Source organism: Hemiscyllium ocellatum, chromosome 8 (genome assembly GCF_020745735.1).
Source record: "Hemiscyllium ocellatum isolate sHemOce1 chromosome 8, sHemOce1.pat.X.cur, whole genome shotgun sequence".
Lineage (NCBI taxonomy): Eukaryota > Metazoa > Chordata > Chondrichthyes > Orectolobiformes > Hemiscylliidae > Hemiscyllium > Hemiscyllium ocellatum.
The window spans coordinates 85,452,134-85,596,312 of record NC_083408.1 but is presented as its reverse complement, the minus strand read 5'-3'; the positions used below and the strand labels follow the sequence as shown (position 1 = coordinate 85,596,312).

The following is a 144,179-nucleotide window of genomic DNA, read 5'->3' as shown; positions in this document are numbered from 1 at the left end:
TACTTCCCCAAAAAACTCAACCACATTTGTGAGACATGATTTCCCACGCACAAAGCCATGTTGACTATCCCTAGTCAGTCCTTGCCTTTCCAAATACATGTACATCCTGTCCCTCATGATTCCCTCCAACAACTTGCCCACCACCAAGGTCAGGCTCACTGGCCTGTAGTTCCCTGGATTGTCCTTACCACCTTTCTTAAACAGTGGCACCACGTTAATCAACCTCCAGTCTTCCGGCACCTCACCTGTGACTATCGATGATATAAATATCTCAGCAAGAGGCCCAGCAATCACTTCTCTAGCTTCCCATAGCGTTCTAGGGTACATCTGATCAGGTCCTGGGAAATTATTCATCTTTACCCGTTTCAAGACATCCAGCACTTCCTCCTCTGTAATCTGGACATTTTGCAAGATGTCACCATCTATTTCCCTACAATTTATATCTTCCATATCCTTTTCCACAGTAAATACTGATGCAAAATACTCATTTAGTATCTCCCCCATTTTCTGCCACTCCACACAAAGGCCGCCTTGCAGATCTTTGAGAGGAAAGTGAGGACTGCAGATGCTGGAGACTAGAGTTGAAAATTGTGGTGCTGGAAAAACACAGCAGGCCAGGCAGCATCTGAGGAGCGGGAGAATCGACGTTTCGGGCATAAGCTCTTCTTCAGGAATGATTCCTGAAGAAGAGCTTATGCCCGAAACGTCGATTCTTCTGCTCTTCGGATGCTGCCTGGCCTGCTATGATCTTTGAGGGGCCCTATTCTCTCCCCAGTTACCCTTTTGTCCTTAATGTATTTGTAAAAACTCTTTGGATTCTCCTTAATTCTATTTTCCAAAGCTATCTCATGTCCCCTTTTTGTCCTCCTAATTTCCCTCTTAAGTATACTCCTACTTCCTTTATACTCTCCTAAGGATTCACTCGATCTATCCTGTCTATACCTTACATATGCTTCCTTCTTTTTCTTAACCAAACCCTCAATTTCTTTAGTCATCCAGCATTCCCTATACCTACCAGCCTTCCCTTTCACCATGAAGGAATATACTTTTTCTGGATTCTTGTATTCTCATTTCTGAAGGCTTCCCATTTTCTAGCCGTTCCTTTACCTGCGAACATCTGCCCCCAATCAGCTTTTGAAAGGTCTTGCCTAATACCGTCAAAATTGGCCTTTCTCCAATTTAGAACTTCAACTTTTAGATCTGGTCTATCCTTTTCCATCATTATTTTAAATCTAATAGAATTATTGTTGCTGGCCCCAAAGTGCTCCCCCACTGACACCTCAGTCACCTGCCCTGCCTTATTTCCCAAGAGTAGGTCAGGTTTTGCACCTTCTCTAGTAGGTACATCCATATACTGAATCAGAAAATTGACTTGTACACACTTAACAAATTCCTCTCATCTAAACCCTTAACACTATGGCAGTCCCAGTCTATGTTTGGAAAGTTAAAATCCCCTAACATAACCACCCTATTTTTCTTACAGATAGCTGAGATTTCCTTACAAGTTTGTTTCTCAATTTCCCTCTGACTATTAGGGGGTATATAATACAATCCCAATAAGGTTATCATCCCTTTCTTATTTCTCAGTTCCACCCAAATAACTTCGCTGGATATATTTCCGGGAATAACCTCCCTCAGCACAACTGTAATGCTATCCCTTATCAAAAATGCCATTCCTCTTCCTCTGTTGCCTCCCTTTCTGTCCTTCCTGTAGCATTAATATCCCAGAACATTAAGCTGCCAGTCCTGTCCATCCCTGAGTCATGTTTCTATAATTGCTATGATAATCCCAGTCCCATGTTCCTAACCATGTCCTGAGTTCATCTGCCTTCTCTGTTAGGGCCCTTGCATTTAAATAGATACAATTTAATTTATTAGTCCTACCTTATTCCTGCCTGCCCTGACTGACTCGCTTCTGTTCTCAACTGTACCAGTCTCGGGTTGATCTCTTTCGTCACTATCTCCCTGGGTCCCACCCCCCCAACCTTACTAGTTTAAATCCTCCCGAGCAGCTCTAGCAAATCTCCCAGGCAATATAAAAGAGGCCTAAGGGGCAACTTTTTCATGCAGACTGTGATGTGTGTGTGGAATGGGCTGCCAGAGGAAGTGGTGGAGGCTAGTACGATTGCAACATTTAAAAGGCATCTGGATGTGTATATGAATAGGAAGGGTTTGGAGGGATATGTGCCGGGTTCTGGTAGGTGGGACTAGATTGGTTAGGATATCTGGTCAGCATGGACGAGTGGAACCAAAGGGTCTGTTTCCGTACTGTACATCTCTATGACTCTATGACCACTTAAATGACCACTGCAGCGAAAGCAGGCGTCACGCGGAGTGGCAGATGGGCTTCTCCTAGCAGAAGGAGGTGGCAGCAGCCACAATGAGGACATTCTTCTGTGATCAGAGGCGGTGACTGCAAGGACATTTCCCAGCAATAGGAGGCTGGCTGCAGCGAATAAGTTCTCCCGCCATTCGAGATCCACGACTGCAACGCTTGGACCCAGCAGTAGTGGGGTCATTCTCCAGGCATTGGGGCCAGTGGTAGCACCTGCATGGGTGTATGTCTGGTGTTCAGGGCCAGCGGAAGCAAAGCTCTTCCAGCAATCGGGAATGGTGTTGCTGGCAGCAGTGGACTCTTCAAGATGACGACACCAGCAAGACAACATCTGTCACCGAAGCGAGACTCATGATCTGGTATTGCCTGGCATGGCAACGGAGTCAAGGACACCACGTTGCGGACCAAGTATGGGTTCAGCCAAGTGAGCCCAGCAACAAAGAGATGCACCTAAAGTGAAGCAACTCCTTCGTTAGTGTATCTGATGCAGGGGAGCATGAGGGCTCCCTTGAGGCTAGGGGCCAGCACGGATTTGGTTGGAAAGACTGACATTCTGAACTTTTAACTTTTATATTTTTCCAATTTATTCCTACAATGACCTATAATGCTGGACTATTTGTTTCTTTACTTCTCTTTTTTGTGTTTCCTAAGAATTTTATCTTCAGTCTCTGTACCTAGGTAATGTTGTACCTAATAAAAACGGTTCTGTAATGCAGCAACTGTAAACTTTTCACTGTACGGATTTGAATATGTGACAATAAAGCTAATTCAAACTAGATATTCTTTGGAATATGGAACTGGATCTAATCGAAACTTACAAAATACTTCAAGCAATAGACATGAAAGATGGAGATTAGCTGTTTTCCCGGTTGAGGAGTTGAGAAATAATAAGGCGGATGGCACTTAGGTCCAAAATGTAGACCTAGGGATTGTTAACCTTTGAAATTCTCTAAAATAGAGGATTGTGCAGCTAAGTCTTTGAGTCTGTTTAAGGTAGAGATTGTAGATTTCTGATTATTAATGATGTACAGGGTTATGGGGATGAGGTGGTTAAAAGACATTGAAGCTTTTACTCAGGCATGATTGAATTGAGTCATAGAGCAGGCATGATGGACTGAATGACTATTCCTGTTCCTATGTCGTTGATGGTATTATAGTCTTTGTGGTGACATGGTACTATCATGGTGTTAAATGAAATAGACATCAAACAGATCTAACAACTTAAAACTGGGTATCCATGAGATACTGTGAGCAGTAGCAGATTTGTACTCATCACTATCTGCATCCTCATGGCCTGGTTTACCTCCCTTTCTACCATTGCAGTGAGTACCATCTACAAGGTACATTGCAAAAACTCCGAGTAAAAAATGAGGTCTGCAGATGCTGGAGATCACAGCTGCAAATGTGTTGCTGGTCAAAGCACAGCAGGCCAGGCAGCATCTCAGGAATAGAGAATTCGACGTTTCGAGCATAAGCCCTTCATCAGGGCTTATGCTCGAAACGTCGAATTCTCTATTCCTGAGATGCTGCCTGGCTCACATTGCAAAAACTCACCAAGGCTCCTTACTCAGCACCTTCCAAACCCAACACATTACCATCTAGAAGGGCAATAGCAGCAGAATAATGGGAACACCGGCGGATCTAAGATGGCGGCGATCTGAGAAGATCACACTGCAGAGCTTCGCATTGCAGCAGGAGCAGGACGGTCCTTTAACCCACCCAACCCAGGTCATCAGGATTTCTTGGGGGTTGGAAAGATTGTGGAACCCCAAGAAACATTTAAAAATTGACTTACCTGTATTTTCAGCTGTCCATAAATGCCTAAAAAAGGAGGAGGAGCATCCAAGGCCGGGCCTGCAGCTCAGCCTGCAGCAGCCTCAGAGCCAATTATTCTCCAGGACCTGGTGAACCAGTTCTTGAAATCTCGCGAGACGCTGGGGAAACAGATTGAAGATAAGCTTGCTCCAGTCTCTCTCATGCTGCAGAAGCATGAGCAGCAGCTGGGAGACCTGGAGAAGAGGACAGATGAGGTGGAGCACAGGGTCACAGTGGTGGAAGCTGATGCCAGTTCATTCAAGGATGGGATCCAACCCCTGAAGACACAGGTTCGTAATTTGCGTGACCAAGTGGATAATCTTGAAAACAGGGGCAGGAGAAAAAACACTCGGATCATCGGTCTGCCCAAGGGTAAGGAAGGTGAGCAGCCTGCGGAATTTGTTGAAGATTGGCTTCCGAAATTCCTTGACTTGGAGACTGGCATGAGAGGACTGAAGATAGAGAGGGCTCACCGGGTCGCAGCATGGAGGTCAGGTCTGGGTCAACACCCTCGTCCTTTCCTGGTGCAGTTCCATCATTACCAGGATAAGGAGAGAGTCATGGGGGCTTCCAGACTCCAGTGGAAGGATCCAAAGACCCTAATTTACAAGGGGTTTTTCAGGACTTTTCAGTGGCAGTGATCCAGAAACGAAAATCGTATGATGTTGTCAAGAGAAGACTGAAGGAGGTTGGGATTCAGTACTCCCGGAGATATCCGGTAGTGCTTTGGATCACCTTAGATGGATCCATGCATCTCTTTGACACATCGGAGAAGGCAAGAGACTTCGTGGACAAACTAACCTAAGTTAAACGATTGTAGTATGTATAAATATTGTTGCTTGGGTATGCGTTTATCATTCTGTAAAAGAAATGGAGGAAATCCAGTTGGAGCTTTGTTTTTCCCCTTTTTTTTCCTCTATTGATAATAATTTGGTTCAAACTATGTCTGGCAGTGGTTAAGATGTACATTTTAAATTTCTAAGTTAGAACATACCAAAGGATGGGTGGGGTATTTATTCCCCTTTCTTTTTATAAAATAATGCTTTTTTTATTCATATTGATATGAGAACATAGGACAATACAGCACAGAACAGGCCCTTCAGCCCACGATGTTCTGCCAACCATTGATCCTCATATAAGGTAAACCTAATGTACGAACCCTCAACTTTCTGTGACCATACGCATGTCCAGCGGTCTCTTAAATATCCCCAATGACCTCACTTCCACAACTGCTGCTGGCAACGCATTCCATGCTCCCACAACTCTGCGTAAAGAACCCGCTTCTGACATCCTCTCTATACTTTCCACCAAACAGCTTAAAACTATGATCTCTTGTGTTAACAATTTCTGCCCTGGGAAAAAGTCTCTGGCTATCAACTCTATCTATGCCTCTCATTGTCTTGTACACTTCAATTAGGTCCCCTCTCTTCCTTCTTTTTTCCAATGAAAAAAGTCTGAGCTCAGTCAACCTCTCTTCGTAAGATAAACCCTCCATTCCAGGCAGCATCCTTGTTAACCTCTTCTGAACCCTCTCCAAAGCAACCACATCTTTCCTATAACAGGGCGACCAGAACTGGACACAGTATTCCAAGTGCAGTCTAACCAAAGTTTTATAGAACTGCAACAAGATCTCATGGCTCTTAAACTCAATCCCCCTGTTAATGAAAGCCAAAACACCATATGCTTTCTTAACAACCCTGTCCAACTGAGTGGCAATTTTAAGGTATCTATGTACCTGCACACCAAGATCCTGCTGTTCCTCCACACTGCCAAGAATCCTGTCTTTAATCCTGTACTCAACTTTCAAGTTCAACCTTCCAAAAGGCATCACTTCACATTTATCCAGGTTGAATTCCATCTGCCACTTCTCAGCCCACCTCTGCATCCTGTCAATGTCATGCTGCAGCCTACAACAGTCCTCTATACTGTCAACGACACCTCCAACCTTTGTTTCATCTGCCAACTTGCTAACCCATCCTTCAGTCTCCTCATCCAAGTCATTAATAAAAATTACAAAGAGTAGAGGCCCAAGAACAGAGCCCTGTGGAACACCACTCACCACTGACTTCCAGGCAGAATACTTTCCTTCCACTACCACTTGCTGTCTTCTGTCAACCAGCCAATTCTGTATCCAGACAGCTAAATTTCCCTGTATCCCATTCCTCCTGACCTTCTGAACGAACCTACCCTGGAGAACTTTATCAAATGCCTTGCTGAAGTCCATATACACCACATCCACCGCTCGATCCTCATCAACATGTCTAGTAACATCTTCAAAGAACTCAATAAGATTTGTGAGACATGACATGTCCCTCACAAAGCCATGCTGACTGCACTGAATCAAGCCATGCTCTTCCAGATAGTCATAAATCCTATCCCTCAGAATCCTTTCTAACACCTTGGATGGCCAAATGCTGATCTTGCCAGTGACACCAAAATTGCACAAAAAAGACAACTAAAAATAATCCGACATGATATAAATGCCTTGCTTTGTTATTCATGAAACAGCAACAGATAAAATACTGAAATGAAACCAAAGCAGAAATTGCTGGAGATACTTTCAGCATTTGTGGAAAGAAAACAGAGGCAGTTTTTCAGGTCCAGTGATCATTCATCAGAAACGAACATTTTTGGGAACATGATTCATTTGAAGTCATTCCATGCAATATTCCCTCATTACTACACTGGAGTATCAGCTAAGACTTTTGTGCTCATGTACTGGAGTGAGACGAACTGCAACATTCAGAAACAGTGCTGCCAACTGAATCACAGCTCGTCATAGCTGTCATTGCTTTTCCTAAAGCTTGAAAGATAAAGAAGTTGAAAGCCAACATCTTTGTTGAGTTGACTATTCAAATTAGATATCAGTAATACCTGTCCCATATTCTGGAAGTGAAAATAGCTGATGTCAGTCATGGTGACCATGAAGCTGCTAATTGTCATGAACCTAGCTGGTTTATTGGTCATGACTATTGAGTACAGGTGTTGGGAGGTCATGTTGCGGTTGTACAGGACATCGGTTAGGCCACTGTTGGAATATTGCTTGCAATTCTGGTCTCCTTCCTGTCAGAAAGATGTTGTGAAACTTGAAAGGGTTCAGAAAAGATTTACAAAAATGTTGCCAAGGTTGAAGGATTTGAGATGTTGAATAGGCTAGGGCTGTTTTCCCTGGAGCATCAGAGGCTGACGGGTGACCTTATAGAGGTTTACAAAATCATGAGGGGCATGGATAGGATAAATAGACAAAGTCTTTTCCCTGGAGTGGGGGAGTCCAGAACGAGAGGTTTTGGGTGAGAGAGGAAAGATATAAAATGGATCTAAGGTGCAACTTTTTCACGCAGAGGGTGGTATGTGTATGGAATGAGCTGCCAGAGGAAGTGGTGGAGGCTGGTACAATTGCAACTTTTAAAAGGCACTTGGATGGGTATATTAATAGGAAGGGTTTGAAGGGATATGGGCCAGCTGCTGGCAGGTGGGACTAGATTGGGTTAGGATATCTGGTCGGCATGGACGGGTTGGACCGAAGGGTCAGTTTCCGTGTTGTGCATCTCTATGACCTTGCAGACGACAGACCGGTGGAGAGCAAGGATGCAAAGATCTTCGCAAGCGGCAACGCAATCACATTTCTCATTTCCCAAAGCAGCCGAGGACAAATCTTGTCTGGCCCTGGCGACATGTCAATCTTAATGTTTGTCAAAACTTTCAGCATGTCAGCTTCCTCAATCTCTATCTGTTCCACCATGCTTACCTGTTCTTCAATGGTTTCATTCACTACAAGGTCCTTTTCTTTAATAAAGACAGAAGCAAAAAACTCATTCAGGGCTTCCCCTACCTCCTCAGTCTCTATACACAAGTTCCCTATGCTATCCCTGATCGGCCCTACTCTTTCTTTGATCATTCTCTGATTCCTCACATTTGTGTAAAATGCCTTTGGATTCTCCCTAATCCTTCCTGCCAAGCCTTTTTCGTGCCCCCTCTTGGCTCTCCTCACACCATTTTTGAGCTCCTTCCTCGCCAGCCTGTAATCCTCTAGAGCTGAGCAAGACCCTTGCTTCCTCCACCTTATGTAAGCTGCCTTCTTTCTTTTGACGAGAAGCTCTTCCACTCTCGTCATCCAAGGTTCCTTTATCTTACCCCTTCTTGCCTGTCTCAGAGGAACACACTTATGCATCACTCACAACAACTGTTCCTTAAACAGTCTCCACATGTCTATAGTGCCCCTTCCATGGAACAATTGCTCCCAGTCCATGCTTCCCAACTCACGTCTGATAGCATCATAGTTTCCTTTTCACCAATTAAATATCCTCCCATTGTGCCTGCTTCTCTCCTTCTCCATAGCTATGTAGAATGTGAGGCAGTTGTGATCATTATCACCAAAATGCTCTCCCACCGCAAGATCTGACACCTGCCCCGGCTCATTGCCGAGCACCAAATCCAAAATGGCCTCTCCCCTCGTCGGCCTGTCAACGTACTGAGTTAGGAAACCCTCCTGAACACACCTTACAAAAACAGCTCCTTCCAAACCATCTGCTCGAAGGAGGTTCCAATCAATATTGGGAAAGTTAAAGTCACCCATTACAACAATCCTACTACATTCACACTTTTCCAAAATCTGCCAACCTACGCTTTCTTCAATCTCCCTGCTGCTATTGGGGGGCTGTAGTAAACCCCTAATGAGGTGGCTGCTCCCTTACAGTTCCTAATTTACACCCATACTGACTCGGTAGGCAGACCCTCCTCGACAATGGTTACTTCTGTAGCTGTGATACCCTCTCTGATTAGCAGTGTTACACCCCCTCCTCTTCCCCCCCTCCCTATTCTTTTTAAATGTTCTAAACCCTGGAACATCCAGCAACCATTCCTGCTCCTGAGAAACCCACGTCTTTGTTATGGCCACAACATCATAGCACCAGGTACTGATCCATGCTTTAAGCTCATCACTTTTATTCCTGATACTCCTTGCATTAAAGCAAACACAATTTAACCATCCCCTGGTTCTTTTCCAGGAAATTCCTTCCCACTGGCTGTGTTACCTCTTTCTATTGCCTCATCTCCATCAACTCCCACCACCGGTATATAGCTCAGGTTCCCACCCCCCTGCTATACTAGTTTAAACCCTCCTGAACCACTCGAGCAAACCTTCCACCAAGGACATTGGTCCTCTTCCAGTTCAGGTGCAACCCGTCCTTCATGTACAGGTCCCACCGTCCCCAGAAGGCATCCCAATTATCTACATATCTGAAGTCCTCCCTCCTATACCAGCTGCGCAGCCACATGTTAAGCTGCGCCCGCTCCCTGTTCCTCATCTCGCTGTCTCGTGGCACCGGTAGTAAACCCAAGAACACAACTTTGTTTGTCCTGCTCTGCAGCTTCCACCCTAACTCCCTGAAATCACTTTTTATATTTTCGATACTTTTCCTGGCTATATCATTGGTGCCAATGTGTAACACGATTTCTGGCTGTTTGCCCTCCCCTTTCAGATTCTTATACACCTGATCGGAGACATCCCGGACCCTGGCACCAGGGAGGCAACATACTTTCCGGGAGTCCCGATCCAGACCACAAAATCTCCTGTCAATTCTCCTAACAATTGAATCTCCTACCAATGGCGCTTTTCTATTCTGCCCCCTTCCCTTGTGGGCCACAGTGTCAGGCTCAGTGCCAGAGAACCGACCACTATGGCTTTTTTCTGGTTGGTTATTCCTCCCAACAGTATTCAAAACGATATACTTATTACTGAGGGGAATGTCCACAAAGGATCTCTGCACTGTCTGTCTGTCCCCTTTCCTCCCTGTGACTGTAACCCATCTATCCTTATCCTGAGCTTCAGGAGTGACCAACTGCCGGTAACGCCTCTCAATTACCCCCTCAGCATCCTGAATGATCACAGTTCATCCAGCTCCAGCTCCAATTCCCTAACACAGTTTTCAAGGAGCTGGAGTTGGGTCCACTTCCAGCAGATGTAGCCAGCGGAGACATGTGTCATGTCTCTCACCTGCCACATTCTGCAGGAGGAGCAAGCAACTGCCCTAGCATCCATACCCCACTTATCTGAACACCCACACAATACTAAACAAGAAAGCTTAATTCAATTGCTATAAAATCAAGCATTAAACTTATATTCAATAAAGGAAGTTTAGAAATGAACCGTACCTTATTAACTTGGTTAGAGGAGGAGGGCGGGTGGGGAAGACACTACAGTTGTAGTTGTAGCCGCCTTGCTAATATATATGATCACTTACTTTCCTTCCCGGCAGCCCCTCTGGTCCGCATCACTTCCGCCACTGCTTCTGCTCCTTCTGTAGAGGAAAGACACCGCTGGCCACTACCGGTAAGTAATGTTTAAAAATCTCCCTTTTGCAGCTGTACAGGGCCCTGGTGAGACCACACCTGGAGTACACCTTGAGGAAAGACATTCTGGCTATTGAGGGAGTGCAGCGTAGGTTCACGAGGTCAATTCCTGGAATGGCAGGACTACCTTACGTTGAAAGACTGGAGCGATTGGGCTTGTATATCCTTGAGTTTAGAAGACTGAGAGGGGATCTGATTGAGACATATAAGATTATGAAAGGATTAGATACTCTGGAGGCAGGAAATATGTTTCCGCTGATGGGTGAGTGCCGAACCAGAGGACACAGCTTAAAAATACAGGTAGACCATTTAGGACAGAGATGAGGAGAAACTTCTTCACCCAGAGAGTGGTGGCTGTGAGGAATGCTCTGCCCCAGAGGCCCAGTCTCTGGATTCATATAAGAAAGAGTTGGATAGAGCTCTCAAGGATTGTGGAATCAAGGGTTATGAAGATAAGGCAGGAACAGGATACTGATTCAGGATGATCAGCCATGATCATATTGAATGGTGGTGCAGGCTCGAAGGGCAGAATGGCCTACTCCTGCACCTATTGTCTATCTATTGCCTATTATCTTAGCTGTAGCCTTCCTAGATCGCCTTACCTCTGGTGCTGCTCCCACTCAAAAGAAAAATTCTATGGGGTGTTCCCATAGAATTCTTTTTACCTTGTGCTTGCAATGCAGCTCTAGCTAGGAGAAGTGAAGGTGGTCGAGGTGGTTAGATGCCTATCTATGGGCAGTTCGGGACGGGTAGTTGCCCCCTCCGGGCAGGGGGTGAGCCCACCTACTCAGCGCTATTGGCGCTTTATATGTTGGTTTGTTTTCTAGTTTTTGTTGTTTTTTTTATTTTTAATAATTTTGTATGGTTTTCAAACATAGTGGTTTTAGTTTATGTAGTTTTTATATTTAGTGGACCATGTGACACTAAGGCTCAGCAATTTGTGGTTCGTGAACCTCCTCTGGAATTTAAATGTAATTGCAGAAGATTATAGCTAATGATTTGATTAAATGGTGTACCTGGATTATCAAGGGAAGTCACTCACCAATTAAGAGGAAGAAGGTACACTTGAGACTTAGAAAGGAGAAGGTGGATATTGCTTTGTTACAGGAGATACACTTGGATGACAAGGAGCATCTGAAATTACAGCAGAATGGCTTTGACCGAGTTTATTTTTCATCATTTATTACCAGAAGTAGGGAGTGGCTATACTGGTTAGGAAAAATCTTTCATTTAAATTATTGGAATGTGTTAAAGACACATACAAGAGGTTTGTAATTCTTAAAGCATTGATAAATGGGGAAGAATATGGTATTTTAAATGTTTATTGTCCCCCAGCTCATCCTCTTAAATTCTCGGTAGATGTTTTTTCTAAACTGAAAAGTCTCAAGTCTTGGCACATAATTAAAGGGGGAGATTTTAACTGCCTCATGGACCCCACAGTAGACAGGTTGCCTAAAGGTCCCTCGATACTCTCTGCACAAACTAAACAGTTATTGAGTTTATGTGGGGAATTAGGGTTGGTGGACGTCTGGAGGTATCTCCACCCTACATGTAGGGATTTCACGTTTTTGTTGTGGTTCTGTTCACCGAGCTGGGAGTTTTTCTTGCAAACGTTTCGTCCCCTTTCTAGGTGACATCTTCAGTGCTTGGGAGCCTCCTGTGAAGTGCTTCTGTGCTGATTCCTCCGGCATTTATACTGGTTTGTATCTGCCGCTTCCGGTTGTCAGTTGCTGTCTGTTGCAGTGGCCGGTATATAGGGTCTAGGTTGATGTGTCTGTTAATAGAATTCTTGGATGAGTGCCATGCTTCTAGGAATTCCCTGGCTGTTCTCTGTTTGGCCTGCCCTATAATAGTGGTGTTGTCTCAATCGAATTCATGTTGTTTGTCATCTGAGTGTATGGCTACTAGGGATAGCTGGTCGTGTTGTTTCGTGGCTAGTTGATGTTCGTGGATGCGGGTTGTTAGCTATCTTCCTGTTTGTCCTATGTAGTGTTTTGTGCAGTCCTTGCATGGGATTTTGTACACTACGTTGGTTTTGCTCATGCTGGGTATTGGGTCCTTTGTCCTGGTGAGTTGTCGGAGAGTGGCTGTTGGTTTGTGTGCTGTTATGAGTCCTAGTGGTCGCAGCAGTCTGACTGTCAGTTCAGAAATGTTCCTGATGTATGGTAGTGTGGCTAGTCCTTTGGGTTGTGGCATGTCCTCATTTCGTTGTCTTTCCCTGTGGCATCTGTTGATGAAATTGCGCGAGTATCCGTTTTTGTTGAATACCTTGTATAGGTGTTCTTCTTCCTCTTTTTGTAGTTCAGGTGTGCTGCAGTGTGTTGTGGCCCTTTTGAATAAATTTCACGTTTTTTTCCAATCCGCATAGATGTCACACGAGGATTGATTTTTTTCTGACCTCTGCGGTAACCCTGGATCTGGTGGCATCCTTTACGATTGGTAATATTGCCATCTCTGATCATGCTCCAGTGTACCTCATGGTTAAGATTAAGGATGTTACAGTGGATTCAAGGTACTGACAAATGGACCCCTTTATTCTCATGGACAGTACGTTTGTGGAGTATTTCTCTGGGGGATTTTGGGCATTCCTAGCCATCAACATCGGCTCGGTTGATAGCTCATCTGCTCTCTGGGAAACTGCCAAAGCTTATGCCAGGGGGTTGGTTATTTCATATTCCACCAGTAGGAAGCGGCAGAAGGGTGAGCAGCATCGTCTCCTTGAAGCACAGTTGAAGGCAGCCGAGAAGGCCTATTTTGACAGACCCTCGTTGGTCAAACTACAGAGGATTACGGCACTGCAGTCTGCAATAAATTCCGTGCTCACGAAGACGGCAAAGTAGGAGCTGGCTTTTGCAAAGTAAAGATTATGTGACCATGGTGACAAGCCAGGCAAATACTTAGCATGGTTTGCCAGAAAGAGAACTGCCCCACAAACCATTACAGCAAGTAGAGAAGGGACCTAACGTGATTCTAAAAGATTAATGTGGCATTCCAGAGATTCTACTCGAAGTTATATCAGTCTGAGAATTGTGAGGAGGGGCAGGCCAAAATGGAATCCTTTTTTTAGAGATCTGAAAGCTCCCAGGTGTGACTTCCGAACAACAATCCTTTCTCAATGCCCCATTATCAGAGCAAGAAGTGCAGGAAGCTGTGAGGCAGCTTCAGAGTGGAAAGGCACCCGGTCCTGATGGATTTCCCAGTGAATTCTATAAGGAAGTTATAAGTATACGGTCAGGCTCGATGCTGAACATGTTTAATGATTCATATAGTCATGATTGTCTCCCACCATCTCTGAGAGAGGCCAATATTTCACTTATCCTTAAAAAAGGGAAGGATCCGGAAGACTGTGCTTCATACAGGCCCATCTCGCTCTTAAATGTGGACTTTTAAGATCCTCTCCAAGGCTCTCGCGTTAAGGCTGGAGACGGTGTTGCCCTCTATTATTAAAGAGGATCAGACAGGCTTCATAAAGGGTTGCAGATCCTCCAATAATGTTAGGAGGCTACTTAATGTAATTCAAGCATGCTAACAGCAGTCAATACAGGGATTGGTGATTTCTTTAGATGCAGAGAAGGCATTTGACCCAGTTGAATGGCCGTACCTTTTCTATACTCTCGACTGGTTTGGTCTGGGCGAAGATTTCATAAGATGGGTAAAGGTTCTCTACAGTATACCTCTCGCGGCAGTCATTACCAACGGGGTACGATCAAGCAATTTTAATATTTCTAGGGGCAGCCAGCAGGGCTGTCACCTTTCACCATTACTTTTTAAGTTGGCAATTGAACCGTTGGCAGAAGCCATTCGTGGGGATCTCAATATATCAGCTCCAGAAGTGGGGTCAAAATTACATAAGATCTTGCTTTATGCAGACGATGTTCTAATTTTCTTGACGAATCCAGCAGTCTCAGTGCTTTGCCTGATACAACGTATTCACGCATTTGGCGCTTTTTCAGGGTATAAGATTAATTTAGTTAAATCAGAGGCTATGCCTATGGGTGGTCTTACGAAAGAGTTGGCTCTTGAGAGTGACTATAGATTCCCATTTAGGTGGTCAAAGGGGGATTTGTGAATTTGGGCATATTCATTACTCCAGTTCTGGATTGGCTGTTCAAAGCCGATTTTACTCAATTATTTGAAAAAAATTAAACAAGATCTCCAAAGATGGGAGGCACTTCCAGTCTCATGGTTGGGTCAGATAGCACTTATTAAGATGAATATTCTCCCTCGTTTGCTATACCCTATACGGATGCTCCTCTTGATTTTCAATAAACAAACACTCAGGAGACTGAACGGTTGGTTCAGCTCCTTTATCTGGCACCGTAAACGGCCCCTCATTAAATTAGCCAAACTGCAGTTGCCTCACAGATTGGGGGGAGTAGACCTTTCAGACATTAAAAATTACCAATTAAGCTCGCTTTTGACCTACGTGGGTGATTGGGTTTTGGGGACCTTCTTTCAATATGGCTAGATATCGAAGCCTCCCAGGTAAGGTGTCCCCTAACCAGTTTGCTGTTTTTGGACAAGGTGAGGACCGTTAGGGAATATAGTCATCAATACTGTTAAAGCATAGAGGGCAATTTGGCAGTGGGAAGGTAATATTGGCAAAACGTCTTTGTTTCCACTTTTAGTGGGTATGCCAGGTTTTCAACCAGGTATGATAGATTCAGAATTTAAACATTGGGCAGCTAGTGGTGATTTATTTGAGGAAGATGTAATGATGTCCTTTGATCAGTTAGTACAGAAGTATGAGTTACCTAATAGAGACCTCATTCGTTTTTTTCAAGTTAGGGATTTTATTCAAAAACAACCACACTTTTGACTGATCCCTACAAATCTGACAAAGAGGGGTACTAAGGGCTAAGAGTACACTCTCTGTCAGTACTTTTTATCACTAATTCGGGGGTGCCACCTCAGATGAGTCTGATTGACTCAGCAAGATGTGGGAAAGAGAGCTGAGTGTTGAAGTTTCTTCAGAGGCATGGGAGGATATTTGGGAGAATGCAAGAAAGATATCAATTTGCAATAGGACCCATGTTTTACAGTTGAAGATTTTCCACAGGGTCCACCTAGCCCCAGACCGTTTGTCAAAATTTAAACCAGGGGTATCTTCAGCATGTCCCAAGTGCAAGGTCTGCACGGGCACTCTTACTCGTTGTCTTTGGTCTTGTGACAGGCTTCAAACATATTGGAGCGCTGTGGTGTGTGCAATGGAGAGGATATTAGGTGTAAGGGTGGAGAAGAACCTATTTCTCTCCTTTTGGGCCTACCCATTGTATTTCCTGCAGACGCGCATAAGAACTTTTCAATATTCTTACATTCTGTGCAAGGAAGAATATCTTGCTAGGTTGGATATCCAAAAAAATCCCCAGGCCTGTCGGGTTGGTGGAAGATTGTTATGGAGCATATTCCCCTGGATTTTCTCACAAATATGGTACACCACAAAACTGAGCATTTTTACAAGACATGGCAACCCTTTTTGAAATACTTAGACACAGATTTATCTGCCACACTAACAAGGACTTTTATATAGCCGTAACGATTGTGTTTCACGAGTCCAATATCCAGGGAGGAGGAACTGTGAATGTGTGAGTGTTTTGTTTGGCTGGTTGAGTTATTACTATTTATTTGTTTGTTGTTAGGTATTTATTTAGTTAAATAGCTAGTTCAGGTTTAATTTTATACTTCTCTATATATGTTTATACATTCGTATTGGAGAGTGGGTTGGGGAACTTTTTTTTATTATTTGGGTTTAGTTTTGTACTATTTTTGTACTGTTTTGAACTGCATTGTTTTGCATTTGTTGTAATATTTAAAAATCTATTTTTTCTTAATAAAAATATATTTTTAAAAAATGGGAACACCATCACCTGAAAGTTCCCCTTAGAACCACTCACTAGTCTAACTTGGGAATACATTGTCACTGAGTCAAAATCCAGGAACTCCCTCTCTAACAGCATTCTGGGGGTACTTACTCTAATTCGATTGCAGGAGTTCAAAAAGGAAGCTTGTCACCACCTTCTCAGGGCAACTACTGATAGGCAATAAAAGCCAGCCAGCGATACTCATACCCGACAAATGAATTAATTTTTTAAAAAGTCTTCCTGCTGCTCTTTAAGCTATGCTTGTTTTAACACATTGATTTTTTGTTTATCTGCTTGTCATACATTGCCCAATTATTTACAACCTTTGCACCAATAAATCTCTATTTGATTATCAGAGCATCTGCTAGAGTTCTCTAGAGGCTGTGCTTGTAACACAAAGACCTTTGATCACAAGGGGCATTCATTTATCACCGAGGTAGAGGAGCCATACTATGCTGATTGACTTATCCAACATGACCAAGAAACTTATGTTCCCAATCTCCAAAAAGGTTTGCTGCTCCCAGATAAGTCCTGTACATGAAAGCATCAGTGCTCTTTGCAACATTGACCTTAAATGCATGTAAACATCTAGAGTGATTATCAGCCCTCAACACTTTCAAGAATGGAATGCAAAAATCTAGAAATATAACAAGATAGCTTGAAGACAAAGGATTTTGTAAACTTATAATACATTTATTTGATGCCAAGTCTTCAAAAAAATATTCATACCTGTGTGTCCCAACTGAAAACAAACCTTAATTATTTGCCACATGGTTTGCTGCTACATCCCTCTGCTGCCAAAGCTGGATTGGTGGAAATCTGCTGACTGCTTTGTTGCCCTTGCTACAGATGACATTAGCATTCGTACTCAGATGTCTCTGGACCTGGATGGCCCCAACTTGCTGGGGATTCCTGCACAGGAGCAATGTCTTCAAACTAAGCAGATGAAAATATTTGGATTCCTGGCAGAGTGAGTTGATGCAGCTGGCCATCACTAGAGTATCCTGACAGAGTGATTTCTGGTGCCATCAGTCACTCCACCTCCCTGTCAATCTGCAATATGATCTCATTGAATCACAGAATCCCATAATGTGGAAAGAGGCTATTTGGCACACTGAGTCTGCACTGACCTTCTGAAGTGTACCCCACCCATCTTATCCCCATAGCCTCACATCTGCCATGGCTAATACACATAACCTGCACATCCCGAGACACAACAGAGCAATTTAGCATGGCCAATCCATTTATATTTGGACTCTGGGTGGACACCAAACATGGGTAGAATGTGCTAACTCCACACAGACAGTCATCCAAGGCTGAAATCAAACCTGGATGCCTGGCACTGTGAGGCAGCAGTGCTAACCAATGAGCCAACGTACCTCCCTTACCTCTTGAGGGAATGATGATGATTTATTTATTGTGACTAGCATTTTACAGTGAATAATACAGTAAGATAGTGAAAAGCTTCAACAGTTTCCACAATCTACTGCCATTTTGAATAGTTTAAAAGGGATAAAAGACATAACTGAGAGTCCTGAACCAGCTCACCAACAACACCCATACCGCCACCCCTTCTCCACCGCTACCTGCACCAGACCCACCAACGTAGGAGTTGCCACTCGACTAAGGTGAAATCCTCTCATTAAGCCAGTGAATTAAAGCATTTGTGCCTCAAGTCAAGAAGTGAAGGTCAGGAAGCACATCCAGCTGACTATTCTACTGTCTAGGATGGCTACCACCCAATCCATGGAGGCACCTGAAGCCAGACATCAGAAAAGTGTGCACAGGCACCTTTTCCTTTCACTCCAGTCTTTGCATGATATCTTGCATTTCTGGTTGCCTCGGTACCTCTGTCCAGTCATGGAATGGCTGATTCCAGAAGCTCATCATCTGCACTTGAGTCAGCAACAGCCTGTCCTCCAGCAGTTCTAAGTGTCAGATACCTTGACTGTTTCTTCCACTTTTTCCTGTGGGCTTGCACTGGCATTGTACTCACTATATGACCCTGTACTTACTCTAAATACATTTATCATCCTTGATGACTTTGAGACTTGGAGGCTGCAGAGGTAAATATACCATGTATTAGCTTTGTGAAACACAACTCTTCACAAAGGTTACATTAAAATGTTGGTGCTTGATGTGCAGGTGTAAGAAGCTGCTTGGGGTTTCTCACTAGATATCTTGACACATCAAAACTTGCCTTCTGCAGGCTTACTCCACGTCCAACACGGGTAGGTGCAACAAAGCGAGACACATAGATTAGACATATGATGGAGGAGTCTGTCATCCCAAGTATATGTGAGATGCTTAACAGCTTAGTCGGACACAGCCATTGGAGGATTTATCAGACAGTGACACTTCGGTAGATTGCAAACAATCATTCATCCACTTGCATCATTACATCCAGTCACCCCTCTGGGATGCTTACACACTGGCCATCACAATCTTCTCCATACTGCTGCTTTCATCAGGCACAATGGCCTCTTGTTGCCATCTCTGGAAACAGGATGTCCCTGGGCTCATACACACTCTGCAGCAGCAATTCAAGAGAACAGTCACTAAATATGGGTGTCATCTTCTGTCTCTGTGCTATCATCCAAAGAGTATAGTGGATGACAGGATGTGAAGTCCTCCAATGGTCCTGGGGTTCAGACAGTGTTGATTTTAAATACCTGTACAGCAAACAGGGATTAGCATGCAGACGCTCCACATAGGGAACTTCCTGCCTGCATGTAAAACTTTGGCATTTTACACAAATGTGTGCATGCAATAAACTTTGAGGAACTTAATCATACAAAAGAACCCAATGTACCCTCTCACGTAGATTTGACTTAACCTTTGGGTCTGCCATAATATGTACTTTCAGAAGAGAGAATTACATCCTGTGTATCACTTTGTGTTAAGGTTTTATCTGTCCTCTGTATTACAAAGGATGAATATGGCCTAATGTTGTGGAGTGCTCCACTCAGCATAACAGATCCTTTGTGGAGACGTTTATGCAAAGAAACCTTTGATCACAAGTCTGTCCGGCAGTGCACTGCATGTCTCACAGGCCTACATGTAAAGGGCTCAAAATTAATAAGGAAGAGTTATTGGATAGATGTTAGCACTTAAAGTTATCAAGGCACCAGGATGATGAGATGCTCCAAGAATTTTAAAGAAAATGAGGGCAGAAATTGCAGAGACACTTGCCTTTATATTTCAGTCTTCTGTGGAGTCTGGGTAGGTGCCAGAATACTGGAAAACTGCAAACATTATGGTCTTATTCAAAAAGTGTTGAAGGGATAATCCCAGCTAGAACAGATCTAGAACCAGGGATTAGCTAGTCACATGGTAAAATGTGAATTGCTTTGGAAGAATCAGTGTGGATTAAATTAGAAATCATGTTTAACAAACTTGCTGGAATTTTTTGAAGATGTGGTGAAAGGGTCGATAATGGTTTTCCTTTTGACATGGTATGTATGGATTTCCAGAAAGCATTTCTTCAGTGCTTCAGGTCCTGGTATAAAAGGAACAGTGGCAACATGGATACAAAATTGGCTGAGTGATAAAAAACAGAGAGTAATGGTCAATGGATGTTTTGGGAGCTGGAAGAAGCCTTGTAGTGGATCTCCCCGGGGTTTGGTATTGGGACTCTTGTTTTTTATGATACAAAATAATGATTGGGACTTTGGTGTGCAAGGGACAATTTTCAGATTTGCAGATGACACTAAATTTGGAAGAGTTGTAAACTGAGAGAATAGTGGGGAATTCCAAAAGGACATTAACAAGTTGGTGGAGCCAGTAGATAGGTGGCAGATTAGGTTCAATGCAGAGAAGTGTGAGGTGATGTATATTGATCAGAAGAACACTGAAAGACAATGTACAGAAACAATTCTAAATGGGGTCTAACAGCAGAGGGATCATTGTACAGATCATTGAAATTGACAGAATAGATGGAGAGAACAGTAAATAAAACATGTGGTGTTCTTGGCTTTAATAATAGTGACATGGAGTACAAGAACAGGGAGGTTATGTCGACAAGACACCTAGTAGAACTCCTCTGGAGTATTGTCCACAGTTGTAAATACTGCATTAGAGGAAATATGCTAATACATTAGAGGGAGCGCGGAAGCGATTTACTAGAATGGTTCCAGGTAGAAGAAATTTCAGCTATGAGAACCTTTTAAAGCTTTTGGGAGAAAGAAGAGTTAACTCTTCATCAGAACAGTGCAAATGAAGATGTTCTGATGAAGAGTCATGGGACTCAAAGCATCAACTCTGCCTTTTTCCTGGAGATGCTGCCATATCTGCTGAGTTTTGCCAGCAATATCTGTTGTTGATTCAGATCTCCAGCACCTGCAGTTCTTTGCTTTACTTTATTGAAGAAGTTGGGATAGTTCTCCTGGAAAGAAGACAGCTGAGAGGAGATCTGAGTGAGGTTTTCAAAATCATAAGTGGGCTAGACAGAGTAGATAGAATGAAGCAGCTTTCACTTATAAAAGAAACACAAATGAGAGGCTTCAGATTTAAAGTGATGTGTAAATGAAGCAAAAGTAATGTGAAAAAAAATCTTTACCACACAGCGAGTTTTTAGGATATGGAACAACACTACCTGGAAATGTGGTGGAGGCAGATTCAAGTAAAGCATTCAAGAGGGCATTGGAAGGTTCTTTGGATAGTCGTGATGTGCAGGGATGAAGGGAAAAGGCAGGAGATTGGGCTTTGCTAATAGAGCCAGCATGATGGGCCAAATGGCCTCCTTATGCACCATAATAATTCTGTGATTCTGAGATGGTGGATCCTTCTAGATGGTTCCTTGAGTAGATTGTAAAAGTAATTTACTAATATGCTTCATTACCCAATTTTTCAAACATAAAACAAAACTTTGCTTGGCTGATGTAATAAAGGCCCTCGCTGTCATATCCTTCCTACAGGCTGAGAGTCTAAACACCTCTTTGTGCTGCCCTCAAGGTGGGCACGGTGGGAAAGAGATCAAAGTCCACCTCCATCAAGAACACACTTTTGCAAAGAATGCCTGGAAAGAGCTACAATGACTTTGTTGAAATTCACTCCCTGCAATTCTGTAATGCAGGACTGTGTACTGTAAGGACGTAATTGAATGCGTAATAATGCATCTGATGCAATTACAATGAGTAACATTAAGAAAAATCTGAAATCTCAGTTATCTACTGTAAGAGTAAAGCCATAAGATTCCATAATTTAAAATAAAAAGGACTTTACTACACAGAAGTCATTCAAAGCAAACACTAAGTACAATCTTGGGAAACATCTATATTCTAAAACCCAGAAATAATGTAAATTGAACATACAAATTTACAAATTAGGGGTAGCAGCAGGCAATTTGGCACCCTACTATTCATGAAGAAAATGGTTGATCTGATTATTCCACATTCCCATCTATCCCCAATATCCTTTCACCTTGGTGCTTATCAAGAATCTATTTACCTCTGCCTAAAAATATTTAAAGACTCTGCTCCCACCATGTTTTGAAGAAGAGTTCTAAACACTCACAACCCTCTGATGGAAAAAAAATCTCCTTTTCTCTGTCTTAAATGGAAACTAGTTGTTGTTGAACTGTGAATTCTAATTCTAGAGTCCTCCACAAGAAAAGTCAATTTTCCCATATTCACCCTGTCAAGATCTCTCAGAATCTAAAATTTCAAACAAATCATCTCTTACTCTTACAAACTCAAACAGACACAAGAGTCTAGATTAGAGGCGTGCTGACACGCCTAGCCAGTCAAGCTTTTCTCATAAACCAACTGTCCAGTCTAGATTTTAGTCTAGTAACCCTCCTCTAAAGTGCTTATGATGTGTTTATGTTCTTGCTTAAAAAGACTAATATTGTATCAGTACTCCAGATATGACTTCACCAATGCTCTGTGTAACTAAAGCATAACCTCATTTCTTTATTATTCAATTCCCTTACAATAAACGATAACATTCTATTTGCTTTCCTTATCACTTACTTTTTTTTTTGGTGATTCACGCACTAGGCCACCCAGATCACTCTAAATCTCAGAGTTATGGAATGTTATCTTTTCACTATCCTGTGTGTTTCTTTGCAACACTGGAACATAACCACTTGTTTTAATCTTTTCTCCTATATTTATGCTGTGTCTGTTCTATTCAAATGAAAAACAAAAGAACTGTGGATGCTGTAAATCAGAAACAAAACCAGAAGTCACTGGAAAAGCTCAGCAGGTCTGGCTGCATCTGTGAAGATAAATCAAACTTAACGTTTCAAGTCCAGTGACCCTTCCTCAGAACTCCAGTTATGAACTCCGGACCCAAAACATTAACTTTGATTTCTCTTCTGAGCTATTCCAGCAACGTTTGTTTTTGTTCTGCTCACACGCTTGACTACACATAACCTTAGTGAAGATTGATTCAACCGTTGTTTCTAAGCTATGTTGTTTCAAATCCTAACTAAGATCTAGTAAATATTTATGTTAACAATTTCTTTTCCTTCAAACTGACTGTGAGGTAGCAGAGAAAAAGTAGTGAAACTTGCGGAGTGCAGAGGGTCATTGAAATAACTCCACAAAGCTGGCACCCCATCATCAAGTCACCCTTTATTTACATGTGGAAAGACCCTGACACTGATCCAGCAGCCTCAGAGTCAGAGTCTGACACTCCTGCTATTTTTTGTCAGCCAGGGCTACCTGATTAGACCAGATTAACAGCCTCAATCAGGGAACTCAATCTATGAGGTCTAACTGGCTGACCTCCTTACAATCACTACATCTCTCCCCCTCTGGGTATGAGGACATGGACCATTTCTTTTTCTTATGGCTCATCCTGGGGTGTTTTTGCACTAGGTCAGCTTGCTGTGACTCTGCCTTGGATACAAGCAGTATGTCACATATAGTAACTCACCTCTTGTGCTCAGGGTGTCTTGGAAGAAATTCATTCTCTTTGTCAGGCAGCAAATACATCAAGGTAGGAACATTCACCATGAACATCTCAGATTCCAACATCTCTTCAATGCTTGGAGTGGAAGAATCCACCAGTTCCACTAGCCTTTCCAACTGTTCAGAGGAGTCAGGCATGTTTTGCTCCCTCCCTGTTTGCAAGTTTGCAGCTTTCAAATGGTCCACATGCTTGTTCACAACTATCGTACCTACCCTAACCTCATACGTCACTAATCCTGACCTTGTGTTAACCATGTCTCTTACCCATGCAGGGCCATTTCCCTGGTTCCTGCACCAAACTTCATTCCCTGAAGTAAGCTTTCTCTCTCGCTTAGTGTAGCCTTGAGTCCAGCATTGGTGTTCCTTATGCCATTTGCCACCTCACCCACCCAAGTTTTCTAAGTAACAGCATGATGCCAGAAATGCTTACCCCAACTCAAAAGATGACTATTTTAAGCAAATTTCTTCAGAGGTGTGCTTTGTTCTCGTTGCCATAAATATAAATTCACAGAGGCTGGCACCCCGTCACCAAGTCACCTTTTATTTACATGTGGAAAGTCCTTAACACTGATCTAGCTCCTTCAGTCAGCTCTCAGAATGTCAGGATATCTGATGCTCTTGTTTTTATTTGTCAGCCAAGGTTCCCTGATTGAACAAGATTAACAGCCCCAACCAGGGAACTCATATTCTGAGAGGTCCACCTAGCTGACTTTGTCTCAGTCACTACAGTTATTAATCTGTTTGCAGCAATGTTGCACATTCTTACAGACCACTGATCTGGGCAGCAACCTTGGACCAGTCTGGCATAATCAGGTGCTATGGTTACCCGAGAGTGTCCCAGGAAAAAAAATGGTCCTTCTCTCCACCACCTCATCGAACAGGACCCCCAGGTCTTTATTGGCAAAATGGGGCACGAATTTGTCTCTATCAATAAAAAGCAACACATAGAAGGCCAATTAAATTAAATTGTAGCATTAAATGGGTACAGAATGAGGGTTAGATGTCGTGTCCAAGTAGTGAATATCTGAAGGGTCTGGCATCAGCGATTACTTGTGCTGGGCACAAGACTGCATGAGGACAGAAGTTGTATACTTGATGAAGTCAACAATGGAGAATTGCCTGAGGAAATTCACCATGACTCATTAAGGGAAACCCGACATGAAATTTCCCAAATTGACACAGCCAAAATAAGGGAAAATGCAACCCTTGGTCACACGAGGCAGCAGAATCTTTTTTAACAGTGAGGTTTTCAACACAAACGATAAAAAGAATTTTTTAAAAAATCGAGCTACTTACATATAGAACACAGTTAGAAAGATCTTTAAACACACAAGAACGTTCAACAAGTTTCCTGACAATATCTGTTAAGATATTCAAATCCATATAAATTTGTCATCTATATCAAATCTTTAAGTTTAACAACTGATTCTCCCCAATTAGTCACCTGTGAATTATGGAATCTTCTTACATTCAAAATGAGAATTTAAACTTTCTCAGCTTTTAACAAACTGCAGATATCTAACCAAGTATTTATATTCAGGAAGCTACAAACTAAACTCCTACTGAGATGACTGTTTTTCCTAAACTGCTATTAAAAAAATTATTTTGTAGGAGAAAAAACAGACTCACTTTTGACTCTAGTGAAGTCATTTCTGAACTGCCCTAAAAACAATCAATCTAAATTCAACTCAATCTCTGATTATCCAGATCTGAGAACAAGCAAATTGGCTCTATGTTTACCCCACCTATCACAAAACCCATATACAAACATCTTATTCCATTATTATTCCAGACGTTTGCTCTTTGACACATAGTCTTCTGGAAGAATATCTGAATTAGTTTATTTAAAACAGTTTACAAAATAACCAACACGTGCTATTACTTTGAAATTCAAACTCTAAAAATGAAGTTAACATATGTAAAAATACACACCCTCCAACATTCTAGCTTTATCACTTTGAAATCTTCTTCTGTCCTCTTCATGACATACTTTCCTACACAAATTAAAAGGCAAATTGGAGTCAATAATTAAAATAAATAATGCATAGACACAAATAGATTCGCCTCCTGCAGAATGTGGCAGATGAGAGACACTTCACATGTCTCTGCCGACTACATCTGCGGGAAGTGCACCCAACTCCAGCTTCTCGAAGACCGAGTCAGGGAACTGGAGCTGGAGCTGGATGAACTACGGATTATTCGGGAGGTTGAGGGAAAAGTTGAGAGGATGTACAGGGAGGTGTTCATTCCCCAGACACAGGATAAGGCCAGCTGGGTTACTGTCAGGGGGAGGAAAGGGAACCGACAGTCAGAGCAGGGATCCCCTGTGGCCGTTCCCCTCAGCAATAATTATACAGGTTTGGATACTGCTGGTGGGGACAGCCTACCAGGGAAAACCATATTTGTCAGGTCTCTGGCACTGAGGCTCAGAAGGGAAGGGGGAAAATAGAATAGCGCTAGTGATAGGGGACTCAATAGTTAGAACCAGAGTGACAGGAGATTTTGTGGTCAGGAACAGGACTCCCGGAAGGTATGTTGCCTCCCTGGTGCCAGGGTCCAGGATGTCGCTGATCGGGTTTACAAGATTCTGAAGGGGGGGGGGGGGGAGGGTGAGTGACAGGATATATTGAATCTATCAGGAAGGTTTCTCACGCAATGAAACAAACGGGTCAGTTAAAGTGTGTCTGCTTTAATGCAAGGAGTATCCAAAATAAGAGTGACGAACTTAGAGCATGGATCAGAACTTGGGGCTACAATGTTGTGGCCAAAACGGAGACATGGGTTTTATAGGGACAGGAATGGTTGCTTGATGTTCAAGGATTTAGAATGCTTAAAGATAATAGGGAGGGTAGAAAAAGAGGAGGGGGTGGAGCATTGCTAATCAAAGAGTGCATCACAGCTATAGAAACAAAGGTTGTTGAGGAAGGTTTGTCTACTGAGTCAGAATGGGTGGAAGTTAGGAACCGCAAGGGAACAGCCACCACATTGGGAGTTTTCTACAGACCACCTAATAGTAGTAGAAATTGAAGCTCTCATAGGCGAGCAGATTCTGGAAAAATGCAAAAGTCGCAGGGTTGTTGTTGTGGGTGATTTCAACTTTCCCAATATCGACTGGAACCTCCTAAGTGCAGATGGTTTGGATGGAGCCATTTTTGTCAGGTGTGTTCAGGAGGGTTTCCTTTCTCAGTATGTAGACAGGCTGACGAGGGTAGAGGCCATTTTGGATTTGGTGCTTGGCAACAACCCAGGACAGGTGTAAGATCTCACAGTGGAAAAGCACTTTGGTGAAAGTGATCACAAGTGCCTCACATTTAGCATAGTCTTGGAGAGTGAAAAGAGCAGTTACCTAAGGAAGATATTTAATTGGGGAATAGGAAATTATGATGCTATCAGACAGGAGTTGGGAAGTATAGACTGGGAGCAATTGTTCCATAGAAAAGGCACAGCAGACATGTGGGGACTATTTAAGGAGCAGTTGTTGCGAATAATGCATAAATTTGTTCCTCTGAGACAGGTAAGAAGGGGTAAGATTAAGGAACCTTGGATGACGAGAACAGAGGAACTTCTCATCAAAAGGAAGAAGGCAGCGTACTTAAGGTAGTGGAAGCAAGGATCTAGCACAGCTTTTGAGGATTACAGGCTTGCTGGAAAGGCGCTCAGAAATGGACTGAGGAGAGCCAGGAGGGGGCATGAAAAAGGCTTGGCAAGAAGGATCAGGAAGAACCCCAAAGGCATTTTACTCATACGTGAGGAATAAGTCAATGATCAGGAAGAAGGTAGAGCTAATCAGGGATAGCGGAGGGAACTTGTGCATGGAGTCTGAGCAGATAGGGGAAGCCCTAAATGAGCTTTTTGCTCCGGTTTTCAACAAGAAAAGGGACCTTGTTGTAAGTGAAAACTTAGAGGAGCTGGGATACAGTCTTGACCAGATCAAGATTGATGAAGTTGGTGTGTTAGAAAACTTGGAAAACATTAAGATTGATAAGTCCCCAGGGACAGACCAGATCTATCCTAGGCTGCTCCGGGAAGCGAGAAAGGAGGTTGCTAAGCCGCTGGTGAGGATATTTGCCTCCTCACTCTCCACAGGAGTAGTACCGGAGGATTGGAAGGAGGCGAATGTTGTTCCTCTTTTCAGGAAGGGTAATAGGGAAATCCCTGGCAATTACAAACCAGTCAGTCTCACGTCTGTGGATCAGCAAAGTTTTGGAAAGAATTCTGAGGGATAGGGTTTATGACTATTTGGCAAAGCATAGTGTGATTAAAGGCAGTCAGCATGGCTTTGTGAGTGGCAGGTCATGCCTCACGAATCTTATTGAGTTCTTCAAGGAGGTGTCAAGACAGGTCGACAACAGTCGAGCAGCGGATATGATGTATATGGACTTCAGCAAGGCATTTGATAATGTTCCCCATGGTAGGCTCATTCATAAAGTCAGGAAGTATGGGATACAGGGAGATTTGGCTATCTGGATTCAGAATTGGCTGGCTGACAGAAGGCAGAGAATGGTTGTAGATGGAAAGTATTCTGCCTGGAGGACAGTGTTGAGTGGGGTACCACAAGGCTCTGTTCTTGGGCCTCTGCTCTTTTTAGCTTCAATAAATAACTTGGATGAGGAGGTTGAGGGGTGGGTTAGTAAATTTGCAGATGACACAAAGGTTGGAGGTGTCGTCGATAGTATAGAGGGCTACAGCAGGCTGCAGGGTGACATAAACAGGATGCAGATCTGGGCTGAGAAATGGCAGATGGAGTTCAACCTGGATAAATGCAAAGTGAAGCATTTTGGAAGGTCGAACTCGAATGCTGAATATAGGATTAAAGACCGGATTCTTGGCAGTGTAGAGGAACAGAGGGATCTGGGTGTGCAAGTACACAGATCCCTCAAAGTTGCCACCCAAATGGATAGGGTTGTTAAGAAAGCATATGGTGTTGTGGCTTTCATTAACAGGGGGTTCAAGTTTAAGAGCCACGAGGTTTTGCTGCAGATCTACAAGTCCCTGGTGAGACCACACTTGGAATACTGTGTCCAGATCTGTTCGCCCTACTATAGGAAAGATACAGAGGCTTTAGAGAGGGTGCAAAGAAGATTTACCAGGATGCTGCCTGAACTGGAGGCTTGTCTTATGGAGAAAGGTTGAATAAGCTCGGGCTTTTCTCTCTGGAGAGGAGGAGGAAGAAAGGAGACCTGATTGAGGTGTACAAAATTATGAGAAGAATAGATAGAGTCAATAGCCAGAGACTTTTCCCCAGGGCAGGATTGACTGGTACGGGAAGCCATAGTTTGAAGATATTAGAAGGAAGTTTTAAAGGAGGTAGGTTCTTGATGCAGAGAGTTGTGAATGCATGGAATGTGTTGCCAGCTGTGGTGGTGGAAGCAGAATCCTTGGGGACATTTAAGCGACTGCTAGACATGCACATGGATAGCAGTGAGTTGATGGGTGCATAGGTTAAGTTACTATATTTTACATTAGGATTAAATCTCAGCACAACATTGTGGGCCAAAGGGCCTGTTCTGTGCTGTACTTTTCAATGTTTGATGCTAAAAAGTGACTCAGAACTCTACTAGGCCTCACTCTCCAACAGGAAGTCCTTGAAAACTTTCTTCACAATGCATTTCAGCTCCTTTTCAGGATTTAGTTGGATCCTTATAGATGTATACGTTTGGATGATACATACGTGTTCTTTCTCACTTTAGAAAGTATGTAATAAAATACTGATTCCTAGCATTTCAGTATGGAAATGTTTGGTCAGATATTGTACAATTTATTCAATTAGGTTGAAGTTTCAAGTAGATTTCAAAGTTTGAAGAAAGAATAGACAACATAAAAAATATATATATTTCATTACATAACCGTATTTATACACTGTCATATTCGATAATATCTTGACTGAAAGATAAAAAAATAATATTTAATGTTAGATTTAGCAATTTCACCATTCATTACTGGGAAATTAGATAACTTGCCACTCTTGGATATACACCACAAGGGTTTGAATACAAAACAAGATATAATTTTTAAAAACTACATATAACAAACTTCAAACAGCACTTGTTTGATTTCTGAAGAAATAATAAAAATGGGTCACAAAGCAAGGGTTTGATTACTACTGTAAAGCACATTTTTCATTTTTGTCACTTAAGGTCAGCACCATACACTCTCAAGTCAATATTAAACTATCAGATTGACAAAAAATGTCTATTCTGAAAATCTGAAATAAAAATATAAAAACTGGAAATAGATCAGCATATTAAAATTAGAAAATAGGATAAATCCCTATTATTTCTGCTTCAGATGTTGACAGTCCCCATTTCCTGTATTTACATTTCATATTAAAAGGTAAACACTTGTTATTCCACTCAACCACTTCCAACACGACAGAACCAACCATCTTCTCTTGACACTCATGGTCATTATCATTTCTGAATTCACAAACTTCAATATCTTGAGGGTGAACAGAAACTAACTGGACCAGTCATTTAAATAATGTGGCAACAAAAGCATATCGGAGTCTGAACATTCTGTGAAGTGTAATTACTTCCTCACTCCTCAAAGCATGTTTACTATACACAAAACACAAAGTGGGAGCATGACAGAATACTTTCCACTTACCTGGATGAGTGCAGCTCTGATAACACTCAAGTAGACAACAATATCCAGGAGAAAGTGATTACGAAGGAGAACCAGATCAGACTCAAAACATTAACTGTTTCCCTCTCCACAGATGCTGTCATACCTGCTGCACACTCTATTTTTATTACATGACAATCTGCTTAATAGGCACCACACCACATCCACCAATGACTAGAATGCAGTAGGAGCAGTGTATAGTATCTAAAAGATCTAATGCAGCAACTAACTATGGTTCCTTTGACAATATCTTCCAAGTTTGTTACTTGAAGGATGGGCAGCAGATGCATGGAATCATGACCATCTGCAAGTTCCCTTCAAAATCACATGCTGTAACGTATATTGATATGAGTTCCTTCATTGTTGCTGGGGTAAAATCTGGAATATCCTTCCTAGAACACAGTGGATGCACTTATATCAGATTGATTGCAGCGGTTCAAGGCAGCAGCTCACCATCACGATCTCAACTACAATTAAGCATGGATAACAAACATGCTGAGCGACACTCCTATCCTAAAAAGAAATGAAAAAAACCTCACCACCTCAGAAGTGCATTTTGCTGTACCAATGCCAAATTTTGTATCTTCTGCATTGCCACAAAAAGTAAAGAATTGAAGAAAGATTTGTATATGTGCCCGTACTTGAGGAGCACAGTTGATATTGTAAACATAATATACTTATGATTGCTAGAGAGAGGTTTCCTCCCAAATGTATGGATTAGATTCAAATGCAGTCCCCCCATAATAAAACAATATCACTCAAGTTTTATATTTTTCTTTTCTTGATGTTTCTCGTTTTCAGGCAGATGATACAAAACTGGGAAGAATTGTAAATTGTGAGGTGGGCCATGCTCCAAAATGAAATTAGGAGAAAGTGAGGACTGCAGATGCTGGAGGTCAGAGCTGAAAAATGTGTTGCTGCAAAAGTGCAGCAGGTCAGGCAGCATCCAAGGAGCAGAAGAATCGACGTTTCGGGCATAAGCCCTTCTTCAGGAATGAGGAAGGTGTGCCAAGCAGGCTAAGGTAAAAAGGTAGGGAGGAGGGACTTGGGGGAGGGGCATTGGGAATGCGATAGTTGGAAGGAGGTTAAGGTGAGGGTGATAGGCCAGAGAGGGGGTGGGGGCGGAGAGGTCGAGAAGAAGATTGCAGGTCAAGAGGGCGGTGCTGAGTCTGAGGGTTGGGACTGAGATAAGGTGAGGGGAGGGGAAATGAGGAAGCTGGAGAAATCTGCATTCATCCCTTGTGTTTTGAGGGTTCCTAGGCGGAAGATGAGGCGCTCTTCCTCCAGGCATCGTGTTGCCATGGTCTAGCGATGGAGGCGGCCAAGGACCTGCATGTCCTTGGTGGAGTGGAAGGGGGAGTTAAACTGTTCAGCCACAGTGCGGTTGGGTTGGTTGGTGTGGGTGTCCCAGAGGTGTTCTCTGAAACGTTCCCCAAGTAGGCGGCCTGTCTCCCCAATGTAGAGGTAGCCACATCGGGTGCAGTGGATGCAGTAAATGATGAGTGTGGAGGTGCAAGTGAATTTGAGATATATATGGAAGGATCCCTTGGGGTCTTGGAGGGAAGTGGGGGGGGGGGGGGGGGGGGAAGGTGTGGGCGCAAGTTTTGCATTTCTTGTGGTTGCAGGGGAAGATGCCTGGAGTGGAGGTTGGGTTGGCGGGTGGTGTGGACCTGACGAGGGAGTCGTGGAGTGAGTGGTCTTTCCGGAACGCTGATAGGGGAGGGGAGGGAAATATATCCTTGGTGGTGGGGTCTGTTTGGAAGTGGCAGAAATGACAAAGGATGATACGATGTATCTGGAGGTTGGTGGGGTGGTAGGTGAGGACCAGTGAGGTTCTGTCCTGGTGGCGATTGGAGGGGCAGGGTTCAAGGGCGGAGGAACGGGAAGTGGAGGAGATGTGGTGGAGAGCATCGTCAACCACGTCTGAGGGGAAATTGAGGTCTTTGAAGAAGGAGGCCATCTGGGTTGTTTGGTATTGGAATTGGTCCTCCTGGGAGCAGATGCGGTGGAGGCGGAGGAATTGGGAATATTGGAAGGCGTTTTTACAGGAGGCAGGGTAGGAGGAGGTGTAATCTAGATAGCTGTGGGAGTCGGTCGGTTTATAGTAAATGTCTGTGTTGAGTCGGTCGCCCGAGATAGAAATGGAGAGGTCTAGGAAGGGGAGGGAGAAGTCTGAGACGGTACAGGTAAATTTGAGGTCGGGGTGGAAGGTGTTAGTAAAGTGGATGAACTGTTCAACTCCTCGTGGGAGCACAAGATAGCGCCGATACAGTCATCAATGTAGCGGAGGAAAAGGTGGGGGGTGGTGCCAGTATAGCTGCAGAAGATGGACTGTTCCAGGTTTGGAGGAAGTGGGAGAATTGGAAAGAGAAGTTGTTCAGAGTGAGGACCAGTTCAGTCAGTCGAAGGAGGGTGTCAGTGGAAGGGGACTGGTTGGGTCGGCAGGAAAGGAAGAAGCGGAGGGCTTTGAGACCTTTGTGATGGGGGATGGGGGTGTATAGCGACTGGATGTCCATGGTGAAGAGAAGGCGTTGGGAGCCGGGGAAGCAAAAATAAGAATTGCCAAGTTGGTGGCGTAGACAGATGGATGGCAGATAAGTGTGACGTAATACACTTTGTTAGGAAGAACATTGAAAGATCTAGATGTATCTATGTATAGATCATTGAATGTGGCAAGATAGGTGAGACAGCAGTTGATATATCATACAGTATCCTTGATTTTATTAATAGGTGTGTAGAGTACAAGAGAAAGGAGGTGAAGTTAAATTTGTTTATGACAGTTGTCAGACACCAGCTGGAGCATTGTGTATAGTTGTGGGCACCATATAATAGGAAAGATCTGAATGCATTGGAGAGAGAGCGGAAGCGATTTACAAGAATGGTTCCAGGAATGAGAAACTTCAGTTATGAGAATAGATGCAAGAAGTTGCAACTGTTCTACTTGGAGAGAAGACTGAGAGGAAATTTAGTAGAGGTTTCCAAAATCAATGGAGAGCTAGATAAAGTAGATAGGGTGAAATTGTTCCTGCTTGTAAAGGGAACAAGAACAAGAGGGCATAGATTTAAAGTGATGCACAATAGAAACAATGCAGTGTGAGAAAAATCTTCCTATTCAACAGGTAGTTAAGATACAGAATGCACTTCAGCTAAGTGTGGTAGAGACAGCTTCAATTGAGGCATACAAGAGAGCATTGGATGATTATTTGATAGAAATAGTGCACAAGGGATATGTGGAAAAAGCAGGAGATTGATGGTTATTTGAAGAGCTGGTGCAAACATGATGGGCCAAATGGCATTCTTTTGTGCCATAACAATGTTATGATTCTTTTCAACTTTCAGAAAAGATAGTTGAAATTGAGTTAAACAGAAACTGGAAAAAGACAACAACAATTTGTACATTCACAGAATTTTTAGATTAGACTTAGTGTGGAAACAGGCCCTTCGGCCCAACAAGTCCACACCGACCCGCCGAAGCGCAACCCACCCATACCCCTACATTTACCCCTTACCTAACACTACGGGCAATTTAGCTTGGCCAATTCACCTGACCCGCACATCTTTGGACTGTGGGAGGAAACCGGAGCACCCGGAGGAAACCCACGCAGACACGGGGAGAACGTGCAAACTCCACACAGTCAGTCGCCTGAGTCGGGAATTGAACCCGGGTCTACAGGCGCTGTGAGGCAGCAGTGCTAACCACTGTGCCACCGTGCCGCCCCAAATCTCACTGTACAGTAGGCCATTTGGCAGCGAGTTAGTCTTTGTGTTCCTTCCCCATAACCCTGTGCTTATTCCCTTTCAACTTTTTGAAAGTTAAGCATAGGGGAGACGATGGCCTCGTGGTATTAATGCTCGACTATTAATTCAGAAACCCAGAATAATGTTCTGGGGACCCGAGTTCGAATCCTGCCACAACAGATGGTGAAATTTTAATTCAATAAAAAAAATCTGGAATTAAGGGTCAATTGATGACGATGAAACCATTATCAGTTGTAGGAAAAAATCCATCTGGTTCACAGATGTCCTTTAGGGAAGGAAATCTGCCATTCTTACCTGACTTCAGAGCCATGGCAATGTGGTTGACTCTCAACTGCCCTCAGAAATGGCCTAGCAAGGTACTCAGTTGTGTCAATCGCAAGAAGTCACAACAAAGACATGAAACCAGACGGATCACCCAGCATCGACCTTGTAACCAGAAAAGACAATGACAAAAACACAAACAGTCCTGTCGACCACGCAAAGTCCTCCTTACCAACATCTGGGGGCTAGTGCCGAAATTGGGAAAGCTGTCTCACAGACTAGTCAAGCAACAGCCTGACATAGTCATTCTTACAGAATCATACATTACAGATAATGCTTTAGACACCACCATTACCATCCCTGGATACATCTGCCCCACCGGCAGGACAGACCCAGCAGGGATGACAGCATAGTGGTATACAGTCGGGATGAAGTTGTCTTGGGAGTCCTTAACATCAGCTTTGTACTCTATGAAGTCTCATGGCTTCAGGTTAAATTTGGAAATACTGGTACTTGGAAATCACGTTAAATACTGGTTACCACGTACCATCCTCCATTGGCTGATGAATCAGTACTCCTCCATGGTGAACAACACCTAGATGAAGCACTGAAGTTGGCAAGGGCGCAAAATATACTCTGGGTTGGGTATTTCAATGGCCACCTATCAAGACTGCTTGGCAGCAGCATTACTAATCGAGTTGTTCAGGTCCTAAAGGATATAACTGCTGGACTGGATCTGTGGCAGGTGGTGATGGAACCAACAAGAGGAAAAAAACATTCTTAACATCATCTTTACTAAACTGCCGACTGCAGAAGCATCTGTCAATAGGTAAAAGTGATCACCGCACTGCCTTGTGGAGACAAAGTCCCGCTTTCACATGGAGAATAACCTGCATTGTGTTGTGTGGCACTATCACCGTATGCTAAATGGGACCAGACTTCGAACAGGTTTAGACCTCAAGGGTGGGTATCCATGAGGCGCTCTGGGACATGAGCAGCAGCAGAACTGTACTCCAGCACAATCTGCAAACTAAATGCTTGGGATACATCCCCACCCCACACACAACCATTACCATCAAGTTAGGGGATCAACCCTGGTTCAATGGAGGGTGCAGGAGGAGGTGTCAACCTTGTAAAGCTAACGGGGCTACTTGCGTGCCAAATGGCATAAACAGCATACATCTTCAGTACTATTGCCAGAATGTTGTAAGGGCACATTGCCTCCAGCTGTTTCTCCATATAACCTGGAGTGAATTGAATTGGCTGGAGACTGGTATCTGTAAAGCTGGTGACCCTTGGAGGAGCCAGAGATGGATCATTCACTCGGCACTTCTGACTGAAGATTGTTGTTAATGCATCAGCCTTATCATTTGCACTGATGTGCTGGGCTCCTCCTTCATTGAAGATGGGGATATTTGTGGACCCACCTCCTCCAGTGAGTTGTTTAAATGTCCACCACCATTCACCATTGAATGTGGAAGAACTGCAGAGCTTAGATCTGATCCGTTGGCTGTGGGATTGCTTAGCTCTATCATTTGCTGTTTATTCACTTGTCTGGATGGGTGCAGCTCCATCAACACTCAAGAAGCTTGACACCATCCAGGACAAAGCAATCCTTTTGATTGGCACCATATCAACAAACATTCAATCCCTCCACCATCGCTCAGTAGCAGCAGTGTATACTATCTACAAGATGAACTACAGAAATTCCCCAAAAATCCTTAGACAGTATCTTCCAAACCCACAACCACTTGCATCTAGAAGGACAAGGGCAGCAAGTACTTGGGGACATCACCACTAGCAAGTTTTTCTCCAAATCACTCATCATCCTGACTTGAAAATATACGTCTGTTCTTTCAAAGTCGTTAGGTCAAAATGCTGGAACTCTCTCCTGACTGGCATTGTGGGTCAACCCGCAGAAGTGGAGGCAGCTCACCACCACCTTCCCAAGGACAAATAGGGATGGGCTATCAAGGCTAGCCAGCCAGAGACGCACAAGTCTCACAAATGAATAAAAAAAGCTACTATTGAATCTGCTTCCACCATGTTTTCATCCATTCCAGATCATAACAACTTAGTGAATAAAAAGATTTCTCATTATCTTTCCCCGGCATTTTCATAATTGCATTGTTTCTTCTTTCAAGAGATGTGAGAGGCTATGGCATTTATTGCCCATCTTTAATCACACTTGAGAAAGTGCTGATGAGCCACATTCTTGAATTGCTGTAGTCCATTTGGCACAGGTGTATTCAATGATGTTAGGATGATAGTTCCACACTTTTGACCCAGGGACACTAAACGAATAATTATATATTTCATATGGAAACAGGAATATAGAAATAAGAACGTGCCATTCAGCTCATTGAGCCTTCCCTACCACACAATTAGATTACGACTGTTATAGTCATAGAGAGGTACTGCACAGAAATAGACCCTTCAGTCCCATTCGTCCATGCCGACCAGGTATCCCAACTCAAACTAGTCCCACCTGCCAGCACCCGGCCTATATCCCATCCAGATGCCTTTAAAATGTTGCAATTTTACTAGTCTCCATCACTTACTCTGGCAGCTCATTCCATTCATGCACCACCACTGCATGAAAATGTTGCCCCTTAGATTTCTTTTATATTTTTCCCCTCTCACCCTAATCCTATGCCCTCTAATTCTGGACTCATCCATCCCAGAGAAAAGACCTTGTCTATTTACCCTATCCATGCTCCTCATGATTTTATAAACCTCTATAAGGTCACCCTCAGCCTCCGACGCTCCAGGAAAAACAGCTCTAGCCTCTGCAACCTCTCCCTATAGCTCAAAACCTCCAATCATGGCAACATCTTTGTAAATCTTGTCTGAACCCTTTCAAATTTCACAACACCCTTCCGATAGGAAGGAAACCAGAACTGCATGCAATATTCCAAAAGTGGTCTAACTAATGTTGTGTACAGCTGCAGCATGTTCTTCTAACTCAATGCCATTTTCCTGCACTATCTCCATGTCCCTTAATATCGTTTGTCTCCAGAAATTCATTAATTTCTGTCATAAGCACAATCAATGATTATGCTCTCACGGGTAGAGAATTCCAAAGATTCGCCAATTCATCCGAGTCTTAAATGGCCTGTCCCTTATTCCGGGATTATGTCACCTGATTCTAGAGTGCAGCCAGGGGAAACATCCTACCTACATAGACCTTGTCATGCTCTAAGAATTTTACAAATTTCATTGAGGTCACCTCTCATTCTTTGAAACTCAAGCAAACACAGACCTGGTTTCCGCAATCTCTCCTCATATGACAAGCCCACCAATCTAAGAATCAATCCAATGAATCTGCCTCTATGTCAAGTATATCCTTCCTTGTATTATGTGGCGCAATAGCAATGTCTGTTCCTCTGGGTAGAAGGTCTAGATTCATTCCCACCTGACACAGATGTGTGTCATAACGTGTCCAATCACGTTAATTAAAATAATTAGCCTTACCTAGATAGGGAGAGCAAAACTGCACACAATACTCCAGGTGTGGTCTCACCAAGGCACTATACAACTGCGACAAGAGATTTTTACTTTAGTATTCAAATTCTCTTGAAAGAATAGCAACGAATCTTTTGCCTTTGTAACTGCTCTAACCTTTAGTGGCTCATAAACCAGGATACTCAGATCCCTTTGGACAGTTAGGTTAAGATGGTGTATGATTTGGAAGGATGTCGTAGGGGTGGGTTAGGGGACAATAATCTTACTGCACTTAAAATCTCATATGGTATTTGCACAGCATGGCTTATGTTGGATACACCGAATAAGGTCCTCTACATTAAAGGATGTGATAGAGGCATCCATAGTCCTCCCTGTCAGAGTCTTCAATGTCCCACTGTATGAGGGACTCTATTAAACCGTCATTTGTATGTGATACAAATGTTGACTGCTGACATTACTAAGCACCTGTTCCTGATATTTTCTACACAAGTTCCTTGGAACTGTGACCAATAGGTCTAGCATTAATAGAGATTATTGTCACCGTAACCAAGGTGCTACAAACGTGCACAGAAATTGAGAAGGAATATATGCACCCTGGAATCATACCAACCTCCAACAGTTGCCAAACAGTCTCCATGTTAAGATGTTGCAACTGAAGGTGCCCTCAGGACAGAAAGAAGTGTATTGTCTTCGATGCAGTTTCTCTAGATGAGGTTCATTGCTGCTACAGACTGAGGATATCACAGGATGGTGTCGCAGATCCATGGCAGCTGCTGAAGAGCTGGATGGCCACTCTGTCTTGATGGCATCAAGGTGACAGCTGCACTAAATTTTTATGCAACTGGCTGCTTTGTATGATCAGCTGGGGACCTATGTAAGATCATTCAATCCTCAATATTTTTGCCAGAACAGTGGATAAAATGTCATAGTAGAGATTGCCAGTGAAAGAAGATTTTGTGAAAGAGGTACTTACGTGATAAAGATTAATACAGATAAAGAGGGATTATGAAAAACAAGTTGGATGCAAATAATTAATGTACATCAGAAGATTAATCATATATCCTGGAGTTTCATTGCTGTGAGGTTTGATGTTGGTGGGGATGGGGTGAAATTGAATGGATAAAATACAGGGAAAAACCCGCACAGCCTTCGTTAAGAGATTATGGATTGAATTAGAATGTTTAATAAAAGGGTGGGTTTGGTTGAACGGGGATTCAGGTTTCATGACTTGATTTCCTCATCGAAACCTGCCGATTCTGTCTTTACCCAAGAAACTTAGTTGGTAATTAACTTGATTCAGCAAAGTAGATTGCAACTTCACATATAATAAGGCTGTAAGCTACAAGTGTGAGGCCATGCTCAGTGCATCATGCAATAAACAGTTCTCAGTACAAATAGCATACAGTAACATTAAAAATATAGCACTTCGACAGCAGTGACATATTTGCCCATTATCCATAATATGAAAAAGAGCAGTTGTTCCTCTTGTAGCAACATTTGTTGTAAAACCAACAGTTAACATAGTTGCTTACTTATTAAATTGCCACTTCCGATGAAAAGGAAGGCATTGACTGACGGATGGATTACACAGTCACAGTTGGGTGTGTTTGTGGCAGTAGCAGCAAGTAAAATACATCTGACTGTTAGGCCATTACTCATCCTGGTATTCAAAGTCACGGGAGAGGTTTGGAACTCAATCCTACTCCCTCCTTTACTTGAATTCAGCCACAAAGTTTATGCAATTTCAAATATCATGCAGCATCATAAGTATTAAATGATACTGAGAGATTATAGAAATAGAGGTTGCATTTAATGGAAGTTAGTAGGTTAAGGTGTGATTTGATCAAAGATTTCAAAATATTAACAAGACGAGATATAACAGACACAGGAACAATTTCCAGTACTGCAGTTAGCGAATCTATCAGCATGACAAATAGTCTAAAAGGTTAGAGCTAGACTTTTTAGGAATGAAATTGGAGAACAATTCTTCATGCATAAGCTGGTAGAGGTTTAGATCCTGTGTTCTTATTTTCCTAATATTGTGTTAAGGTATGATTTGAATTTATTAGAGGCAAAAATAACTGAAATTGGCATTTAAATTTGCTTAATTATTCCTGAGTAGGTTGCCTTGATCACTCCCTAGGAAATGCAATGGTTCTTACAAATACTTTGAATGGTTTGTGAGGTGCATTCCACAAAACACAATGGCAGAAACAACTTATGGTATGTTACGGTTCAAGCTGATGGTACTCGTGGTCAAGTCAGAACCCAAAGTAAAACCAAATCAAATCTTTTGTTTTTGTTTAATTAATTAGCAAGGCGATTAGTCACTGAAACATATTCACACTAGGCTCCAGAAATTCTTTCACAACAGCACAGACGTTTATTACACAAAAGAAAAAAGAACAAAATGATATAAATATAGACGTTAGTTGAAATTAAAATAAAACATGAAAAACAAATGTATTTCCAAACACGATGTAATATAGAGACTCAAAAAAATTACATCTCTATCTCAAATATAAATTTCCACTAACTTATTATCGCTTCTTTGAAATGGACTGTGGAGACAATCTGCTAGCATGAATTTTTCAGAAATCTGAGAACCTAAACTTTCTCAGTTTCTAATAACCTGCAGATTTCTAACCAAACACTTCTAGTTCAGAAACTTCAAAACTTAGCCCTTGCCTGAGGTAACTGGTTCCCTGATCTGCCCAGCACTCCTCCCACAGAGAAACTAAACTTGCTTCTGAACTCAACTCTGGTATTTTCTAAACTGAATTGAAAAGCTTGCTCTATCCTAGGTTCTTCTCAACTGAAACAAAGCAAATGATCTCTAGCTAACACAAACCAACATGTTTCCATTAGTATCCACAGGGGTCTGCAGTCATTACCTTTCTAACAAAGGCAGGTTTAGATCACTATTCTGAAAAGATTTTCTGACTTTTTTTTAATCTGCATCTATTTTGAAACCAAATTCAAAAACTGCAATTAGTATATATAAATAACGCATTTTTATCACAAATGCCTTTGGCATATTAGACCATAATTCATCTTCTCTATCAGATGTTCCTACGAGATGCAATGTTTTGTGACCAGCAAAAGGAGAATTTAAAAAATCTAACATATTCTGGTACAAACATGTTATAAAACTTTGAAGCGGCTCACTTTCAAGGTAGAAGCACATGAAAGGGTACATTTTCCTCACTACTAAAACTTCTGACTTTATGAGCATTAGGTCAAGAAATCAATGAAATTATTTTTACAGGTTACTCCCAGAAAGAGTTAAGTAAAAGTCAAGCCACAATTTGGTATTCAACGGGCTAAACTGAAGTTTTGCATGTATGGTGATTTTTACTTATAAAGTAAATCAGTTTTATAGGGAATCATACAGACAGGAGAATTCTTTTAAGAATTCCAGGTTCACACATGTATCTTAATGACAGCAAAGATAACAGCAAATTTTCACATACAAAAAAATTAAAACATTAATATAAAATTTGAATATGTTGATGCACAAAACCGAAATGCAAGTGATCAGATTTACTTTATTTGAGATGCATATTTCCTATCATATTTTTGTCAAGAGATATTTATCATTATTTACTTTTGAGGAATTATATTGGTTGTAAGTGTGAAGGATCAGTTCATAATTAAAAAGAGGAATGCCTACTTACTTCTTTTGAGATCTTAACTTAGAGAGAAACTATTATAAAAATAATTCAGCTGTCATCCATCCTTCAAAGTCTCGAAATAGGATTAACATTAAATATTTATGCTTGGTTATGATAATGAAATCTTATTCAGTTGTCATGTTGGGGCAGCATGGTGGCTTATTGTTTAGCACTGCTGCCTCACAGCTCTAGGGACCTGGGTTCGAATTCCAACTGGGGTGACTGCTTGTTTGGAGTTTGCACATTCACCCAGTGTCTGTGTGGGTTTCCTCCAGATGCTCCGGTTTCCTCCCACAGTCCACTGGTTACAAAAGGCACAACAATGTCTCTTCTTCCTCAGGCAGCTGTGGAAATTTGGCATGACAGTGAATACTCTTGCCAACCTTTATAGGTGCACCATTGAGAACATTCTGTCTGGATGTATCACTACCTGATATGACAACTGTACCATTCAAGATCGGAGACGGTTACAGAGAGTGGTGAACTCTGCCTGGACAATCACAAAGGCCAACCTCCCATCTATCAAATTCACCTACCAGGCCCGCTGTCAAGAAAAGGCCACCAGCATTCTCAAAGATCCTTCCCACCCTGGCAATGTTTTTCTACAACCTCTACCATTAAGGAGAAGGTACAGAAGCCTGAACACACCCACACCAGCTGGTTTTGAAACAGTTTCTACCCTACTGTTGTTAGAATACTGAATGGAATCAAACACTTAATATTTGCCTGTACCCATGTTTTTGTTTTTGCCGCTGCTTACCCATTTACTTATCTATGCTACTTAACTCTGTGATCTGCCTATATTGCTCGCAGGACAAAGCTTTTCACTGTACTTTGGTACACGTGACAATAAATTCAATTCAATTCTTGTGTAGGTTTGGTGGATTGGCCATGGTAAATTGCCCCAGAGTTTCCAGGGATGTGCAAGCTATGTGGATTAGCTATGGGAAATGCATGGTTACATGGAAATGGATGGGCTGCTCTTTGGAGGATCGGTGTGGATGATGGGCCGAATGGCCTGCGTTCACACTGTAGGACATATTTTTCAATGTGCAAAAAGGGAAAAAAGCAATGGCCATCCATCAAAACTTAACAGGTCTGATGTACAAGAATCAGATGCTGAGTTACAATAACAGGAAAGCAAACCTAAAACACCAGTGCAGTAATGTTCTATTTCTGGCGTTAGCCTCTTTTGACTGACATTTCCAATTTATTTGTTGAATACTGACCACTTTTTGAACTGTACCCATTTTCAATAAGTACTAGATTGGTACCTCCCAAGTACTTTAATATTAAAATAACAAAAGTGTTCATCATATTTAGAGACGTAATATTTTGTGTTAAGGTTCAAGAGATGTCTCATTCAGCATTAAAAGTGTTATTGCTTTACAATCTTAGATTTTGATATTTTACATTTTCCTAGTATATAGCTTTCATTGATCTGCTCAAGTTACAGGGGCCAACAAGTCATGTGAGAATACCACATAAAATTTTCACGTTGGTACAAAATTAGGAAGTATTCCTCTTGTACAATGTAAACAATTTGGAGTATATTAAATTTGGGCAATATTAAAAAGGAATTATGTTGTTGAATTGCTGCATAATCAAAACGAAAACAACAAAATGCTTGTACAATTATTAATATCAATTAGCAATCCCTTGACACTCTTATTTTGATTCACAAATTTGAGTTTGCGACCTCCCGAAATAAATGCTCTCTGTAGAATTTCCTCCTCTGCAACATAATACTTCGATCAGCTGTTATCATCAACGGAAAAGGTTCCCAGGGATTTTTTTATGAAATCAGGGAATGATACAGTACAGAAGAAGGAGGCCATTCAGCCATTGTGTCACACCAGTTCTTTCAAAGAAGTCTCTAGTTAGTCCATACCCTTTACCCATTTCCTGGCAGTGTTGCTTTCTCATGTATTTATCCTATGCCCTTTGAATCCTACTACAGACTCAGCATCTATCACCCTTTCAAACTGCATTTCTAATTCCAACTTCTGTACTTAGTGCATAGTAAATGTTTATTTTGTCTCTGATTCTTTTGCTAATACTTTAAACTGTTCCATTTTACAACCAACCTTTGAGCTACTACAGTTTGTCTTCATATAGCCTACCTAAACCAGACAAAATTTCTCCTTTTTCTGGTTTAAGGATTTTTTTTGGCATAAATTTAATCCCTTGAATCATTCCAGTAAATTTCTTCTCTACCCTTTCAAAACCTTACCAACTTTCCTGAAGTATGATGTCCAATTGGGATGGAAGTAGTGTTCATGTTGTCATAGAAGAAACTCTACATGCTATTTGCTCCTAAGGTAGATTAAACCAAGAATTCTTTATCAAAAAATTGAGCAAAGTAAAGGATTAATGGATACCAGTTGCTGTATGATTATCTCCCTTACTTGATTTAAGATTATAGGGCATTTCAGTCAAATGTATTCCCTTCTGAAAGAACAATAAAATAACTGGATTGATTGTGCACATAATTATTTTGTAACAATTAACTTTCTATTATGACTGCATTGAAACAATGGTTTGACTTACCTCATTGTAAAGATTTGAAGTTAAATCTACTTAGTATACCAATATACTGTATCGCAGAATAGGACAATCTAGGTTTACATCTGGTTTCAGCAAGTGTGCATGACACAGTTGGAGATAATGAATGGCCTTCACATTCTTCTTGGCAGCTGCTTATAGTATTGTAAAATTCTAATAAAAAATAAAACACATCTGTGCAAGACTCAGGAAGATGTGAGAGGTAGCTTTTGTAATGCAGCAGTCACTTACAATGAACTTGGATTACCGACTCATTTAGTAAAGGTTAAAGTAATGCCTTAGTAACTGTAGCAAAATATATACTAGATTTCAGAAACGTAGCATAAAATATGCACAGTGCAGAGGAGCATTGATTTTTCAGGGAAAATACCCAAAAATGTTTCTGTTGCAAACCTTTGTTATAGTCAATAACCAACTCAGCGACAAGAACAGGCTTACATTACAAAGATCAAGAATTCTGTTATGATCCATGAATGTTAGCTGTGTAATTGTAGAGAATTGCAAGCACTACAAACTAATGCCATCATCAAAAGCTTTTTCTGAATCTTGACTTAATGTAGATCCACGCTGATCATTTTCAAGTTCACAGTTTTCCTTAACGTCAACAGTATGAAGAGACACCACAAGATTATCAACCTCTGTCAAATCTGTTGTTCCATCAAGATCAGTGCAACAGTCAGTGGAATTGTATGGATGGTCCACAGACTGTAAATCATCAGGGTTTTCTTCACTATTTGAAAACAGGCAATGATCTTGTTCTGTGTGTAAAACATCCTGGATTTGTTCTCCATAAATTGCATCAAGATATGTGGTTCCAGCAATGCTACGGTCGTAACAAATACTTGCACTAGAATTCCCAAGCACTCCATGATTCCATGATTCTTCATTTTCATTGTCAATTGAAAGGTTAACAATAGTACCAGTATCTTCCTTCCAATTCTGTGCAAACTTAGGATTTTCCAAAGAATCAGAGATTTTTAATTCTAACAATTTAGTACTTGTTAATACTGGTTCACAACCACTGGTCCTCCAGTCTTTTTCTGATTTAAAGCCCAAATCTTCTTTTAAAGCATCCAGCATATGACGTAATTTCTGCTGCAAAATTAAGACAAAAAAGTAGATTATCAATTTTAGTACTGAAAGATTTTAGATCTGTTTAATTTAGTAAAATAAACATGTTAACACCTATATGGGGTGGGATTTTATTGGGATGGTGCTGGTCCTGACAAGCTGGAGTTCAAAAAAAACAAAACAATTCCTAGCAATTTCTGCTTTTGAAGCTGGAGTTAACCCTGCCTCAGCTGTCTGGAGAGCACCAGTAACATTTTATATCCATTTTCCAGTTGAGTTGCTGTGACCTTCAACAGCTGCAAGTCAATCAGAAGGCTAGCAGCTCTTCAGTCTCAATTTTGTTGTTAGGAGCAGTGAAGCAAATGGAGTCAGAGGCCACTGTGCTCAGATAAAGAGGTCTCAGCAATGCTGTATGATGTTTGGTGGTGACAGGGAGTTGAGTTGCCATGGGGGCAGTATTTGCCACAGGAGATTTCTCTGGGAGCCAGAAATCACAAATTAGGAGGCAATAGTCTCATTCCTAAACCCATAGGTAGGCTGCTAGATTTTAAAAGGCAGTTTACAAATGTGGCAGAGCACTCAACTGCCACAACAAAAATGCCAACAATGACAGGACAGATCCTTAAGTGGCCACAAACACAATTGGTCACTAGGAAGGAATGCCATTCTTTACGTTCTGTGCTGCTAAAGAAAATTGAGGAACATACAGACTTGCATCCTCTCCCAATTTTTTGTGGTCTTTCCTCCCCCCATATTGCAGGTTTCATAAAAGTCAACCCACTGAATTAGCAGGTGTAGGAATGTAATTAAGTGCGTTAAATATTCCTTGACTAATTCCAGCCATTACAAGATACTACTGGATGTAGGTTTGCTCGCTGAGCTGGAAGGTTCATTTCCAGACTTTTCATCACCCTAAGTAACATCTTCAGTGCGCCTCCAGGTGAAGCACTGTTCACAATTCCTGCTTTCTATTTATATGTTTGGGTTTCTTTGGGTTGGTGATGTCATTTCCTATAGTGATTTCATCACATTTTTTTTCTCTGGGGTGGGAGATGGGGTCTGACTTGACGTGTTTGCAGATAGAGTTCCAGTTGGAATGCCATGCTTCTAGGAATTCTCATGCATGTCTCTGTTTGGCTTGACCTCGGATGGTTGTGTTGTCCCAGTCGAAGTGGTGTCCTTCCTTATCTGAATGTAAGGATCCTAGTGAGAGAGGGTCATGTCGTTTTGTGGCTAGTTGGTATTCATGTATCCTGGTGGCTAGTTTTCTGCCTGTTTGTCCAATGTAGTGTTTGTTACAGTTCTTGCATGGTAATTTGTAAATGACATTAGTTTTGCTTGTTGTCTGTATAGAGTCTTTCAAGTTCATTAGCTGCTGTTTTACTGTGTTAGTGGGTCTGTGGGTTACCATGATGCCAAGGGGTCCGAGTAGCATCTGGTAGGGTGATGAAACGTCTGGAAATGAACCTTCCAGTTCAGTGAGCAAACCTACATCTAGATCCTCAACCTGAGCTACAAATCTTCTCAAGAAGATACTACTGCTCAGGAAGTAACATTGTAATAAGTTAATTTTTCAATATGTTTTCAAGAGGTATTACAAAGTGCTGTAAATAAATATCTTTATGAAAATTCAATCAAGAAAGTTTTTTTAATTAAAAACAAAACAATTCTGAAGCTATAAAATTACATTCATATATTCAAAATGTAAGTTGGTTTCAATGTGGAGAAATAAAAAGAAAACACCATAAAACATCAGATACAAGATCTTTGAATTTTGGCGCTTGTAAGATATATGATGTAAATTTAGTTGTTGTAACAGCATGGTGGCTCAGTGGGTAGCACTGCTGCCTCTCAGCGCCAGGGACCCAAGCTCGATTCCACTCTCGGGCAACTGTCTGCTTGAAGATTGTATTTTCTCCCCATGTCTGCATTAGTTTCCTCTGGGCGGTCTTGTTTCCTCCCATAGTCCAACGATGTGCAGGTTAGGTGAATTGGCCATGTTAAGTTGCCCATAGAGTTCAGGGATATACAGACTACGTTACGTGGATTAGCCATGGGAAATACAGGGTTACTGGCATAGGGTAGGGAGATGGGTCTGGATAGGCGTGGACTCGATGGGCCGAATGGGCTGGTTCCACACAGTAGGGATTCTATGATAAACTTTGTCATTCAGTAATGGCTAAAGTTAGAAAGTTTTGCACCAAGGTTGGGTTACATTAACAAATGGGCAATTGCATTCCATCAAATGTTTCATAGAATCAGCTTGGAACATTGACAAAATTCAAGCTTAACCTTCAGATCTGAATTTCCTTTATTTTTTGAACTAAAAATGGGAGTTAGGTCATTCTCATACCAGTCAAATAATGCAAATGTTCAGTAAATAAAAAGAACACAGTAAAGCAATGGTATGACCAAAGTATATTGTGCATTGTGAAGAAATTATCTGATTTTCCCTCACATTCTGCTGTAAATGCAGTGATGGGCAATATGAACATTAGTTCCTTTAACATATGAACTAGATGTTGTTATATAGTACTGAAAGATTGAAAAATTATTATTCCAGCTGTGGTATCTACACATATATTGATATCACAGGCACTGCTGTGTCTAGGCTAGTACTGAGCAATCCAGTGACCAACTGTGTTGCATGTTTTCCTCGGCAGGTCATATTGCACATGACCCCAGTGCAAAGGGAACTGTGACCTTTATACCTTCTGGTCACATGTTATGATGCTGCGTTTGATATCAAGATCAAGTCTCTTAAAGGTATGTTCCATACTTGCTGTGAACCATGACCTTCTGTTGTAAACAACTGATAGAGAATGTAGGCGATTGGAAAACTGCTAATGTATATACCCTTCTTCAAAATGTGAAGGAATCAAAAAAATGCTAACAAAAAGCCAGTTAGCTTCACATCTGGCATTGGGAAAATGTTAGAGTCTATTATAAGGGATGCAATAGGTCTACATTTAGAAATACAAATTGTAATCAAGCAGAAGCAACATACCTGGCAAATTTATTAGAACTCCTTGACAAAGTAACATGCAGGATAGGTAAAGATGTAATATATTCAAAAGTTATTTGATAAAGTATTAGACATAAAATTATTTAAGAAGATAAGAAGATATTGGAGGTCTTATATTGTCATGGATAGAGTACTTTTCAGAATGGAAACGTGTAAGTAGTAGAGTGCCTTAGTGAACAGTGCAGAGGCCACAAATATATGCAATATATACATTAATGACTTCACACTGAAAGTGAACATAATGTATCCAAGTGTGTGGACAACATAAAAATAGGTTGGAAAGCAAGTAGTAAGGACGCCACAAAAAATCTGCTGAGGGATTTAGATTGAGTGATTGGGCAAAAGTCTAGCAGAGGAATGTGGGAAAATGTGAGTTTATGCATTTGACAGGAAGAATAAAGAGGTGAATATTATTTAATGAGGAAAGATTGCAGAAAACTGCAGCACATAGAGATTTGGTGTGATCATAAATGAATCATAAAACACTAGTAAATAAGTTTAGTAGGTAATAGGGAAAGCAAGTGGACTACTGGCTTTTATTTCAAAGGGAATTGAGTATAAAACGAGGAAGCTCTCACTTAAATAAAAATCAGAATTGTGGATGCTGGAAATCTGAAACAAACAGATTGCTGGCAAAACTCAGCACATCTGACAGCATCTGTGGGACAGTGGAGTTCACATCTTGGGTCCAGTGACTCTTCATCAAAACTTTACAAAAACTGGATAAGTAAGTATGGTTTTGATGAAGAGTCATCAGACCAAAGATGTAAACTCCACTTTCTCCCCACAGGTGGTGCCAGACCATACTTAGAATATTGTGAATAGTTTTGGTCCTTTTATCCAAAACAAAATTTATTGGTATCAGATGCAATCTAGAGAAGGATCATTAGGTTGATCGTAGGTATGGGGGTTTTACTTATGAGGAGAAATTGAGTAGGTTGGATTTGTATGCAATGGAGTTTAGAAGAATGAGGAAAGTTCTTAATAAAATACAGAAGGTTCTTAGGGACTTGACAAGGTAGAAGTGGAGAGATTGTTTCTCCTTGAGGGACAGTCTAGGACCAGAGAGCATAATCTCAGATTAAGGGGTTGCCTATTTAAAACAGATATGAGGAGGAATTTCTTTTTTCAGAGGGCAATCTGTGGAATTCATTATCGTATAAAGCTGGGAAAGTTAATTTTTTAAGTGTATTCAAGGCTGAAATGGACAGATTTTTAATCAATATGGGTATCAAAGATTATGAGGACAAGTCAGATGTGGAGTCAAGGATTATCAGATCAATCATAATCTCACTGAATGACTCAATGGGCATAACAGGTTACTTCTGCTCTGTCTCTTTTGGTCTTACGGTCCAATATCTTTTTCTTTACTAGATTTCTTCTTTCCCTAAACAGGACAAGCTTTTGATTTTGTGGGAATTGGCAGATTTTGTAATGAAATGTAATTATTAGCTACTTTGACATAGTGATACTTATTTCTCTAAATGGAAATACAGATCATTTAAAAAAAGGGTTAGAAATTGGTTTCCTTTGCACCCTATCTTTGAGTTACAAATGTACTCAAAGCATACCAGTTAAGCAGTGAGTGGCCTGTTACTGCTATTCCCAGGGATTGGTCCTAATACTAAAATCGCAGCACACAGTTTTGAGGTATTTAGTGTATTTAGTCTAAGGTAGTTATTAACATATTCAAAGAGCTCAAAGCCCATTCTAAAACAGCTTTTAGGTATTTTAGGCCTCGGGATTCTTCATCAGCAGCAAATTAAAGGTAAATCTTTTCTTTAAGAAATATCTAACAGAATCAGGAGGAGAACTCCCAACTTCATAGACATAAGAAAAATTCAACAAACATTACCCACTGCTATATACAGCTTTATTTTGACTTCACAAAAGCCTTTGACTCCAAACTGCAAAATCTTTGGAATATTTGCTTCAAATTTGGCTTTCAATAATTTTTTTTGCCATTCTCATCATCTCCTCAATGTCTTGCAAGGCATGATCCTCACCAACAGGAACAGCACAGACCCATGACAGTGAAGTGAGTCTATTCTCCACAATTTCAAAAAGTTAGAGGAGACCTCACTGAAACTTACAAAATTTGTACAGGGCTGAATAGAATAGATGTGTAATAAATCTTTCCCTTGGATTGTGAACCTAGAACTAGGTGTCCCACTTTAAAGATAAGGAAAGGCTATTTAAGATTGAGATAAGAAGGAATTTCTTCTGACGGCATGGTGAACCTTTCAGAATTCTCTCCCTTAAAGACCTGTAGAAGCCTAATCTTTGAGCATGTTCAAGGCAGAAATCAATAAGATTTCTGCATACTAATAACATTGAATAATTTTGGGATACAGAGGCTGAATGGATTACACCTGCTCCTATAACCTAAGCTCTTTCTCAGAAAAAATAAGAAAATGAACAAATTACTGAGAAAACGATGGTCCTTTTTCAACCTACTCTCACAGCATAAAACCTCTCTACTGACCAACATCAATGATGAGATCTTGAAAAACAGAACATTTTCCATATATTGGGAGCTTCTTTTTAACAAAGTTGAATATATACCCAGTAAATATATACCCTGTTTCTTCTCATATGACAACCCTGCCATCCCAGGAAACAGTCTGGAGAATCTTAGCTGCATTTCCTTTCCTTTCCTAGGTATGTAGACCAATACTACATACAATACTTCAGGTAGATGGAAAATAAATTCATTATCATCTCCAAAGTGCTCAGTCTTCCGCTGACTGAGGAAAAGCATTTGAGAGTGAGAATTTCGAACTTTGAGACAGTCATCAAACTATAGAAAATGAAAGTATGGTACATCCCACCATGGCTGATGGTGGAATTTGAAATTCAATAAAATTTGAATTCAATGAACGTGGAATTTAAAGTTAGCCTAATGGTACCAAGTACCCTTTGCCAATTGTCATGAAAACCCATCTAGTACAATAATGTCCTATTGGGATAAAAATCTGACACTGATACCTGACTTAAGACATAAGACATTAGGCCCACAGTAACGTAGTTGATTCGGAACTGCCTTCTGGGTAATTAAGAGTAATAACTGCTGACCTAGCAGCGACACCCATATCCTTTGAATGAATAAAAATTAATTTTTAAAAGTTGGGTATTGGGCTCATTGAGCCTGCTCTGCCATTCAATATGGTCCTGGTTAGACCTCTATTTCAATATCATATTCACGCTTTCTCCCTAAATTCAATGACTTGGCCTCCATAGTTTAATATGGTAGTGAATTTCATGGGTTCATCACCTCTGAGCAAAAAAAGTTCTCCTCCTGAGACTGTGGCCTGTTGTTCTGGACCTCTCCCTAGAAAAGGAAAACATTAGCCTGAATCTAGTATTTAGTCTTGCCTGAGTTTGATACATTTCAATAATAGCTACACTTCTAAGCTCCAGTGAATATATATCCTGTTTCTTCTCAAATGACAACCCTGCCATCCCAGGAAACAGTCTGGAGAATCTTAGTTGCATTCTCTCAATACAACTATGTCCTTCCTTTCCTAGATATGTAGACCAATACTTCAGGTGCTGTTTGAAGTAAGGCTCTGTGCAGCTTCAGCAAGAAATCCTTGCTTTTGTACTCAAATTCTCTACCAATGAAGATAAATAGACTACTTGCCTTCTTAACTGCTTGCCACACCAACATCTTGCTTTCAGGTGACTGGTGTACAAAGAAAATCAGGTACCTTTACATATCAACATTTCCTAATCCATCACTATTTAAATAATCCTCTGCCATTCTGTTTTCCCTCCTGAAGTGGATAACTTCATACTTATCAAACACTGTACGCAAATTTTGCCACATATTTGTCCTCTCATTCCATTTGTCTAAATTGCCTTCCTGACTCTTTACATCCTCCTCACCATTCATAATCCCACATGTTATCAACAATCTTGGAAACATTTCAGTTGATATTTTCATCCAGATCATTGACATATATTGTGAAAAGTTGGAGCCTAAGCATTGATCTCTAAGGTTATGGTTTACTCTGCACTCCTACATGGATAACATGAAAATTTCAGGAAGGCAAATTTCAAAGGAATGAGAAATAAATTGACCATAATAGTCTAGACTTAACTGTTAACTATAGAAAACTTTAGACAAACATTAGGATGTATTCAAAAAATTTAGTACCATTGCTACATACTAAGTATATGCTCCTAAAAAGCAAAGGGGTCACATGTAGTTCTGCAGCCATCATTAATAAACAAGGGAAGAGTCAGTAACAAGCTAAAATAACAATAAGTGTAAAAGGAAAGATGCAATCCAGTAGATTTGTAAAGCCATTAAAAAAAAGTAGGAGAAAATTAAGAAATAAGGTGCAGAAAAAGAACCAAACATAATTTGGTAAAAAGGGTAGCATGGTGGCTTAGCAGTTGGAAGTGCTGCCTCAAAACACAAGGGACCCGAGTTTGATTCCACCCTCGAGCGACTGTTTGTGTGGAGTTTGCACGTTCTCCCCAAGTCTGCATGGGTTAGCCATGGGAAATGCAGGGATCGGGTAGAGGTGGTAGATCTGGGTGAGATGCTCTTTGGAGGATTCAGTAGGCTGAATGGCCTGTTTCTATACAGTAGGGATTATATGAATTCAGACTCTGGCCTTTCTAAATTCCCAGTCTAAATTGTGTGGAGACAGCCTAGGATAGTGCTCCTGGCACACATGTTCAAACCCATTACAGGTGTTAAAACTTGAATTCATAGAACATAGAACAATACAGTGCAGAACAGGCCCTTCGGCCCTCGATGTTGCATCGACCTGTGAAATATTCTCAGCTCATCCCCCTACGCTATCTCAAAATCATTTATGTGCTTATCTAAGGATTGTTTAAATCTCCCTAATGTGGCTGAGTTGACTACATTAGCAGGTAAGGCATTCCACGCTCTTACCACTCCCTGCGTAAAGAACCTGCCTCTGACATCTGTCTGAAATCTATCAATTCATTAATTAAATCTGGAACTATCTGGGCATGGTGTAGAATCTTGCATTGAATAAAACAATGTTTTGCATAGATAGAAAATCTGTGCAGCCTTTGTAAAATCTCATATCGCACATCACACAGAATTACCTCTTCCAGATCTCCTCCTAGACAGCTTTAATAGAATCAAGTTTTTTTAATTTGTAATGAAAACATAAGAGTTGAATAGCATGCTGACAAGTTGTCATGGATCACGTATGTTTATTTCATTGAAATACAGTGAGTAACTAATCGCTTCTGTATCCAAGGATTGTCTTGATACTAATAGTTATAGAGGAGAAAGGAAAATAAACAAGCATATGAAATCTATAGATTTTTTGCCCTTTTGATAAAACATCATTGTATGTTTTAAGAATATTGACACCCGGAGGTATATACTCACTTCATTTAGTCGATGTCTATTTTCTTCAATGCGTCGTTCAAATATTCTTTCCAAAACACTGAATAAACAATGAAAATACCTTATGTTAAGTTAGATCTGTGCTTTATCACCCCTGATTCAGTCTGAAATTATTTACAGCATTTTAAGTTAAAAGGTGATTTTAACACCAAGTTTTATTTTAAAAATATTAAACTAGCTGAAAAAATTCATTATTATCCTGTTTTAATATCAACGCTGAATTTTTTTCTTTATTCAATCACATGATATGGGTGTCGCTGGCTAGGCCATCCCTAATTGTCCAGAGGGCAGTTGCGAGTCAACCACATTGCTATAGGTCTGGCGTCACATGTATGCCAGACCAGGTTTCCTTCCCAACCGGATGGACATTTCCTGACAACTGACAATGTCATAGTCATCATTAGGTGCTCAATTCCAGATTTTCATTGAATTCAAATTCCACCATGGCAGGATTCAAACCCAAGTTACCAAAACATTACCTGGGTCGCCTGATTAATTGTCTAGTGATAACATCACAAGGCCATTGCCTCCCCATTATACACACTGGGACATTTTACAAGGAAGCTTCCAGAAATGCTATTGAAACAAAGCTACTTGTTATTAGTTTCATGTTCATTTATCAATAGTGCAGTACTTTTCACTTGATTGATGTCAGAAATGCTGCAATTCATAGAGTTGTTGTATCTCTTAGTCTTACTGCTACATTGGCATAGGCAATGTGGCTGGCTTCAAGTTAAAAGAATTCTATCACCAGGTTTCAAAAGTGTCCATCTTATTCTGGCTATCTGTTTAGAAATGTAATTGTGGTCTTATGATTATTTTCCCTGTAAAATTTTACTGCTGTGTATAGCAGTCTTTCCAATACTTGGTACTTCAATTGTTTTTGTGTAGCAATGCATGTATAATACTTCTCATGAAAGAAGTCTTGCATGGTAGCTTTCAGGCTTCTGCATGACTATGCTCATACACAGCTTAGCTGAACCTTGCTTTTGATGCAACTTGAGCACAATTGATGGTTTAGGCTTCAATCAGTTCCATTAGCAATGGAAGAGAATAGGTCCTCTGAAGGCAAATGCATTCTGGTTTTCCAGGAATCACAAAAACAATCTGGATTGCTGACACTTGAGGAGCCTTGCCCTCCACCATCACAACAATCTCTTTTCTCATCCCTGTAACTTGCCTTCCAATTCATGAAACGACAGACATAAATTACCTGGTTGTGTACCTACATCTTCCACTGTATTTAGCAATAAATTGAATCAGATGAATCTTGTTCACTATCAAAGGTCTCAAATTTGTTATCTCCTCTTATGGCAGATACCCTTTATGTTTAAAAAAAATGTAGAATATTTGCTCCTTGCACTATTTTCCACATAGGCTATTTTATATGTTTATCAACCTCTGCATGAACAGGTTATGCATCTACTTTACTGATGTCCTAGATCTTGTGTTAGTATTGTATATCTTTCTAGTAATTTATCAATTCCCTGCAATAACTCCAATACTCCAATGCTCTCAGTTGCATTTTATCAAAACACAAATTCTGAGAATTGTTAAGCGTTTCCTCATGGTAGACGCGACAATCCTACTTATTAACTTAATTATTCTTAGCCCTCCCTCTCAATGTCTCCTGTAATACAGCACTTAAAACTGTACATTATACAATTTAGCTGACATTTCAATCCATACTGAGGAAGTGCTGCATAGTTAGTGTGTTTTTTCACCTTGGTTGTAAAATGGTCCTATCAACTGAATGTTAAAGATGTCATCGCACTCATTTCATTCAATTTGAAGTATTATGATACATACAGAATGGCTATGACATTTTTTTACACAGGAAGGGGAGATGGTGGTGTTGTGGCGGTATCATTGGATTAGTATTCAAATAAAATAGGAATTGTAAGCTAGTATCAGTAACAGTGACTATATCATCAATTGTTGTAAAAGTCAGTCTATTCACTAATGCCCTTTACAGAATGAAAATGTTCTCTTTTTACCTGGTTTGGCCTATATGTAACTCTATATCCACATTGATGTGATTGACTGTTGACTGCCTAGCAAGCCATCAAATTCAAGAACAATTAGGGTTGGGCAATAAACGTTGGCTTTGCCACCAATATCTACATTCAATGGAAGAATAAATTAAAAATAAAGACTGGCATGTGGTGAATGAATAAACAAGAGGGGAAAATATACTTGCCCTTACCTTCACCAACCTATCTGCTGAAGCCCCATCATCACATTGATGATACCCTCCATTGTGCTGTGTGGTACTAAGCTAAAGATCCAATGCATAGGGCTGCTCTCTCACTAGAGAGACAATAGTGGTGGTTTAACCTGAGGGTTACCATGCCTCTGACGAGGGGACAGGTTCATGGTAACCTCAGCTGGTGCTGGAATCGAACTGTTGGTACCACTCTGTATTGCAATCAAACCATCGAGCTGAGCTCACCAAGCTAAATGGGATCTATTGTGAACAGATCTCGTAACTCAAGACTGGCCATCCATGAGAAGCTATGAACATCAGCAGCAGCATTATTATACTTCAGTACAATCTGTAACCTCATGGCCTGGAATTTGCTCCATTCTACCTTTACCAGCAAGCCAGCAACACTGTTTTAATGAAGAATCCTGAAGCAGCACCAACCATTCTTAATAATGAGGAATCAGTCTGGTGATGCTACAACTCAGGACTACATGCGTATATAAAAGCATAAACAACAACAGATATATAGGGCTAAATGATTCCATATCATAGGATCAGATCTAAGCTATGCAATCATTCCACATCCAGTTATAAGTGGCGGTTGACAATTAAACAACTTACTGGAGAAGGAGGCTCCACAAATATTGCCATGCTTGATGATGGGGAGCCCAGCAGAAGTGCAAAAGATCAGGCTGAAGCAGTTGCAACAACCTTCAGCCAGTAGTGCTGAGTGAATGATCCAACTTGCTCTCCTCCAGAGGACCCCAGCATCACTGCATGATATCAAATGCTGAATGCACTGCACACTGTAAAGGCTAAGCCCTGACAACTTTTTTTAAAAAAAATTCACTCGTGGGATGTGAATGTCGTTGCCTGGTCATTTATTGCCCATCCCCAACTGCCCTTGAGAAGATAGTAGTGAGTGGCTTTCTTGAATTGTTACAGTCCCCAAGCTGTAGGTTGACCCACAATGCCCTCAGGGAGGGAATTCTAGATTTTGACCGAGCGACAGAGAAGGAATAGCGATATACTTCCAGGTCAAGATGGTGAGTGACTTGGAGGGCATGTTGCAGGTGATTGTGTTTCCTTGTATCTGCTGCCTTTGTCCTTCTAAATGGAAATGGTTATGATAGAGTTGTCTAAGGATCTTTGGTGAATTTCTAAAGTGGGTTGCTTTGTCCTAAATGGTGCCAAGCATCTTGACTATCAACATCCTGGGGATTATCATTGACTAGAAACTCAACTGGATTTGCAGTATAAACACAGTAGCTTTCAGAGCAGGTCAGAAACTAGGAATACTGTGGCAAGTAACTCACCTCCTGACTCCAAAAAGCCTGTCAACCATCTACAAGGCACAAGTCAGGAGTGTGATGGAATACTGACATGGATGAGTGCAGCTCCAACAACACTCAAGAAGCTTTACATCATCTATGACAAAGCTGCCAGTTTGATAAACACCACACCCACAAACATTCATTCCCTACATCATTAACACAAAGAAGCAGCAGAGTGTACTATCTACAAGATGCACCACACAACTCACTTAAGCTCCTTAGACAGCATCTTCCAAATCCCTGAGCACCGCCATCTAGAAGCACTAGGACAGCAGGTAAATGGGAACACCCCTCACAAATTCCTCTTCAAATCAATCATCATTCTGATAGAAATATATCACATGTACTTCAGTGTCGCTGGGTTAAAATCCTGGAACTCCCTATCTAACAGCAATGTGGACATACCTGCATTGAATAAACAGCAGTTTTCAGGAGGGTGACTCAAGTCAAGGACAACCAGGGATGGGCAGTCAATGATGGCCCAACCAATGAAGCCCAAATTCTATGATGCATCTTATTTCTTTTATTCAGTGATCAAATGGAGCATCTAAATAAATGCTAATCTCTTCAAAGTAACTTTCAACTTAGTGACACTATCAATTTGCAACTACCTATTTTTATCTTTAAAATTATTTGAACCTACAGTGCTTTTGATAGAGAGTGAACCTACAAGCAAGCTAAATTATGATAGATTTACCTGTTTGAAAATAATCCTCGAGTCAATATTTCACTGGTAATATCAGAGATGAACTCAAGATACTTCAATTCCTCTTCTCTGCAGGGAAATGCATATAGCAGTAAGTAACCTGTAAGTACAATCTAGTGTGACAGTTTTGGAAGACTAGAGGAACCAGTTAATTACTTATCACTCCAACTTACAAGATTTTGAGAGATTTCAAATTAAGGGGCTAGATACTGAGATCAGACATTATTATTTTTAGTATATTTCACTCTGAATATTACCTATAAAATGTTAGATTAGATTACTTACAGTGTGGAAACAGGCCCTTTGGCCCAACAAGTCCACACCAACCCGCCGAAGTGCAACCCACCCAGACCCATTCCCCTACATTTACCCTTTCACCTAACACTACGGGCAATTTAGCATGGCCAATTCACCTAACCTGCACATTTTTGACTGTGGGAGGAAACCAGAGCACCCGGAGGAAACCCACACAAACTCCATACAGTCAGTCGCCTGAGGCGGGAATTGAACCCGGGTCTCTGGCACTGTGAGGCAGTGCTAACCACTGTGCCACCGTGCTGTCCACGGTTTGCTAGAAAACTGGCACAGCTTTACATCCCCAAAAAGTAGTGTCAACAACCCAAAAGAAAACAATGTAATTTATAGAGCGTACATAGCAAGAACAACAAATATGAAAGAAAAACAGAACTCTGACTATGACAGACAGAAAATTCTGAGAGTTCTCAGTTTGAATAACTTTGCCATTAATAACAACCATAATGAAATAAAGTACAGTACTTACTCAGCCTTAACTTTCTGCATAATTGATGACTTGATTTTGTTTGAAGAAGATAACCTGAAAATAATTGGTTTGAATAGAAGATCATAGGGGTTACAATGTAAACAATGGATGTCAAAGTCAACCAAGCAACAAGCAAAATTCGATTACACTTCTTGAAATATCTTGAATTGTAGCTGCTTGTGAAATTTCTTCATTCCATCACCATCAGTTCTCATTTAACTCATTTTTATTTTGAAAACCCACTCTTACAAGGTTTAAAGACTTAATATTGCAGATATATACTTTCACCGAAGCAGTAATATCCACCATTGTACTTTAACTGCATTCCTAGAAACAGTCCTTCTGATCATGCGGAATAGAAATGACATTTTTTTCTATGGTATTCCTGCACATTAAATTATCATTGTACATAAGTTAAACCCAAACACTGGAGTTCTCCACACAACACTAAAAAACATGGTGCAACTTTTGCCTTTGCATACGTATAAGCTAACACAAATTTAGTGACCACTACTTGGAAATATTTCCAACTGCATCAGAAAACTGAGATTTGTTTTTATAATTATTGCTAGAGATTTATGAGCCATTTAATTCAAGATTTAATCAAAAAAAACATAAGACTTATCATAAATATAGACATTTAGCCCCTCAAGTTCAATGAGATTATGGCTGATCTAATAATCCACAACTCCATTTTCCTATCATTTCCCTAAAATGCTTGATTTGCATACTTATTAAAAATCAGTCCATTTCAGAATTGAATAAATGTACTTAATGATCCAGTCTTGACAGCCTTATGTGGTAATGAATTCCACAGACTCCCCCTCTGAGAGAAAAAAAATATCTTCATCTCTGTCTTAAGTGGGCAACCCCTTACTCTGAGATTATGCCATCTGGACTTAGACACTCCCTCAAGACACTCTCCATATTTACGCTGTCATACTCCCTAAGAATTCCATTTGCTTCAATAAGGTCCCCTCTCATGCTTCTAAAATCCAATGAGTACAACTCCAGCCTACTCAATCGCCCCTAAGAAAATCCCTCCATACTTGAAATCAATCTAGTCAATCTTCTCTGGACTACCTCCAATGTCAGTATATCTTTCCTTAGACAAGGGGACCAAACGTTTTACAGTATTCCAGGTATGACATGAAGAATGCCTGATACAGTTTTATCAAGACTAATATACTACCCCCAACACGAGGGGCTCTTATTTTACTAAGTAGATTTATGTGAAGTACCTTATCAAATGTGTTTTGGAATCCAAATGAATTACATTTATTGGTTCTCTTTATCTACTCAGTTTGTTACCTCCTCAAAGAACTGTAATAAATTTGTCAGGCATGACTTCCCCTTCCTGAAGCCATTCTGATCCTGCTCCATCATATTTTGCATTTCTAACCAATCTGCTATAATAGTCTTTATAATAGTCTTTTTGCCAATGACAGAAGTTAGGCTAACTGGCCTACAGATTCCTATTTTTTCGTCAAGCTCCATTTTAGAACAAGGGTGTTAGACGGACCTTCCATATTACTAGATCTATTTAATAAAATAAGTAGAAGATAAATAATTAATTTGGATACGAAACCAAATAATAGAAGAGGTATTTCATCAGCAGATGGAAATTAATGTGCCTTAATCTTTTACTTGGAAATGGTGGTTTGTAACTAACATAGCTCCATTTATCAATTTGTTACTGTCATTGCCAAACCTCAGTCAATGTATGTTCTTGTAAATATAATCACTAGTTTTAGCAATATTTTAAATTCCTAACAAAATAATCAGTAGATTCATTGTGATATTAAAATTCGAGAAAGCTTGACTGAAATATAAATATACTGACCGGGCCATGGCATGTGTTTCTACACATAGGCAGGCTGTAATTCCTCTCTGGGGGGAACTGGGGGGAACATCATGCATTGATGTATGAAAAGGTCCTATCCTCAAATGAATATTAACAAGAAAATTAAATGTGTAGATGAAATTCAACATAGCTAAAGAGACCTTGAGATGATGGACACAATGACTGATTACTTCCCATATTAAAGCATGTCTCGTTCTTTGAAAATTTAATTTCTACGTACACTGAGTAATTTCTATTAATTCACATGGTAACTGCCCATGTACTGTTTGCTTCAGAAAGTTGGCAGTCTATGATTATGATTGTGACAAAGGTATGGCTTTAAGGGGTGTTTATTTGTTTATACAACTTGCTACCAGTCATGGGTACTATGATTGGAACCTTATTTGAAATATGGCATGAACAAGGAAATCGTGCACTGGAGCATAGGAAGAAGGATGAAGAGCTTTCAGCTAGGGACCTTATCCATCTAGAGAATTCGGATTTACAGGTAACAACTCTTACATTGCCACCTAAGCCAGTAGCACATGCATGTCATCTACACATTATGAAAGTGGTGCTCAGAGAATTCTGCCATCTCTTTATGCCATAAGCTCAGTCTCAGAACACCCCAAGGAATCTAAAATGTAGAATTTTTATTTTGTGCTGTTGAAAGCATTTGATGATGGTTAGATTTTTAATGATATGGTTAAATATTACCATAATTTGTCCAATCATTTGCATATGCTCTCAGTAACCACATTTGCCTGCTATGATTCTGGACACCTTGGATATTTGTTAGATTGAGAAAAGGGAAACAAAAACATAACTTTATGAATGGATTATTTTTGGACAGAAAAACCAATACATAATCAATGACCCAAAACACTGTTATGTGAACTCTAGGGAAAAGATCTGCCTTACGCGAAAGTGAGTACTGCAGATGCTGGAAATTAGATTCAAGAGTGTGGTGCTGGAAAAGCACAGCAGATCAGACCGCATCCGAGGAGCAGGAAAATTGACGTTTCGGCCAAAAGTCCTTCATCAGGATCTGCTTTAGTCAAACATTTGGTGAGTGGTACTAATAATGACATTTATTTTGAAGACTAGAAAGTTAGAGAGATAACTGAACCAGAATTGGAGAAGTAAAGGGAAAGAGAAAGAAATCAAAAACGGCAAATATGACAGCCTAGCCATAACAACAGGAAAGTATCAGAGAAGAACAAAATATGTACAAGACATTTAGACTTTTATTTGTATACATACCTTTCTACACAGTAATCATAAGGGTGTTCAAAACTTTCTTGTAGCTCTTTGCAATGGGAATTGAGAGATAAAACATCCTTGTCCTCTCTATCATCAGAGCGAATCTGTTTATTATAAACAGCCGACCAGAAAAACATTGTACACCTTATCGTTCTACTGAATATAACATAATATCTAAAATGTCACCATACTATTCCAATTGACCAGAACTCAATGAATTTACAACTAACATACATCAAGATTAAAATTTACAATGACTATCATTTTTAAAATACTCATTCTGCAGATAGCGGCAACATTTGGAAGGCCAATAGCTTTAAAAATCATCCCTTGTCACCCTTGAAAAATGATATTGAACCTTCTTCTCCAGCTGTCACTATGCATGAGATGAAGATAATTCATCTGCTAGGTAGAGAAACCTAATGAGAATTAAGTCATGGCTGTAAATTTCTGAGTCAGGAGGGCATTTGAGGGGAAACTTGGGACTGATGGTGTTTTCATGAACTTTTTGCCAATGTCCTTCAGGTTATGGAAATTGCAGGTTTAGAAAGAGTTTAAAAAAACCTAGGTGAGTTGCTGTAGTGTATTCTGTACCTAGTTGACACATAGGGGCTGGTGGTGGAAGAAGTCTATAGGTAAACTGATGGATTAGTTCCAAATCAGTGAAACTACTTTGCCATGAATAAAGTCTAGCTTCTTGAACATTGTTGTACCTGCACCCACCCAGGAAAGAAAACAATATTTCACCATACTCTTGACTTCTCTCTTGGAGGTGGTGGTAAGGTTTATGGATATCAGGAAATGAACCATTGGTTCCAGGATTCTCAGTGGCTAACATATTAGTAGAGGCAAGATTTGACAGGAAATTCAGCAATATTAAACCACTGGAAATGATTGGGTAGACTTCATGTTGCACCTGTATGGAAATGACTTGACTAAAATCATGATTACTTTCAGATTCTTCAGCAATAAAGCCATGATACTGTTGGAACTCACACCCTTTGTTGTAACCTGTGTATGCAGCTGTTTGTTTGGTGTTACATGAGGTTCATCAAAATTGCAATCTGTGATGATAAAGGGACCACAAGAAGTGATCACGAAGGATTATCTATCCTGAATTTATGTCTGAATGCAATCCCAAGTGCTTCAGCTTTGGCAATCACAAGTCACATTCCACAACTTATCCACATTAATTTACATCGTAATTTCTAAAACTAAAAATTTTAAAAGCATTTGGTCATATGAAGAACATTAATTTTATCATAGAATTTGAATTATATTTTGTGTAAAAAATATTCAGTCTCTTTCATTACCACAGCACAAAGATTAATCGTTTAGTGTATCATATAAGATTGCCTACAGGAGAAGTAAATTATCACCTAACCTGTGATGAAGTAAACTGTGAACGATCCTTCTTGTTCTTCAGTGAAGGTGCATCTTGAGAGCTATAAATCATGAATATACCTTTATGAACTATAGTTTTAATTCAACTGCTGGAAGAACATGATAGCACTGAAGCTATGTCTAACAGACTTGCTTCAGATTACCTGCAGGCATAATCTTATATTTTAAACTCTAGGATACTTCAAGATTGTTTCTAATTGGTAATTTCAGAAAAATTCAACAAAAGCATTTAGGCAGGAAACTAAAAGGGGTTAGTTTGGCGAGATGGGTGATATGCTAATACCTTACAGGGATGAGAACAGCCAAACCTAAAAGAGAGCATGCATTCTGGGATACACAGCTAAGTTTGGAAATAAATGTCTAAAAGTTCCAAAATAGGGAATTCATGAGTTTATTGAGTAGTTGCTGTTGGGAACTGTGTTTCAACATTAGTAATTTTGAAAAATGTAAATTTCTAAGCTAGTACAGGGAAAGAATGAATCTATAGGCACAGGAGTTTGAACTGATTTGTGAATGAGGGTGAAAACTTACGCCTTTAACTAATCTCCAGTTTATATAATTAACTGCACAAGAAATAGGATAAAATGTGTTTAACCAATTCAGAATAATGAAAGATAAAGTGATTCTCTCAAATATTTAAGGTCAAGGAATAGCAGAACAAGTTGGCCAAGTGGAATGCTCATCTTGTGGCATTTGGGGAGGCCTGGATGCTTCTCATGATCCAGAAGAGTCTATTTGCAGCAAGAATCACTAGCTGCACAAGCTTGAGCTTCAGTTTTCAAAGGTCAAGCACTAGTTACAGTCACCGGCACATCCATGAAGCAGAGAATTACATGGATAGCGTGTTCAGAGAGGTGGTCATACTACAAGTTAGGGGCAAGCAGTAGATATGACTGCCAGGCAGTCCAAGAGAACTAGAAAGGTAGTACAGGAGTCGCCAGAGCTCCAACCCACTAACCAGTTTTCCATTCCAGATATTGATGAGGATGATGGATCCTTGGAGAAGTGCAGAAACAGCCAATTCCATGGCATCACCACTATTCCAGTTGAATGGGGGCAGGGGCAGAAAAGTGTGGAGGGACATTACTGATTGGGGATTCTTTAGTTACTGGGCTGGGCAGGTTTTTTCTGCAGCCATCAAAGAGACTCCACAATAGCTTGTTGTCTCCCTGATTCTAGGATTAAGATATCATAGATGGCTGCATGGCATTTTTCTGCAGGAGATCAAATGGCCAGAGGTTACGCTCCATTTTGATACGAATGACAGATTAGAAAGATAATGTAATCCTGAAATTGGAATTTAGAAAACCAGGTAGAGAAATGAGAAAAGGTGACCTCTAAAATAGTAATTTTCGGATTATTCCCAGTGCCTCTTGCAAATTACTACAGAAATAGGAAGATCATACGGGACTGGTAAGATGCTTGGGGGCGCGGGGATGATAGGCTTTAGATTCATGGGACATTGTGATCTGGGTGTGCAAAGTGCTGGGAGAGATACATAACACTAAAATAGACAACAATAAGTTAATAGGAGGAGTTGGAATAAGGAGTACTCATTTCGAGTTTGAGTAATTAAAGCATCCCAAATCAATGTTTTACTGCATGTATATGAATGCACACAGTCTTATTAATACAATGAGGGAGGTGCATGCACAGATTGTCTTGTGGAATTATGATGTATGGTGATAATAGATACCTAGCTTAAGGAAAGGCAAGTCTGCATGTTAAATATTCCTGCTAATCTGTTCAGACAAAATAGACAGGAACCAAAAAAATGAGGAGTGACATTGTCAGTTAAAGAGAACAGTGCAATCCAGGAAAAAGAGCATATTCCCAAGGGATCAAGGACAGAATCGTTTACCTAGAGCTAAGGAATAAGCAAAGTGCAGTTACATTGCTGGGTGTAATCTACAGATCACCAGCTGGTGGGGAGGATATAGTGCAGTAAATCTACAAGGAAGTTAGAGCAACGTGTTAACATCATAGAATAATAATGGAAATATTATTTATCTGTATAAGACTACGATAACCATAGTGTGAAAGGCAATGAGGGAGAAGTGTTCCTAAGCTGCATCTGGAAAACTTTCTACAGCAGTATGTGACCAATCCATAGCAAAAAAGGAAATTTCAAAGTCTTCTAAAAGCATAGCAATAGTATAAGGGTGTTCAAAGGAGGAAAATGGCTAATTAGGAACCAAAACAGGAATTTACATGTTGGGGCACGAGGCATGATGAGATGTTAAATCAGTAGTTTGCTATCTTTGCTAACAAGGCAGATTCAACCCAGACCTTGGCGACAGGGGAGAAAACTCAGTCACTTGAACGATTTAAATTTGAAAAGGAGATACTGAATAAGCTGTTGATACGTAAACTTAATAAGGCACCAAGACTGGGTGAGATGCATCAAGGAAATTGATGAAAGTGAACAAACATTGCAGAGTCACTGGCTATAATCTTTACTCTTCCCTGAATTTGGGGCAGTGCTGGGAGATTGGAGATTTGCAAACATTACGCCCTTGTTCATTAAACAAAAATGCCCGCAGAGAGGCCCATCAACTACAGACCAGTCAATTTAACTCTGATGGTGAAGATACTTCCAGAGACAATTATTTGACATAGAATTAATAGTCACACAGAAAATTCTGAGTTGATCTGGTAGTGTCAGAATAGATTTGCTAAGGGAAATTCGTGTCTAACTAACTTGAAGCTTTTTTAAAGAGGTAACAGAGAGGATTGATGCGGGCAAGGCTGTTGATATGAAGAAGGCCAACAGGACTTCTGATAGAGATTTTCAAAATCATGAACAGGCTGGATAGAGTACATAGTCAGGGAACACAGTTTTAAAGTGTTTTGCAAAAGAAGCAAATACAAGGTGAGAAAAACTTTTTTATACAGTGAGTGATTAGGGTCTGGAACATATTTTCTGTAAGCTTGGTGAAGCCTGGTTCAACTGAGTTATTCGAGAGGGCACTGGATGATTACTTAAATAGAAACAATGTGCAGAGTTACAGGGAAAAGGACAAAGATTAGCACCAAGCAACTTCTCAATAACGGAGTCAGAAGGTTCGGGTTCATGGAGATGTGCCCAAACAAACTGATCAAAAGTATTTGTTTCTAAAACCTCAAAGCACCTCTTCCACCATTTCATTAAACACTGACATACAGGCAGCCTACAATACTTTATTATTCACAGGCAACATTCACCCCAAGGTGCATGTCCGAGGTCTTCCATCATGTGTGGTCTCTCTCTCTCTCTCACACACATGCGCACAGAAGAGTATGCACATGTTCAACTGTCTTCTGTCACAACTCATTGGTTTAGTGTGCTGAAAATCAAGTCACACTACTTCTAGAGCCATCAGTAACCTGAAAAGATTTATTCAAAATATCCAAAGACGCCATTTAACTGAGTTTGTCAGTCAGGTAAAAGTAAATATTCATCAGGTTTTTGTATTTGACAATAAAGTAACTATTTGTTAAGTAAAGGTAAAATTACTGTAGTCCTACAGACCATAGGTTGTTGTCTCATTAGAAAGATGACAGGAAGTGGTTTAACCTAAAGGTCACCTTACTCAGGCTAGGGTAGAGACTGAGAAAGAAGGTAACCTCAGCCGGTTTGGAAAATGAACCCATGCTGTTGGTCTCACTTTGCATTGCAAACCAGGTGTCCTGCCAATTGAGCTAACAAACATCCCCACTTATTATGAACAAATTGTCTTTACCCACAGCAGAAAAGAAACACAAATTGCTAACTTATAATTCTACAGCTTAAACTTTACCTCTTCTTAAATTCTCCCTTTACAAACTGACACACACAAAGAAAGCCAAGGACATTCAGACCATAAGAATAAGGAACAGGGGTAGCTATTCAATATGATTATGGCTGATCTGCCCAAGGCCTCAACTTCTCAATTTTGACAGCTCTTCAAAGATCTCAATTCCCCAATTTTTAAAAACTGTATCTACCTTCTCTAAATACTTTCAGTGATCCAACCTCAATTACTCTCTGGGTAGACAATACCAGACATTCACGACCATCTGGGAGAATAAATTCCTTTGCATCTTAGTTACAGAATAAAGGGATACTTATGTGAAACTATGTTTCTTAATTTGAGATTCCCCCAGGAGTTGAAACATGTCAACATTTGTCCTGTTAATCCCCCTGGTTTGGGCAAGATCAAAAATGACATGACACCAGGTTACAGTCCAACAGGTTTATTTGAAAACACAAGCTTTGGGAACTTCGCTCTTTCTTTAGGTGCTCGTCTGAAGAAGGAGCAAAGCTCCAACCCTTGTGTTTTCAAATAAATCTGTTGGACTATAAACTGGCATCGTGTGATTTTTAACCTTTCAACGAGGGAATTTATAGAGGAATAGGCAACAGTTGAATGTTACTGGAGACTTTTTTTTAATACTTCCACGGAGGAGACAGACACACAAAGAGACAAGATATTTCTGCTGCACTGGCCTCACACATGCCATGGTTACCTGGGGAGATGCCAATCAAAATGTTGTTGTCTAGCAATTGTTTCCTAGTTCAGAATCTATTGGCTCTGTTTGTTTACGTTTGCTCTCACAGTTCCAGAAAGAAGCAACATTATATACAGCTCACCATGTGCTCCAAGAAACATGGCTTTTAAAACTAAAACCTTCTTTTTGTACAGTTTCCTTGGTTTAAAGCAGCATCTCCCTTTTCTAGTCCACAGTCCAAAAATGAAGAGAAGAAAAATATGTAATCTTTATATTTTCTTTCAAGGCTAGTTAGCATCAGGACCAAACTGTAAAGGTCAGGCACACTACACTTTCATTGAAGTAGTATGATCAGAAGGAAAGTGGTAAACCCAGAGGCTAAGGCAGAACTAGAGAAATCGAGATACATGGTTCCGTCAGGTTTCTTACAGATGCACAATTATTTCTGATTCTAATCCACAAAGCTACATTTGTTCCCATGCTTCACATGCTCTCACCAGTTACGGCCTCCTATAGGTTTCAACCTTCAACTTCTAGCTTTATCATTATAAGCTCTCAGGAACAAAAAATCCACTACACATACTTGGAATAAGAGCAAAATAAGCAACAGCCACCTTGTGCTCCCCAATTCAGAGAGTGAGGAGAGCAAAAATAATGGATTGTATAAGTGGCAACCAGTTTAGAAACTGGGACAATGCATAACTTACCTGCTAGATCAGAAAGAGTTTACAATGGTGGCTCAGTGGTTAGCACTGCTGCCTCAGAGCACAAGGGTCCCAGGTTCGATTCCAGCCTCAGGCAGACTGTCTGTGGGAAGTTCGCACATTCATCCAGTATCTGCATGGGTTTGGCCATGCTAAATTGCCCATAGTGTTAGGTGTGTTAGTCAGAGGGAAATGGGTCTAGGTGGGTTACTCTTCGGAGGGTCAGTGTGGACTTGTTGGGCTGAAGGGCCTGTTTCCATACTGTAGGGTTCAAGTGGGCAGCAACCACACCACGGCGGGAGTACCATTGACTTGGTTCAGATTACTGCTGAGGACTAAGTTCTTTTTGTAAAGGAGTCAGACCAGGCCCCCTCAGGCTGAGATCCAAAGAAGTCTGAAAAGTGGGAGAAGCTGATAATAATGCTTGGTGCACTGGAGGGTCTCTCTGAAAAGGACACACCACGTTAAGGGTTTAGAAGAATCTGTATCCATTTTGGTCTATACTTTTGTGATTAGCTTGGGACTCATTGCCTTTGACATGAAGAAGTTGGCAATCTGTATTTGATGATGGAGGTCACAATTTCTAATAAAGTCATTGCAACTTGCACAGAAAATAAAGTGCTGTCATCCAAATGGTAACCTGCAGGAAAAGACTCTTACACAATACCACTTTTTTGTAACTGGGCAAGAAGTAAAAAAAGCTGCAAATGTGTTGCTGGTCAAAGCACAGCAGGCCAGGCAGCATCTCAGGAATAGAGAATTCGACGTTTCGAGCATGAGCCCTTCATCAGGATGAAAGGCTCATGCTCGAAACGTCGAATTCTCTATTCCTGAAATGCTGCCTGGCCTGCTGTGCTTTGACCAGCAACACATTTGCAGCTGTGATCTCCAGCATCTGCAGACCTCATTTTTTACTCGAAGAAGTAAAAAAAGGCTGCTGAAGTCACCTGACTTTTACCATTGCCAGCTTTATGAGTTGCAGAGAGACATATCCAGGCATATAAATAAAACTCTTGAACATGACTTAATGAAATTCATTAATGACTTATTATGAGAATTTAAATTGTGCACTGACAAGAGCAAAAGCTACAAATCCCAGGTGGGAAATGAACTGTCTCCAAGATGCTAATAACATGGAAAATGACTTAAGTTTTACCAAAATAATGTCAGCCAAGAATGATTTAATGATTTCTAGATAAAAAGAGACTCCCTCCTCAACCAATCTGGAATAACAAACACCAAGTCAGGTGGAGACAAGATGAGAAAGAGAGAAAAAGTGCGACATCTTAAAATAGTGAGTGGTCCGCTGTAAAGCAATCGGGCCATTAACAGGGTTACCCCTGCAGAACCTGAAGCTTCTCTCCCAAAATCTGCAGTTCTAAGAAACCGATCTGTACAAAAACATTCATAATCTCAATACAAAAGCCATACCAGCTGCTAGATCTGATTTCCCACTTCAGAATCTCACGTCCTTTGTGCATTTCAGTAGAAATAATCACTTCACAATTTGGAAAGTATCAGCAGGACAGCATGAGTTGGCTAGAGCTCTTTCTTTAGAAAAGACCAAACCTGATAGAAATGTTCTAAAATTACAGAAGAATAGGATGTTTCCCCCTATCAGTGAGACATCTCATTGCCATACGGATTGGACAAAGTGAATAACACAGACATATTTAAGACAAAGTTGGAATTAGCATATTAGGGAAAAAGGAATAGAAGGATATGATAATGGGGTTAGATGAAGAAATGTGGAATGATATTGTTCTGGAACATAAGCAAAGGCATGGATCTATTAGGCCAATTGACCTCTGCTGCAAATAATTTGTAAAAAAAAAGGAGTAATTTAAGCTGAAATATAATTCTAATCAAGCCAATACATAATTCAATAAAAATCAAAAAATAAGAAAATTCTTTAGAACTAAAACTTCAGTAACTAGATGTGCACAATATGATTCCTAAATCCATTAAGACCACTTTTTAAAATGTTTGTGCTAACTTGAATATAAAGATATTGAGTACTGAATTTAAATATTTCTGGAGTTAATCAACCAAAATAAATTGTTAAAAATAAAATCGGCATGAATTTATAATCTTTCTCTCAGTCCCTCATAGCTGTAAAATTGCATTTGAATTTATACTGAGGGGTATGACTCTTCACACACTCAGATGAACAACCATGGCCTGGATTTTCTGAAGCCAGAGTCTTTTTTGCAGAGTTTCACATTGGGACCTTGCAGAAATTCCAGCATAGCAGACTCCAAGGGAGCAACCCAGGAAATTGAAGATACCACTGGGCAATTTCCCGATGTTCTAAAACCCTTCAAAACTGAATCTGAGAATCTAAATCAGAGAGGTTAAAGAGATCCACTGCAGTTAAGAAAATTTATTTAGGAATTTAGACTATAAATAACTTAATCAAACTTTGTGAGAAGATTTTTAGCTTAGGTGCTCGTTGTTGTGATTCTGTTTGACGAGCTGGGAATTTGTGTTGCAGACGTTTCGTCCCCTGTCTAGGTGACATCCTCAGTGCTTGGGAGCCTCCTGTGAAGCGCTTCTGTGATCTTTCCTCCGGTATTTATCGTGGTTTGATCTTTGCATTACAGCTTCTGCTATGAGTCCAGAGATGGGTGAGCCCATGTGTGTGCCATTGATTTGTTCATATATTTGGTTGTTGAATGTGAAGTGTGCTGTGAGGCACAGGTCCATTAGTTTGTGAGTATGCAGTCTTTGTTGATAGGTTCCCCACCTTGTTGTCTGTTCTGTATGTCCAGCAGGTTGGCTATTGTTTGTTTGGCTAGGGTTTTGTCGATAGAGGTGAACAGTGCTGTAACATCGAATGAGACCATAGTTTCTTCCTTGTCTATGTGCATATTTCTGATGATGTCCAAGAATTCCTGTGTTGACTGGATAGAGTGTCTGGATCCACTGATCAGGTGTTGCAGTTTCTGCTGTAGTTTATTAGCCAGTTTGTGTGATGGTGATACTATGGGTCTGAGTGGGATGTTTGGTTTGTGCACTTTAGGTAGTCCGTAGAATCTGGGGGTGTTGTTGCTTTCAGGTTTCATTCTCTGTAGGTCAAACCTGGTTATCTGTCCATTTTTTTTTAATAGGTTCCTCAGTGTGTTGTTTATCATATTGGTGAGCTGTGGGGTGGGGTCAAACTCCCTCTTTTGGTAGGAGTTGGTATCTGTAAGCAGTTGTTGCGCTTTCTGGATGTACTCTGCTTTGTCCAGGATGACCGTCATTCTGCCTGTATCTGCTGGTAGTATGATTATGTTCTTATCATTTCTTAGTGTTTTTAGTGCTTCCCTCTCCTTGGTGTTGAGGTTGTGTGTTTATCTTTTCCTTGTTATCAGGGGTACGATACTTGTCCCACTGTTTGTTGTGTCTCTTCTGTCAGTCCATTGTTTCTAAGTGTGTATTCTAGTGCTCCTAGGAAGTCTGCTGTCTTGACGTTCCTGTAGTTATAATTGAGTCCCTTCCCTGTCTGTGAGCTGTCTGTGGGAGAGGTTTCTCACCCAGTTATATGTTGTGGTGTCCTCTCTGTTGTGTGTTAGTTTGGCCATTTTTTCTTTTAGTGCCGTTTTTTTGCGGTGTGTGGTCCTGTTCTGTCCTATGGTGACAGCCTGTTCTATGGTCCGGGTCCATATGTGGCTCTTAGGCAGTTGGCACAGGATTCCCATTTCCTGACTTGTCTTAGCGTCTCTTGCCCGTAGGTGTTCAAAGTTTGTGAGAAGATTTGTAGCTCGGGTGCTCATTATAGTGGTTCTGTTCGCCGAGCTGGGAATTTGTGTTGCAGACGTTTCGTTCCTTGTCTAGGTGACATCCTCAGTGCTTGGGAGCCTCCTGTGAAGCGCTTCTGTATTGTTTCCTGCAGCATTTATAGTGGTTTGTTGCTATAAACCACTATAAATGCCGGAGGAAACAACACAGAAGCGCTTCACAAGAGGCTCTCAAGCACCGAGGGTGTCACCTAGACAAGGAACGAAACGTCTGCAACACAAATTCCCAGCTCGGCGAACAGAACCACAACAACGTAATCAAGCTTCTTAGTATCTATTCAATGGATCCCATAATGTACTTTACACATCCTGATTACACTTATTAGACACTCCTTACCACCACCACCCCACCTTCCCCACCCACCCCCAACACTGACCCAACACCTCTTCCTTTAGCTCCAGGACCTGACAATCACTGCTACTGGATTCAATACCATCCCCCACCCCCCGCACCAATCTATGTCCTGTACCCACCCCTTTCCCACCAGTCAACCCAAACCAGCTCCCAAACCACAGGTAGAGTCTTACAGATGTACAACATGGAAACAGACCCTTTGGTCCAACCCATCCATGCCGACCAGATATCCTAACCCAATCTAGTCCTACCTGCGAGCACCTGGCCCATATCCCTCCAAACCCTTCCTATTCATATACCCATCCAAATGCCTCTTAAATGTTGTAATTGTACCAGCCTCCACCACTTCCTCTGGCAGTTCATTCCATACACTTATCACCCTCTGTGTGAAAAAGTTGCCCTATAGGTCTCTTTTACATCTTTCCCCTCTCACCCTAAACCTATGCCCTCTAGTTCTGGACTCCTCGGCCCCAGGAAAAAGACTTTGCCTATTTACCATATCCATGCCAGTACTAACTACCCTTTCCCCTCAGTCCTTCCAGTACCTGAACCTCATGTCCTCCACTGTTGATGGATCTGCAAATCCCCACCCACCTCAATCCAATCGCTGTTGTAACCGCCTTGTTCAAGAAAGGATCAAGACAAAAGATGGAAAATTATAGGCCAATTAGCCTAACCTCGGATGTTGGTAAAATTCTAGAATCCATCATTAAGGATGAGGTTTCTAAATTCTTGGAGGAGCAGAGTCGGATTAGAACAAGTCAATATGGATTTAGTAAGAGGAGGTCGTGTCCGACAAACCTGTTGGAATTCTTTGAAGAGGTGACAAGTAGGTTAGACCAGGGAAACTCAGTGGATGTGGTCTATCTAGACTTTCAAAAGGCCTTTGATAAGGTGCCACATGGGAGTCTGCTGAGCAAGGTGAGGGCCCATGGTGTTCGGGGTGAGCTACTGGAATGGATTGAGGATTGGCTGTCTGATAGAAGGCAGAGAGTTGGGATAAAAGATTCTTTTTCGGAATGGCAGCCGGTGACAAGCGGTGTCCCGCAGGGTTCAGTGTTGGGGCCGCAGCTGTTCACGTTATATATTAATGATCTGGATAAAGGGACTGGGGACATTCTATGGAAGTTTGCCGATGATACAAAGTTAGGTGGACAGGCAGGTAGTACTGAGGAAGTGGGGAGGCTGCAGAAGGATCTAGACAGCTTGGGAGAGTGGTCCAGGAAATGGCTGATGGAATTCAATGTGAGGAAATGCAAGGTCTTGCACTTTGGAAAAAAGAATACAAGCATGGACTACTTTCTAAACGGTGAAAAAATTCGTAAAGCCAAAGTACAAAGGGATCTGGGAGTGCTAGTCGAGGATTCTCTAAAGGTAAACATGCAGGTTGAGTCAGTGATTAAGAAAGCGAACGCAATGCTGTCATTTATCTCAAGAGGGTTGGAATATAAAAGCACCGTTGTGCTACTGAGACTTTATAAAGCTCTGGTTAGGCCCCATTTGGAGTACTGTGTCCAATTTTGGTTCCCACACCTCAGGAAAGACATACTGGCACCGGAGCGTGTCCAGAGGAGATTCACACGGATGATCCCTGGAATGGTAGGTCTAACATATGAGGAACGGCTGAGGATCCTGGGATTGTATTCATTGGAGTTTAGAAGATTAAGGGGAGACTTAGAGACATACAAGATAATACATGGCTTGGAAAGGGTGGACGCTAGGAAATTGTTTCCGTTAGGCGAGGAGACTAGGACCCATAGCCACAGCCTTAGAATTAGAGGGGGTCAATTCAGAACAGAAATGCGGAGACATTTCTTCAGCCAGAGAGTGGTGGGCCTGTGGAATTCATTACCGCAGAGTGCAGTGGAGGCCAGGACGCTAAATGTCTTTAAGGCTGAGATGGATAAATTCTTGATGTCACAAGGAATTAAGGGCTACGGAGAGAATGCGGGTAAGTGGAGTTGAAATGCCCATCAGCCATGATTGAACTCGATGGGCCGAATGGCTTTACTTCCACTCCTATGTCTTAAGGTCTTAATCTTCGCTCTGATTATGACACTGGATCTGACCCCGATTTTCCCCTGTATATATACCCTTTCTCCCGTAACCCAACCCAATAGCATCCCCGTTATCCTGGGACGCCAACGTCCAGAATCCAACATTCTCAGCCCCCATTCTTGCCTGACTCAATATTTCCTATTCACCATGACCTAACCTAAAACTTCCATCGCATGCTACTGAACTGGCATCCTATTTGCACATACCTGGCATCTTAACTACCTGGCATTCTATCCTCACACTTATCTTATGTACTAACTTTTTCAAAAGAGCTGCCAAAGTAGTTGTTTGTGATGCTGGACCTCTAAATCATAGATTACAGCAATTGATTGCATGAAAAAGGGAGCTTTGCTTGTCTTTGCAGGGCTGTGCTTCACAATAAAGGATCTACCAGAATGAAAGTATGGCTCTGCATTCCTTAAGGGACTTTTATCGCTGGAGTATAGGAGGCTGAAGAGTGATCTTACAGAGATTTATAAAATCATGACAGGCATACATTGGGTGAATAATCAAGGTCGTTTCTCCAGGTTAGCTAAGTCCAAAACGAGATAGCATGGGTTTAAAGTGAGAGGGGAAAGATTTAAAGGGGACCTGAGGGGCAACGTTTTCACACAGAAATTGGTACATATATGGAACGAATAACCAGAGGAAGTGGTCAAGGAGAGTACAATTACAACGTTTAAAACTTATTTGGACAGGTACATGAATAGGAAAGGTTTAGAGGGATATGGGGGAAATGCAGGCAAATGAGATTAGTTCAGTCTGGGAAACTTGGTCAGAATGGACAAGCTGGACTGAAGAGTTTGTTTCTGTGCTGTATGACTCTATAGGCCCTAACTAGAATCTCCTGTCAGAAATGAGAGACTCTTTTGTTTAATTAGAAAGGAGGATAGTGGCAATATGCATTTGATTGCCACTCCTTGGAAAATCCAGCCCTATATCTCAATAGAGAGCAGACTGTCGATTTTTATTTCTTCTATTTAAAGTTGTACTTTAGCTGAAAGTACTTCTCTCAAGAGAAGTCACTTCATTTATATCAGTATATTACAAATATAATTAAAATTTGGGCAGATAAGGTCATTGATATTCTACATAGCAATAATTCTGGAAACACAAAGCAAAAATACATTCTAGCAACTCAAAGTACCTGGTGAAATCAGTCTGTGTTTCCTGCGTCATGTGTTTCTTTTTTGAAAGTTTTTTCTTCTTCACAGGAGTATAATAATTGTAATGGATCAAGGAAGACTGTGCTTCTTTCTTTAGAATGCGAGGAGTGAATTGCTGCCCACCTGTAAAACAATGAGCATGTTTCTCCAAAATATCACCACTATATGTCTTCTGACGTGCATCCTGAAATAATTTGTAACAGTGTTGGCTATTTGCAAAGCTAGATGATGAACTGTAGAAAGATCTATAACATTGCCTGGGAGATCTAGAAATCCTGGAGCTCAGGTCTGAGTAGCAGCGACTGAAGTTTTTCTGAGTTGTTTCGTTATTAATGTCGGCAGCAGAAGTCAACACTGAAAAATTCCCTTTGGGAGTGACAAAAGTTTGCTCAGGAGTCATGGATCCATTTGCTAGCTGTCTGGGTTCCTTACTGTGTTCTAGCATGGAAGGATTCTGTTAACCAAAAATGAAAATGCAGTAAGTATGTAAAAATGTTATTTTTAAAACATTGGAACAAGTCATCGTACCAGAAACTATGTACAAATTCCTGATAAGGAGACATTGAAGAATAACGCTTTCTCATAAACAGTTTTCCCTTAGAAGATGCATTCAGGAGAGATCACACATGAATGAGAGCATCTAAAAACCATTCATTCCAAAAGACAACATGCCAATACAAGTTTATTGATGGGACAGGATTGCAGGATAATGTTTTCAGATGCCTGCACCACAAACGCGAATTGAAGGCTAAAGCTTCCAAAAATGACAAAGGAAATCAACCAGTTACACTTGGGTAGTAATTACTTAAGTAACTAGTTCATTAGGCACTAGCGCTCATGAGACACTGAACAGATTTAACAAGACAGCACCATGAGTATGTAAAACTTAATATCCACTGACAATGATTGAAAACCTTACCAAGAAAAATCTTTAATTGGAAAGGAATGCTTAATTAATGCCAAATGATTTAAATGTTGTGGTAGTTTGAAATTAAACAAGGCCAACCTGTACTATATACTGATAAGAGGTGGAGACAACACTGATATCCTAAGTTTAAAGGAAAATTTCAGTCACTACTTCTCAATTTTTTTTAGCAGGTATAAGAATCAGCATCATAGTTAACTCAAACATAAGGATTGTGACCCATTACTCTGGCAACAGTAAAGGTCAACATTCCTTTATGTGAGCATTGAGCTAGTACTAACATCTTAAGGACTTCAATCATTTAAATATCTCTTCAGCACGAGGTAACTTCAAACAGCACAGTTTTAGCTAGTTACCTGATGTCCAGTCAAAAGTGCTCAAGACAAAAATGCAGTACTTTCAAAATAGTGTCAGAGCATTGAAGATTACCTTCCAGTAGTTTTGATATCAATTTTAACATTCTCAATGCCTGTAAACAAATTACTTATTGCTAAAGTTGTGGCAGGGAGAAATAGATACAGCAAGCTTTGTTCTAACGGCCATGTTATCAAACAGCACTCTTAAAAAAATCAGCAAACATTATATACATTAAATACCGTGACCTATCATAATGTCTGAATATTTATGCTGTAAATAAAATATAAAGTGATGTATATACTCGCTAAGTTACATTTCTATTACATTCTATGTGATTTTACACCAATTCTAGGAGATGTGTTGGTGCTTTTAATTACATCTTTTGAGGGATCTTGATGTCTTGAAACTTCACTTGGTCAGGGTTTACTGCGAGAAAGTGAGGACTGCAGATGCTGGAGACCAGAGTTGAAAAGTGTGGTGCTGGAAAAGCATAGCAGGCCAGGCAGCATCCAAGGAGCAGGAGAATCAACATTTTGGGCATAAGCCCTTCTTCAGGAATGAGGCTGGTGTGCCAAGCGGGCTGAGATAAAAGGTTGGGGGGGGGGGAAATTTGGGGAGGGGCACTGAGAATATGATAGGTGGAAGGAGGTGAGGGATGGGCCGGAGAGGGGGGCGCAGTGGCGGAAAGGTCGGGAAGAAGATTGCAGGTCAAGAGGGCGATGCTGAATCCGGGGTTGGGACTGAGATAAGGTGGGTGGAGGGGAAATAAGAAAGCTGGAAAAATCTACATTCATCCCATGTGGTTGGAGGGTTCCTAGGCGGAAGATGAGGCGTTCTTCCTCCAGGCGTTGTGTTGCCAGGGTCAGGCTATGGAGGAGGCCAAGGATCTGCATGTCCTTAGCGGAGTGGGAGGGGGAGATAAAGTGCTCAGCCACGGGGCATTTGGGTTGGTTGATGTGGGTGTCCAGAGGTGTTCCCTGAAATGTTCCGCAAGTAGGCGGCCTGTCTCCCCAATGTAGAGGAGACCACATCAGGTGCAGCGGATATAGTCAATGATGTGTGTGGAGGTGCAGGTGAATTTACGACGGATATGGAAGGATCCATTGGGGCCTGGGAGGGTGGGGGGGGGGGGGGGGGGGGGGGGGGAGAGGTGTGGGCGCAAGTTTTGCACTTCTTGTGTTTGCAGGGGAAGATGCCAGGAGTGGAGGTTGGTTTGGTGGGTTTACTGCAGTCAAGAGTGTGGTGCTGGAAAAGCACAGCAGGTCAGGCAGCATCTGAGGAGCAGGAGAGTCAACATTTTGGGCAAAAGCCCCTCATCAAGAATGAGGCTGGGAGCCAAGGGAGTGGTGTGATAAATGGGAGGAGGGTGGGGCTGGGCATAAGGTAGCTGAGACTGCGATAGGTAGATGGAGGTGGGGTAATGGTGATAGGTCAGAGGGAAGGGTCGAACTGATAGATGGGAAGGAAGATGGGCAGGTAGAACAGGTCATAAGGGCGGTGCCGAGTTGGAAGGTTGCATCCATACCCCTCATGATTTTATAAACTTCTCTCAGGTCACGTCTCAGCCTCTGACACTTCAGGGAAAATAGCCCCAGCCTATTCAGCCTTTCACTGTAGCTCAAACCCTACAACCCTGGCAACATCCTTGTAAATCTTCCTGCAACCTTTTAGGAATTGTCTAGGAATCTATGTGATCACCCTGTTATTCTTCTAAATTCCAATGAATATTGTCCTAACCGATCCTGTTCCTCTTCATACATCAGCCCTGCCATCTCACGAATCAATCTGACAAACCTTTCTTATACTCTGTCCACAGCCAGAAGACCTTTCCTCTGATAAGGTGTCCAAATCTGCGCACAATACTCCAGCTGTGATTTCACCAAGTTACTGTACAATTGCAGCAAGATGTCCCTGCTCCTGTACTTGAATCCTTCATTATGAAAGCCAACATACTGTTTGCCTCCTTCACTACCTGCTGCACCTGTATGTTTACTTTCAATGACTGGCGTTCAAAAACACACAGGTCTTGTTACACCACCCCTTTCCCTAGTCTATCATCATTCAGATAATTTGATTTCCTATGTTTCTACCAAAGTGTATAGCCTTATATTTATCCACATTATACTTCTTCTGACATTCATTTGCCCACTCATTCCTATTGTCCAAATCACATGGAACCCTCTCTGCATCCTCCTCATAGTGCACCCTCCCACCCAGCTTTGTCATCTGCAAACTTGGTGATATTACGTAGGTCAGCCATTGAGGGTTGTAATCAAATGGAGGATGGTGTTCATGCTCAGTAAATTGCCTCAGAGGAAAATGAGATGCTGTTTGTCCAGCTTGCCTTGTGCTTCACTGGAATATTTGCATGAGGGCAAGGTGGTGCATTGAAATGGCAACAACTGAAAGGTCAGGGTTATTCTTACTGACAGAGAGTAGGTGGTCTGTAAAGCTGTTACTCAATCTGCATTTGATTTTACCAATATAGAGAAGACCATTTAATGAACAGCAAATACAGTAGGTTAGATTGAGAGCAGTACAACTAAATCAGTGATTCACGTGGAAGGTATGTTTCGGGCCTTGGACAGTGGAAATACAGGACAAGTGGTACACTTTCTGTGATTGCATGGGAAGATACCATAAGGAAGTGAAGAAGTGTTAGGGATGATAGTGGAGTGGACCAGGATGTCTTGGAGAGAACAGTTCCTACAGAATACTAACAAGCAGGTGAAGATGAGTTTGGTGGCAGCTCTTGCTGGAGAATAAGTATTAAGGTTATTGCAGGAAGACAATGAATTTTTGACTTCCCAGTATTGTGGAAATTGGAAGTCCTCCAAGATGGATGCTCTATCTGGTTTCTGGCAATAAAAGAGAATCAAGAAAAACAGTGCAGGAGTAGATCTGAATCCTGTCTTGAAGAAAGCACAGACTGGGTGTGAGAACAGGAAGAGTGCAATTACATTTTAAATGGAACAAAACTTCAGATCTGCTGGATGATGCCAGAAGGGGTGCAGAAGGTATTCACCAGGATGTTACCTGGGTTGGAGCACTTTGTTTATGAAGTCAGGCTGAATAGGTTCGGACTGTTTTCTTTAGAGCAGAGAAGTCTTGTGGGGAGGGGGGAGCATGACACCTAACTGACATATAAAATTATGAGAGGCACAAATGGCTGGATTGGAAGCTGCTTTTCTCCTTAGGTGACGGGCCAATAACAAAGATCCATAATTTTAATGTGAAGGGCAGTAGGCTCAGAGAGGATTTGAGGAAAATGTCCTTCACCCGAGGGTGGTGGGAATCTTGAATGGATTACTTGGGAGGGTGATATAAGTAGGAATCCTCATAATCTTTAAAAAGTACGTGGATGAGCACTTGAAATGTCATAACATTCAAGGTTTTGGGTCAAGTGCTGTAAAGTATGATTACTGTAAGTACATCTGCACAGACTCGATAGGCCATTGGGCTATGCTGCATGAATCTATAAATCTATGACATTGTATATCACTCCCAATCACAAATATTTTATAAGCTACCTCAGTTATTCTGTTTAATTTGGGCAGTTTGTGATTGTATCACAGGATTCTGCCACGTTAAAGTAATAAAGCACAAAATACGATTCAGTCTGTTGAACCTCCCTTGGAGTTACAGCAAGACGCTGGCACAATGGCCAAGTAGATTTGATTCCCATTTGGTTTAGTTCAAGAACACTGCTGAAAAATGAAGTACATTGCCTGAAAAAGAAAACTCACTGAATGTTTCAAGATACCTACTTCTAAAAGAAAAAATCATTTTTATTGCTAATTGTAAATCCATTCTCAATTGCAGATCACAACATAACACTTCTCCAACTAGCAAAGATCTTGCAGTGAATCTGAAACAATTATTAAATAACAACTTTTGCTCCAGAACAGATTTTTTAAAAATCACGTTCATTGCAAACAAATAACATTCAGTAGCTAGAAACATTAAGAGCAGTAAATTTTTGCAGGATGTTTAAAAAAATTGTTCATGGCATGTGAGCATTGGAAGGAAGGCCTGTATTTATTCCCAATTCTGAATTACAATTGGTTCTGAGATAATGCCATAGTTCCGTTCTCGTGCGATCTTGTGTTATAAGAAAATCATGCAATAGCATGGCATTTAAGCTAATAGGGCTGGAATTGCATTATAGCCAATTCAGTAAGAAAAGTTCATGTTCTGTAAATGACAGTGTAAATTCTTGAATCGCGTTAAAGCCAATTCACATTGAAGAAATATGCATTATAGCAGAACTGACTATACCTTCAAGAACGTGTTGGCGAACTGATTACTTCAACTGTTATAATGCATGCTGTGTAGATGTACCCAAAATGATATTAAAGAGTCGCAAGATTTTGAGCCACTGACAATAAAGGAACGACAATATATTTCTAAGTCAGAATGGTTATGAGACTTGGAGGGAACTTGCAGATGATAGCATTCCTATGAACTGTTGTTTTTCCAGGCAATTAAAGTCAGAGGTTATGGAAGGCAATGCAGGACTGCACACCGCAGACAGGAACACTGCAAACCATGGTATGCTGACGCTGGAGGGAGCTGTGAATTTTTAAAGGTTGACGCTATTTTCCCTGGAGCGTCAGAGGCTGAGGGGTGACCTTATAGAGGTTTGTAAAATCATGAGGGGCATGGATAGGATAAATAGATAAGGTCTTTTCACCGGGATGGGGCAGTCAAAAACTAGAGGGCATAGGTTTAAGGTGACAGCCGAAAGATTTAAGGGGCAACTTTTTCATGCAAAATTTGTATGTAATGAGTTGTCAGAGGAAGTGGTGGAGGCCTGGTACGATTACATTGAAAAGACATTTGGATGGGTTTACAAATAGGAAGGGTTTAAGAGGAATATGGGTCAAATACTGGCAAATGGGGCTAGATTTATTTAGCATATCTAGCTGGCATGGACAAGTTGGACCAAAGGGTCTGTTTTTGTGCTATATATCTCTATTCTTATATGAGACTAGGCTGTTTAGTCCTAGGTATTGCTGAACTTTTTGCGGACGGTTGAATTTGTACTCAATCCAGCAACTAGACTGTGTTTCATCACACTCCTGAGTTGCGCTTTATCGATACTTGAGAGGTTTTAGGGGGTCAGAAGGTGAATCATTTCCCAAAGAACACCCAGCCTCTGACCTGCTGTTATAGCTATAGTATTTATGTGACTGGTGTAGGTCAGGTTTTGGTCAATGCTGACTACTTTACTATCCCAACCTCTCAAACTGTTGATGGTGGGGGAATTCAGTAATGAGAAGGTTGCTGTATGTCATAGGAAAATAGTTGGACTTTAGTTGCAGATGATCATTGCCTGGCACGTTGTAGTCTAAACGTTATTTGCCACTTGTCCAGATCCTGAAGTATGCATGCATACACTTCATTTTCTGAGGAATTGTGAATAGAATCAAATACCATGCAATAATCAATGGATACCTCAAATTCTGACCTAATGTTAGGGGGAAGGTCACTGATGAAGGAGTTGAAGATATTTGGGCCTAGGATACTGGCCTGACAAACAATGACGTTTGTAAGACTGAAATGAATTGACCTCCAACTGGCATAAAATCTCATATTGTACTATATAAAGTTCTTCCATGTGGCCAGCTTTCCCAAAATTCTACAAAGTTCAATTTTGCTAGGCTCTTATGCCATACCTGGTCGAATAGCAGTGACTTGCATCTCAGTTCTGGAATTATTTTTTTTTTGCTCACTTTTGGACATTGTCAGGAGCTGAAAAGTCTTGGTGCAATGCAAGCAGAGCATTGGAGAGCAAGTAAGGAAGGACTGAAGTTTACACCCATAAATCAAGCAGGCCAACCCCACTGCGTGAACATAAAACAGGGTGAGGGGGGCCAGGTCAGCCATCCAACATCACCATGCCAGTCTCCAAAATTATTGCAGTAGAGTGGGTGCAGAAATTGGCAGGCCATTTGCCATTTTAAAATTAGTAATTAACAAGACTGCTAATGATTCAATTGTCTGAAATTTCAGTTTTCGCGTTCCACTTCATTTCTCGGGCATTGGATGTGAAGAACTTGGGAGTGTTTTACAGCAACTATGGTGTAGTGGGAAGGTGGAGGCAAAGAATGTATTGGAAAATTCTGATGGCAAAGGTAACAGCACCTGTACGCTTTAAAAACTCACTTTCTCACTTTCTGTGCATTCAATGAAAAATAAAAACACAATCAAAGAGCATAAGGCCTTCAAAGCTGAGAATGACTTCCTGTTTGTGGCATGGATTGTCATTCTTAGCCATGATTATACTGAATGGCACAGCTGGTTTGAAGGTTATATGGTTCGTACAGTGTACTCCTGCTCCTATTTCTTATGGTTTAACCTTCTGTAAGTGGAGAATGGATGCCTTCATCCTTGGTCCCCTCTACAATCTGCACACCCTTGCTGTAAACTTGGTTTTCTCAGCCACTATCTTAGACTGAATGAAGTATTTACAAGCTTGGTCAATTTGGAGTTTTAAATTGCATGTTGTATCTGTTACCAAAATAAATTACTTCTGCTACACAACCTTGTTCATCTCAGCCCCTCTACTGCTAAACTTGTGCAATTCCAGAATTAATTTAAATTGCTTCTTCTTAACCTTTAGCCTTCTTCAATGATAACTTACGTCTTCCTCAACAACTTAAACACAGAAAAAAAGACAACAAACAACTACTGTGTTCATCAAACCTCAGATTGAGTCCTGTTTTCCCTGCACCTCCAAATCAATTTTTCATTTAGGGCATGCAAAGCCTAAAATATGTGGCTATTAAAAATGGCAGTCGAGAGTGTGGTGCTAGAAATGCACACCTATCCCAACTATCTTCCCCCCAGCCCCACCCCCCTCTCCCATATATCTCTTAGGCCCCCGGCCCACAAGCCTCATTCCTGATGAAGGGTTTATGCCCAAAATGGCAAATCTCCCCTTCCTTGCATGCTGCCTGTCCTGCTATGCTTTTCCAGCACCTCACTGTCGACTCTGATCTCCAACACCTGCAGTCCTCACTCGCCCTATCAAAAATGGCATGCAATTAACATCCTTCAAATACTTCCAAGACCTGCTCTACTCTAAATATGCATTTTTTTCTAGTCGCTTATCTGCTTCCAAAAGTTTCAACTCCTCTGAAACTAGCTTTAATGCATCCATCTCTACACTGACTTCATTCCACCTCATGGCAATGAGAACGTTTGTCTTACGCTCGAAGGTTCCTCCCTCATCCATTCATTTTGATGTCTCATCCTCCAATTTTAAAAGCATTCTCAAACAAAGTATTACCATAAGTGGAGCTGAATATCATACCACCAGCACCAGAGCGTAGAAGGCTGTGACACTTAGGAAGCGGGAGTTAAATAGCAGAATTGCAGAACTAGCAGAGATGGAAGAGATATGGTGGGATGAGACTTTTGGACTATAGCACCACAGGCTATTTTAATGTTTACAAAATCTGTCTTCCAACTTCTAATTAAAAAATGCAAACAGATTTTGAGAGCTCAAGGAAGGTCAGTAATTGACTAAAGACTTTAAATTCTATAGTGATGTCTATTGAACCATAAGTAAAATGTCACATCTCTGAAGATGCGTTCACATTTGTCAGAAGTGAACATACCTGAATGGATTCTGTTATAGTTAACCTTCCACTGCTACCAGAGCTGGACCAAGATTCTGATCTTGCAGGAATGAATCCTTTTTTGTATTTAGTTTGTAGATTTTGCTTCTTCAGTTGGTCTTTATCTAAAGAACAAAAGAACAATTTACCATCAGATTGATGCTTTATTATATTTTCATATTCACTTCAAGATGTGAATTTAGAATAAGGTGTGAAGCACTAAGCCAGTCAAATTGCACTCCAACTTGCTTTTTCATTTTCTAAAGTGGCCACCTATGTTTATTGGCATTAACTGTCCCAGTTATATTATTGGTATGCCATCATATTTGTGCCAGTAAACAGAATTAAGTCGGGCAGCCAAAATAAACAGGATTTGTTGGATGCTCTGGTTTTCTTTTGAAAGTCAAGATCTATATTAAATACAAAAGAGTAACTAGGGAGAGAACAGGGCCCCTTAAAGATCAGCAAAGCCACCCATGTGTGAAACCACAGGAGACAGGGGAGATACTAAATGAGTACTTTGCATCAGTGTTTACTGTGGAGAATGACATGGAAAGTAGAGAACATAGGGAAATAAATAGCAACATCTTGAAAAAATGCCCATGCTACAGAGGAGGTGGTGCTGGATGTCTTAAAATACAAAGGTGGATAAATCCCCAGGAACTGATCAGGGTACCCTAGAACTCTGTGGGAAGCCACGAAAGTGATTGCTGAGCCCTCTGCTGAGATATTTGCATCATAGATGGCCACAGATGAGGTGCCAGAAAACTGGAGGTTGGCTAATGTGGTGCCACTATTTAAGAAAGGTGGTAAGGAAAAGCCATGGACTAATAGCCCAGTGAGCCTGACATCGATGATGGGCAAATTGTTGGAGGGAATCCTGAGGGGCAAGATTTACGTATTTGGAAAGGCAAAGACTGATTAGGGATAGTCAACATGGCCTTGTGTGTGAGAACTCATTTCTCACTAGTTTAATTGAGCTTTTTCAGCAAGTAACAAAGAGAATTGATGAGGACAAAGTGGTGGATGTGATCGATATGGTCTTCAGTAAGGCGTTTGACAAGGTTCCTCATGGCAAACTGGTTAGCAAGGTTAGATCACGTGGAACACAGGCGGAACTACTCATTTGGATACAGAACTTGCTCAAAGGTAGAACGCATAGAGTGGTGGGGGAGGATTGTTTTTCAGAGTGGAGACCTGTGACCAGCAGTGTGCCACAAGAATCGGTGCTGGGTTCACTGCTTTTCATCATTTATATAAATAATTTGGATATGAACATCAGTTCACATATGGTTAGCAAGGTTGCAGGTGACACCAAAATTAAAGGTATAGCACACAACATAGAAGGTTACCTCAGAATATAACAGGACCTTGATCAGATGGGCCAATGGGCCAAGGAGTGGTGGAGGGAGGTTAATTTAGAGAAATGTGAGGTGCTGCATTTTGGAAAGGCAAACCAGGGCAGGACTTATTCACTTAATGGTAAGGTCCTGGGGAATGTTAATGAACAAAGACACCTTGGAATGCAGGTTCATAGTTCCTTGGAAGTACAGACCCAGATAGACAGAATAGTGAAGAACACGTTTGGTATGCTTGCCTTTATTGGTCAGTGCATTGAGTTTAGGAAGGATGTTGTGAAACTTGAAGGGGTTCAGAAAAGATTTACAATTATGTTGCCAGGGTTGGACAGTTTGAGCTATCAAAAGAGGCTGAATAGGCTGGGGCTTTTCTCCCTGCAGCAGTGGAGGCTGAGGGGTGACCTTATAGAGGTTTATAAAATCATGAGGAGCATGGATAGGGTAAATAGACAAGGTCATTTCCCTGGAGTGGGCAAGTCCAAAACTAAACAGCATAGGTTTAAGATGAGAAGGGAAAGATTTAAAAGGGACCTAAGAGGCAACTTTTGCACAAATTGGTGTTGTGTGGATGGAATGAGCTGCCAGGAGAAATGGTGAAGGCTGGTACAATTACAATATTTAAAAGGCATATGATTAAGAAGGGTTTAGCGAGATATGGGCCAAATTCTGGCAAATGGGACGAGATTTGTTTAGGATATCTGGTCAGCATGGACAAGTAGACCGAAGGGTTTGTTTCCGTGCTGTACATCTCTATGTCCCTAAGTGATGCACAAAAGACAATTCCCGCACAAGTGAATTTGATAACAAATTCAGAAGAAATTTAAACATTGCTGACCAGGTGATATTGTCAGTGCAAGCGAGCAATGCTAGAAATTGGTCATGGGAGTGGTGCAAATGAGCACTTTTATATATTTTTTCTTAAATGGATTCTACTAATTGCACTACAGCTGAATATCTGATGCTGCATATAGGTGAGCAGATAGTTAGCTATCACTTGTTTTGTATTATAACTAAAATCAAGTGTCAACACAAATCTTGCTTAGTGTGTTGCTATAAACTGCAACAGCATAACTTCTGCATATTCAAATTCCGAGAAAAAGTAGCCCAATATCTCTATTTTCCACAAAATATTCAAACATTTCTTATCATCATAGATTCTATGCAATATGTTTCCCTGGCTTTACTTAAAACAAGTGAATTACTTACATTTTATGCTTAACAGCATGCTTTTTGGAACAGAACAATCCACTGAAGCTGAAAGGATAAAAAGTGGTTAACTTTTACAAGGGATTGAATACTCTTTGAGATGCAACATCTTAGAATTACACAGAGCTACCAAAAAAAGTCATTTGCCTAACCATTCTTTGTTACCATTGATGCTTTATTTACATGAGCCTCCTTATTTAATTGGTGGCAGATTCTTTTACCCCACATGCGTTCATTTAGTTGCCCGTTCCCAAAGCAGTGATGTCTGATTTGCTGAGTATTTCCAACATTTTTTCTATTTTGTATTTCCAGCATAAATATTATTTATTTTGAATTTGTGCATAATTAGTGTTTTTCTCAGATGCTGCCAGATCTGCTGAGTTTCTCCAGCAATTTCTGTGTTTGTTTATTTTAATTCACCGTCATTTCCATTCTGGGAATATTCTCTTTAAAGAAGTTCTGCTCTTCTCGTACACAGCTTCAACAAAGCTCAGGAGAAGTTCAAGGGCTTCATCTTTTGATTAAATACTTCAGACCATGGGCGGCACGGTGGCACAGTGGTTAGCACTGCTGCCTCACAGCGCCAGAGACCCGGGTTCAATTCCCGACTCAGGCGACAGACTGTGTGGAGTTTGCACGTTCTCCCCGTGTCTGCGTGGGTTTTCTCCGGGTGCTCCGGTTTCCTCCCACTGTCCAAAGATGTGCGGGTCAGGTGAATTGGCCATGCTAAATTGCCCGTAGTGTTAGCTAAGGGGTAAATGTAGGGGTATGGGTGGGTTGCGCTTCGGCGGTCGGTGTGGACTTGTTGGGCCGAAAGGCCTGTTTCCACACTGTAAGTAATCTAATCTAATCTAATCTAAACCTTCCTGGTTTCAATAAGTTCAGAACCTGCCTTTCTAAGCATTAGCAGTCCACAGCAATCTTATCAAACTGAAACATGCATTAACGGCGTATAAATTATGTTTAATTGTATAAAAGATAGCCAATGTTAACTGGTGGTTCATCTGTGCTACTATAAATAGGAATGTACTGAAACTAAGGTTGTTGGGTGGAGAGATGGATGGTTATAACATTTGCCTCTATGAATAGAGTCATAGATATATATAGCAAGGAAACTTTGAAAAACATGTAGAGCTTAGGATCCACTTCCATCCTTCACCTGGCATTTTGAAGTATAACAACATTAACTTTGTTTCTTTATTCATTGAATGCTACCATCTTCTCTTTAATATTTCGGATTTTCCACCAAATAGGAGCTCAAGCACCTTATCTGCCACAAAATATTGTGATGCTTGGAAGTATTCACTAATACCAGCAGAACATAATTTGGTCTCATTTAATTGCCAATAAAAATTTTCTTTTAAATGTTGCAATTGACAAAATGGTTGGCAAAAATGCTCCTGTAATAATAACAACAGATTATAACTTCTGTGACTGCATTCTTGCATCTAAATGATAAGATGCAGTTAAGTCTAAGTCCAGAGACTGTATCTCCAAATCTGAATTCTGGGTTGGAGTCAAGTGAGACAACTCCTCCAATGGCATGGATGGTGCATCTTTATTGCACGAGTTTGAGACAGTCAATACACCTTTGACTGTGGAACTAACCAATCTATTGGCTAGTTTAAATAAGAATTCATAAAAATATAGAAGATAGAAGCAGAATTAGGCTATTTGATGCCTTGAGCCTGCTCTGCCATTCAATATGATTGTACCTTTCTCCATATCTCTTGATTCCTTTAGCCACAAGAGCTACATTTACCTCCCTAGTGAAAACACATTTTTTTCAGCATCAACCACTTTCTGTGATAGTGAATTCCACAGTTTCACTACTCTATGGTTGAAGATTTGTCTTCTTACCTCAGTCCTAAAAGGTTTAACCCTTACTCTTAAACCACTATCGCTGACGCTGGGCTCTCCCTCCATCAGGAACATCCTTCCTGCAACTAACTGTCCAAACCTATTAGAATTTTATAGGTTTCTCTGAGATTCCTCTCTCTTTCTTCTGAACTCCAGTGAATACAATCCTAACTGGGCCAACCTCTTCCTTAAACTTCAATTCTGTCATCCCAGGAATCAAATTGGTAAACCTTCATTGCACTCCCTATATAGCAACAACATCCCTTCTCAGATAAAGAAACCATAGTGCACTGTATGCTAAGTGTTCTGCTATAAAAGTCGTGATAATGGACTCAAGCATCTTCTATCAACATCAGACTCACTGGTCTATAATTCCATATTTTCTCTCTATCCACCTTGTTAAATAGTGGGGTTACATTAGCTATCTTCCAATCTATAGGAACTGTTCCACAGTCTAAAGGATCTTGGAAGAAGACCACAAATTCTACTTCTAGGGCCACTTCATTAAGTACTATGGAATGTAGATCATCAGGCTCTGGGGATTTACAAACCCATCAATTTCTCCAATAGATTTGCTTCAGCTCCTCTCTCTCACTAAACCCTGCGTTCCTCATCATTTCTGGTACATTATTTATGTCCTCATTTGTGAAAACTGAAGTGAAGTTAGAATTCAGTTCATCAGCTATTTCTTTGTTCGCTGTTGTAAATTATCCTATTTCTGACCGTAAGGAATCTATATTAGTTTTCACCAATCTTCTTCTCTTTACAGACCTATAGAAGCATTTACAGTGAGTTCTTATGTTCCCCAGAAACTGACTGGCATACCTTATTTTCCCCTTCTTATTCAATCCTTTGGTCCTTCTTTGCTAACTTCTAATCTTTTCCCTAATTCTCAGATCTATTGTTATTTTTTCTTGCCAATTTGTCTGCCTCCTTTTTGCATCTAATACTATCTTTAACTTCCATTGTAAGCCATGATTTGGCCATTTTACATGTCGTGGCTAATCAAACTGTTAATCATGCTGTGAATCCCTAATTCACCGCAAAAAGACCAATGCAACAATTGCGATGGTAATCCCAAATATTATACAAGTAAGATAACTTGTCCATTCCTCACAACAAGAAGAAAATTACCTAATTCATTTTGCTCATACTATATTCTCCAGTGTGCTAAATATTAGCAAAATTTTCTAAAAGACTGAAATGAAGTCAGAATTCAGTTCATCAGCCATAGAAATTATAAAAATTCTAAGGGATTGAAACTCTTGATGGCCACATAGATATACAGAAAAGTACATCACACATTACCTTTGGCAGAGAGGATTCTATTGTAATGGGATGTCATATGATTCTGGGTTAGGTATGGGTCCATCAAGTTCCTGGAATGACCTGCACTGTAAGCTGCAAGGACAAAGGTTGAATGCATTACACACAAAGACAAATAAGGGATGCTTTTAACATGAGGAATTATGATTACAAAGAAATTAGAGGCATCAACAATCAACACATCATTAAATATTAAATTTACATGAAGATTCATGACTAAGATTTTGTAGGTTTTCCATCCTAATTACTTTCACAATAATAATTGTGTTTATATAGCAACTTTAATGTAGTGGAATGCCCAATGGCACTTCACAAGAGTAATGTCAAATAACATTTCTCAGTGGTGATATTAAGGCAGATAAGCTGTCACACAGGATGCATTTTGTTATTTTGAAGGAGGGGGTCATTAGTTCCAAGCAGGTATCATTTTAAAAAAAATCAGCTCTGGTCCAGGAGGAGATAGATTTAAAAAGACATTAAGAGGCACTTATTTTACACAGAGAGTGGTTTGCATGTGGAATTAACTTCCTGAGGAAGTGGTAGATGTGGGTACAATTACACTGTTTAAAAGATATTTGGATGGATACATGAATAGGAAAGATTTAGAGAGATATGGGCCTGGACTAGTTTGGGATTATGTTTGGCATGGACTTGTTGGACCAAAGGGTCTGTTTCCCTGCGGTATGACTCTATGAAAAGCAGTTAAGCAATCAGTCGTATACTGAGAATAGAGTTTAGGAAACCAAAAGAGAATTAATTTGAAATTTGCTTGGCAGATTAGATGAATGGAGGAAAGTACCTGAGGCAGCTGAGCTACTGGTCCAATCTTAGTGACAAAGAAGTCCTTTACTAGTTAGGGCTGATTCTACAAGAGGTAAGACAAAAGAGATTTATGAAGATAGTTTATTGTGGCGAAGTTATAGCAGAGGAGAGCAGAATCTAATAATGCTTTGCTTTGTCCAGCAAATGGCTAACATAACTCCCTAGACACTTCACAAATGGTATTATAGAACAAATTATAGCACTAAACAATGAAAGACATTAGAGATGTCCAAAGTCTCGGTCAAAGAGATGGGGTATAATGTACCTTATGGAAAGAAAAAGAGATACAGAGGCAAAGAGATTTACAGATAAGAGTTCCAGATCTTAGAACCTAGGTAACTGAAAGAATAGTTGTGAATGGTACAGTAATTAAAACTGGGATGCTTTAGAGGCCAAAATTAGTATGCATGTTAGAGGGGTTTGTAATTTTTTTTAAAACATGAAAAGTGACTGGAAGGGTGCTCTCTCAGATGCAACAAAAGGCTGAGAACTCTCCTATAGATGCAGTAAAACATTGTGCAATCATTAAAAAAACACACAGAATGGACCCATTTGGTCCATACTGTCCATAATGGCTCTAAGTAAACTATTCAGTTAGTCCCATGCCCATGCTCTTTCTCATAACCCTGTTATTTTTTTCCAAGTATTTATGTAATTCCTTTCAGAAAATTATTCAATCTGCTACCATCACCTTATAGTCAGACAACTCCTGTTTGCCTTATATAAGAAGTAAAGTTTTCCTGTCTTCTCTGGTTCCTTTCCTAATTACCTGAAATATGTGTCCACTGATGACTGACCCTTCTGCGAATGGAAACAATTTCTTCAAACTTCTCTATCAAAATCCTCAGATTTTTAACTACTTCAATCAAATCTCCCCTTAACCTTCTCAATTCTAAAAAGAAGAACTCTAGTCTGTATTTAGTCTGTCATTCATCCACTGGTAACAAGTAATTCTCTAATAAGTTTCCTCTTATGCCTTGAAATCCTAACCAAAATATACAAAGTATTTTGTTTTAAATGAAAGAGCTACATGACCCAAATACCCTTCACAATTTTAGGATGTCTGAAAGTAGTTTACAGCCAATGAAGTACTTTTGAACTGTGGTTACTATTATGAGACATACTACTTCAGTTGTTGCCTGATAAGATAGTCACACATCTCTTAATCTTATAAATTAACTGGGAGAGGAGAAAAGCTTGGTGCAATTTCTGGTCTGCAGAGAAAATATAACTAAATCAAGTTTACAGCATAAATGATGCTCTTGCTAAGAATTCGACTTCTCAGCACCGCAAATACTATTTTTCCTCCAAGTTGGTTACCTGATATCCTACATCTTGCTTCTGAACAGGGGATAGTACAAGATCATAATGCACATGCTTTACTATATTAGCCATGTTGCCCTCCATTATGCTGAGAACACAGTGCATATACAGAAAGCATCCACCAATGTATGCAGAATAACCAGACCATGACTTGAAGCCAGAGCTGCCACTCTGGAACTGTGAAAGTTAATGTCTATGCTTAAAAAAAGTGTTCAGCAGCTCATTGGTCTGATGCATTATTGCAGAAATATTTGGTTCCAAATATTTTTAAATTCCAAAGACTTTTAAAACTCCTTGTCTACAGGAAGGAGTTGTCCTGACTTCAACAATTATATAAATATTACTTGCTTCATGGGTGCAACAGAATATGCTTCCTTTGTACTACAGGGCAAATGAGCAGAGATGACACAAAGTAGGACAAGCTGCCAGGAGCAGGAAGAGCTGTAAGAGGAAGAAGAACAGACAGAAAAAAAAAGAGCTGAAAGAGAAATAAGAACTTGAAGAAGAAAAAGATAAATATCTGGACGAGAAAAAAGATGAGAGTGCGAGGCTTGCAGAAGACTAAGCTCTTGAAGATGAAGGAAGGCTATATTAGGTACGAAGTTAAAAATCGCACAACATCACGTTATAGTCCAACAGGTTTAATTGGAAGCACACTAGCATTCGGAGCATCGCTCCTTCATCAGGTCCTTCATCTGCGACGCTCCGAAAGCTAGTGCGCTTCCAATTAAACCTGTTGGACTATAACCTGGTGTTGTGTGATTTTTAACTTTGTACACCCCAGTCCAACACCAGCATCTCCAAAACATGACTATATTAGGGATGAGTTATGATTAGTTGAGTTTATTTATTGGTGAGTGATCAATGTGGTGCATCAAGAAGTGAGTGATAGTAGTAGTGCAGTTGTTCAAAATTGGCTTTTGAAGTTACATTCATTGATCTTGCATACTCAGTCATAGAATCCTACAGTTCTATAGCACAGGCCCTTCAGCCCAAACTGGCCCGTGCCAATCAAAATGTCCATCCACATTAATCCATTTCCCTACCCATAGCCTTCTAAACCTTTCCTATCCACGTATTTGTTCAAATGCCTTTTAAAAATTGTTAATGTACCCGCCTCAACCACTTCCAATTGCGTACCACTCTCTGTGTAAAACAAAGTTACCCCTCAGCTTCCCTTTTCACCTTAAACTGATACCCTCTAGTCTTCAATTCCCCAACTCCGGGGAAAAGACTGAGTGCATTCACCTTATCTATGGCTCTCATGATCTTATACACTTGTGTAAGATTCCCCTCTCAGTCTACTACGCTGTAAAGAAAAAAGTCATAGCTCATCTAACCATTCCCTTTAATTCAGACTCTTGAGTCCTGGCACATCCTTGTAAATTTCTTCTGCACCCTTTCCAATTTAATAACTTCGTTCCTATAGCAAGGTGACCAAAACTGAACACATACTCTAAGTACAGCACAGTGGCTCAGAGGTTAGCAATGCTGCCTCACAGCGCCAGGGACTTAGGTTCAATTCCTGCCTAGGGCGATTGTCTGTGTGGAGTTTGCACATTCTTCCAATGTCTGCATGGGTTTCCTCCCACAATCCAAAGAAGTGCAGGCCAGGTGAACTGGCCATGATAAATTGTCCATAGTGTTAGGTACATTAGTCAGGGGTAAATATATGGTGGGATACTCTTCAGAGGGTTGGCGTGAACTTGTTGGGTCGAAGGGCCAGTTCCCATACTGTAGGGAATCTAATCTAAAACCAATGTCCAGTATAACTGCAAAATAACTTCAATACTCAATGTCCACACTGACGAAGGAGGTGTGCCAAAAGCCTTCTTCACTGCTGTCTACTTGTGTCTCCACTTTTAGGGAACTGTCCAGCTGAACTCCAAGATCCCTCTCTTCCACTTCACTCCTCAAGACCCTATCATTCACCATAAAACTCCTACCTTGATTGGACTTTCCAAAAACACTGATATATATTAAACTCTATTTGCTGTTTCTCAGCATACTTCCCCTGCTGCTGCAATTTCTGATAGCCTTTCTCGCTGTCCATGATACCGCCCTTTTTTAGTGTCACTGCAAACTTACTAATTATGCCTTGTACATTCTCATCCAAATCTTTGATATAAATAACAAACAGCAACAGGCTCAGCACTGACCCCTGATGGACACAACTAGTCACAGGCTTACAATCTAACAAGCATCCACCTACAATTACCCTCTGCTGCCTACCATGAAGCCAATTGTGTTTCGAATTTGCCAGCTCTCCCTGGATTCCATACGATCTAACCTTTCACAGCAGCCTACCATGTGGAAATTTATCAAAGGCCTTACTTAAGTCTGTACAGACTACGCCTACCGCACTACCCTCATCAACCCTCCTGGTCACTTCATCAAAGAACTCTAAAAAAATTTGTGAGGCATAACCTCCCATTAACAAAGTCAAACCATGGCTTTCCAAATGCATGTATATCTTATCCTTCAGAATCTTTTCAAGTAACTTACCTTGCACAGATATTAGGCTTACTGGTCTATAATTCCCAGGGTTTTTCTTTGCAGCCTTTTTTGAATAAGGGCACATGCACTTTTTATGGCACTGCATCCAAAGAACAAAGAAAATCACAGCACAGGAACAGGCCATTCAGCCCTCCAAGCCTGCACTGATTCTGATCCTCTATCTAACCCTGTTGCCTATTTTCCAAGGATCTGTATCCCTCTGCTCCCTGCTCATTCATGTATCTGTGTAGATACATCTTAAATGATGCTATCATGCCTGCCTCTACCACTTCCATTGGCACCCACCACCCTCTGAGTAAAGAACTTTCCACGCATATCTCCCTTAAACTTTTCCCCTCTCACCTTGAACTCATGACCCCTAGTAATTGAGACCCACTCTGGTAAAAAGCTTCTTGCTATCCACCTTATCTATACCTTTCATGATTGAGGTTGACACAATCAGGTCCCCCTCAACTTCCATCTTTGTGTTGTGACAATTGCCTTCGATTCAAGAGTGAAGAGTTTAGCTGCTTCACAAAGGAGTAGGAAATTTAACACCATATATCATCTTTACAGTATCTCCAGTCAAATGGGAAGACAGAGGCAGCAGTGAAAGGGATCAGACAGAAAATTAAACAAACTTGTACAAGGCAAGTGGAGACATAAACCTACTGAAGGCATCAGATGCAATCTAGTCCAAAGATTAAACTACTCTTCCAATACCAAAAAACTGGTTCCATTAGAAGTGTTAATAGGTTTGAGTGACAAAAATCAAGGTGAAATAACAGAAGGCAAAATTTCATTTTGATGAAACTTTGGAGAACCAATCATGTCAATGCTCAGCTTTGGCAAACACAATGCAAACAGTGTGCTCAGCCACGTTGATGAGACAGTCAAGAAAGCACAACAACACCTCTACTTTCTCAGGAGGCTAAAGAAATTTGGCATGTCTGTAAAAATACATGCACTCTATCTGGATGGATACTGCTTGGTATGGCAACTGCTCTGCCCAGAACCACAAGAAAGTACAGAGAGTTGTGAACACAGCCCAGTCCATCACGAACGCCAAACTTCCATCCGTGGCATGTGTAGTCCCTGCACACATCCATCCGCCATTATGAAGGCCTCCAAGCCTTCCATTTCCTCCTGTCCTGCTGAATGAACAGTACTCTTCCACCCTTCTACCAATGTACTCATTCGATTGGGTGAACTGATCCTCAACATCAATAATTTCTCCTTCGAATCCTCCCACTTCCTCCAGACTAAAGGGGCAGCAATGGGCACCCACATAGGCCCCAGCTATGCCTGCCTCTTTGTCGGGTATATGGAACAGTCCATCCTCCGCAGCTACACCGGCATCATTTCCCACCTTTTCCTCCGCGACATCAATAATTGTATCATCGCCACCTCGTGCTCCCACGACAAGATTGAGCAGTTCACCAACTTCACAAACATCTTTCACCTTGACTCAAGTTCACCTGGACCATCTCAGACACCTCCCTCCCCTTCTTGGATCTCTCCATGTCCATTTCCATTTCTGGTGACTGACTTAACACAAACATCTACTTCAAACCCACAGACTCCCACAGCTACCTGAACTACAGCCCCTCCCACCCTGCCTCCTGTAAAAACTCTTAATCCCAATTCCTTTGGCACATCTACTCCCAGGAGGACGAATTCCACCATAAGATATCCCAGATGGCCTCCTTCTTCAAGGACTGCAAATTCCCCTCCCACATGGTCAACGATGCCCTTCTCCACCTCCTGCACCTCCACGCTTGAAACCCACCCTTCCAGTTGCAACAAGGAAAGACCCCACCTGCTCCTCACCTTCCACCCCACCAAACTCCGGATACAACGCATCATCCTCTGCCATTTCCACCACCTACAAACAGACCCCATCACAGAGAGATATTTCCCTTCCCACCCTGATCTGCGTTCTGCACAGACCATTCCCACGGCAACTATCTTGTCAGGTCCATGCCCCCCACTAACTCTCCCTCCACTCCTGGCAACTTCCCTTGCCACTGCAAGATGTGTAAAGCCTGCACCCACATTTCACCCCTCTCCTCCATCCAAGGCCCCAAAAGATCCTTCCACATTTGACAGAAATTTTCCTGCATCTCCACACACGTCATCTACTGTGAAGTTGCTCTCGATGTGGTTGCCCCTATAATGGGGAGACAGGATGCGAACTTATGGAACTTTTCACAGAACATCTCTGAGACACACACACACTAAACAACCCCACCGACCTACAGCCAACTCTTCAACTCCCCCTCCCACTCTGTGAAGGTCATGCAAGTTCCATAGAATACAGGGAGAACTAGCCATTTGAATACAGAACTGGCTTGAAGATAGAAGACAGAGGGTAGTGATGGAGGGTTGTTTTTCAGACTGGAGGTCTGTGACCAGTGGAGTGCCACAAGGATCAATGTTGCATCCACTACGTTTTGCCTTTTATATAAATGATTTAGATGTGAGCATAAAAAGATATAGTTAATAAGTTTTCAGATGATACCAAAATTGGAGGTGTAGTGGACACCAAAGGATACCCCAGATTATAATGAGATCTTGATCAGATGGGTCAATGGGTTGAAGAGTGACAGATGGAATTTAATTTAGATAAAATGTGAGGTGCTGCATTTTGGAAAAGCAAATCTTAACAGGACTTAGACACTTAATGGTAAGGTCCTAGGGGGTGTTCCTGAACAAAGAGACCTTGGAGTGCAGGTTCACAGCTCCTTGAAAGTAGATAGGATAGTGAAGAAGGTGTTTGTATGCTTTCCCTTATTGGTCAGAGTATTGAGTACAGAAGTTGAGAGGTCATGTTGTGTTGTATAGGACATTAGTTGGGCCACTTTTAGAATATTGTGCCCAACTCTGGTCTCCTTCCTATCGAAAGGATGTTGTGAAACTCGAAAGAGTTCAGAAAATATTTACAAGAATGTTGCCACAGTTAGAGGATTTGAGGTTGAATAGGCTGGGGCTGTCTTCCCTGGAGCGCCGGAAGCTGAGGGGTGACCTTGTAGAGGTTTACAAAATCATGAGGGACATGGATAGGATAAATAGTCAAAGTCTTTTCACTGGGGTGGGGGGAGTCCAGAACTAGAGAGCACAGGTTTAGGATAAGAAGTGAAAAATATAAAAGAGACCTAAGGGGCAACTTTTTCACGCAGAGGGTGATATGTGTATGGAATGAGCAACCACAGGAAGTGGTAGAGGCCAGTACAACTGCAACATTTAAAAGGCATAGGAAGGGTTTGGAGGGATATGAGCCTGGTGCTTGCACGTGGACGAGATTGGGTTGGGATATCTGTTCAGCATGGATGAGTTGGACCGAAGGGTCTATCTCCATGCTGTACATCTCTATGACTCTCAGTCCTGGGCCTCCTCCAGTGCCAAATTCTAGCCACCCAGTGCTTGGAGGAAGAACGCCTCATCTTCTGCCTTGGGATTCTCCAATCACATGGGATCAATGTCTATTTCACCAGTTTCCTAACCTCCCCTCCCCAACCTTATCCTAGATCCAAGTCAGCACCATCCTCTTGAACTGTCCTATCTGTTCATCTTCCTTCGTACCTATCCCCTCCACCCTCTGCTCCGACCTATGAGCGTCACCCTCCACCTTCATCTACCATCGAATTCCCAGTTGCCTTCCTCCAGCCTCACCCCCTCCCATTTATCTCTCAGCCCCCTTACCCCCACTCCCAACTCCCCACATTCCTGATGAAGAGCTTATGCTCAAAATGTTGATTCTCCTACTCCTTGGATGTTGCATGACCAGCCATGCTTTTCCAGCACCGTACTTTTTGACTCTGATTTCCAGCATCTGTCGTTGTCACTTTCTCCACAGTGAACCATATCACAACAGACATTGATAATCTATGCTGTCTTGACTACAGAAAGCAGATCAAAAGTAATAATCTGCTCACATGCACAGCATTCTGAACCGACAATCCCAGAAGTCCACTGTTCCTCAACGACTGAAGTGGATCAGCAAAAACACTTAGTCATGTGAACTACGCTCACCAGAGAAGAAATATCACTTGAGTAATGAGCAAATAAAAAAAGAGAAAGCAAACTACATGCACATGTAGGAAACTTGCACAATTTAAAGTCTATGGTTACAACGCATGTGCAGAAACTAACAAAAATGGAATTGACTAGTTAACTATTTTTGTTGTAAATGATCATTTTCATTGTGACCATGGACATTGGGTCACTTGCATAACTTGTAGCTGCAAATATGTGCAGTCTGTTGAGGTGGGAGTCATTAACATTATTGTCACACTTGAAACAATGACAAACAGTAGAAGTAGTAGTGCATATCTAACAAATCAGACCTAAGCTCTGCAGTCCTATCACATTCAGTTATGAACGATGATGAATAATTACTCAACATTCAGGGGGAGGAAGCTCCACAAATATCCCCATCCTGAACAATAGTGCCAAACGTATGTGAAAAAGACAAAGGTGAAGCCTTTGCATCTATCGTCAGCCAGAGCTGCCATCAGGATGATCCATCTTGGCCTTTTCCTAGGAAGGCCAGTATCACAGATGCCAGTTTTCCAGCAATTTAATTCACTTCCGAGATCAAGAAATGGCTGAAGGCATTAGATACTGCAAAGGCGATGGGCCCTGACAACATTCCGTCTGCATTACACAAGAGTGTGCTCCTGAACTAGCCATGTCACTGGCTAAAGTGCTGCATACTTTAACAATCATTCCACTACAATTAGCAGATATTAGCGTTGTAGCTCCACTGGATCAGCTTGGCTACAGGACCAACTAATTCTGGAGCATGTTTTCTGGAGTTAAAGCTAAATTTTACAAGTGCCCAAGCCTACATCCTGGACCAACAATGATGCCCCATTACAACATCTCTTACTTCATCTTTGTCACCAAGATTAAGTTTATCCAATATCTTTTACCATCACTACATCTGACTAACAACCCAAATTGTGCAGCTGTAACGACAGCAAGATTGTGAATGCTATCAGCAACTTTTGGCATCTGTACATAACCAATTAAAAGTGGAAATTGTCAATGATTCTTGTTGGAGCTGTTTGTTTTTACAGACACAAAATGGCCGGAATTTAAACGCCTGCTTCAACTGCATGTTTTTAAGGGACACAAAAAATGGCTGGACTTTAAAAAATGCTTGCTTCAACAGAAGCAAAAACAAAACAATGGGTCTCTGAGGATGGAGTTATTCCAAGGCAAAAGAAAACATTATCTAAATGGCAGGATTCCAAAGAATGCAAACAGAGTGATAAGGAGTCAAAACATCTTTGAAGACTTGCAACAAAATGAAATTGAAACTCAAACTTTGAAAAATCGCTACAATAAGTAATTATTTCTAGTCTCATTAAGGGTGTTTTCAGCCATAATTACAGCAGCTAAATTAATCTTGCAGAAATTAGCTGGTCTTTGAAATTATTTGCAATATTACTAAGTTCAAGTTAAAGATTCTTTAAAAAATTACAACACAATTATAAAACATTAAAGCACTGCCTAGCATATGTTGTCTGATTAGCTAAAAAATGTCAGCAATGGAAAAGGATTATAAAACTATTAAGAATATTACGAGTTTTTAATAATAGAATCAAGTTTTTTAAATGGAATTTGATGAGATAGCCATTACAATGGACAACAGAGTTCAAGCAGTCCTTAGAGATCAGCAATGAGGGACATGAACAAGAAGAGGACAGCCAGTAACTTTGGGTGAAACACAGAAAGATCCCAAGGCCTAGAGATTACAAAGTTTTTTTTCTAATGTTTAACAATTTAAGAACCTTGGGCTGTCCATACAAGTGTTCATCATCGATCAGGTGTTTTACAAGACTGGTCCTACAGAAGGGAAGGGGACAATACAGTAACCACATTGTGTATGATCATTGTAATACAAAATGTATAAAAACACTGCTTTTTACTGTGAAATCAGAGTGTGTCATCTTCCGATCTGAACTAAAGATTAAGAAAACGATTGTGTTTTCACGTTGAAGTCAGATTCGGGGAAGATCTTTTGACTCTCTCACTGCGTTAACCAGCTTTTGTTTGAATAAAAGTTCACTATGTACTTGTGTCCTGTCTACCTCCTGAGCCATTGCCCCAGCTGGGGTAATTTCGCTCCTACAATTCTTTACATTGATAAAGCGAGGGGCTGAAGTCACTGGAGACAGAGATCTTTTTGAAATCATTATTTTCTCCATTTTATTGAAATCTTCAGTAAATTCAGTAAAAATCTTTGTCATGATGCTTTGTTAATAAAATTAGTACAGGTTTTTAATGACATAGTAAGGAGATGCTGAGGACTGCAGATGCTGGAGAGTCAGAATATATAGAGTGTGGCACTGAAAAAGCACAGCATCTGAGTAGCAGGGGAGTTGATGCTTCAGACAGGACCCTTCATCAGGACTGGGGAAGGGGAAGGGGACTGAGAAATAATTGGAGGAGAAGGATGAGGCTGGGGAAAGATAAGTGGGACGGCAATAGGTAAATACAGGTAGGAAGTGAATTCTGATAGGTCTGTGGGAAGGAAGGAGCGAATAGGTGGGAAGGAAGATGTAGGTAAGTCAGGTCAAGAGGGTGGTGCCGAGTCAGAGGCTTGGATCTAGAATAGGGCAGAAGGGTGGGGAGGTTTGGAAACTGGTGAATTCAATGTCAAGGCTGTGTGGTTGTAGGATTCAGAGGCAGAATAAACCATACCTACTTACGAAGAGCCTCTCGCTTCCAAAAAACTGTACTTGTGGTAATTTCAATATTTTCTCATACAGTCAGAGTCACAGAGATGTACAGCATAGAAGCAGACCCTTCCATCCACTCATCCATGACATCCAGATATCCTAAAAAATACCTAGCCCCATTTGCCAACATTTGGCCCATATCGCTCTAAACCCTTCCTAATAATACACGCATCCAGATGCCTTTTAAATATTGTAATTGCCCCAGCCTTTACCACTTTCTCTGGCAGCTCAGTCCATATACATACCACCCTCTGCATGAAAAAGTTGCTCCTTAGGTCCCTTTTAAATCTTTCCCTTCTTATCTTAAAACTATGCCCTTTAGTTTTGTATTCCCAAACACCAAACATCTTGTCTATTTACCCTACCCATGCCCTTCATGATTTTATAAACCTCTATAAGATCACCCTCAGTCTCCAACACTCCAGGGAAAACAGCCACAACCTATTCAACCTCTCCCTGTAGCTCAAACCCACAATCCTGACAACATCCTTGTAAATCTTTTCAGAACCCTTTCAAATTTCACAACATCCTTCCTAAAGCAGGAAGACCAGAATTGCATGCAGTATTCCAAAAGTGCCCTAACCAATGTCATGTACAGCCACAACATGATCACCAACTCCCACACTCAGTGCACTGACCAATAAAGGAAAGTATACCAAACATTTTCACTATCTCATCTACCTAGAACTCCACTTCCAAGGAACTTTGTTCAGCAACACTCCCCAGGATTTTACTATTAAGTGTATATGTCCTGCCCTGATTTATCTTTCCAAAATGCAGCACCTCATATTTATACTCCATCTGCTACTCCTCAGCCTATTCAGCCATCTTATCAAGATTCCGTTGTAATCTGAGGTAACCTTCTTTGATGTCCAACATCTCCAATTTTGGTGTCAACTGCAAATGTACTAACCATACCTCTCATGATCACACCCAAATCATTTATATATATGATGGAAAGCAGTGGACCCAGCACCAATCCTTGTGCACCTCTGGTCACAAGCCTGCAGTCAGAAAAGCAACACTCCACAATCACCAATCTTCTACCTATGAGCCAGTTTCTACATCCAAATGGCTACTTTTTCTTATATTCCATGTGATCTAACCTTGCTAACCAGTCTGCCATGGGGAACCTTGTCAAACGCCTTACTGAAGATAACATAGATCACATTTAACATCCTGCTCTCATCAATCCTCTTCATTATTTTTTTTTGAAAAACTCAATTAAATTAGTGAGACATGATTTCTCACCCACAAAGCCATGTTGACTATATGTAATCAGTCCTTGCCTTTACAACTAGATATAAGTCCTGTCCCTCAGGATTCCCTCCCACCACCGATGTGAGGCTCACTGGTCTATAGTTCCTTGGCTTTTCCATACCACCTTTCTTAAATAGTGGCATCACGTTAGCCAACCTCCAGTCTTCTGGCACCTCACCCGTGACTATCGATGAAACAAATATCTCAGCAAGGGGCCCAGTAATCACTTCCCTAGCTTCTCTGATCAGATACACCTTTATGCAGTTTAAACTGCAGTATCTCCTCCTCTCTAATATAGATATGTTTTCAATATGTTGCTATTTATTTCTCCATGTTCTATGTCTTCCATATCCTTCCCCACTGTAAACACTGATGCAAAGTACTCGTTAGTATCTCCCCCATCTCCTGCAGGTCCGCATATAAGAGGCATTGCTGACCTTTAAGGGGTCCTATTCTCTACCTAGTTACCCTTTTGACCTTACAGTATTTAGAAACCCTTTGGATTTTCTTTAACCTCATTTGCCAAAGCTATCTCATGTCCCCTTTTTGCCCTCCTGATTTCCCTCTGAAGAAGACTCCTACTGCCTCTTCTAGGGATTCATTCAATTTCTGTCTATACTGGACATACCCTTACTTCTTTTTCTTGATCAAAACCTGAATTTCTCCAGTCTTCCAGCATTCCCTACACTTACCAGCCTTGCCCTTCACCCGAACAGGAACATGCCATCTCTGGACTCTGGTTATCTCATTTTTGAAGGCTTCCCATTCTCCAGCCATCCATTTATCTGCAAACATCCACCCCCAATGAACTTTCGAAAGTTCTTGCCTAATACCGTCAAAATTGTCCTTCCTCCAACTTTGTATTTTAACTTTTAGATCCAGTCTATTCTTCTTCATCACTATTTTAAGACTAATAGAATTATGGTCATTGGCCCCAAAGTGCTCCCTCACTGGCATTTCAGTCATCTACCCTGCCTTATTTCCCAAGAGTAGGTCATGCTTTGCATCTTCTTTAGTAGGTACATGCACAATGGCAGTCCCAGTCTGTTTGGAAAATTAAAATCCCTTAGCATAATCACCCTATTATTCTTAGAGCTAACTGAGATCTCCTTACAAATTAGTTTCTCAATTTCCTGCTGGTGTGTGTGTGTGTGTTTTGGGGGGGCGGGGGGTCTACAGTACAATCCCAATAAGGTGATGATCCTTTTCTTATTTCTCACTACCACCCAAATAACATCCCTGGATATATTCCTAGGAATATCCTAATATCCTCCCTAAGTACAGCCGTACCATTCATCCTAATCAAAAAACACAACTCCCCGTCCTCTCTTACTCCCCCATTCTATCCTTCCTATGGTATTTATGCTCTGGAGCATTAAGCTGCCAGTCCTGTTCATTCCTGAGCCATATCAGTGTAATTGCTACGATATCCCAGTACCATGTTCCCAACCATGCCCTGAATTCATCTGCCTTACCTGTTAGGTCTCTTGCATTAAGATTTTATCAGTTCTACCTCATTCTTTGCTTTGTTCCAGTCTACTTAAAATGTCTGACTTTTCGAACTATAAGTCTCAGACGTATCTCTTTCCTCAATGTCTCCCTGCTACCCCCATACACCCTGATTTCCTATATTCCCTCCTCAAAATTTCATCCTTTTTCTCTTCCTATGTTGTTAGCTCCAACGTGTACAAAGACCTCCTCTCTCCCTCTCCCCTTTGAGAATATTCTGTACCGTCTTCGAAATGTCCTTCATCCTGGTGCCAAGGAGGCAAGACACCATCCTGGTATCTCGCTGTCGGCAACAGAAATGTCTGTCTGTTCTTCTGACTAGACAGGCCTGTATCACAATTGATTGCTTGGAACCTGATACACCCCTCATTACATTGCAGCCAATCTCGGTACCAGAAACCTGTTTCCCCTGAGAGTCTTCAAGGAGAAAGTGAGATCTGCAGATGCTGGAGATCAGAGCTGAAAATGTGTTGCTGGAAAAACCAAGCAGGTCAGGCAGTATCCAAGGAACAGGAAATTCGACATTTCGGGCATAAGCCCTTCATAAAAAGGGCTTATGCCCGAAACGTTGAATTTCCTGTTCTTTGGATGCTGCCTGACCTGCTGCGCTTTTCCAGCAACACATTTTCAGCTCTGATCTCCAGCATCTGCAGACCTCACTTTCTCCTCGAAGATTTTAACCTACTGCGAATCCTCTTGCAAGGATGCCTTCCTTGAAGAAGCTCTCTTCCTCGAAGAAGAGCTTATGCCCGAAACGTTGAATTTCCTGTTCTTTGGATGCTGCCTGACCTGCTGCGCTTTTCCAGCAACACATTTTCAGCTCTGATCTCCAGCATCTGCAGACCTCACTTTCTCCTCGAAGATTTTAACCTACTGCGAATCCTCTTGCAAGGATGCCTTCCTTGAAGAAGCTCTCTTCCTCGAAGAAGAGCTTATGCCCGAAACGTCGAATTTCCTGTTCCTTGGATGCTGCCTGACCTGATGCGCTTTTCCAGCAACACATTTTCTCCCCTGAGAGTCCATCACCCCCTACATTTTCCAAATCAGCACACCTGTTGTTTGAGATGGGGATAGCCATTGGAGACTCCTGCACAACCTGTCTCCCTCTCCTGGAGATAACCCATGTACCTGACTGTATCTTCAGTATATCTCCCTTCCTGCAACTGGCATCGATAACACTCCATAGCTCTTGTAAATTCCTCATTGCTTCTAATTGCTGCTCCAACTCATCCATGCAATTTGATTGGATTCGCAATGAAACACATTTCCTGCAGACAGAATGATCTGCACGATCATGGAAACTCTCTCTACTCTCCCATAACCAACAGGAAGAGCACATCACCCTACTAAAGGCCATCTTTGCACCTTAACAATCTGCAGACCCAGAAAGAGATATAGTATAAAAGGCAGTGATATTTCATCTATGCCTCTATGTCCCAATTCTTCCTTCTCTCAAACAATTATTTTAAAAAAGTGAAGGATAATCAGTGCATTATACTTCCTGGTTTGCTGTCTGTGTTTCACCATTTTTGAATGCTTAGAGGTCCTCTTGACTGAGCATCAGACTCAAATTAACTTTGGAAAAGGTGAAATTCATGTCACTAAAATTGCTAGATCTTTGACAGCAGCTTTCTGTGAAAGTCAGTGGCAACTGCTATCCAAGCATATTCTCTACACCACTTTTAGAAGGAATCATGGTTTTTTTTTAGATTACTTACAGTGTGGAAACAGGCCCTTCGGCCCAACAAGTCCACACCGACCCGCCGAAGCGCAACCCACCCATACCCCTAACCTAACACTACGGGCAATTTAGCATGGCCAATTCACCTGACCCGCACATCTTTGGACTGTGGGAGGAAACCGGAGCACCCGGAGGAAACCCACGCAGACACGGGGAGAACGTGCAAACTCCACACAGTCAGTCGCCTGAGGCGGGAATCGAACCCAGGTCCCTGGCGCTGTGAGGCAGCAGTGCTAACCACTGTGCCACCGTGCCGCCCAAATTGTTAGGTGTTAAAATCAAAAATAATGTCCCCCTCTCCTAAATGCCCTTTTTGCACTATAGATACAAATCAAATTAAATCTCATATTTCTGTGATTAACTAATTCGATTATAGAAGTAACATTGTGTAGATAAAATGGCATTCCAACAGTGATAACTGGTTGTACAAAATTCATTTCTTGCAAATTTTTACTCTTGGAAAGTGTCATGTAATTTAAATCCATCATGATTAAATGAAATAACTCCAAGTTATATAGTCTAAATTTAATCACAACATGATTTGCTAAATCAAAGTGATGTTCCTTGTGAGCCTTCTGAACATCTTAGCACTGTGAGAAATATTGTTCTGACATAGTATTTTTAAAAACTGAATCTAATAGAATATTCAATGACAGTTATAATCACTGTTCACAAAGTCAATCTCACAATGATGCTATAAATCACCATTGTGAAAGAAGTTTCTGCCACATTCCTTACAGTAACTGCTGGGAATCTAGTGGAACCTACAAGAATGCAACACAAACACAAATACAATTGTGTCAATCATACCAATGTGAAAGAGGGTGGTCACAAGATTTGTGTTTGGGGGCTGTTCAGAAGAGGTTAGTGAAGGTTCCGGAACAATAGGACAGAAAGTATAACAAAGGTCAGGAGTCTAATTTCAGACAGAGTAGATAATGGGACAACTCTAAGAAGGGGAGCATTCTACAGAGAATTGAAGGTGTTGTACTTAAATATGCGCAGCATACAAAACAAGATAAATGAGCTTGTAGCACAAATTGAAATTGAAGAGTATGATGTTGTGGCCATCACAGATGTGGCTGCCATAGGATCAGGACTGGGAACTAAATATTCAAGGATACACATCCTATCGAAAGGACGGGCAGATGGGCAAAAGGGGCAGCATTGCCTTGTTGGTAATAAATGACATGAATTCAATAGCATGAAGCAACATCGGTTGGAAGCTATAGAATCTGTGCAGGTAGAATTGTGAAACTGTGAAGGAAAAAAGACCCTGATGGGAGTTATGTATAGGCATCTGAGCAGTAATTACGGTGTGGGGCAAAAAATAAATTGTGGATAGAAATGCATGTCAGAAAGGCAATGTTTGAATGCAGGGAGAACTAGACATTTGCATACTGAACAGGTTCGAAGGTAGAAGGTGGTGATGGAGTGTTGCTTTTCAGACTGGATGCCTGTGACTAGTAGTAGTGCTGGGTCCATTGCTTTTCATCATCTATATAAATGATTTAGATGTGAACAATAGGAGGTATAGCTAATAAGTTTGGAGATGTCAACAAAATTAGTGTTGTAGTGGACAACAAAGAAGGCTACCTCAGAGTACAATGGTATCTTGTAAAGATGGGCCAAGGAGTGGCAGAAGAAATTTAATTTAGTTAACTATGAGGTGGTGCACTTTGGAAAGGCAATTCAGGGCAGGACTTATGCACTTAATGGTAAGGTGCTAGGGAATGTTGCTGAACAAAGGGATCTCAGAGTACAAGTTCACAGCTCCTTGAAAGTGGAGTTGCAGGTAGATAGGATAGTGAAGAGGTTTGGTATGCTTTCTTTTATTGGTCAGAGTATTGAGTACAGGAGTTGGGAGGTCATGTTGCAGCTGGACAAGACACTGGTTAGGCCACTTTTGGAATATTGCGTGCAATTCTGGTCTCCTTCCTATTGGAAAGATGTTGTGAAACTTGAAAGGGTTCAGAAAGGATTTATAAGGATGTTGCCAGCATTGGATGATTTGAGCTACAGGGAGAGTTTGAATAGGCTGGAGCTGTTTTCCCTGGAGTGTCAGAGGCTGAGGAGTGAGGTTTATAAAATCATGAGAGGCATGGATAGAGTGAATTGACAAAATCTTTTCCTGGGGGTGGGGGAGTCCAGAACTAGAGGTCATAGGCTTATGGTGAAAGGGGGAAGATATAAAAGAGACCTATAGGGCAACTTTTTCACACAGAGGAAGTGGTGGAGGCTGGTACAATTACAACATTTAAGAGGCATTTGGATGGGTATATGAATAGGATGGGTTTGGAGGGATATGGGCCAGGTACTGGCAGGTGGGACTAGATTGGGTTGGGATAGGCTTAGGGTGAGAGGGAAAAGATATAAAAGAGACCTAAAGGCAACATTTTCATGCAGAGGATGGTATGTGTATGAAATGAGCTGCCAGAGGAAGTGGTGGAGGCTGGTACAATTGCAACATTTAAAAGGGATCTGGGGTGGGTATATGATCAGTGTTTTGCTCCCTGGAGCTCAAGATCCGGAATGTTAATTTAATTTGCATTCTGGAAATCTAAGATGACTTTAAAAGAAAAAGCCATTTGTAGGACAATCATGTTGGACATCTTAGCTGAGCAAGGTTACCTAATGACCTTTTCCATATAGCTTAGACTAGTTCCTTGTTATGATGTACTGTTAAAAGGGAAGGCTGTGTAGCCAAAGAAATTGGTCATTCGGCCTGACTTCATCAAGGTTCCCACTTCGATGTGCATGTAGCTTAATTAGTCAAGCGTACTCAGACCTGTCAATGAGTTTCTCTTCCTCTGCAAACTTTTATCATTTTATTGTTGCTTTTCTGATTAAGGACATGTGTTGTTTTTATCATTTTAACACCAATTTCTGAATAAAGACAGCTGGTTTGCAGCAATAAAGGGAGTAGCCTGAGAGAGCTCTTAGTGGTAAGAGCTAGCACCGCTACTCTGCTAATGGTTTTAGAACCTTAGTTCAAGCTTGGCTTATAGGTATCTATGTTGTGGTATAACATTTAAAGGTAACAATTTAAACTAAACTATCAGTAAGAGTTTTATATTCCAGACTATCACAGAGTACGATCACTGGGATGAACCAAGAGAGGCTTACAGGTAGAGTCCGTTAGGGATTCTCTGAGCCATCTCGAATAGGTACTTTAACAATTTCGTGCTGTGAGCAGGATTCCAATAAGGGATATGTGTAAGGGATACTGGAAAAGAGGAGCTCCATCTAAAGATCGGGCTTGAGACCAATGGACCCACAAGGTAAGGTTATACCTCGGTTGCTCTCTGTCTGCATTTTTGTGTGCTGCTTCCCCCATTTCACTTTCACGCACTCTGACAGAACCCTAAATTAGACCATTTAAATACACACTAAAAGTAGAGACCTCGCGAAGGTAAGACACAACAGTAAGAATTTTGTGAAGGTATACAATAAATAGGATAAATATGGATGCGACCCTAGATAAGACAGAGGGCAAATGTCCCTTAACAGAGATAGTGAATATGTATCCTAATTATGTGAAACAATTAAAGGGAATATCAGGTGCAGCTGCCCGACAGAATAAGGACTGGCCTCAGGGAGGCACACATGAACCAAATCTACTTCTGAAAGTTGAACAAGAGATATGGAAAAAAGGTTGTGGGAGTAAAAAGAAAGAAACAATATATGTGGAAAAATATAGCTAAAGGAAAATGGGAAAAATTCATGCAGATATCATGGAGACAAACTGTATTAAAAGGTTAAAAATCACACAACATCAGGTTATAGTCCAACAGGTTTAATTGGAAGCTGCTGGACTATAACCTGGTGTTGTGTGATTTTTAACTTTATACACCCCAGTCCAACACCGGCATCTCCAAATCATGTATTAAAAGGGGTATCATTAACTGAGAAAGGATTTGAATTAGATTGGATAGACCTAAAACGCAAATGTGAAGCACATGATTTAGAAACAGAATTGGAGTTGGCCCAAGAAATAAAATAGCAAAACGTAAAGAAGGCAGAGAACCACAACCTAATCTGAAATTTCAGGGGCCCCAAAGAAAAGGGAAACCAGTAAATAAAAATCAGGCAGCAGCTGTAGCCACACAGGACCAGAGAGACAACAAGGACAATTCCTTCTACTCCAGCTATCCCAAAGACCCATTATTAGAAGACAATGATTCTCCTGCAAGTGAGGAATTTGACTCGGATTCAGAGAAGATCTTTTATTATGCTCCCTCTCTGTTAACTGACCTCTTCCAGTTCCCCAGTTTCAACTTCCTCGAAACCCACCCGTAGTCCAACCAAAGCGAACAAACGCTACAAAACGAAAGCACCTGAACCTCCCCTCTTTCTATTCTGAGGACGAACGTGCCAAGACCCATACCCTTTCCTCCTCATTTGCCTCTCCTGTCTAGCATAATGAGAATGATCAAGACACCATTGCCACCTGCACTAGGAATCAACTAAGATTAAGGCATAAGGGAACCCGGAGAAAGCACCTTTGAGTGCCACTGCCCCACCACAAAGGAGTCCTGAAGACATTGATGAATTACAATGAAAGTTTAGGACCTTAATGTTAGTCCTCGCACTCACCCTGATATGAAATGGCTAAGGGGAAATGTCCCAAATAGAAGAATCCCTAATTAACTTGCCTAGAATCAGGGACAAAATCCATTTGTTAAACTTTATCAATCTTGGAAGCCTCATGAACTCTCTAGCATCATCAATAAGGCTCCAGACTATGGAAAAAATCCCGAAGGATTTGTTAATTATATTAATAGGACTAAGGCCATTTGCAATGCAGCCTCCCAAGACTTGCTCCTGGAATATGCTCTTTCCCCAGAAAAATGGACTAAGCTCTTAGAAACTTTACAATGTAATAATCATACCCAACTCGCGCTTCTGCATCCAGGTGAATCTAATAGGTCAGACTGGATTATTACCTGCCTCCGACAAGCTGTGTGCCATGCAATCGACGTGAGTAAAATCACGCTTAAACCTCGCTCAAGCGAAGGAGCTGAGGATTTCCTTGTCTGCTTTAAAGACTGCTTTGGTGCTTACTCTGGTGAAAATCAGTACCCACAAGGACAATCACCCCAATTTAATGCCTTACGTATGACCATCCTTCCTCACTAGGTACAGAAAGCTATTAAAATCCATAATATGCACTGTCAAGATGCCAAGTTTGAACAATTCAGCCGAGAAGTACGTTACTTCCGGGAACTTAGAATCCCTACAGTGTGGAAACAGGCCCTTCAGCCCAACAAGTCCACACCGATCCTCCAAAGAGTAAGCCACCCAGATCCATTCCCTTACATCTCTACATTTCCCCTGACTCATGCACCTAACACTATGGGCAATTTAGCATGGCCAATCCACCTTACCTGCACATCTTTGGATTGTGGAAGGAAACCGGAGCACTCAGAGGAAACCCACGCAGACACGGGAGAATGTGCAAACTCCACACAGACGGTCGCCCGAGGCTGGGCCCCTGGTGCTGTGAGGCCGCAGTGCTAACCACTGAGCCACCATGAACTAAAGGATCTTGACAGTAAGGCTTCTACAGCTAAGGTCAAGACTGAATTTGTCCAAACTGCAGGGGCTAGACCTAAAATCAGAACTCCAACTAGACCTTCCTGTCTACAAGGCCAGCTAGGTTATTGAATGGAACCCTCATACTGTCATTCAGTATCTAGATTAGAGTGATGCTGGAAAAGCACAGCAGGTCAGGAAACATCCAAGGAGCAGGAGAATCAACATTTCGGGCAAAAGCCTTTCATCAGGAATGAAGGGCTTTTGCCTGAGGCGTTGATTTTCCTGCTCCTCGGATGCTGCCTGACCTGCTGCGCTTTTCCAGCATCACGCTAACCTAGACTCTGATTTCCAGCATCTGCAGTCCTCACTTCTGCCTGTCTTCCAGTATGGCAAAACAATAGGGCTGGTACTGGAAATCAACAACATCCTTATGGACCTTGGGGTCCTCCTCAATAATCCATGATGCCCCTCATTCCCTATAAATCCTCCCTATAAATGCTCTTAGTATTCCTGTCCGCCTCTCCCACCCCCTACAGCCCCCAAACAACTGTAATCAACCAGGACATTGGTCCAAGAACTGCTCTTCCCCAAGGCAGTCCCCTGTTGATCACCAGAATGGAAGAAGCCAGCAATCTTCTGATACCCCTCCCCAGGACGCCAGCAGTTCGTCCCTCTTAGTGCACAGAACCCTTTCCGAACCTGACTCCCTGATGTAGATCATCATCCTCCCTTAAATCTTCCCATGGTTACCGCTAGCCCTGAGGATAAGCCTATGCTAACCCTTAACATTAATGGTCGTGATACTGAATTCATGGTCAACATGGGAGCCACTGTTTCATCGCTTCCCACTAAGCTTGTAAATGACATTGACTTTCAAATCTCAGACAATGCTGAAGGCCTACAAGATTTAGATGGTTCCTCTAATTTTTACGTAAATGCATGTCAGGATATGCGATTGTCACTTTGTTTCAAATGATAGAATCCTATTCCATCAATCCACCTTGTTCTGCCCAACAAGCTGAACTGCTTGCTCTTATCCATGCCTGCATACTTGCTGAAGAGAAGTCAGCTAATATTTGCACTGACTCTCACTACGCCCATGATTTTGGTCAACTCTGGCAACAGCGTGGCTTTCTTACCTAGTCAGGAACCCCTATCCTCAATGCTACCTGCGTTGCTAACCTCCTGTGCTGATCAACCTCCCTCTCAATTGGTAATTATCAAATGTTCTGCTCACTCCTCTAATGCTTCTGATGTCACTAAAGGCAACTATGCTGCTAACGCAGCTGCTAAGAAGACAGCTTTTGAACAAAGAGATATGATCACTCAAATGACAAACAGGAAACCAAAGGTAGATCCTCCTTTTTCCTCTTCTGATACCCCAACCATGCCTGACCTAGCGCAAATATGGACCCATCAGGGGACGCCTCTGATGAGGAAAAACAAGGATGGATGAACATGGTTGTCATGTAATTAGTTGTACTGGACTTTACGTTACGCTGGTGGAACAGACATGTCTGTCAGATTTACTTTTGCATATTCTATGTTCATACGCGTACGCATATAGGTAAGGAGGGAATAATGGACAGAATTCTCCAAACTTGGTGGAATCCCCACTAACAAGAAAAAGCAAAACAAGCAGCAACTTGCCTAATTTGTCAAAAACATAATCCTGGGAAAGGAGTAAAGTATCCACCAGATGCAACTCCCTTGCCAAGTGCACCTTTTGATACTATCCAGTTAGATTTTATAGAATTACCTAGATGCTATTGCTATAAGTATTGCATAGTGATAACTGATGTATTTAGTAGATGGATTGAAGCTTATCCCTGTACTGACTGCACAGCAAAAACTACCTGTAAAATTCTAAGGGAAATCATACTCAGATTTGGAATACTAGTAATGGTATCTTCCAATAATGGCCCCCACTTCTGTGCGAATCTCAGAGTCTGAATATGAATCAGAGATTTCACTGTCCCAAACATCCCATGGAGCAGAAATTGTAGGAAGAGTAAATCGTACTTTTAAAGGCCAGATAAGAGTTGGTAGAGGCAATGGGCCTTAATTAACTGCTAGTACTCCCAACTGCCCTTTTTTAATTTGAGAACCATGACACAGAAGAAAACAGGATTCTCGGTGGCTGAACTAGTATATGGAAAGCCCCTAAGGACTCCCTGGCCTGCACCACTGATGGCCCATCATCTTGTTTAGGTGCATCTAATGGCAGAAAAAATCCACAGACACCTGATTAAGCTAACCAAAGTATTGCAGTCTTTTCATCAATAGTTCAAAGAAGCCTTTTGGGTACCAGGGAAGAAAGAAGAAAGAGCTCCAACGTTTAAAGACATCAACCCTGGTAACTACGTACTATCGAAAGACTTTAATAGGGAAAAAATGGACCCTTGCTGGAAAGGTCTTTATCAAGTTCTTCTGAAACTGAAATTGCAATAAAAATAGAAGGACTTTCAACATGGGTCTACAAAGGATATTGCAAACTTGTATCACCCTCACAATCCTCATATTAGTACAAGTGCAATCATCTGATGAAAACCCAAGTACATGCTCCCAGATGCACTCTTCCCATCTGTAACATCTCTGAACTGGCTAAACCTCCAATGTGACTGTACGAACGGAATTTGTGTCAATGCTAACGAATCAAATGGAGAAGCAACTAAGGTGGTATGTACATTTGTTGGTATGAACAATGTCACAGGAATTAATTTTATCAATCTAAACGATACTTTGGAGGATACCACATGCCGAAACAATGAGACCATTAGATGCCCATCAATGACTCTTCCCCTTACACGATGACTATATCATCACCCACCACCATCACTGACGTCGTTACTACCACTCATGACAAGACAACCCTGATGACCACAAAACAGCAGAAATTAACAACACTCACTCTGCCAACCACTAGCTATTTTGCTACCTCTATGATTCTGAATACTACCCTTGAGACCATGAGAACACTAATGTGTCCCACTTGTCACACCAATGCCACTTACAGAAACAAATCCAACAATTTAGTTGTATAATGCCAATGTAATCACAGCTACACTGGCAATGGTGCTTTGTGATGCTCTGATGACGAATAATGTATTATTTTCCCCACTGCTGCCCCTGAAGATTGAATTTGTCAGCTCCATGAAACTTATACCAATACTGCTGGAAGCTATGAATGCAGCTGCCCAGCTGAAACTCATTTAAGCTATTCACATTGCACATCCGAACATCACTTTCGACATTACTGTCACCCTTACAACACATCAGTGCCAGTTGTCATGAGATGGCATGATTCCATAATTTCATCCACTCCATCATCCAAAAACTGTCATTTTGAAATGTCTGTCTGTTCCCCTCCCAAAAGGAACCATTCCAATTGCAATATTGAACACAGAGCCGAAATCAAGAGCATTAAGGCATCTATTGCTCGGAGACGGTCAACCTATATCTTCTCAACAGAACCTTCTCCTATCTGACCTACGCCTACTGGCATAAATACCTTTATACAGCTTCTGCTATCAGAGCTACTGTAATTAGTAAGACAAGCTGGAAAGGTGAAGAAAGGCCAAAAATATTATGCACCCCTAATCACCTTCTGTTGCCAATGGTTTCTTAATTCAAGCTAAACACTCCGATCTATGTGTCGTCTGCTCACTCTTCCATCATTCTGTTGTACAACGTATGAATAAGACTCACCCACTTATGCAACCCCTCACCTGCGATGACAAAATCCATTTGGTAGAAAAAGCATGTCGCTGTGTAAAGTGCACTAACAAACCTAAAGGATTCAACATTAACATTGGTCCACTGTTAGAATGGTGCATTGAAAGAACTTCCGATATCCATGACATGGGGCAAGTGAAGCAAGTGCTCCATAAAAATATTATACAAGACACTGGTCGTACTCCTGCTCTCCATCCACTAATACATTTGGATGAGTGAACTTTTGATAACACCCACTGTTACAAGATTCAGCCCTCGCTCTGCGTGGACTCATCATTCACTCGCAGAAGTGCATCCTCGGAACTCTGTTTAACTTTCACTGGCTATGCGAAAACAAGGCCTACCTATATTTACCCAAAGACTGGTATGGACATTATAAGTTAGATAATGAATGGAAAGCCCACCAATATGTGAATTGCTATGGAACAAAAATTAGAGGAAAAACAAAACATGACTTCTTCCATCAACAAACTGGTGGTCTAGGTTCATGGGAGGCCTTATTCCTGGCCAGGGTGTTGAGATGACCCTAGATCAGATAGGTGACCTTGCATATGACATTGAAAAACTTACCAACTCAACTGCCCACATGTTGAAACTATTGGACAAAGAACTACAGCAGACCCGGATGATGACACTTCACAATCGATTAGTGCTAGATTTCCTCCTTGTTCTGTCACTGGCCCACAATGTTGCACCTACATAGACGACTTCTCTAAAGACATTGTATAGGACACAGAGGTCATCAATAAAACGGGTCAAGACACAGGGAAGATACCTGCCCCACCATCATCCGACTGATGTGGATGGTTTCACTGTGGTCACTGTGTGGATAGTTCATGTGGGATGCACTGATAATCCTTGGTCTCATCTGAGGAATGTACATTGTTGTCTGCTTATGCTTGAAATGGACCATGCATTGCTTTCCACCCACACTAAAGAAGAATCTTTTTAATCGACCTGCGTTCACTCCTGTACCTCCATGTGTGAACTTTTATGCCAAATCAGGTATCTTTCCAACTCTGCTCCACCGGACAATGACTTGCCGGAAGAGGCGCTCGACTGGCTGAAAATACAAATGGACTGAATGGACTAATTATACTTGTAAATGCTGTATTGTTATCAGGAAATGGTAAATGGAGGGAATGAGAAAGCTGGTAGCCTTGCACATTGGCAAAGGAGATGCTGGAAAGCGTTTGACCATGGTGGGGGAGGTGGGGGGGAGCATTTGTTCAGAAGAATTAAGGACATCTATTCTTAGTCTCAATGGATCGGTGTAAGAGTTTTATATTCCAGATGACCACAGACTATGACCTCCGGGACGAATCAAGAGAGGCTTACAGTCAGAATGCATTAGGGATTCCCTGAGCCATCTCGAATATGTACCTTAACAACCCAAGTCCTGTACTCAATACTCCGACTAATAAAGGAAAGCATATCAAATGCCTTCTCCACTATTCTATCTACCTGGATTCTACTTTCAATGAGCTATGAAACTGCAGTCTCTCTGTCCAGCAAAAGTCCCTCGGACCTTACCATTAAGTGTATATGTCCTGCTCAGATTTGCTTTCCTAAAATGCAACACCTCGCATTTATCTAAATTAAACTCCATTTGCCACTCCTCAGTCCATTGGCCCAACTGATCAAGATCCCATTGTAATCAGAGGTAACCTTCTTCACTGTCCACTACACCTCCAATTTTGGTGTCATCTGCAAATTTACTAACTATACATCCTATGCTCACATCCAAATCATTTATACGAACGACAAAAAGTAGTGGACCCAGCACTGATCCTTGTGGCACTCCACTGGTCACAGACATCCAGTCTGAAAAACAACCCTCCACCAAAACCCTCTGTCTTCTACCTTTGAGCCAGTTCTGTATCCAAATGACTAGTTCTCCCTGTATGCCATGAGATCTAACTTTGCTAATCAGTCTCCCATGGGGAACCTTGTCAAATGCCTTTTTGAAGTCCATATACATCATGTCAACTACTCTGCCCTCATCAATCCTCATTGCTACTTCTTCAAAAAACATGATTTCCCATGCATAAAGCCATGTTGACTATCCCGAATTAGTCTTTGCCTTTCCAAATACATGTATATCCTGTCCCTCAGGATTCCCTCAAACAACTTGCCCACCACTGACGTCTGTAGTTTCCTGGCTTGTCCTTACCAACTTTCTTAAATAGTGGTACCACATTAGCCAATCTCCAGTCTTCCAGCTCCGCACCTGTGACTATCGATAATACAAATATCTCCACAATGTGCCCAGCAATGACGTTTCTAGCTTCCCAGAGTTCTAGGGTACATCTGATCAGGTCCTGGGGATTTATCCACCTTTATGCGTTTCAAGACATCCAGCACTTCATCCTCTGTAATATGGACATTTTTCAAAATGTCACCATCTATTTCCCCACATTCTATAGACAGTCATAGAGTCATAGAGATGTACAGCATGGAAACAGACTCTTTGGTCCAACCCGTCCATGCCGACCAGATATCCCAACCCAATCTAGTCCCACCTGGCAGCACCCGGCCCATATTCCTCCAAATCCTTCCTATTCACATACCCATCCAAATGCCTCTTAAATATTGCAATTGTACTAGCCTCCACCACTTCCTCTGGCAGCTCATTCAATACACGTACCACCCTCTGCGTGAAAAAGTTCCCCCTTAGGTGTCTTTTATATCTTTCCATTCTCACCCTAAACCTATGCCCTCTAGTTCTGAACTCCCTGACCCCAGGAATAAGACTTTGCCTATTTACCCTATCCATGCCCCTCATAATTTTGTAAACCTCCGTAAGGTCACCCATCAGCCTTCAACATTCCAGGAAAAACAGCCCCAGCCTGTTCAGCCTCTCCCTATAGCTCAAATTCTCCAACCCTGGCAACATCCTTGTAAATCTTTTCTGAACCCTGTCAAGTTTCACAACATCTTGCTGATAGGAAAGAGACCAGAATTGCACGCAATATTCCAACAGTGGCCTAACCAACATCCTGTACAGCCGCAACGTGACCTCCCAACTCCTGTACTCAATAGTCTGACCAATAAAAGAAAGCATACCAAACGCCTTCTTCACTATCCTAACTACCTGCGACTCCATTTTCAAGGAGCTATGAATCTGCACTCCAAGGTCTCCTTGTTCAGCAACACTCCCTAGGACCTGACTATTAAGTATATAAGTCCTGCTAAGATTTGCTCTCCCAAAATGCAGCACCTCACATTTATCTGAATTAAACTCCACCTGCCACTTCTCAGCCCAATGGCCCAACTGGTCAAGATCCTGAGGTAACCCTCTTCACTGTCCACTACACCTCCAATTTTGGTGTCATCTGCAAACTTTCTAACTGTACCTCTTATGCTCGCATCCAAATCATTTATGTAAATGACAAAAGGTAGAGGACCCAGCACCGATCTTTGTGGCACTCCACTGGTCACAGGCCTCCAGTCTGAAAAACAACCCTCCACCACCACCCTCTGTCTTCTACCTTTGAGCCAGTTCTGTATCCAAATGGCTAGTTCTCCCTGCATTCCGTGAGATCTAATCTTGCTAATCAGTCTCCCATGGGGAACATTGTCAAACGCCTTACTGAAGTCCATATAGATCACATCTACTGCTCTGCCCTCATCAATACTCTTTGTTACTTCCTCAAAATACTCAATCAAGTTTGAGAGACAAGATTTCGCACACACAAAGCCATGTTGACTATCCCTAATCAGTCCTTGCCTTTCCAAATACATGTACATCCTGTCCCTCAGGATTCCCTCCAACAACTTGCCCACCACTGAGGTCAGGCTCACTGGTCTATAGTTCCCTGGCTTGTCCTTACCACCTTTCTTAAAATGTTCTCTAGCTTCCCACAGGTTACACCTGATCAGGTCCTGGGGATTTATCCACCTTTCCCCTTTTCAAGACATCCAGCACTCCCTCCTCTGTAAGTTGGACATTTTGCAAGATGTCATCATCTATTTCCCTATAGTCTATATCTTCCATATCCTTTCCACAGTAAATACTGAATCAAAATACTCATTTAGTATCTCCCCCATTTTCTGCGGCTCTACATAAAGGTTGCCTTGCTGATCTTTGAGGGGCCCTATTCTCTCCCTAGTTACCCTTTTGTCCTTAATGTGTTTATGAAAACCCTTTGGATTCTCTTTAATTCTATTTGACAGAGCTATCTCAAGTCCCCTTTTTGCCCTCCTGTTTTCCCTCTTAAGTATACTCCTATCTCCTTTATACTCTTCTAAGGATTCACTTGATTCTATCCAGTTGATACCTTACGTAAGCTTCCTTCTTTTTCTTAACCAAACCCTCAACTTCTTTAGTCATCCAGCATTCCCTATACCTACCAGCCTTTCCTTTCACCCTGACAGGAATATACTTTTTCTGGATTCTCGTTAACTCATTTCTGAAGGCTTCACATTTTCCAGCCATCTCTTTACCTGCGAACATCTGCACCCAATCAGCTTTCAAAAATTCTTGCCTAATATTGTCAAAATTGGCCTTTCTCCAATTTAGAACTTCAACTTTTAGATCTGGTCTATCCTCCTCCATCACTATTTTAAAACTAATAGAATTATGGTCGCTGGCCCCAAAGTGCTCCCCCACCGACACCTCAGTCACCTGCCCTGCCTTATTTCCAAAGAGTAGGTCAGGTTTTGCACCTTCTCTAGTAGATACATTCACATACTGAATCAGAAAATTGTCTTGTACGCACTTGAAAAATTCCTCTCCATTCTAAACCCTTAACACTATGGCAGTCCCAGGCTATGTTTGGAAGGTTAAAATCCCCTACCATAATCACTCTATTATTCTTACAGATAGTGGAGATCTCCTTACAAGTTTGTTTCTCAATTCCCCTCTTGTTTCTCAATTTCCCTCTGACTATTAGGGTCTTCCATGTCCTTCTCCACAGTAAACACTGATGCAAAATACTTGTTTAGTGTCTCTCCCATCTCCTGCGGCTTCACACAAAGCCGCTTTGCTGATCTTTGAGGGGCCCTATTCTCTCCCTAGTTACCCTTTTGTCCTTAATGTATTTGTAAAAGCCCTTTGGATTCTCCTTACCCCTATTTGCCAAAGTTATCTCATGTCTCATTTTTGCCTTCCTAATTTCCCTCTTAAGTATACTCCTACTGCATTTATACTCTAAGGATTCACTCAGTCTATCCTGTCTATACCTGACATATGCTTCCTTCTTTGTCTTAACGTAAGGCCTCAATTTCTCTCATCATCCAGTATTCCCTATACCTACCAGCCTTTCCTTTCACCCTCACAGGAATACACTGTCTCTGAACTCTCGTTATCTCACTTCTGAAGGCTTCCCATTTTCGAGCCGTCCCTTTACCTGTGAACATCTGCGCCCAATCAGCTTTCAAAAGTTCTTGCCCAATATCATCAAAATTAGCCTTTGTGCAATTTAGAATTTCAACTTTTAGATCTGGTCTATCCTTTTCCATCACTATTTTAAAACTAACAGAATTATGGTCGCTGGCCCCAAAGTGCTCCCCCACTGACACTTCTGTCACCTTATTCTGTCACCTTATTCCCAAGAGTAGATAAAGTTTTGCACCTTCTCTAGTAGGTACATCCATATACTGAATCAGAAATTTTTCTTGTACAACTTAACAAATTCCTCCCTATTTAAACCCTTAACAGTATGGCAGTCCCAGTTTCTGTTTGGAAAGTTAAAATGCCCCACCATAACCACCGTATTATTCTTACAGATAATTGAAATCTCCTTACAAATTTGTTTCTCAATATCCAGCTGACTGTTAGGGGGTCTATAATACAATCCCAATAAGGTGATTATCCCTTTCTTATTTCTCAGTTCCACCCAAATTACTTCCCTGGATGTATTTCCAGGAATATCTTCCCTGGGCGGCACGGTGGCACAGTGGTTAGCACTGCTGCCTCACAGCGCATGAGACCCGGGTTCAATTCCCGACTCAGGCGACTGACTGTGTGGAGTTTGCACGTTCTCCCCGTGTCTGCGTGGGTTTCCTCCATGTGCTCCGGTTTCCTCCCACAGTCCAAAGATGTGTGGGTCAGGTGAATTGGCCATGCTAAATTGCCCGTAGTGTTAGGTAAGGGGTAAACGTAGGGGTATGGGTGTGTTGCACTTTGGTGGGTCAGTGCGGACTTGTTGGGCCGAAGGGCCTGTTTCCACACTGTAAGTAATCTAATCTAATCTAAATACAACTGTAATGCTATTCCTTATCAAAAACATCATTCCCCCTCCCCTTCTGTCGCATTTGTATCTTGTAACCTTAAACTGCCAATCCCATGTTCCTAACCATGCCCTGAATCTATCTGCCTTTCCTGTTCAGCCTTTTGCATTGAAATAAATGCAGTTTAATTGATCAGTCCTACCTTGATCTTTGCTTTGTCCCTGCCTGCCCTAACCTGTTCAGAAAACAACATACACACTAAAGTTCCAGTTGAACTTTTCAGTAAACATGCGATTGGTAACTTTTTCAAACACAGTTTTTTTTTTAAATGTGGTGCTACCATTGTAGTAACTTCCATTATGGAATCAACATTGTGTATTTACAACCTAATAAATTAATACATCACATTACGGGAATTATCCTCAAAAATATTACTCTATTTGTACTCTATTGATTAAAGTATATGTATCAATAGATGTTTAGGGTCATTTATCAAGAATAATTTTTTCTAGGACTGCCGACATGAAACTTTCAGAACCTGGTTGGTTGACACAAGCTGCAGATTTTAGATAACAGTATAAGTGAAGCCTACTCCAGTTTGGAGAGTACACGGTGCATTAGTGCACAGTAATGTCACAGCTGGATCTTTACAAATAAGACACAGATTGCAATGTTCTGTATGATGTGATGGTAATAGAGGTATTATTGGTCATTGCTGATACTTCCATAAGTGTAAGTAACACAGGCATTGTGACATCATCATCACATTCTCATAATGCAAGAGCATCATTTCAGTGGTTTAAATCGAAAAAGAAAGTTTAAAATTTGAAGGTTTACTTTGTGTCAGTTAAAAAAACACTTGGAAGCAAATGATTTTCGTTCTGATTTTGTTTAAGAATACATTTATCCAATCAACCACATACACACATCTTATCGACTCCGAAAATATGCTATATGTTACAATGCCATGCTAACAGTTCTAAGTATGCAGTGACAAACCAATAAATTAAAATAAAGTTTGATTAAATTAAATTCAATTAAATATTTTGATAACAAATACCAGAATTCTTATATTTTGAAAAGGTGGCATATGTTAAAATAATTTTAAAATACGAGGAGTTCACCGAACGTCGAGGTCCTTCAACTTTTAAATCGCATCAATGTTTGGGTTGTAAAAATCCACTGTAGATTAGTTAAATTTACCAGACATTAAAGATGTGTAAGCGAAAAGGGAAAAGTAGGGAGGAAGGAACAGCGATTCTCTGTCACTAAACCAGTTACAAGCCAAAATCCAAAGCAGAATTTCATGAATGTAATTCGAGAAGAAAACTGAAACATTTAAGATGAATGTTGAATGCTGTGTTGAGGGCAGATGTTTCTGTCTCGTGTCCATTTACACTGATGGAATAAAGTACAGCCTCAGTTTTCTCCATAATCTCCCGGTTTCAGATTAAAGCCTGACTCAGCACCACTCGCTGTCACCATACAAAGCTCAGCAGCCAGCACCTACCTTTCTTGTTGGCCATGTTAATAATAATCTTTCCCATGCTCTCTCTCGGGTATCACAGAGTCAGGTTTATTCTGAATTCTAGTACGGGCACTGCCCTGGCCCATAACCGCCTCACCTCCGTCCGGCCGCCATTGCCGCTCACCCCAACCGCGATCATCAACCAATGGGCGAGCGGCGGGGCCCGGGGCCCTCGCGTCACCGTTACCTTGGAGACAGAGCCTCTTGCGAAGGGGGAGGGGGAACAAGATGCAGTGAGGGAGCTGAGAGGCGAAGGGGGCAGGGAGGGAAGAGCAAGGATGGAATCGGCGGATGAGAATGGGGACGATTCAGAAGGAGTTTGGGGGAGAAAGGGAGGAGAGAGAGAGAGATGGAAGACAGTGGAAAGCAGAGAATGGGAAGAGAGAAAAGGCGAGAGAGGGGGGAGAAGACAAACAGGGCGGTAACAGCGGTCAGTGGGGGCGGGGAGAAGATAAGATGAGGAGGAAAGGAGTGGGGAGGAACCATGAAGAGAGAGAGAGAGGATTGGGGTAGAGAGGGGAGGCAAGGGGCGGACAGGGAAAGGGGGACAGAGGAACAGAGAGACAGATGTGGGGTCGGGGGTCAATGGCAAAATGAAAGAGGGAATGGGGAGACTGGAAAAAAAGAGGGAGAAGGACCAGAGGACAAAGGTGAGCTGGCCGGAAAGGAAGGGTCAGGAGTAAGGGGAGGAAGGTGAGTGGCAAGAAGGAGGAGAGAGGGGGAACAAGGGAGGGGTTGAGTGAATGAGGGAGAATAAGGTAGGGACGGAAGGAGTATAGATAAAGGGACAATTGAGAGAGGGAGGAAAAGAAAGGTAGAGGGGGAGCTGGAGTGAGAGGTGAGCTCGGAAAGACAGTAAGTGGCAATGGAGGGTAAGGAATAAAGAGAGCTGGGTTATACAGGAGTATGGAAAAAGAGAGAAGGAGAAGAAAGAAAGGACTGGATTAAGAGTTAGAAGAGAGAGGGGAGAAGAAGAGAAGGAGGGCAAGAAGGCGAGAGATGGAGGAGAGAAAGGCACACAGAAAAAGGAGAGAGGAAATAACAAAGGAGATAAGAGCAAGAGTTAAGATAAGTGAGAAGAGAATTGAAACAGGGCGACAAGAAGAAAGTAAAGAGACAAAATACAATGAAGAACATTAATAAAATGAGAAAACAGAGTGAAATGCAGGAGAGAGGAATAAATAGTGGGAGAGAAGAAAGGAGAGGGAAGAGACATAGAGCAGAAATGGAGAAAGAAGTAAGGGAGGGAGGAGAGAAGAAGAAGGAGGGAGAACACAGAGGAAGAAGGAGAGAGACGAAAGACCACCAAAGAACAAAATCCTTTTCACCCAGAGATTGATGGGAGGAGAGGCAAGGGAGATAAGCTCACTGCCTGGGAGGGTAAATGAGATGGGAAACCTTACAATCTTTAAAAAAATACTTGGATGAACACCTGAAGTATCATAATATTCAGGGCTATCAGCCTCGTGCAGAAGAGTGGGACTAAAGTAGGCCCCTTCTGTCCTGTATAATTCTAAGATTCTATAGAGAAGAAAGATAGCAGAGAAAGAGTGAAGTGAGAGAAGAATTGGAAGAGAGAGAGAAAGCAAGGGAATGAGAAAAGATGGAGAGTGGGAGAAGGAAAGAAATGAGTGAAGAAGAGACGAAAGACAAATGAGAAAAGAGAAAGATGAGGAGAGCGCTTGTAGAGGCAGAGAGATGGAGGGAGGAGAAGAGGTGAAAGAGAGGAGAAAATAGAAAGGGAGAAGGAGAATAATATGAGAGAGAACAATGAGAAAAAGGACCAGTAAAAAAAAGAAGAGGAGAAACAGTAGAGTGAGAAGAAATAGGGAGATAACAGATAATGAGAAGAGAGATGTGAGAGAACAAACAGAGAAAGCAAGAAACAGAAGAAAAAAAGAGAGAACAGATTGAAAAAGGAGAGAGGAAATAAGAGGAAGAAACAAGAGAGAAGCCAGAAGGAACAGTGAGAGTGAGCAATGAAAAAGGAGACAGTTGGAGATGAAACAAAGAGCAGAGAGATGGAAGCGAACAGAGAAGAAGGTGCAGACCTAGAAAGAGCAAGTAAAGAGATAGAGAGAAGAATCCGAAGAAGAAAGAGAAATGTGAGAAAAGAGAAGCGATAAAAGTGAAAGATGGAGAAACAGAAGAATAGGAGAAAGAGAAGTGATAGATGAGAGAGAAGATTAAGAGTAAAGAAGAGAGAAAGATGTGATAGAAGAGAGAGAGAGAAAAGAGAGAAGTGACAGGGAATAGAAGAAGAGACGATGAGAGGAGAGACAGTGAAAAAACAAAGTCAGTCAGAACAGAGAGTGGGAGATGAAGAGGAAGAGAGTGTGGAAAGATGAAGAGAAGAGTCAATAACAAGAGGGAACAAAGTGGAAATTAGAGGGATGAAACAGAGAGAGAAGAGGATGAGAGAACAAGAAGAGAGGGAGGAATGAATGAGAGAGTAAAGGCGGAGGCAGAAGAAGAAGAGAGAGATAGAATGGAAGCAAAGGAAGACGTGAGAAAGCTCTTTCCAAAAGGCTGCACAGCTGAAAGCGAAATAAGACAAGAATCCATGGTGTTAAGGGCAAGGTGTTGCATGGATAGAAAATTGGCTGACTGGCAGAAGGCTGAGAGTAGGAATAAAGGGACCATTTTCTGAAGTTACACAGGGATCTGTATTGGCATCACAACTTTTCATTTATACATTAATGATCTGGATGAAGGAACTGAGGGCATTATTGCTAAAAGACAGTTGGAGGGCTAGGTAATGTTGAGAAATCAGGGAAGCTGCAGAAGGAATTGGGCAGGCTAGTAGAGTGGACAACAAAGTGGCAGATGGAATACAGTGTGGGCAAGTATGAGGTTATACACTGTAGAAAGAATACAGTTATAGCCCATTTTCTAAATATGGAAATGCTTCAGAAATCTGAAGCATAAAGGGATTTGGGAGTCCTGGTTTATCTTAACATGCAGGTTCAGTTGGCAGTTAGGAAGGCAAATGTAATTTTAGCATTCATTTTGAGAGGGCTAGAATACAAGAACAGAAATGTACTGTTGAAGCTGCATAAGGCACAGGTAATGTGCCATTTGGAATATTGTGAGTACTTTTGGGCCAGAGGGACCCAAACTTAAGGAAGGATGTGTTAGCGCCAAAGGGGGTCCACAGTAGGTTTACAAGAAGGTGAACGGCTTGTCATTTGGGGAGGGGTTGACGACTATGGGTCTGTACTCAGTGGTGTTTAGAAAGATGAGGAAGGATCTAATTGAACCTCACAGATTATAGAGAGACCTGGATAGAGTGGATGTGGAGAAGATGTTTTCACTAGTAGGAGAGACTAGGACACAAGAGCATGGCCTCTGAAACAACAATCCTTTAGAAATGATATAAGGAGGAACTTCTTCAAGCAGAGGGTGGTTAATCTGTGGAACTCATTGCCTCAGAGGGCTATGGAAGCCAAGTCATTGAGTGTACTGAAGATGGACGTAAATAGATTCTTGATTGGTGAGGGGGCCAAGGGTTATGGGAAGAAGGCTGGAGAATGAGGTTGAGAAACATATCAGCAATGATTGAATGGGGGAGCAGACTTGATGGGCTGAATGGCATAATTCTGCCCCTATACCTTATGGAGAGAAGAGAAAGAAGAAACATAAGTGATTTGGATGTGAACATAGGAGGTCTAATTAGTAAGTTTGCAGATGATACCAAAATTGGAGGTGTTGTGTACAGCAAAGAAGGTTACCTCAGAGTACAACGAGATCTTGATCAGATGGGCCAATGGGCCAAGAAATGGCAGGTGGAGTTTAATTTAGATAAATGTGAGGTGCTGCATTTTGGAAAGGCAAATCGGGGCAGGACTTATACACTTAATGGTAAAGTCTTGGGGAGTGTTGCTGAACAAAGTGACCTTGGAGCACATGTTCATAGTTCCTTGAAAGTGAAGTCACAGGTGGATAGGATCGTGAAGAAGGCGCTTGGTATGCTTTTCTTTATTGGTTAGAGTATTGAGTCTAGGAGCTTGGAGGCCTTGTTGCGGCTGTACAGGATATCGGTTGGGCCACTTTTGGCATATTGTGTGCAATTCAGGTCTCCCTGCTATTGGGAGGGTGTCGTGAACCCTGAAAGGGTTCAGAAAAGACTTACAAGGATGTTGCCAAGGTTGGAGGATTTGAGCGATAGGGAGAGGCTGAATAGGCTCTGGCTGTTTTCCTTGAGCATCAGAGGCTGAAAAGTGACCTTATAGAAGTTTATAAAATCATGAGGGATATGGATAGAATAAATAGACAAGGTTTTTTACCCCTGTGTAGGGGAATCCAGAACTAGAGGGCATAGGTTTAGGGTGAGAGGGGTAAGATATAAAAGGGACCTAAAGGGAAACTTTTTCACATAGAGGGTGGTACGTGTATGGGATGAGCTGCCATAGGAAGTGGTGGAGGCTGGTACAATTACAACATTTAAATGGCATCTGGATGGGTATATAAATAGGAAGGGTTTAGACTGGTATGGTCCAAGTGCTGGCAAATGGGACTAGATTCATTTAGGATATGTAGTTGGCATGGACGAGTTGGACCGTTTCTCTGCTGTACATCTCTATGAGTGAGGGGGTGAAGCAACAGAAGGAAAACAGAGAGAAAAGGAGAAAAAGACAGAAGGAGGAATAGAAAAGGAGAGTGAAGGAGAGACAGAGAGGAAGAAGTAGGAAAGAGAAGATAATTAGGGACCAAAAGAGTGGCAGAGAGAAAGAGAAGAGTTGGAGGAAAAAGAGCAATGAAGCATGAGAGCAGCAAGAGAAGTAGGGAGAAGGAGAAGAATGAAAGAAGGTGATGAAGTGAAAGATGACAGAGGAGAAACTGAGAAAACAAGCAGCAAAACAGAGACAGAGAGAGAGGCAAAACAAAGAGGGAGAAAGAAGAAACAATGAGAGAACAAGAAGAAATAGGATAGAAGTAAGATAGAAGGAAGAGAAGAAAAAAAAGCAAGAGAGAACAGAAAGAGTGGGAAATTAAGCAAAGAGAAGAAAGAGGCACAACAGAGAACGTGAAGCATAAGTATGGGTCAGAAGCAAAGAGACAGAGTGGGGAAATAGCGAGTCGGAGAGACGAGAGAGTCAGAGAGAGAAAAACAAAGAAAAGCTTGAGAGAAGGGAGAAGAGAGAGAATAAAAAGGCAGCAGCAGGAGAGTGAAGAATGAAAGAATGTGAGAAAAGTAGAGAGAGAAGAAGAATTCAAACTAGAAAAAGGGGAGAGAAGGGAAAGAAGAGACTGAGAAGAACAAGCAAATAGAAGAGAGTGAGGAGTTAGAGATGAAAGAATGGAAAGCATAAGGGAAGAGCAAAAAGGAGACAGAACAGAAAGAGGGAGAAGCAGCAGAATGAAAGACAAAGTAAAAGATGGGACACCAGAATAAGAGAAAAGACAGGAGAAATAAAAAGAGGAGAACAGAGACTGAGAAAAGAGTAAGGGAGTGAAGAAGTGGAGAACAAAAAGATAACTAGAAAAAGATGAGAAAGAAGAGACATCAAGAAAACCAGTGAGCAAAAGAGAGAAAACAAGGAAAGAGACTTGAGGTAGTGAGAATGACAAAAAAGACAATAAGAGAACAGAAAGAAACGGAAACAAAGTGAGAGAAAGAGGAGTGAAATGAAGAAGGAAGGAGAAGAGACAGAGTGAAAACGAAGAAACAGAAGAATCAACAACAAAAGGATATAGTTCTAAAGTGAAAGGAGAAGGTTTAGAGGGGGTTTGAGGAAAATCCTTTTCATCCACAGAGCGGTGGGGGCCTGGACTGTGATACCTGAGTGAGTAGTTGAAGCAGGAAACCTGGAAAAATGAAGATTTAGAGGAGGAAAGAGACAGGGAACAGAAGAAGAGAATACGAGGAAAACAAGAAAGAGATGAGAGAGGAGAGACAGGAAGAAAACACACAGAGAAAGCAAAGACAAGAAGAAGACGAGAGAAATGGGGAGAGTAGGAGATAACTAAAGAGAAAGAGACTTATAAGGTGAATGTGTGTATAGAAGAGGAAGAAAAGAGATAGATGGAAGAGTCAGAGAGTGGAGAGAAAGACAAGGATGAAAGTCTGAGGTGAGGAGTGAAAAGAAAAAAATAACAAAGGGGAGGAAGCAGAAGAATGAGAATAAGAGAAATGAAAGACAACAGAGTAAGAGAAAGAAGCAAATAGGGTAGAGAGAAGGAGAACAGAGATAGAGATGTGGGAAAAAACACAAGACTAACAAGAGAGAAAAGAAACAAGGAAGGAGGAACAAAGACAGAGACAGATAGGTGAAAAAGATGACAAAAGAAGGGAGAGCAGCAAGACTGAAAAACAGTGCAGAATAGAGAAGAATAAGAGGTAGAAGAAAGGTATGCAGGTGGTGAGAAAAGAAACCATGAGAAACCATGAAGAAACAGGAGAGAAGTGAGTAGAGAAAGAGGAAACGGAAGAGGAAGAGAGAATGGGGAAAGTGAATGAGAATGAAGATTTAGAAGAGTCAATAATCAAGACTGCACAATTTTAAAGTGAAAGGCAGGAGATTTAGAAGGAATTTGGGGAAAAATCTTTTCACCCAGAGGAGAGTGGATGCCAACACTGCACTGTTTGGGTGGTAGTTCAGGCAGAAAACCTCACAACCTTTAAGAATAACGTAGATGAACACTTGGTGTCATAATATTCAAGACTTAGTAGAGGAACATGGGACCTCTTGTAGGTAATAATATATTTTTGGCGGTACAGACTTGATGAACTGAATTGTCTCTTTTGTGCAGTATAATTCTAAGATTCTTTAGAGAAGAGAGATCTTAGAGAGGTTGTGGTGACCGAGAAGAATCACAGGGAAGAGAGGAAAGAAGAAGAGACAGAGAGAATGAGAGAAATGAGAAAGTGAAGAAGAATAGATATGGAGAGTGAAGAGTGATACAGGAAGAGACAGAAGAGGAAGAGAGAGTGAATAAGAGAATAGATTAATTGAGTGAGGTGAAGAGAGAGAAGAGGAGTAAACAGGAGAGACAACAGAAAGATGGAGAAGCAGAAGAGTTAGAGAAAGAGAAGATATTTAGATTAGATTACTTACGGCGTGGAAACAGGCCCTTCGGCCCAACAAGTCCACACCGACCCACCAAAACCCATTCCCCTACACTTAATACTACGGTCAATTTAGCATGGCCAATTCACCTAACCTGCACATTTTTGGACTGTGGGAGGAAACCCACGCAGACATGGGGAGAATGTGCAAACTCCACATTGTCAGTTGCCTGAGGCAGGAATTGAACCGGGTCTCTGGCGCTGTGAGGCAGCAGTGCTAGCCACCGTGCCGCCCAAGATATGAAGTATGAGAGAGAAGAATAAGAGAAATGAGAGGAGAAAGGAAAAAAGGGAAAGAAGGATAACAGACAGGTGTGAGAGAAGAAACACGAAGGAGAAAGAGACAGAAGAAAGTAGTAAGAAAACAGACAACTAAAGAAAGAAGAAATGAGAGAAACAGCAGAAAGATGGAGAAGGAGAGAGAAGAAACACCAAGAAAACAAGAAGAAACAACAGAAATGTGAAAGATTTGATTTATTGTTGTCACATGTACATAAGTATAATGAAAGGTTTTGTGAGCAGTGCGGGTAGATCAGAGATAACAAGAACGTTTAGATCATAGAGTGCTTAGACAGAAAGAAGCATACACGGTTACAACTGCATACAAGGTGCACAAAAATAAGGTCAACATCAAATTTGAAATTAGAGTGGTCCATTCAGCAGTGCGATAACAGCAGGAAAAAATCCATTGGTGCATGTGGTCAAGCTTCTATATCTTCTGCCTGACAGAAGAGATTGGAAGAGTATTACTGGGGTGGGAGTGATCTTTGATGATGTTGGCAGCCTTTCTGCAGCAACAAGAAGTGTAAATAGAGTCTATAGATGGAAGGTTGGTTTCCGTGATAGTCTGGGCTGTGCACACAACTTGCTGTAGCTTTTTACAGTCCTGGGCAGAGCAGTTGCCATACCAAGCCATTACGCACCCTAATAAGAATGCTTTATATGGTTCATCTTTAAACGTTGGTGAGGATCCCCTGGACAAGCCAAATTTCCTAAGCCTCCCGAGGAAGGTACATTGTGCTTTCTTGACTGTCGCATCTACGTGGGAGGCCCATGACATTGTTGGTTATCATCATTCCTAGCAACTTGATTCTCTGTACCCTTTCCACCTCAGCGCTATTGATGTAGATTGATGTGTCCTCCTCTTATTCCTGAATTCAATGATCAGTTCTTTTGGGTTGCTGACATTGTGTGAGAGAGACTGTTATCATTGCAACACTACACCAAACACTCTATCTCCTTCCTGTATTCTGATTTATCATTGTTTGAGATCTGGCCTACATTGGGGGTATCAAGAGCAAACTTGTAGATGGCGTTCATATGAAATTTGGCTACACATTCATGGATGTACAGGGAGTACAGTAAGGGGTTGAGTATGGGTCATTGTGAGGTGCCATGGTTGAGGATTATTGTGGAGGAGGTGCTGTTGTCTTTTCAATGATTGTGGCCTGTGGGTCAGGAAGCTCAGGATCCAGATGCAGAGGACGGAGCTGAGATGTAGGTCTCGGAGTTTTGAGATTAGCCTGGTAGAGATTATGGTGTTAAAGGCCTGATGTAGGTGACCTTGTTGTCCAGATGTTCCACGGATGAGTGTAGGACTAGTGAAATGGCATCCGCCGAGGAACTGTTTCACTGTTAGGCAAATTGCATGGGATCGAAACAGGCTGGGAGACTAGAGTTGATGTAGGTCATAACTAAGCTCTCAAAGCACTTTGTGTTTATGGAGGTCAGAGCCACTGGACAGTAGTCATGCATTGCATAATACATGATGTAGGTGACCCAAGTTGTGGTACTCGGATGATGGTAGTCTTCCTGAAGCAGGTGGGGCTTTGGCTTGTAGGAGGGAGAGTTTGAAGATATCAGTGAATACTTCCACTAGCTGGTCTGAACAAGGACTCCGTCTGGGCCTGGATAGGCTGGTACCTTTTTCACTGGAGCATAGGAAGTTGAGAGACGATCTGATTGAAGTTTATAAAATAATGAGAGGTGTAGATAGAGTTAATGGTAGTTGTCTTTTCCCTAGGTTGGGGATTTCAAGATGAGGGGGCACATTTTTAAGGTGAGAGGAGAGAGGCTTTAAAAACACATGAGGGCAAATCTTTTACACAGAGGGCGGTTTGCATGTGGATTGAACTTCCTGAGAAACTGATGGATGTGGGTAGAATTACAACATTTAAAAGGCATTTGGATAAGTACATGAATAGGAAAGGTTTGGAGGGATTTGGGACTGGTTTAATTTGGGATTATGTTCAGCGTGGACTGGTTGGACTGAAGGGTCTGTTTCTGCGCTGTATGACTGTAAGAAGACCAATCTGACGTCTGCAGTGGTGACAGAGGGAAGAGGTGCATCAGGGGCTGTCAGGGCAGGTGGCACACGCCATTGGCAGTCTGCTTGAACTGAGCATAGAAAGCATTGAGCGCATCAAGGGGGAATGTATTTTTGTCTGCTATTTTGTTCTGCTTCATTTTGTATCCCATTATGTTATGTCGGCCTTGCCACAGGCAGCAGTGTCTGTGTGATTAGTTTGGGCCTCTAGCTTGGTCCGGTACTGCCTCTTGGCATCTCTGATGGCCTTGTGGAGGTCATACCTGGATTTGCTGTTTAACCTGGGTCATCCGTTTTGAATGCTGCATGCCTCGTCTTTCTGGGGATAAAAACATGAATTGGCTTCTTTGGCACAGTCCTCTATGCACTGACTAATGAAGTCCAGAATCGTGGTGGCATACTCGTCCAGGTTGTCCAGCGAATTCTTGAATATGGTCCAGTCCACCGATTCAAAACAGTCCCAACGAAGCTCTTCCATTGCTTCAGACTAGCATTGTACTAATTTCTGAGAAGAATCCTCAGCCACAAGGCCATCAGAGATGCCAAGAGGCAGTACCGTACCAAGCTAGAGGCCCAAACTAATCACACAGACACTGCTGCCTGTGGCAAGGCCGACATAACATAATGGGATACAAAATGAAGCAGAACAAAATAGCAGACAAAAATACATTCCCCCCTGATGCGCTCAATGCTTTCAAGCAGGCAGGGTCTAGAGTGGTCGACATTTTTGATGGCTATGTAGCAGTGGCCAAGGGTGTTTGGATCTCTGGTAGGGCAGGTGGCATGTTGGTGATATTTTGGTAGCACCATGTTGAGGTTGAGAGTGTGTTGCTGGAAAAGCACAGCAGGTCAGACAGCATTCAAGTAGCAGGAAAATCAACGTTTCGGGCCGGAGCCCTTCATCAGGATTGGGAGCCTCAGGGGTGGAGAGATAAATGGGAGGGGTAGTGGGGCTGGGGAGAAGAGTGCAATAGGTGGATGGAGGTAATGGTGATAGGTCAGAGAGGAGGGTGGAGCAGATAGGTGGGAAGGAAGATTGACAGGTGGGGCAGGTCATGAGGGCGGTGCTGAGGCTGCAACGTTGGAACTGGGGTAAGGTGGGGGTGGGGTGGGGAAATGAGGGAACTGGTGAAGTCCACATTGATGCCGTAGGGTTGAAGGGTCCCGAGGCAGAAGATAAGGCGATTTTCCTCCAGGAGTTTGGCCATGTTGAAGTCTCCAGCCAAGATGAATAGGACTTTGGAGATTTTCATCTCCAGAACATTTGTCGCACTGTAAATTTCATCCAGTGTCTTCTTCACCTCTGCCTGGGATGGTGTGTAGACTGCTGTCAGGATGATGGAGGTGAACCTGCAAAGTAGGAAATAGGGTCGGCATTTCATTGTAAGATATTCTAGGTCCAGAGAGCAGTAGCTTGCCAAATTAGTCATGTCTGAGTGCCAGGAGGTGTTGATTAGGAGGCAGGATTAGAGGAGAAGAGGGAAGAAGCAAGAGAGAACAGAGAATGTGGGAGATAATGGAGGAGAGCATAGGAGATAAAGGAGAGAAGAGAGGGAGGCAAAACAAATGAGAGAAAAAGGAGGTGAACAGAGAGAGAAGAAGCAAAAGGAGGGGAGAGAGAACAAATGAAGAAGGAGAGAAAGTGGAAGACAGAGTGCAGAGACAGAAAGAAGAATCAGATGAAGAATAAGAAGCAAGCACAAGAAGAGAAAACAGGAGGGATAAAACACAGGGGAACCCGCAAAATGAAGGAAAGAGAAGAGAAAGGTGAGTGAGGGGTAAGGGGAAATAGACAAAGAACAGAGAGATGACAGAGACAGAAAGAGGGAGAAGTAGAAGGAGAAAGAACAGGAGAGACAGAATGAGAAAGAAAGTGGTAGCAAGAGAGTTGAAGGGATAAAAAGAAGAGTCAGTGTTTGAAAAAATGTAACAAGAGAGGAGAGAAGCAAAAAGGAGAGAAGATAGAAATGAGAAGCAGAATTATGAAAAAGTGAAAGGTGAGTAAAATAGAGGGGGAAAAGGTGAAAAGAAGAGAGAGAAGGACAGAGATAGTGATGTGAGAGAAAGAGAAGAGAGGTAGAAGCAGGAAGTGGGAAGAAGGAGACAGAAAGGGAAAGAGAGTGTAAAGAGAAAGGGAAAGTGAGTAGCAGAAAGGAGCATGAGAGAAGACCGAAAAAGAGTGAAAACAGTAAGAGGAGAAAGCAGAAGAATTAGAGATGGCAAAGACATGAGAGAAGCTTACGAGAAACCAGATAAGAAAAGAAGAGAATGAGAGGGGAGAGAGAGAAAAGAAACAGAAGAGACAGGGTGAAGAAGAAGCGATAACAAGGAAGAGAAAACTGATGAGAGAGGGGAAACAGTGAGAAAGTAGGCACAGAGCAAAAGAAAGATGAGAGAGAGATAACAAAGAGGGAGAAGGGGAAGAAACAATGAGAGAACAAGAAGAAATAGGATAGAAGTGAGAGAAGAACAAGCAAGAGAGAACAGTGAGTTGGAAATGAAGAAGGAAACAAAAGAAGGAAGGAGGCAAAACAGATAATAGACAGACAGATGAAGGAGAATAGAGAGAGGGTGAAACACAAAAATGAATCTCAAGCAAGGAGACAGAAAGAAGCGAAAAGAGCGAGTGGAAGAGAATGTGAAGAGACAAGAGGAGAGTCAGAGAAGAAGGAAGAGAAGCATGAGAGAGGATGAGAAAGGGGAGAGAACAGAAAGGAGGAGCAGTAGATGAATGCCAGAAAGACACGAGAGAAGAACAAGAAATGAGAGGGAGAAAGGAGAACCGAGATAGAGATAGAAGAAGAAAAATGAGCAAGAAGGTAGAGAAGACATGGAAAAGGAGAGGGGGGAGAGAGACAAAATGGACAGTGAGCAAAGAGGAGAAGAAAAATGAGAGACAACAAAGTAGGGAGGAAGAGAGAGAAGAAGTACTGAGAGAATGGGACAAAACGAGAGAGAAACCAAAGTGAAGTAGAAGAGAGAAGCAAAGGAGGTGAGAACATAGGAGATGAAGAAAAGAGAGGGAGGCAAAACTGATGAGAGAGAAGGGAGGTGAACAGAGAGAGGTGAAGCAAAAGGAGGGAAGAGAGTGGAAGACAGTGCAGAGATAGAAAAAAGAGTCAGATGGAAAATAAGAAGCAAGCACAAGGAGAGAAAGCAGGAGGGATAAAAAGAGGGGGATTCAGAAAAATGAAGGAAAGGAAGAAGTGAAAGGTAAGAGAAGAATGAGAAACTAGAAGGGAAGGAGAACAGAGATAGGGATGTGAGAGAAGAGAGAGCGAAGAAACAGTGACAGAGAAGAGAAACCAATATAAGTGAGTGAGATGAGAGAGGAGACAGAAAGCAAACAGGGAAAGCAAAACTGAAGAAAAACACGTGTGAAAGAGGAGAAAGAAGAAGAAAGAGTAAACAATGGGAGATGAAGATGGAGAGAAAAGACAGAGGGAAACATAACACAAAGAACAAACAAAGGGGGAAGCAGATGGGGAAGAGAGAGAGTGTGAAGAACCAGGGAGAAAAAATGAAAAGGAGAGGAGAGTGAACAGAAAAAGGCAGAAGCAGAAAAATGAAAGGAGTGAAAAGTTAAGAGAGAAGAATAAAGAAAAAAGAGAGAAGAAATAGAAGAAGGAAAAGAGACCAGATGAAGAAGAGATAACAAGGCAAGCGAGAGAGAGAGAGAAGACAATATGAAAACAGAAAGCAAAAGAGAAAAGCATAGATCAGAGGAAGAAGGAGAGAGTAGAAGAAATGAGAGAATAGGAAGAGACAGGAGAAAAGTATGAAAGCGAGAAGAACGCAAGAGAAGAAAAAGTGAGAGAACAGCAAGAGTAGAGGGCAAAGGTTTGATTTATTATTGTCACATGTATTAAGATACAATGAAAAGCATGCTATGCAAGGTCCATTCAAAGGTCTGATAACAGTGTGGAAGAAGCTATTCTTGAATCTGTTAACGTGTTTTTTTCAAACTTTTGTATTTTCTGCCTGACAGCAGAGGGTAGAAGAGAATATAACTAGAATGGGAGGGGTCTTTGATTATGATGGCTGCTTTGCCGAAGCAGCGGGAAGTGTAAGTGGAGTCAATGGAAGGAAGGCTGGACTGGGCTACATTCACAACTCTCTGTAGTTTCTTCCAGTCTTGGGCAGAGAAGATGCCATACCAAGCTGTGATGTATCTGGATTGGATGCTTTCTGTGATACATCAATAAAAATTTGTAAGAGACATTGTGGCCATGCTAAATTTCTTTAGCCTTCTGAGGAAGTTGGGGCATTAGTGTGCTTTCTTAACCATAGCATCAGTGTGGATGGATCAGGGCAGATTTTGGGTGATCTTTATTCCTAAGAACCTGAAGATCTTGACCATCTACACCTCAACACCATTAATACAGGCAGGGATGTATTCTCCCACTCTGCTTCCTGAAGCCAATGACCAGCACCTTAATTTTGTTGACATCGAGGGAGAGATTATTTTCTTTACACCAAGCCACTAAGCTCTCTATCTCTCTCCTGTACCCTGCTTCTTTGTCATTTAAGATCTGAACCACAACAGTGATATCATCAGCAAACTTGTAAATGGAGTTAGAACTGAATTTGGCCACACTGTTATGAGTATATAAGGAGTATAGTAAGCAGCTAAGTGCATGGCCTTGCAGAGCACTGATATTGAGGATTCTCCTGAAAGATATGTTATCACCTGTCCTTACTGATGAGTGAGAGAGGAAGGAGGAAAGGGAATAGGGATAACCTTGGGGATTACATAATCAGTCAGTCTTACGTCAGTGGTTGGCAAAGTATTGGAGACAATTCTGAGAGACAGGATTTATGATTATTTGGAAAACCATAGTTTAATTAGAGATAGTCACATGGCTTTGTGGAGAGAAGGTCATATTTCACAAACCTTATTGAATTATTTGGGGATATGACAAACATGTTGATGAAGGTAAAGCAGTGGATGAGGTGTACATGGATTTAAACAAGGCGTTCGCTAAGGTTCCCTACGGTAGGCTCATTTGGAAAGTAAGGAGGCATGGGTACAGGGAAATCTGGCTGTCTGGATACAGAATTGGTTGGCCCATAGAAGACAGAAGGTAGTGATAGATGGAAAGTATTCAGTCTGAAGCTCAGTGACCAGTGGTGTTATGCAGGGATTGTTTCTGGAACCTCTGCTCTTTGTGACTATAAATGACTTGGATGAGGAAGTGGAAGGTGGATTAGTAAGTTTGCCAATGAGACGAAGTTTGGTGGAGTTGTGGATAGTGTAGAGGACTGTTTTAGGTTGCAACAGGACATTGACAGGATGCAGAGCTGGGCTGATAAGTGGCAGATGGAGTTCAACCTGGAAAAGTGTGAAGTCATTCACTTTGGAAGGTCGAATTTGAATGCAGGTTTAAAGGCAGGATTCTTGGTAGTGTGGAGTAAAAAGAAGACAAAACAGAAAGAGAAAGCAGAAGAATGAAAGAAAGAGAAGAGAAAGACGAGGAATGAGAGAATGTAGAGACGAGGAGAGAGAGAAAGAGATGTGAGAAAAGAAACAGAAAAAGGAGAAGAAACAAAGAGAAGAGACAGGTAGGAGAAAAAGAGATAACAAGGAAAACAAGAAAAGAGAAAGAGACAGTGAAAAACAGACTGTGTAAAAGACAGAAGAAAACAAAAAAGTGCTGGTGAAAGAGACTTTGGAGTGCAGCTTCCTATTTCCTTGAAAATGGAGTCAAAGGTAGAAAGAATAGTGAAGAAGGTGTTTGGTATGCTTGCCTTTAATGGTCAGTGCATTAAATACAGAAGTTGGGAGGTCATGTTGCGACTATACAGGATATTGATTGGGTCACTGTTGGAATACTGCATGCAATTCTGGTCACCCTGCTACACAAAGAATGTTGTGAAACTTGAAAGGGTTCAGAAAAGATTTACAAGGATCTTGGCCAGAGTTGGAGAGTTTGAGCTATAGGGAGAGGCTAAATAGGTGAGGGCTATTTTCCCTGGAGCATCAGAGGCTGGGAGGGTGACCATATAGAAGTTTATAAAATCATCACAGGTGATTTTATAAGATACCTTGACTGTTTGTCCTGAGGGCACAGATTTAACGTGAGAGGGGAAAAATTTAAAAGGGAGCAAAGGGTTAACATTTTCATGCAGAATGTTGTGTGTATATAGAATTAGCTACCAGAAGAAGTGGTGGAGGTTCATATATTTACAACATTAAAGACATCTGGATGGGTGTATGAATAGGAAGGGTTTAGAGGGGTATGGGCCAAATGCTGGCAAATGAGACTAGATCGATTTAGGATTTCTGGTTGACATGGATGAGTTGGACTGACGGATCTTTTCTCTACACTGTATATCTCTGACACTATGGCTGATCACAGCTTTCTTTCCATGGATGCTGCCTGACCCACTGTGATCTCCAGCATTTTTGATTTCAGTACAGATTCCAGCATCTTCACTAATTTGCTCCTAGAGAGAGAGAGAGAAGAAAGGTAGGCAGGTGGAGAGATAAGACACAATAAAATAACATGAAGAAACAGGAGAGAAGTAGGTAGCGATGGAGGAAAGAGAAGAGGAAGAGAGAATGAAGAGACAGAAGCATCAATAACAAGGAGGCACAAATTTAAAGTGAAAGGCAAGAGATTTAGAGGAATCTTGAGGAAAAACCTTTTCAGCCAGAGGATGGGGGCTAGGACTGCACTGCTTAGGCAGTAGTTGAGGTGGGACACCTCACAACCTTTAAGAAGAACATTTGTTATCATAACATTCAAGGACTACAGGCCTGCTACATGAATATGGGATCTTATGTAAGTAGTAGTTTATTTTTGATGGTACAGACTTGATGGGCTAAAATGTCACTTCTATATGGTGTTACCTGAGATTCTTTAGAGAAGAGAGATATCAGAGAGAGAGAGAGAGAGTGATGTGACAGAGAGGAGAGAGGAGAATCGAAGGGTAGAAAGGAAACGGAGGGACAGAGAAGAGGAGGAATGAGAGAAATTATAAGAATACATGAAAAGAGATGAGGGAAGAGACATAAGAGGAAGAATGAAGAAAAGAAAGTTGAAGAGCAAGAGTGAAAAGCCAGATAAGAGATGGAGTGAGAGGAAGTGAGAGAAGAGAGAGAAGAGGAACAAACAGGAGAACAGAAAGAGGGAGAAGCAGATGAATAGGAGATGTGAAAGATGAAAGAGAAGATTAAGAGAAAAGAGAGGCGAAAACAGGGAGAGAAGGATAACAGATGTGAGAGATGAAGAGAAGAAACTGGAGAAGCAAGAGAGAAGAAACACATAAGTGAGAAAACTGATGCAACAAAAAAGGAATAGAGAGAGAAGGAACACAGAGAACAGGAAGAAACAAGCGAAAAAAGGAAAGGATGAGAGAAGAAGCAAGAGACCAGAGAAAATGGAGGATAAAGGAGGAAAGGCAGAACAAGGAGAGACAGAATGAGAAAGAATGTATGTGAGGGAGTGAAGAGTAGAGTCAGTGAAGAAAATGACGCAAAAGGAGAGCAGCAAAGAGAGGATAAAAAGAAGCAGAAATATGAAACAAAAAGATGAGAAAAGTGTAAGAAAAAAGGAGAACAAAGGTGATGTGAGAGAAAAAAGAGGGAAGACAAAGTTGGAAGCAAAAAGGGGGAAGAGGAGACAGAAGGAGAAAGTGTGAAAGAATGAAGAGACCGGGAAAAAGTCTGACAGAGAAGCAGAAAAAATCGTGAGAAGCAAAAAGATCAAGAACAGGAAGAAGAAGTAGCTGAAGAATTAGAGACAGCAAAGAATTGCAAGACATGAGAGACGCTTAAGAGAAAATTAGAGGAAAAACAAAAAGGAGAGGGGAGACCAAGTATAGGTGGAGTCAATGGAAGTAAGGCTGGTTAACGTGATGAACTGAGCTATGTTCATGACTCTCCGTAACGTCCTGTGCGAGCAGTTGCCATACAAAGCTGTGATGCATCCGGGTACAATGTTCACTATGATACATCTATAAAAAATAGTAAGAGTCATAATGGACATGCTGAATTACTCTGAGGATGTAGAAGGATTGGTGTGCTTTCTTAACCGTAGTGTTGACATGGATGGACCAAGACAGATTGTTGGTGATCTTTACTTCTAGGAACTTGAAGCTTTCGACGATCTCCACCTCAACAGCATTGATTTAGATAGGAGGGTATTCCTCTGCCTGCTTCTGGAAGTCAATGAGCAGTACCTTCATTTTGCTGACATTGAGAGAGAAAGTGAAGTCTTTACACCATTGCACTCAGCTCGCTATCTCTTTCCTGTCCTCCATCTCATCATTGTTTAAAATCCAACTCACAAAGATGGTGTCACCAAACTTGTAAATGAAGTTAGAGCAGAGTTTGGCCACAGAGTTGTGAGTGTACAAGGAGCTGAGTACATAGCCTTATGGGACACCAGTATCGATGTTTAGCATGGGAAAGATGTTGTCACTTATCCTGACTATTGAGGGCTGAGGGTCAGAAAGTTGAGGATCCATTTGCAGAGGGAGGAGCAGAGTCCTAAGTCTTGGGGTTCAGAGATGAATTTAGTTGGAATTATGGTATTGAAGGTGGAGCTAAAGTGAATAAATAGGAGTCTGAGCTTAGAAAAAAAAGTGGAAGAGAAAAAGAGCGAAAAGGATAGAAAACAGAGAAGAGCAGAATGAAAACTAAAAGTGAAAAATGGGAGGGAGATTAAGAGAAAAGGAAGAAGAAGGAGTTCTGAGATAGCAATGTAACAGGAGAGAAGAGTGAAAACTGAGAAGGAAAAGAGAGAGAAAGAGCAGACAGAAGAGACAGGAAACAGAAGAAAGGAGAAGCAAAGTGAGACAACACAGAGAGGGAGAAGAGGAGAGAAATAATAAGAGAAAATGATAGGAGAAAGAAGCAAAAGAGAACAGTGTAAGTGGGAGATGAAACATGGAAGAGGCAGAGAAGGAGAAAGAGTGAACAAGAGAGAGTGAAGAGATAAATGAATTAAAGAGAAGGGAGAATAACAAGGGAAGAGGAGCAAAAAGGAGTGAACAGGAAAGATGGAGGGATGAGAGAATGCAATATGAGAAAAGAATAAGAGAAAAGAGGAGAAGTGAAGAATTGAGAGAAAGGGAACAAGTAATGATATAAGAGAAAATCAAGATGAGAGGGAACAGATGAAAGAAAAGGTAATGAGGAAAAGGAAGATGAGAAAGAAGGGACAATAAGAGAAAGCAGACAGAAAAAGAGCAGAAACAGGGGGAGAGAGAAGAAACAATGAGAGAACTGGAAGAAACAGGACAAAAGTGAGAGAGAGAAGGAAAGAGATGCCAAAGATGCATGAAAAAATTGCCCCTTAGGACCCTTTTATATCTTTCCCCTCTCATCCTAAACCTATGCCCTCTAGCTCTGCCCCCTCCCCCACACCAGGGAAAAGACATTTTCTATTTATCGTATCCATGCCCCTCAGGATTTTATAAACCTCTATAAGTTCACCCTTCAGCCTTCGAGTCTCAGGGAAAACAGCCTCAGCCCATTCAGCCTCTCCCTATAGCTCAGATCCTCCAACCCTGGCAACATCCTTGTAAATCTTTTCTGAACCCTTTCATGTTTCACAACATCCTTCCGATAAGAAGGAGACCAGAACTGCACGCAATATTCCAACAGTGGCCTAACCAATGTCCTGTACAGCTGCAACATGACCTCCCAACTCCTATACTCAATTCTCTGACCAGTAAAGGAAAGCGGACTAAACGCCTTCATCACTATCCTATCTACCTGCGATACAACTTTCAAGGAGCTATGAGCCTGCACTCCAAGGATTCTTTGTTCAGCAACACTCCCTGGAACCTTAGCATTAAGTGTATAAGTCCTGCTAAGATTTGCTTTTCCAAAATGCACACCTCGCATTTATCTGAATTAAACTCCATCTGCCACTCCTCAGCCCATTGACCCACTTGATTAAGGTCCCGTTATAATCTAAAGGTAACCTTATTTGCTGTCCACTACACCTCCAATTTTGGTGTCATCTGCAAGCTATACTAACTATAACTTCTTTATTCATATGCAAGTCATTTATATAAATGACAAAAAGTAGTGGACCCAGCACCGATCCTTGTGGCACTCCACTGGTCACAGGCCTCCAGTCTGAAAAACAACCCTCCACCACCACCCTCTTTCTTCTACCTTTGAGCCAGTTCTGTACCCAAATGGCTAGTTCTTCCAGTATGCCATGAGATATAACCTTGCTAACCAGTCTCCCATGAGGAACCTTGTCGAATGCCTAACAAGTCCGTACAGATCACGTCCACCGGTCTGCCCTCATCAATCCTCTTTGTTACTTTTTCAAAAAACTCAATCAAGATTGTGAGACATGACTTCCTATGCACAAAGCCATGTTGACTATCCCAAATCAGTCCTTACCTATCCAAATATGTGTAAATCCTGTCCCTCAGATTTCCCTCCAACAATTTTCCCACCACGGCGTCAGACTCACCGGTCTATAATTCCCTGGCTTGTCCTTACCACCATTCTTAAATACTGGTAACACATTAGCCAACCTCCAGTCTTCTGGCACCTCACCTGTGACTATCGATGATACAAATATTTCAGCAAGGGACCATGCAATTACTTTCCTAGCTTCCCACAGAGTTCTAGGGTAAACCTGATCAGGTTCTGGGAATTGATCCACTTTTATGCTTTTCAAGACATCCAGCACTTCCTCCTCTGTAATATGGACATTTTTTCAAGATGTCACCATCTATTTCCCCACATTCTATATCTTCCAAGTCCTTCTCCACAGTAAACACTGATGCAAAATACTCGTTTAGTACCTCCCCCATTTCCTGCGACTCCACACAAAGAGTGTCTTGCTGATTTTTGAGGGGTTCTATTCGCTCCCGAGTTACCTTTTATTCTTAATGTATTTGTAAAAAGCCTTTGGATTCTCCTTAACCCTATTTGCCAAAGCTATGTCATGTCCCATTTTTGTCCTCTCGATTTCCCTAAGTATACTCCTACTGCCTTTATACTCTTCTAAGGATTCACTCAATCTATCCTATTTATATCTGACATATGCTTCCTTCTTTTTCTTAACCAAAATATCAATTTCTCTAGTCATCCAGCATTACCTACACCTAGCAACCTTTCCTTTCACCCTAACAGAAATATAATGATGAAACTGGACTCTCTGGACTCTCGTTATCTCATTTCTGAAGGCTTCCCATTTTCCAGCCACCCTGTTACCTGCGAACATCTGCACTCAATCAGCTTTTGAAAGTTCTTGCCTAATACCGTCAAAATTGACCTTGCTCCAATTTAGAACTTCAATCTTTAGATCTGGTCTATCCTTTTTCATCACGTTTTTAAGCTAATAGAATTGTAGTCTCTGGCCCCAAAGTGCCCCCCGCTGACAACTCAGACACCTGCCCTGCCTTATTACTCAAGATTAGGTCAAGTTTTGTATCTTCTCCAATAGGTACATCCACATACTGAATCAGAAAATTTTCTTCTAGGAGAAAGTGAGGACTGCAGATGCTGGAGATCAGAGCTGAAAATGTGTTGCTGGAAAAGCGCAGCAGGTCAGACAGTATCCAAGGAGCAGGAGAGTCGACGTTTCGGGCATGAGCCCTTCTTCAGGGCTCCTGAAGAAGGGCTCATGCCTGAAACGTCGACTCTCCTGCTCCTTGGATGCTGTTTGACCTGCTACGCTTTTCCAGCAACACATTTTCAGCAGAAAATTTTCTTGTCCACACTTAAATTCCTCTACATCTAAACCTTTAACAATATGGCAGTCCCAGTCTATGTTTGGAAAGTTAAACTCTACTGTCATAACACCCTATTATTCTTACAGATAGCTGAGATCTCCTTACAAGTTTGTTTCTCAATTCCCCTCTTGTTTCTCAATTTCCCTCTGACTATTAGGGTCTTCCATGTCCTTCTCCACAGTAAACACTGATGCAAAATACTTGTTTAGTGTCTCTCCCATCTCCTGCGGCTTCACACAAAACCGCCTTGCTGATCTTTGAGGGGCCCTATTCTCTCCCTAGTTAACCTTTTGTCCATAATGTATTTGTAAAAACCCTTTGGATTCTCCTTAATCCTATTTGCC

General features: G+C 41.4%; 1 protein-coding gene across 1 annotated transcript; it reads right to left on the bottom strand.

Annotated features, from left to right (window-relative positions):
- Nucleotides 1-44,134: 44,134 nt before the first annotated feature.
- Nucleotides 44,135-122,842, bottom strand: LOC132818207 (spermatogenesis-associated protein 7 homolog). Its single transcript, XM_060828986.1, has 11 exons — nt 122,711-122,842; nt 89,836-89,928; nt 86,668-86,715; nt 84,104-84,228; nt 75,178-75,650; nt 62,642-62,702; nt 61,258-61,361; nt 58,152-58,205; nt 57,362-57,439; nt 53,107-53,164; nt 44,135-44,722 (listed from the first exon to the last, which is right to left on the bottom strand). Exons 1-11 carry the CDS (start codon nt 122,745-122,747, stop codon nt 44,135-44,137), a joined length of 1,719 nt encoding a protein of 572 aa, XP_060684969.1. The 5' UTR covers nt 122,748-122,842.
- Nucleotides 122,843-144,179: the final 21,337 nt, after the last annotated feature.

Coding starts and splice junctions, on each gene's coding strand:
- LOC132818207 (XM_060828986.1), bottom strand. CDS start 122,747: ATGGGAAAGATTATTATTAACATGGCCAACAAGAAAG. Junction 84,229..86,667: donor CATGCTGTTAAGCATAAAAT/GTAAGTAATTCA, acceptor TTTGTTCTTTAG/ATAAAGACCAACTGAAGAAG. Junction 44,723..53,106: donor ATAGACATCGACTAAATGAA/GTGAGTATATAC, acceptor TTAATTTTGCAG/CAGAAATTACGTCATATGCT.